The sequence below is a fragment of the Tamandua tetradactyla genome, chromosome X, assembly GCF_023851605.1.
Source record: "Tamandua tetradactyla isolate mTamTet1 chromosome X, mTamTet1.pri, whole genome shotgun sequence".
In the NCBI taxonomy this organism is placed as follows: Eukaryota; Metazoa; Chordata; class Mammalia; order Pilosa; family Myrmecophagidae; genus Tamandua; species Tamandua tetradactyla.
In genome coordinates this window covers 64,701,038-64,845,216 of record NC_135353.1, presented here as the reverse complement: position 1 = coordinate 64,845,216, position 144,179 = coordinate 64,701,038, and the positions used below count along the sequence as shown (strand labels likewise).

The 144,179-nt window shown below is 37.8% G+C and overlaps 1 protein-coding gene and 1 pseudogene across 4 annotated transcripts; both read right to left on the bottom strand.

Moving 5' to 3' along the window:
• Window positions 1-32,517: 32,517 nt before the first annotated feature.
• On the bottom strand, window positions 32,518-32,972 carry LOC143671299 (small integral membrane protein 14 pseudogene; annotated as a pseudogene).
• Window positions 32,973-45,825: 12,853 nt separating this feature from the next.
• Window positions 45,826-143,415, bottom strand: RBM41 (RNA binding motif protein 41). Of its 4 annotated transcripts, XR_013169444.1 has the most exons (10): window positions 143,227-143,415; window positions 139,917-140,033; window positions 138,873-139,065; window positions 138,400-138,604; window positions 136,437-136,508; window positions 94,409-94,812; window positions 85,575-85,722; window positions 70,613-70,688; window positions 48,678-48,745; window positions 45,826-47,453 (listed from the first exon to the last, which is right to left on the bottom strand). XR_013169444.1 is itself a non-coding variant. In XM_077145659.1 (8 exons), the coding sequence occupies exons 1-8, from the start codon at window positions 143,274-143,276 to the stop codon at window positions 70,648-70,650; spliced, it is 1,230 nt and encodes a 409-aa protein (XP_077001774.1). In that variant the 5' UTR covers window positions 143,277-143,415; the 3' UTR covers window positions 70,429-70,647. The 4 variants fall into 4 exon arrangements, 3 of the variants coding, with proteins under 3 accessions (XP_077001774.1, XP_077001772.1, XP_077001773.1); XM_077145659.1 differs by lacking the exons at window positions 45,826-47,453; window positions 48,678-48,745 and having other exon boundaries at window positions 70,429-70,688; XM_077145657.1 differs by lacking the exons at window positions 45,826-47,453; window positions 48,678-48,745; window positions 70,613-70,688 and adding an exon at window positions 79,692-83,415.
• Between the last annotated feature and the right edge of the window lie 764 nt (window positions 143,416-144,179).

Below are 144,179 nucleotides of genomic sequence, written 5' to 3'. Positions count from 1 at the left end.
TTTCATATGCCACCAACTTGCTGAATTTGCTTATTAGCTCAAGTAACTTTGTTATAAAGTTCTCGATATTTTCCAAGTACAGTATCATGTAATCTGCAAATGATGAAAGTTTTACTTCTTCCTTTCCAATTTGGATCCCTTTTATTTGTTTTTCCTGCCTGATTGCTGTAGCTGGAATTTCTACTAAAATGCTGAATGATAGCGGTGACAGAGGGTATCCTTGTCTCACTCCTGATCTTAGCGGGAAAGCTTTCAGTTTCTCTCCATTGAGTTATGATGCTGGCAATGGGTTTTTCATATATGCCCTTTATCATATAGAGGAAGTTACCTTTGATTCCTCCCTTTTGGAGTGCTTTTATCAGAAAAGGATGTTGAATTTAGTTGAATGGTTTTTTTAGCATCAATCTAGACAGATCGTGTGATTTTTCCCTTGCATTCTGTTAATGTGCTGCATTACATTAATTGATTTTCTTGTGTTAAACCATTCCTGCATTCCTGAATAATCCCCACTTGGTTTTGGTGTATAATTCTTTTAATCTGCTGTTTGATTCAATTTGCTAATATTTTGCTGAGAATTTTTGCATCTATGCTCATTAGGGAGATTGTTCTGTACTTTTGTTTTCTTGTAGCATGTTTACCAAGTTTTGGTATTAAAGTGATCCCTTCATAAAGTCAGGTGAAACCATCTGGCCTGGGGCTTTTATTTGTAGGAAGATTTTTGATGACTGGTTGAATCTTTTTAACTGGATTGTTGAGATCTCCTCTTTCTGCTTGAGCCAATGTAGCATCTTCATTTGTTTACAGGAATTTGTCCATTTCATCTAAGTTGTCTGGTTTGTTGGCATATAGTTGCTCTTAATATCATCTTATGATTTTTTTATTTCTTTAGGGTCTGTGGTAATGACCCCACTTTCATTTATGATTTTGTTTATTTGCATCCTCTCTCGTTTTTTTCTTTGTCAGCCTTGCTAGTGGTCCATCAGTTTTATAGACTTTCTCAAATAACTAGGTTTTGGTTTTATTGATTTTGTTGTTCTTTTATTCTCCCACTCATTTAACTCAGCTTTAATCTTTGTTATTTTTTTCCTTCTATTTGCAGTGTAGTTAGTTTGCTGTTCTTTCTCAAGTTCCTCCAGGTGAACAGTTAAGTCAAGAGTTTTGCTCTTACTTCTTTTTTAATATAAACATTTAGGGCAGTAAATTTCCCACTCAGCACAGCCTTTACCACATCCCATAAGTTCTGATATGTTGTATTATCCTTTTCATTCATTTCCAGATAGCTACAGATTTCTCTAGCAATTTCTTCTTTGACCCACTGATTGTTTAAGAGTGTGTTATTTAATCTCCATATATTTGTGAACAGTCTCATTCTTTGGTGGTTATTGATGCCTGGCTTCATTCTACTGTGATTAGAGAAAGTACTTTGAAGAATTTCAATGTTTTTAAATTTATAAAGAATGCTTAACTTCTCTGTTTCCTTGCTGATCCTCTGTCTGGTTGTTCCATCTATAGAGGAGAGTGGTGTATTAAAGTCTCCTACAATTTTTTTTTATTTAGAAAACAGGTTTATTCATGCATCATAAAATCCATCCTCAGCTTACAATCGATGATTCCTCATATAAACAATAATTATGCATTCACCACAACACTATGTATGAGAATATCTACATTTTTTCCAAAAAAAGAAAAGAAAAGCATATCTAACATCCTCCCTTATTACTCCCTCTTAATGACCTTTAGCTTTGGTATATTCCCTTTTTTTAACAATTAATGAAAGTATGTTACAATGTTATTGTTAACTTTAGACCCAAGTTTGCATTCATTTTTTTATTGTATATTATAACATATATACAAAACAAAGAAAAGAAAAAGCAATAGTTTACAAAGTGCTTTTCATCAAATAGTTGCAGGACAGATCCCAGAGTTTGTCATGGGCTACCATACGATCATCTCAGATTTTTCCTTCTAGCTGCTCTAGAATATAGGAGGCTAGAAGGCTCAAATATTTTTTTATCACCACAATCGAGCTTTTTTTAATGAAAAGTACCATATATTAAAAAAGCAATATATTTCAAAGCACAGCCCCACAATTAGTAGTAGAACATATTTCAGAGTTTGACATGGGTTACAATTCCACAATTTTAGGTTTTTACTTCTAGCTGTTCTAAGATACTGGAGACTAAAAAAGATATCGATTTAATGATTCAGCATTCATATTCATTTGTTAAATCCTACCTTCTCTATATAACTCCATCATGACCTTTGCTCTTTCTATCCCACTTTTTAGGGGTATTTGGGTTATGCCCATTCTAACTGTTTTGTATTGGAAGGGGCTGTCAGTAATATGGGGTAGGGTGATGGAACTATCTGATGTCCAGGAGTGACTGGGTCTTCTAGATTTCAGAACTTACCAGGTCCAGGGGCCCATCTGGAAGTAGTAGGTTTCTGGAAAGTTACCCTGGTGCATGGAAACTTTGTAGAATTTTATATATTGCCCTAGGTGTTATTTAGTATTGGCAGGAATGGTTTTGGTTGGAGTTTGGCAAGTTATGGTAGGTAGCAATGTCTAACTGAAGCTTGCATAAGACTGACCTCTAGAGTAGCTTCTCAACTCTATTTGAACTCTCTCAACCACAGATTATTAGTTACACATCTTTTACCCCTTTTGGTCATGATGGAATTGTTGGTCTCATGGTGCCAAGGCCAGTCTCATCCCTGGGAGTCATCTCCAATGCCACCAGTGAGACTTTCACCCCTGGATGTCATGTCCCATATAGGAGGGAGGGCAATGATTTCACTTACAGAATTGGGCTTAGAGAGAGTGAGGCCACATCTGAGCAACAATAGAGGTCCTCCTGAAAAAACTCTAAGGCATAGCTGTAGGTATGCTAAGCTTCTCTGCTACCTACATAAGCTTCACAAGAGTAAGCCTCAAGATCAAGGGCTTGGCTTATTTGTTTTGGGTGTCTAATGTTTGATACAGTATCAGGGAATTCCCTGATGGTAAAGTTTAATACTTTCATATTTTTCTCCCATCCCCCAAGTAATTTTGCCAATACTTTTTGCTTTTCTGCTTAATATATTCAAGGATGTATCTGGGCATTACATTAAGCTATGCAGGATGAAAGGCCCTCATTCTTATTCTGGGCTCCCTTTACTTCAATTGTTCAAATGAGCCATCCAGACAGGTTGAGTTAGATTATGTGGTACAGAAAATTTAAGTTCCAGGCAAAATAAAACTTTCTTCCTTTGGTTTCAAAGAGTAGGTGTAGTTCTAAGATACAGACAATGTCTTCCTTACCCCTGTGTTCTGAATTACCTTAATCCCGACCTGATTGGCTTCATTCTTATCTCTAAATACCAGGTTGTACATATATAAAAGAGCCTCTCAAAATACAGAAGTAATAATTATCACTCTGGTCTAAATGTGTCAGTTATAGGAGCTTACAATCTAGGCCCCTGTTTTATAATAAGCATTTCCTAAAGGAGACTATACGATAATTGTTCCTTCATTTCTGGCTTATTTTGCCTCACCAAATGTCTCAACATAGGTTCATTCACAATGTTGTCTGTCTCATGGCTTCATTCCTTTCTGTAGCAGCACAATATTTGATCATATGTATACCCCATCACTTGCCAATCTACTTCTCAGTCAGTGCATCCTTCAGCCCTCTGCATTCATTAGGCATCATGTATAATGCCCAAAGCCCACAGTCCATCAACACTCTCAATTTTAGATAATTTCATTGTTCCCAAGAGAAAAAAAAACAATTAACACACCTTTTCCAAATAAGAAGTCTAAACCTCCTCCTCAACTCTTGTCCCTCCCCCCATCATTTACCTCTGCTGTTGCTGTGGTACTGCTGATGTTTTCCTGTTAAACATAGCCCATAGCATGCAATAGCAGTTTTCCCCTGTACCCTGGGCTTAAACCCTCCTTGTACATGAATCATACCTTTGAAGTAGTTCTTGCAAGAAATTATTTATATTTCTAGTGTTAATCAGTGGGACACATAGGTCTATACAACTCTTTTCAATCTTGTTCACCTTCAATATGGTAATATTACTTATAGACCTATTGGAGAACAACTTCACTCCTATCTATTCCCTTATATTTGAGTTCAATCTCATTAGCTAACCATTCTCCCAACTGCCAACTTAGAGATACAGTTCTATGTATCTCTAAGCCCCCTATATTCTGTATCATAAGTTTCTGATTTTACCTTTACCATAGTCATAAAATTGAAGTCATACAGTATCTATCGTTTTGTGTGTGGCTTATTTCACTCAGCCTTATGTCCTCAAGGCTCATCTACCTGTCATGTGCTTCAGGACATCACTGCATCTTACTGCTGCATAAAACTCCATCATATATATACCATATTTCATTAATCCATTCATCTGTTGATGGTCATTTGGACTGTTTACATCTCTTGGCAACTGTGAATAATGCTGCTATGAACATCAGTGTGCAAATACCTATTTGTGTCACTACTTTCATCCCTTCTGGGTATATACCAAGTAGTGCTATTGTTTGGTCATAGGGAAGCTCACTATCTAGTTTGCTAAGGAACCACCAAACTCTTTTCCATACAGCTGTATCATTATACATTCCCACCAGCAGTACACAAGTGTCCCAATTTCTCCACATCTTCTCCAACATTTGTAGTTTCCTGTTTATTTAAAGGCAGCCATTCTTATAGGTGTGAGGTAGTATCTCATTGTAGTCTTGACCTGTATTTCTGTTAGAGCTAAGGAAAATGAGCATCTCTTCATGTGCTTGAGTCATTTGTATTTGCTCTTCAGAAAAATGCCTATTAATATCTTTAGCCCATTTTATAATTGGGTTTTTGTTTTTTTGGTGTTGAGTTGTATGATTTCTTTATGTATACAGGATATTTTCTCCCATTGAGTTGGTTGCATCTTCCCATTTGTGACAAAGTCTTTTGCAGCACAAAATCATTTGATTTTGAGGTGTTCCCATTTATCTACTTCTTCTTTTGTTGTTTGGGCTTCGGGTGTAAAGTTTAGGAAGCTACCTCCTATTACTAAATCTTGAAGATGTTTCCCTACATTTTCTTCTAGGAGTTTTATGGTACTGGTTCTTTTATTTAGGTGTTTGATCCACTTTGAGTTAATTTTTGTATAGGGTATAAGAATCCTCTTTCATTCTTTTCACTATTGATATCCAGTTCCCTCATGCCCATTTATTGAAAAGACTATTTTGTCCCATTTCAGAAGATTTAGGGGCCTTGTCAAAAAGCAGTTGACCATAGATTTGGTGATCTATTTCTGCACTCTCAATTCAATTCCATTGGTCAATACTTTTATCTTTGTCCTGTACCACACTGTTTGACCACTGCGGCTTTATAACAAGTTTTAAATTCAGGAAGTGTTAATCTTCCTACTCCATTCTTCTTGTTTTAGGATACTTTTACCTATTCAGGGCCCATTCTCCTTCCAGATGAATTTGGCAACTAGATCTTCCAAGTCTTCAAATTAGGTTGTTGGAATTTTGATTGACACTGAGTTGAATCTGTAGATCAGTTTGGGTAGAATTGACATCTTACCAATATTTATCTTTCGTATCCCTGAGCAGGGAATGTCTTTTGACCTATTTAAATCTTTTTGATTTCTTTTAGCAATGTTATGTAGTTTTCTGTGTACAAGTCCTTTACATCCCAGTTATGTTCATTCCCAGGTACTTGATTCTTTTAGTTGCTATTTTGAATGGAATTTTTTCCTTAACTGACTCCTCAGTTAGGTCATTGCTTGTGTATAGAAACATTACTGATTTCTGTACATTAATTTTATATCCAACTTGCTGAATTTGCTTATTTGCTCAAGTAATTTTGTTGTAGATTTCTCAGGATTTTCCAGATATAGTATCATGTCATCTGCAAATGATGAAAGTTTTACCTCTTCCTTTCCAATTTGGATGCCTTTTATTTCTCTGTCCTGCCTCATTGCTCTACTTAGAAGTTCTAGTACAATGTTGAATAAGTCTTGACAGAGGGCATTCTTGTCTCATTCCTGATTCTTAGGGGGAAATCTTTCAGTCTCTCTCCATTGAGTATATGCTGGCAATGGGTTTTTCATATATGCCCTTTATCATATTGAGCAACTTACCTTTGATTCCTACCTTTTGAAGTGTTTTTTATCAGAAAAGGATGTTGAATTTTGTCGAGTGCTTTTTCAGCATCAATTAAGATTATCATATGATTTTTCCCTTTCAATTTGTTAATGTGCTGTATTACATGAATTGATTTACTTGTGTTGATCCATTCTTGCATTCCTGGTATAAACCCACTTAGTCATGGTGTATAACTCTTTTAATGTGTTGTTGGATTCAATTTGCTATTATTTTGTTCAGAATTTTTGTGTCTATATTCATTTGGGAGATTGGTCTGTAGTTTTCCTTTCTTATAGCATCTTTACCTGGTACTGGTATTAAATGATATTAGCTTCATAAAATCAGTTTGATAATGTTTGTTTTTCCTCAATTTTTTTGAAAAGTTTGACCAGGATTGGTGTTAGTTCTTTTTGGAATGCTTCATAAAATTCCTCTGTGATGTCATTTGCCCCTGGGTTTTTCTTTGCTGGAAGATTTTTGATGACTGATTGAATTTCTTTAATTGCGATTGCTTTGTTGAGATCTACTATTTCTTCCTGAGTCAGAGTAGCTTCTTTGTGTGTTTCCAGGAGTTTGTCTATTTCATCTAAGTTGTCTAGTTTGTTGGCATATGGTTATTCATAGTATCATCTTATAATTTCTTTTACTTCTTCAGGGTCTGTGGTAATGACCCACTTTTCATTTCTGATTTTGTTTATTTGCATCCACTGTCTTTTTTTATTTATCAGTCTTGCTAGTGGCCCATCAATTTTATTGATTTCCTCAAAGAACCAACTTTTGGTTTTAGTGATTCTTTCTATTTTTTTTTTGTTCTCCTATTCATTTAACTCTGTCTTAATCTTTGTTATTTCTCTTCTTCTATTTGCACTGTGGGTAGCTGGCTGTTCTTTCTCAAGTTTCTCCAGGTGAACAGTTAACTTCTCAATTTTGCTCTGTCTTGTTTTTTAATATAAGCATTTAGGGCAATTAATTTTCCTCTCAGCACAGCCTTTGTGGCATCCCATAAGTTCTTGTATGTCGTATTCTCATTTTCATTCGTCTCCAGATAGCTACTGATTTCTCTAGCAATTTCTTCTTTGACCCACTGGTTGTTTAAGAGTTCGTTATTTAATCTTCATATATTTCTGAAAGTTCTCATTCTTTGATAGTTATTGATAACTCCAGCTTCATTCCATTGTGATCAGAGAAAGTGCTTTGGATAGTTTCAATGTTTTAAATTTATAAAGATCTTTTTTGTACCCCCCGCATATGATCTTTCCTGGAGAATGTTCCATGAACACTAGAGAAGAATGTATATCCTGGTGTTTTGGTGTATACTGACCTATATATATATCTGTTAAGTCTAATTCATTTATCAAGCTGTTTAAGTTTTCTATTTCCTTGTAGATCTTCTGCCTTGTTGTTCTATCTATAGAGGATAGTGGTGTATTGAAATCTCCTAGTATTATTGTTGAAACATCTATTGCTCACTTCACTTTTGCCAATGTCTGTCTCATGTACTTTGGAGCTCCTTGACAGGAGCATAAACATCTGTGATTGCTATTTCTTCTTGGTTAATTGTCACTTTTATTAATAAATTGTGTCCTTCTTTGTCTCTTATAATGTATTTAAATTTGAAGTCTATTTTGTCTAATATTAGTATAGCTACTCCTGTTTTCTTTTGGTTACAACTTACATGGAACATCTTTTTCCATCCTTTCACTTTCAATTTTTATCCTTATTTCTAAGACAAGTCTCTTATAAGCAGCATATAGCTGGATTATATTCTTAATCCATTTTTTCAATCTGTATCTTTTAGTTGGTAAGTTTAGTCCATTAACATTCAAAGTTATTACTGAAAAGGTGTTTCTTGAATCCACCATCTTATCTTTTGGGGTTTATTTGTCAGATCTGTGTATTCTTCTCCCTATTTCTCTTTTATCCTTTAAGTTACCCTTACTGGTACTCTCCAAATCTTTGCCCTCCTCCAGACGTTCCTCTCCTGTCTTATTTTTCAACTGGCAGAATTCCCTTTGGTATTTCTTGTGGACTGGTCTCTTGTTGACAAATTCTTTCAGGAATTGTCTGTGAAAATTTTAATCTCTCCCTCAGTTTTGAAAGACAATTTGGCTGAGTACAAAATTCTTGGCTGGAAGTCTTTCTCTTTCAGGGTTTTAAATATATCATACCACTGCCTTCTCATCTCCATGGTGCCAGTTGAGTAGTCTGAACTCAGTCTTATATGATTGCTCTTGTATGTAGTAGATTGTTTTTCTCTAGCTGCTTTCAGGATTTTTTGCTTCTCTTCAACATTTGAAAGACTGATTAGTATGTGTCTTGGGGATGGCCTATTTGGATTCATTCTATTTGAAGCTCATTGAGCTTCTTTGACTTGCATATTTATGTTCTTTATAATGGTTGGGAAGTTTTTCCCCATTATATTCTCAACTAATCCTCCTAGCCCTTTACTCTTCTCTTCTCCTTCTGGGACACCGATGATTCTTAAATTTGTGCAGTTTGTTTTGTACATAATTTCCCTGAGATTCAATTCAAAATTTTCCACCTTTTTTGTCATTTGCTGTCTTGAGTGTTCGAAATCAGTTGTCCTGTCCTGTAGTTAGCTTATTCATTCTTCTGCCTCTTCAAATCTACTGTTGTGTGTCTCTAGTATGTTTTTTATTTGGTCTACATCATCTTTAATTTCTGTTTTCTATTTATTCTTTCCCATTCCTCTTTATGCTCTTCTAATGACTTCTTGATCTTCTTTATGTCATTAGTCATCCATCTATTTTATTTAGTAGAATTATATGAACATCTTTGATGAGTTGTTCCAATGTCTGTGTCTCCTTTGGTGTTTCAATTTGGTCGTTAGGCTGGGCTATATCTGTCTGCATCATGATATGCTTAGTGATCTTCTGTTGTCTTCATGGCATGTAAATATCTTGATTGGTTTACTTTGGAAGTTAGTTTCCTTCAGTAGTCTAAAGCCTGTATTTATGGGATGGATGTGGAGTAGGATGCAGGGTGCAGGGTGAAGCACAACAGTGTGGTGATGCATTGCAGCACAGGTATAGGTGCAGGTTAGGGATGCTACACTGGTGACTGTGAGCATGGGCACCCAGCAGTGGGGAGATTGTGGCTGTGTGGGTGAATGGGTCTCTGGTTGGGGCACTGGGGCATGCTGGTCAATGCAGAGTCCTTTGTGCACATGCTCAGAGCTTAGGACAGTGGGTTGGCATTGAGCCTGTGTGGGCTGGGGGTGGTTGTGTCCCAGTTGTGCAGGTCAGCACTTGCCTAGAGCTGGGGGACATAACTGGTGGCCAGGTGCATGTGCAGATCTGGAAGGACAGTAAGCTGATGTATAGGTGTGCAGAGCTCAGGAGGGGGTTGGGGTGGGGTTGCATGACTGTATGGGCTTGGGGCCGGTTTAACCTGGTTATGGAGGTTAGAGCTTGCAGCCTTTATGCACTGGTGGCTACCTGCAGGGGGCATGGAGTGGGAGGTAGGACTTGAGAGGGGTAGGGCAAGACTAAACTTTTGCAGGAGAGGTGGGATGCACGTGCTTGGGATGGGGGTGTGGGGCAGGTACGCACAGGGATTTGGCAGGAGGGGGGCACTTGAAGCGCGGGGAGGGCATGGGGTGTGGGGTGAGTCACGGGTTATGGGGCTGCCCTGGTGAGGGTAACAAGTTCAAGAAATGCTGTTTAGCTTACTTCCTCATACCCATCTTCTTGTTTGTGCACTCCTGAGAGCTCTGTGCTTCTACATTAAGCTGTTTGCACCAGCCGGATGATCTCTGGTTCTCTGCTTCTCAGTTCCTTAGCTTTTGCAACCAGGGTTTCCCTATGTGGTGCAGAAGACTTTCCCAGGTCACTTACACCCTGGAATCACCATCTCAGTCACCTTCCCATCCCTTTTCTAGCTGTTTCTTGGAGCAGGGATGAACTTGACCTAATCTATTACACCATCTTCCTGGAACTCTTGAAGTCTCCCACTATTATTGTTGAAACATCTATTTCATCCTTCAGTTTTGCCAGTGCTTGCCTCATGTACTTTGGAGTTCCTTGATTTGGAGTGTATACATTTATGATTGCTGTTTCTTCTTGGTGAACTATCTCTTTTATTACTATATAGTGTCCTTCTTTGTCTCTTATGATGTCTTTACATTTGAAGACTGTTTTGCCTGATATTAGTATAGCTACTACAGCTTTCTTTTGGTTACAGCTTGCATGGGACATCTTTGTCCATTCTTTCACTTTCAATCAATTTGTATCCATGTCTAAGATGAGTCTCTTATAAGCAACATATAGCTGGATTATGTTTCTTGATCCATTCTGCCAATCTGTATCTTTTAATTGGTAAGTTTATTCCATTAACATTCAAAGTTTTTACTGTAAAGGCATTTCTTGAATCCACCATCCTATATTTCGGATTTTATTTTTCAGATCTATGTATTTTTTTTCACCCTTTCTCTTTTTATCCTTTAAGTTATCCTGATCAGTACTCTTCAATTCTGTGCTCTCCTCTAGACCTCCCTTTCCTGTCTTTCTTCGGGGAGGGGGGCTAGCAGAACTACCTTTAGCATTTCTTGTAGGGCCAGTCTCTTGTTGACAAATTCTTTCAGCATTTGTTTGTCTGAAAATTTTAATCTCTCTTTCAGTTTTGAAGGACAATTTGGCTGGGTGCAGAATTCTTGGTTAGAAGTCTTTCTTTTTCAGGATCTTAAATATATCATACCACTGCCTTCTTGCCTCCATAGTGCCAGTTGAGTAGTCTGAACTCAGTCTTATATGATTAACCTTGTAAATTGTAGATTGTTTTTCTCTTGCTTCTTTCAGGATTTTCTACTTCTCTTTAGCATTTGAGATACTGATTAGCATGTGTCTTGGGGAAAGCCTATTTTGATTTATTCTATTTGGAGTTCATTGGGATTCTTTGATTTGCATATTTATGTCCTTTATAATGGTTGGGAAGTTTTCCCCATTATATCTTCAAGTAAACTTCCTAGCCCTTTTCTCATCTTTTCTCCTTCTGGGACACCAATGATTCTTATGTTTGTGTGATTTGTTTTGCACATCATTTCCCTGAGATCCAACTCAAATTTTTCCATCTTTTTTGCCATTTGGTCCTTTGTGTGTTTGAGATCAGTTACCCTGTTCTCTAGTTCACTTGTCCTTTTTTCTGCCTCTTCAAACCTGCTGTTGTGTGTCTCTAGCTTATTTATTGTGTCTACAACATCTTTAATCTCTGTGATATCTGCTATTTTTCTATTTATTCTTTCCAATTCCACTTTAAGCTCTTCTAGTGTCTCCTTGATCTCTTTTATGTCATTAACCATCCCACTGATTTCATTTAGTAGAATTATATGAACATCTTTGATTACTTGTTCCAATGTCAATGTCTTCTCCAGTGTTTTGATTCAGTCATTCGGTTGGGCTATATCTGCTTGTACCTTAATATGCTTAGTGATCTCTTGTTGCCTTCAAGGCATGTAAATGTCTTGATAGTGTTACTTTGGAAGTTGATTTCCTTCAGTAGTCTAAAGCTTTGTATTTGCAGGATGGATGTGGAGCAGGATGCCAGGCATAACACTGCAGTGATGGGTTGCAGTGCACGTATAAGCACAGGATGGGGATGCTATGCTGGTGCTTCTGAGCCTGGGGTACAAAGCATGGGGGTGTGGAGTTGCTGTGCTGGGTCACTGTGGCAGGGCCATTGTGGCAGGGTACAGCTCAGGCAGGCTTTGGAGTACAGGAACAGGGTGCAACATGGCGGGGGGCAGAAGTAGGGTGAGGTGGGAGGTGTATGGGAGTTGGCTGAGTGGATGTGCAGGGGCTGGTGTGCAGGCAGGATGTAGGTAGGCACTTGGAGCATGGGAGTTGTGGGTATCAGGCTGTGGGGTAAATGGCATAGAGGTTGGCACACAGGGAAGGAAGGGCACAGGTGTTTCCTTGTGTAGGGGAATGGATCCATGGGACCCAGAATGTCAATGTGTAAGTGTGTAGAGGTGGGACACTGGCCACGACAGTTGCACGACATGGATCATAAGGGGTGGTCATGTCTGGTGGGTGGGGCCCTGGCATGGGTGCACAGGGGCAGGGGGATTGAAGCAGGGGTGAACACGTGTGCGGGGGGCTATGTTACACAGATGTACACATGAGCACCTGCCAGATATGGGAGCAGGATGCTTGTGTTGGGGCGTGGGACAAGGTTGTGTATTTTTGCAGGGTGGGGGTTTGGGTGCAGTGGTCAAGAAGTCCGTGAATGGATGCATGGGCACCTGACAGTGAGAGTGTGGCTGTATGCCTGCACAGGTCTGTGGGACGGAGCCATGGTATGCTCAGTTCTATGAGGTGGGACCCTGGTGTGCAGGTGCACAGAGCTCAGGGGTAGTGGGCCAGGGTGGTGCTTGCTTGGGCTGGGGGTGGGTGTAGCCCTGAGGTACAGGTTAACATTTGCCAAGAACTAGGATCATGGCAGGGGTGTGCACATGCGTGTGTGCATATTTGGGAGGGCCTTACACTGATGTACATGTGCACAGAGCTCAGGGGGGTGGGGTGGGGTTGTGTGACTGTATAGGCTAGGGGCTGGTGTGGCCCAGGTATGAAAGTGTGTGCCTGCAGCTAGGATGCGCTGGTGACAGCCTAAAGGGGACAGGGAGACAAGGTGGATGTTGAGGAGCTAGACAGTGGTGCTTGGGTCTTGGGAGGGGTGGAGCGAGACTGTGTACTTGCGTGGGAGAAGTGTGTCAGGCTGGGTCAGTGTGCATGCACAGGGGAGGGTGGAGTGCATTGGGTGTGCTTGGTGCACAGTGGGGGTGCAGGTGACAGGGTTCAGTTGTGTTGGGCATGAGAGCAGTTAGCTGGTCACAGATTCGGGATGGAGTGTATAAGGGTAGCATGGTCAAGGAATGTGGCTTGGCTTACTTCCTAGCCCTCATCTCCCCATCTGTGCACTCTTGAAGACTCTGAGCTTCCATTTTGAAAGGGGAGAATTAGGCTGCTTGTACTAGCTGGATGGTCTCTGGTTCTCTGCAACTCAATTCTTTATCTTTTGAAACCAGGACCTCCTTATGTGGTGTAGAAGACCCTCCCAGGTCACTTACACCCGAAATCACCATCCCAGTCACCTTCCTGTCCTTTCTCTATCTGTTCCTTGGAGCAGGGATGAACTGGACCTCTACCTCTACTTTTTAAAATATATTTTTATTGACAAATCTTCACACACATACAGTCCGTACATTGTGTACAATCAAGGGCTCACAGTATAATCACATAGTTTTGTATTCATCACCATGATCATTTTTAGAACATTTGCATCACTCCAGAAAAAGAAATAAAAAGAAAAACTCATATCCCATACCCCTTACCTCTCCCTCTCATTGACCACTAGTATTTCCATCTACCCAATTAATTTTACCCCTTATCCTCCTTATTGTTTATTTTTATTCATAATTTTAAAATAATCTGTCTATATCCTGGATAAAATGAGCATCAGACATAAGACTTTCACAACCATACAATCACATTGTAAAAGCTATATAGTTATGCAATTGACTTCAAGAATCAAAGCTACTGGAACACACTCAGCAGTTTTAGGTACTTCCCTCCAGCCACTCCAATACACCATAAACTAAAAAGGGATATCTATATAAGGCATAAGAACAACCTCCAGGATAGCCTCTTAACTCTGTTTGAAATCTTTCAACCACTGAAACTTTATTATGCCTCATATCTTTCGTCCCACTTTTGGTCAAGAAGACTTTTTCAATCCCATGATGCTGGGTCCCAGCAAATCCTGGGAGTTCTATCTGCATTGCCATGGAGATTTACACCCTTGGGAGTCATGTGCCACGTGGAGGGTGGGGGAAGGGCAGTGAGTTCACCTGCCAAGTTGGCTTAGAGACAGAGGCCACATCTGAGCAAAGAAAGAAGTTCTTTGGGGGTGATTCTTAGGCATAACTATAAGTGGGCTTAGCCTATTCTTTGCAGGAATAACCTTCATATGGGTGAACCCCAAGATCAAGGACTCGGCCTATTGATTTGGTTGTACTCACTGCTTGTGAGAATATCAGAAATTCTCCAAGTGGGGAAGTTGAATATTTTCTACTTTCTCCCCATCCCCCTAAAGGGATTTTGCAAATACTTCTTTATTCACTGCCCAAACTAGTCTGGGATATATTGGTGCATCATACTTGTGGCAAACCAACAAGATCTCTCACCCTGTTCACAATTCCATGTACCTATGGTGTTCAATTAAACTGACCATACAAGTTAAATTAGGTAATGCACTATCCTAAATATAAATTTTGCATCAAATAAACATCTCTCCCTTTGGTCTCACACAGAAGCTGGAGTTTGAAAATATGGATGATATCATTCTTTATCCTGAATTTTGATCAACTTAGTCTTATCCAGATCAGCTTCATTCATATCTCTAGTCAAATTCTGATCCCTTTTTCAACATTTTCAACAGTTTCAGCATGAGATAGTGCTGACTCTCACAGCTTCAGAGCTCTAACTCTGAGTCTCAGGTATCTCATAAACAGCCAAAGTTTCTGGGAACCACTAGGTTATATACAAACAGCTCAGTATCTCAAAATTTAGAAATAATAGTTACAAGTCCTAAATATATGTGACTACTATAAGAGCTTATAATCTATACTACCTCTACTTTTAACACATGCCAGGAATTTAAGAACATCTAAGAAGAGGAAATATTCCAAAAAGCACATAGCAATGTCAAGTATATCTAAAATAGTGAGGAATAAAATGCACACACAGAACAATGGTTATAGTAGGAAAATATCTTCTAAATATGCCCAGTCTGGCATAGAACCTTCTTCTCTTCCTCTTAGTTTTCTGCTCTATGTCCTCTACCCAGAACAAGCATGGATGTGTCACTCTTGATTTCGCTTCCAGAGGCAGTCCAAATTCCATTTCAAAGTCATTTCCAGAAGAATATTTCTATGACTTTTCTCCTAACAAATGGGCATTATAAGATGTGTGATTTTTTTAAACTCTACTTTATCATATGTTGACAACCTCTTTACATCTAGAAAGCCATTATGTGGTAAAAGTTTTCTTATAAAAGTCTGTGGGGGAGGGATTGAGATCAGCTTTTTCATATTATATGTAGGCCTTCTATAAATGGCCAATAAATCTTCCTAAAGGGTGGTGGAAACTTCTTACTGACAAATGAGGCACAATATTCTACTATTTCTCTCTTCCTAGATCAAGCAAGGTTTGGTAAAACAAAGACTAACCATGAACTGTTCCACCCATTGGCATCTAGTGCTCTGCTCACCTTCTGGGTCTGTTAAGGCCTTTATCCATCATTGTTTGGAGGAGGTGGCATCTCATCCAATTGGAATGGGGCAGTCACATCTGGCCCTGAATCTGCCTGGCTCCAAGGCCTGAAGAAAGAGATACCCAAGCTTGCTTGCTGACAGACCCTCCTTCTGAGTCTCTGAATCCTCTAATGGCTCTCTGCAGCATTCAGGAAGCTGCATGCTTTTCTCCCCACCATGCCCACTACCCAGCAGATTTGGGCAGGGAAACCCAGCAACTTGTGGAGTTCAGGTTCAAAAAGCCCACTGCCATTAGGACATCATGGGGGGAGGAGAGGCAAGGTTCTTTCACTACCTAAGGGTCTGGACGGGGCCAGTGAGCAATCACAGCAAGGACTCTGGGTCTCCGCAGGGCAGGGACAACAGGTTGCCCTAGGCCCCCAGCTCACCTGCTGGCCAGAGGGCCAAGAAGCTCCAGAGAATGCATGCTTCACTCTGCTTCTCACTGTGCTCACTGCCAAAACTGAATAAACTCTTTTTAAAAAAGTGTGTGGTTTAATCTCCACGTATTTGTGATTTTTCCACTTTTATTTATTCAATTGATATCTAGTTTCATTTCATTATTGTCTGTGAATATTCTTCATATCGTCTCAATTTTTTAAAATTTATTGTGTCTTGAGCCTCGCATATGGTTAATTATGGAAAATGTTGTGTATACACTCTAAAGAATGCATATTCTGCTGTTGTTCATGGAGTGTTTGTACATGTCTTTTAGTTCTAATTGGCTTATAGTGTTCAAACTTTTCAACTTCCTTATGGATCTTTTGTCTGATTTTTCTATACATCTTTTGAAAGTGTTCTTATTTCATTTCTGTCAGCTTTTGCTTCACATATTGTGGGGCTCTGTCATTAGGTGCATATATGTTTATAATTGTAATATCTTCTGAATGGAGTGACACTTTTATCCATATATGTCTTTCTTTGTATCTTGTAACAATTTTTCTTCAAAGTCTGTTTCATCTCACATAATAAAGTACAGTATATTTCATCTGATATAGCAAAGTATAGTAAAGTCTATTTTACCAAATAGTATAGTATAGTATAGTATAGTATAGTATAGTATAGTATAGTATAGTGTAGTATAGTATACTTCTTCTGATAGTACTGCAACTTCTGCTCTCTTTTGGTTATTAATGGCTCAGAATATGTTTTTCAATATTTTACTCTCAACATTTTTTTGTCTTTGAATTTAATGTGATGTCTCTTTTAGACAGACTACTAAGATGATATCCCATTGATGTTGTTTCTGTTTTTTTTAATAAATTTTGAAAATTACTCTCTTTAAATTGAAAAGTTCAATCCAATTTCAGTTAAATTTAAAGTGACTACTAAGGAAGTATTTATGCCATTCTGTTGTTTCTTTTTTTAATGTCCATATATTTTATGTTCCTCAATTCCTCCATTACTTGCTTCTTTTTTGTTTAATTTTTTTAAGTATATCACTTTGATTATTTTCGCATTACTTTTTCTGTATATTTTAATAGTTATTTTTCTAGTGAATACACTGAGAGTACCAATTAACATCTTTTTTGTGGGCAAGTAGCCATGACGTTTAAGTTTTAAGAAATGTACATATGCAGGAATTCTACTTTTACAAATTTATCTTAAGGGAAACATTAAGGATGTGTGCAAAAGTTTAAGGAGGATGTTCAGCACAGCAATATTTATAACAAAACAAATGAAAAAAACCTCAATGTTCCAAAAGAGAACTGATAAATTTAAATAATAGGGTCTCCATATGATGGAATATTTTTCAACCATTAAAAATAAAGTTGTAGGCAAAGTCCCTTGAGGGATGGGAGAAAAAAATATGGTTTACTACTGGGGAAACCCTTGATACTGTGTCAAACGTTAGGGACACCCAAATCAATAGGCCAAGCTCTTGATCTTGAAGGTGCTCTTGTGAATCCTATGTAAGTAGCAGAAGAGTTTAGCCCACCTATAAGTACGCTGAAGAGTTACTTCTGGAGGACCTCTTCTATTGTTCAGATGTGGCTTCTCTCTCTCTCTAAGTCTAACTCTTCAAGTGAAATCATTGTCCTTCCCCCCTACATGGGATATGACATCCAGGGGTGAAAGTCTCCCTGGTGACATGAGAGATGACTCCCAGGGATGAGCTTGGCTCTGGCACTGTGGGATCAAGAATGTCATCCTGACCAAAAGGGGGGAAAGAAGTGTAACATATAAGGTATTAGTGACTGAGAGATTTCAAATAGAGTTGAGAGGCTACTCTGGAGGCCACTCTTATGCAAGCTTCAGTTAGATATTGCTACCTGTCATAACTTGCCAACCCCCAACCAAAATCATTCCTGCCAATCCTAAATAACACCTAGGGCATTATATAAGATTTTACAAAGTTTTCATGCTCTAGAGTAACTTTCCAGAAAGCTACAACCTCAAGATGGGTCCCTGGACCAGATAAGTCCTGAAGTGCAGAGGGGCTAGCCCTTCTAGACCATCAACTAGTTCCATCCCCCATCCAATATAATAAACAGTCCCTTCCAATATGAAAAAGTTAAAATGGGCATAGCCGAAATACCCCTAAAGACTTGGAGAAATATCAAAGGTGATGTTGGGGGTTAACAAAAGTAGGGTTTAACAAACGAGTATGATTGCTGAATCATTATATTGACAATTCTTTTAGTCTTCAGTATCTTAGAGCAGCTAGAAGTAAAAACCTAAAATTATGGAATTGTAACCCATACCAAACTCTGAAATCTGTTCAGTAGCAAGGTGTTGCAAAGTGCTTTGAAATTTATTGCTTTTTTGTATATATGTTATTTTTCACGAAAATTTTTTTAAAAGTCGATTGTGATGATAAATGTATAGCTATATAATGCTATTGTGAACCATTGATTGATGATTACTTGGTATGTGACTACATAATATACCAATTAAAAATTTAAAAAAGGAGACCTAAGGGACCCCCACATACCCGAATTTGGGATCCATAAGGAGAAGCTGTCCTTTCTCTTCCTGCTCCTAAAATATTTCCTGGTATAAAAGTCATTTGGTGAATATTAATTCTCCTCTGACATATTACAAGAAATAGAAATTATTGCCCCAACACAAGAAACCAGAAGCGAAGTCACAAGAAGAGAGAAATTACCATGTGATGGGAGGCAGGGATGTAAGCCAAGGAACCCCAAGGACTCCCAGTAGCCATCACCAGAATGCCACAGACTTTGGGGAGAAAGCACAGCCTTGCCAATGCCTTGATTTTGGACTTTCAGCCTCTGAAACTATAAGCTAACCCATTTTGTGGTATTTGTCCTAATGTCTCTGGCAAACCAAGACAACTTGTATCAAAGGTGCATGGCATCTGTGCTGAAATGAACTACAATTAACATCTTGCATGTTTAAGTGCTAGCTTTATTAACTGTCACAGACATGTCATTCATGGGCAAGCAGAACAAGTTTTCTTTACAATGTATGAGCATTTTCATCTGTCTACTTGGGTTTAGGTCTGATGTCTTTGAAAGCAAGAGGGGGACCAGATGAGCCCTCAGTACCCGTCCACATGTAAAACTCAGTCCAACAGGCTTCAATGCCTTCATGAGCTGCTGAAAGGGTTGCTCTTATTAGAAGCCAACTATTAGGAATAATTGCACTGAAGAATGCTGATTGAAAATCATGGAGAGGGTAAGTAGAGGATATGATGTAAAAGGCATTTCCACCAGAGAATAATGAGGAGGTTCCTTTTGATAAGGGAAGGAGCTAAGAGAAAAAAAGAAGAAAAGAACCAAGGAGTCAAAGATAGTATTCTCATGTCTCACTCCGCATCTGCTGGGTAAATTTCAGATGTGAGAACAGCTACTTTTCCAAGGATCCCTGGTTCTTTTCAATGGGAAATTATTTCTGAAGAACAATCAGGAAGGTAGGGATGTTCCCTGCTACTAGAGACCAGTCTCAAAACAGCAACACCACCATACAGCATATGATTTCTGGTGTCAGGTTCATATCTTAAGGTTCAATTGCTCTGGTCTGGTAGCAAAGAAAATACAAGGAGTCACTGGTAGAGTGATCATCTTTAATCATTCCCTCCACTCTGCTCTCTCTTTCTCTCTCTGTCTCTCTCATGAGGCTTACAGAGCTGTAGTTCCTTATAGGCTAAATTGCACAAAAGTGACACTTTACCAATGGGTGACATCATTCATGGGATGTATGATTGGATACATGTTACATCACTGGTTACATAACAAGTGCTATCGTATGGCTACATAAGCTATTCTGTATCATGTTTCCCTGGAACTTCAGACCTGGAAGTACCTAAGGTGGCCATCTTAGCAGGCTGTTTATAGTAAACAATTTCTTGGGCCCCACACTCCACCTTTTAAATGGCCTATGTTCTAGGGGATGCCTTATTTCATAGGGCTTTTCCTTTGGCCCATAGGCCACGACAACAATAAAGTGAACAACAAAATATTATTAAAAATCCGAACAGGTATGCTAAGGTTACTATTACCCAATGCCAAGTCCCTGTCATGGAATTCCATCAAGACTATAAAGGATCCTGTGAGAGGGAGTGAATGGTTTCCACTTCTTCATCCATTTTATGCAAGGCACCTTTAACAGAATCCTGATTGTCAGGAACATGCACAAAACATCCTAAATGTAACATTGCACAAGTTTCACCTCGCACAGCTGTCAAGAGATCTAAAGCCATTCTGTTTTGCAAAAAAAAAAAAAAAAACCCTTCTCTTCTGGGTAGTTTCATCCATCATTAAAGTTAAACCTTATTTTGTTTGATAAGACCACGGGCCGTGTACTCAGCTAAAGCTTCACTTTCTAATTCTACTTTAATGGTTCCAGCTCCTGGAAGAAATAAAACCACCAGGCAGCTCATTTTTCACAGCGCCAACAGTGATATACCATATCCCAACCGTGGGGTGTTTCTGGGAGAGAGGTGAGAATCTGCCTTTTTATATAGGGTCATTACCATGTCCATCACCCTGGATGGCAGTAAGTAGGACCACCTACATCATCTATAAACCCATATATACCCCTTAGGGAACTGATCAATTGGCTCAGTTCCTATATATGGGTGTCCATCCCAATACTTTTTGGGAGCTGTAAATATCATGGGCCCATCACAAAAAGACTAGGAGTCCACCCTGCCACCTGCCAGGGGCCTCTCTGACATTACTCAATGCACCGTGGTGCTTTTATTTTAAACCCGTATGTTCAGCCATAAACTATCTCCGACCATTTTGGATGGCATAGCCAAAAAAAAAAAGGTGGGTGTGGGGAGAATTGTCCATGTCCTGGAGCAAACTGTCAACTGCTTGCCATATTTCTTCCCAAGCCAGAGAACTGCAATTGTCTCATTCTAGACATGTTCAGTTCTGTTCAGTGGCTGGTGCTATCTGCTATGAGAGCCCTTCAGCTGCATCTGCTGGAAGCTCAGTACACACCCAGCAATGAGAGACATTGTGGACCTTTGCATAGGTGTGTGCCCATTCCACCAGGGTGTTAGCTGCAATCAGACTAGTCAAAGAGATAATAAACATTCAGAAACCATTGGAGTCAGATTACATCCCTCAGGGCTAATATACACCACCTGCTCATCCTGCAAAAGAATAGTGGCAGCCAGGGGTCTCTGCTCCAGGTGGAAGTACCAAACAAGGTCATGCTAGAATGATCAGGATGCAAAACATCCTCAAAGCAAAGAACCTTCACCATCATCAGGAAGGGACACATGTACGGGAGCTGTCCACCACTCAACCCAGGTTTGCACCTGCAAACCTCAGGTTATCCCGTCACCTTAAGGCAAAATACATATCATCCAGAAAGGGGCTTCTGTCAATATTTTCCATGGCTAGATCCATGTATTCATTATCCCTGGTTTCAAAACACAAGGGGCTGATAATAGTAACTTTCTTTCCCACACATGGGGTCTTTTCAATACATCATTTCCTTTCATTTGTATGTGCAAGGGCAAGGCTCATTCCCTAATTACTAAACCTAAAGGGGAGTAGCATGTTCACCAAGGCTGTTCATTTAATAAGTGAACAGCAGTAGCTAATCGGAGTAGCCCACTGCTTCAACGTCAGCTCCTCCAGGGCTAAAATCCAGAACTTTTCTGTCAAGAGGCCATTGTACCTTTTAACCATTCCTCCAGCTTGTGGTTTATATGGGACATGCTGTGTCCACTATATATTCAGACCTTTGGCTCAACCTGACCATACCTTTGGCCCAATCCTGGACTGAAAACTCACTGCCATCCAATTGGGGGAGGGTGCCTCTATCACTTGCAATTTCTGCTAATTTTCCATTATAAGCTTGTACTGAACTAATTTGCTTGCAGGACAACATAAACAGCAGCTACTTGCTGCTCAATGGAGGAGCATCTTACCTCTACTCCTTTCCATGACTGCTTTTCTATAACTGGGACCAAAATCTTATGGGGACCGTCCATCTGCTCTGATACTACCAGAGTCCCCAATTAAAGCCTGCTTCATAGGCTGTCTCATCCAGGTGGAAAAGAGCTACTTTATTCACCATTTATAGTACTTAGGCCTACACTACTGCCCTTTTGTCTGTGTCAAATGCCTGCTCTTGATCTTTTTCCCATCCCATGGGGCACCTTTTTAAATTAAGGCATACAAAAAATGCAAGACCTGAGCCAAATGGGGGATAAACACTTTCCAGTACCCTGAAAGGCCTACAAAAGCTTGTAGCTGCTTTATCATGGTCAGTCTCAAATATGCTTGGACCTTATTTATTATAGCCTTTGGGATCACTTTGGTCTTACCCAACCAGACAACTCCCAAGAACTTAACAGATGATCTAGGTCCTTGGACTTTGGCCTTGTTATTGCCTATCCCAGGTATTTAGTTCATGGTGCAGGCTGTCCATGGCTTCTTCTTGATCTGTAAAAGAATCAGAGGTTAGCATAATATCATTTATATAATGATATAAAGACACGGTAACCTTATATTGCCAAACGGCCAAGTCCTGAGCCACCAACCCATGGCATACAGTAGGACTATGTATATATCCCTGTGGCAGCACCATAAATGTCCATTGCTGCTCTTTCCTTGTGAATGCAAACTGATCCTGGCTCTCTGGAGCAGGTCAATGGAGAAAAATGCATTTTCCAAGTCTACCACATAGTGGTATTGTCCTAAGGAAAGAGTCAGTTGATCCATTATATCAGTCATTGGTGATTTTGCATCATCCATGGGAGGAGTGACTTTATTGAGCCCACAGTAATCAACAGTCATTTTCCATGTGCTGTCCAGCTTTCAGACAGGCTAAACCAGGGAGCTGTAAGGACTATGGGCCATCCTCACAATCCCAGCCTTTTCCAATTGCAGGATCATTTGCCCAATTTCCTCATGTCCTCTAGGCAACAACTATTGCCTCACCTTACCAATTCTTTGGGGCTCAGGCAGGCACACCAGGGAATGGTGAGTATGATCTCTAAGCCACAGGTTTTACTATTTACACCTGTAACCAAAATTCTCCTTGGGTGCTTCTTAAAGTCAGTCCTTGCAAAATATCTATGCCTAATATTAATTTAGAGATAGTAGAGATATATAGTGTATAGGCTCAGGGCAACAAACAACCAATGCCAGGCACTATCGTGGCTTGTTTCATATGGACCATGCACCTCCATTTCCATCAGTTGAGTAAGAGGGCCTTCAAACTGGTCTGGGTTTCCATAAAACAAAGTGCATTTTGCCTCTGTGTCTACTAGGGTCAAGACATGCTGTACATTGTGGGGATGCTACTATTTTGAAAGTTCCTTCAGTCTCCCGTCTTCCCTGCCCACCAGGCCCATGGCCAGCATGGCAGTCAGTCAAGTCACATCCAGGCTGCAGGGGTGTAAAGTGTCATGTAAGCACAAGGGCTGGGACTCAGCCTGCTTTTTTTTCCTTTAGCTTAGTGAACTGCTGCTCGGGGGCAATTCTTTTTACAACACCAATAAAACTTCATTAGGCTGTTAATCAATCGTCTCTGGAGTCACCCCTGCAGCTATTTAATTTGCAACTGGGATACCTTGATGGGGCTGGCAAAGAGCCACCTGCTCTTGCAGGGTGGCTTTCATTTGGATAGCAGCTCCACCGTTTGCTTTACAGGGCACTTTAACTTCTCAAGTTCTCGTACTTTTACATTTTTAATTGTGCCATTTTGCTTTCTGACAGTTCCAGGCACTCAGCCCCATATTCTTACAGGTGCAACAGCCAAGCCCAGAGTCTTTTCCCTAGGCTTCTGCCTTACCTGTTTGATGAGATCTTAGAGTCACTTCTGGCATGCATGCCATATATTTTGTTTGTTGGCAGACCTGATGGGGGGCACCCCCTGGAGCCGCCTCCTGGAGCCAAAAATTGGTCACGATCTACCCACCACTTTATTATGGGACAGGCATGGAGCAAGGGAGGGGTACTTGCCTTGGGACAGTGTCAACTCACTCCCAACTCCCTCCATTTCAGATGGTCTTGGCCTTGCCATTTCCTTTTCCAGGGCTCGAATCCAAGCTTCTAGTTTTTTGCTTTTGTTGCAGTTTCCAGATCTGCACTTGCACTCCTAAAACTTCCTTATGCCACTCATACAACATAGTTAAGAAAAACCAAGACACTTTCCCCACCATACCATGCTGGGGAAACTGGATGCCAGCTTTAAAGTCCTTTAAAGCCTTGGGCTTCCCCTGTGGGTGGGATTCACATGATTTTCACCTCTGGAGTGGACCACTGCAGCAAATGGCTGCTATGGGATACAACAAACTTGTGGAGGGCCACATCCCACTCAGTCCTGCTTCCTCCGGGGTGGAAGGGCCACTCCCTACTCATTCTGCCAACTATGCCGATATCATCAGGTTCATACATTAAGGTTTGATCACTCTGGTCTGGTAGCAAGTTGAAAAAAATGCAAGGAGTCACTGGTAGAGTGGTCATCTTTAATCATTCCTTCCGCTCTGCTCTCTCTTTCTCCCTCTCTCTGTCTCTCTCATGAGGCTTACAGAACAATAGTTCTTTATATGCTAAATTACAAAGTGGCACTTTACCAACTGGTGACATCATTCATGGGATATATGATTGGATACATGTTACATCATTAGTTACATAACAGGTGCTATGTTATGGCTACATAAACTATGCTGTATCATGCTTCCCTGGAATTTCAGACCTGGAAGCACTTAGGTGGTCATCTTAGCAGGCTGTTTATAATAAACAATTTCCAAGCCCCCACACCTGGAAACAGGTTAAAGACATTTGTTGCATTTTTCCCCAAATATCTTTAATCCACTATCCCTTGTGGTTGATGTGAGACTCTGCAAGATCTATATGCTATCCAGAAGTGTGGGAGAATTGATGCTTTCTGGGAGGACCTTTGACTATTGGTGGCTTGGAGCTAGTGGATCTATTCCTCCCTTTCTCTCCTGGATGGACCATGCTGCACAGACTTTGTTTATAAAGCTCTTAGGAGAGAGACCTGGAAGAAAGGACAATCAGTTGTGATTGACACTTCATATATGCCTCCCTCCCTCTCTGCCTCATTCCACTCCACTCCTGATTCCTTGGAGTCAGTAGCACATTAAACTTTGCCTCAGGTTCTACCTTCTGGGAGAATCCAAATGACAATATTTGTCAAAGAATATGAACATACTAAAATGCTCGTTCCATTTTGCACTGCTAACAGGAAAATAGAGTGTCTCTTTCTCCAAAGCCCGAGTATGACCAAGTATTATGATCTTTGACAATCAGATAAGTAAAAATAATCTTGTTTAAACTTGCATTTCTTCAGTTATGAAAGAAATTGAGTATCTCTTCCTATGCTTATTGTTCACTTTATATCTTACCCTTTCTCAGTCTTTGCTCATTTTCTTGTGGGACTATCTGTCCTTTTTATTGATTCGACAGCATGTTTGTACCGAAGAAATTTATTAAGGCAATTAGGCTATTGCCTGTCAAATGTGATATAGATATATTTTCTCAGTGGCATTTTGTCTTCAGCTCTGCAGAGGATTTTAATTTTCACTAATGTAAAGTTATCAGTCATTTCCCTTATGGCATTTTCTTTTGCCTCAGGCTTAAAAAGTTCTTCCTGTCTTCTTCTCCAATATTATATATATATTCCTCTATATTTTCTTTTACTCGTTTTAGGGTTCTATTTTTACATTTGAATCAGTGATATATCTATGTACAATTTCTGTGTAAGGCATTCTGTAATTTTATGCAATGAGAAACACAAAATCCAAAATATATTAAAGAAAAATCTTCCTCAAGCTAAGAGAACTCATAGTCTTGGGTATAAGTGAATTTCAAGTCTGCAGTACCAGAAAAACACCAGTGACCTTTATCCTGTAACTCTATTCTAATGAAACATCTGTTAAAATATGAGAAGCTGGATACATGGACACTTTTATTCATACTTTATTTATAATAAAAACAATTAGAAACAAAAAATAATAAAGTTGTACATATGAATTCATTTACATAGGAAGATGTTCACGATACATTGCGAAAAAGGAAGATGATATGAAAATTGTGTAATATGATAAAAGATACACACAAAAATCTAGAAAGCTATTAATAAAATATTTAAATTTAGTTTTTTGGAAAAAATAGTATAATTGTTGAAAATGATATTGTCATGATCTCCTAATAAGACATTTCAAGTAGATATGAAGAATTACTTTTTAAAATTTTTTAATAGTTTTATTCACACACCGTACAATTCATCCAAATTGTACAATCAATGGCTTTCAGTGTAATCACAGAGTTGTGCATTCACAATGACAATCAATTTGAGAGCATTCTTATTGCTCAAAAAAAAAAATCCCATACCCCTTTACTCTCCTATTATTGACACTTATCTTTGGTATAGAATCTTTGTTATAATTGATGAACGAATACTACAATGTTATTGTTAACTATAGTCCATAGTTTACATTAATTGTATTTTCCCACATACCACCCTATTATTAATACCTTGTAATAATGTCATATATTTTTTCTAGTACATATAAGAACCTACTTATATGTCTACATTTAACCACAGTCATCATCCACATGTTTTGCTTTGTTATACATTCTCATATTTTATCCTCTAGCTTTCCTTCTAGTGACATATGCAGCCCTAGACTTCCCCTTTCAACCATACTTGCACTCAGCACTTCAATATACTTGCAGTACTATGCTACCATCATACCTAGCCTTGTCCAAACACTTAGAATCCACCTTATTAAGAATTTTACCCAAATTAAGCATCAGCTCCACTTCTCTATCCTCATTCTACTCCATGGTTACCTATATTCCAGATATTAACTCCATGAGTTTGCTCATTACAATTAGTTCATATTAGTAAAATCATACAATATATGTCCTTTTGGGTCTGGCTTATTTCATCCAACACAATATCCTCAAGGTTCATCCATGTTGTCACATGCATCAAAATTTCATTTATTCTTCTGCCTATTATTCCAAATTATATATACATACCATATTTTGTTTATGCATTCATTGGTTGATGGATACTTGGGTTATTTCCATCTTTTGGTACTTGTGAATAATGCTGCCATGAACACTGGTGTGCAAATGTTTGTTCAAGTCCCTGCTTTCAGTTCTTTTGAGTATATACTTAGTAGCAGGGTTGTCAGATGATATGGCAATTCTATCCTTAGCTTCCTGAGGGACCAGCAGACTTTCTCTCACAGTGGCTGTTCCATTCCACATTCCCTTTAGCAAGGAATGATGCTATTTCTCTACATCTTTCCAACACTTGTAATTTACTTTTTCTTTATTTTGAAATTGCCATTTATTACAAGATCTTGAAGCTGCTTCACTACATCATCTAGGGGTTTTATGGTCCTTTATGTCTTTGATCCATTTTGAGTTAATTTTTTGATAAAGTATGAGATAGGAGTCCACTTTCATTCTTTTTGGGTATATATATCAAGTTTACCCTGCACCATTTATTGAAGAAACCATTCTGTTCTAGTTGAGTGGACTTGGGAACCTTATCAAAAATCCGTTGAGGGTGGTGCAATGGTGGCTCAATGGCATAATTTTTGCTGGCTATGCCAGAGACCCAGGTTCAGTTTCTGAGCCTGTCATGCAAAAAAAAAAAATCAATTGAGAGGTTTCCTAATTTAACTTGTATGGTCAGTTTAGTTGAACAGCATAAGCACATGGAAGATTTTGTTGATTTTACCAGGTTAATATGAGACCTCGATAAATCCAAGAGTGATTTGGGCAGTGAATAAAGAAGTATTTGCAAAGTTCCCTTAGTGGAATGGGAAGAAAGGAGGAAATATTAAACTTCTCCATTTGGACAATTTCTGATATTCTTGCAAGCAGTGGGGACAACCAAATCAATAGGCCAAGCTCTTGATCTTGAGGTTTGCCCTTATGAAACTTATTCCTGCAAAGAATAAGCTAAGCCAACTTAAAATTATGCCTAAGAATCACCCCCAGAGAACTTATTTTTTTTGCTCAGATGTGGACTCTGTCTCTAAGCCAACTTGGCATGTGAACTCACGGCCCTCCCTCCTATGTAGGACATGACTCCTAGGGGGTGTAAATCTTCCTTTAAATGTGGGACAGAAAGCCCAGGATAAGCCAGGACTCAGAATCAAGAGACTGAGAATGCCTTCTTGACCAAAAGGGGAAAGAGAAATGAGACAAAATAAAGTTTCAATGGCTGAGAGATTTCAGAGTCCAGAGGTTATCCTGGAGGTTAGCTTATGCATTATATAGATATCCCTTTTTAGTTTACAGTGTATTGGAGTGGCTAGAGGGAAGTACTTGATATTGTTGAGCTGTGTTCCAGTAGTCTAGATTTTTGAACATGATTGTATAAAGATATAATGTTTATAATGTGATTGTGTGATTGTGAAAACCTTGTGTCTGATGCTCCTTATATCCAGGGTATGGGCAAATGAGTAAAAAATATGGATAAAAAATAAATAAATAATAGGGGGGACAAAGGGTAAAATGAATTGGATAGATGGAAACACTAGTAATCAATGAGAGTGAGGGGTAAGGTGTATGGTATGTATGAGTTCTTTCTTTTTTTTTTTCTGGAGTGGTGAAAATGTTCTAAAAAATGATCATGATGATGAATACACAACTATGTAATGATATTGTGAGCCATCGACTGTATACCATGGATAGAATGTATGTGTTGATGATTTTTCAATAAAAACGTCAATTGAGGGGTATAGGCAGAAAACTGTTATTGCATGCTAGGGGCTATGTTTAACAAGAAAACATCACTAGCACCACAGCAACACCAGGGGTAAATAATGGGGTGAGGGCCAAGCGTTATGGGGAGACTTGTATTTTCTATTTGGTGTCAGTGTGTTTATCGATTATCTTTCTCTTGAGAATAATGATATTATCTAAAACTGAAAGTGTTCATGGACTGTTCCTTTAGAAATACATGAAGCCCAATGAAAGGAGGTGGCTGAAGGATGTGCTGACTGAAAAGTAGATTGGTAAATGATGGTATATAAATATGATCCAATATTGTGCTGCTACAAAAATGAACAAAGTTATGAGGCATGCAACATTGTGAATGAAGCTGTGGGATATTTGGTGGGGCAAAATAAGGCAGAAACAAACAAAATTATCGTATGGACTCATTTAAAAAATACTTATAAGAAAACTGGGGCCTAGATTGTAAGTTCTTAGAGCAGTCACATTTAGTCTGGAGTGGTAATTGTTGTTATTTTTGGATTTTGTGAGGCTGATATATATATATATATATATCCTGGTATTTAAAGATGAGAACAAAGATGATCAGGTCAGGATTAAGGTCGGAATACAGGGGTAAGGAAGACATTGTCTATGATTTAGAACCTCATCTACTCTTTGAGACCAAAGGAAGAAAGATTTATTTGGTTGAGAATCAAAATTTTCTGTACCACATAATCTAACTCAACCTGTCTGGATAGTCTTTTTTGTTGTTGCTGTTACTAATGTTTTGTATTTATTTCATTAATAAAAAGTGCATAGTACAAGCCATTTATCACAATCCAAGTACTCAGTAAAAGATTAACATTAAACCCTGGATGGCACTGACATGATTTGTTTGGCATGATTTAAACATTTAAAAGCAGCAATTAACATTTAGTACATCACATGACCACTTTTGCTTTTAACAAAGTAATCATCAGATATGGTAACAGATATTTTTATGATTTTTCCTTTAGAAATATTATAATGTTAAGACAAAACCTATAGCAACAACAAAAATTTAATCCATTAACTATAAATTCTTCATTTTTCCTTCTTCAGGTTGCTGTGTTGTGTCTTAAGCTGAACTAGTCAAATTTTAGTGTAAAATTCATTTAGACTGTGGGCAATGATGGTACAGTGGCAGAGTTCTTGCCTGCCACGCTAGAGACCCAGGTTCAATTCCCAGTGCCTGCACATGCAAAAACAAACAAACAAAAAATTCATTTAGAGTGACAGACTTCCATTTAGATTGATAGAATTCCACAGTTCCTTTGAAAATGTAAGATATCTATAATTCTGTAAACACTATCACATCACGTACTACAAAGACACAAAAAGTAACATGGAATAGCTATACTCAAAAATATGACTGACCATGGATTGTAGTTGGATTGATGACATGATAAAATCTTTTACTATAAACATTTCCAATGTTACCTTTTTTGATGTGCAAAGCAAAAAAATACTTTGCCTAAAAGAACACTGAATGACTCAAAGACAGAATAAACTCTTAATGACATTTATGGAATGTTTAAGAGCCAAGGGTGATTTTGAAATGTGGTGCTTTATTTCTCTTTTTCCAAGTTATTTTAAAACGATTTTAGCCACAGTTGAGTGAATGTTTACAAAGCCAAGTAATGATTTAATAGCGTTCTCAATAAAAAAGCCACATATAGAAAGTAAGAATTAAATAGAATAATATAAATTACTAGTTACACTAACAAGAATACTTTATGTGCAGTACACTATATTTTCAGGAATGCAGATAAATTTTGCAAGCAAAAATCAAGATTTCACTATGATAAGAATTTTTGTTACTATTTAAGCAGGTGGCTCATATAAGAAAAGGCTAAAATCCTAGAAATAATATTAAGTGTATGTGACAGAAATGAAAGACTAGAAATAAGAATCCAGATTTCCAGGTACCTAGCTAACACTAGACATTCTGTTTCCAAGTAACAGCTATTTCTTAAACCAAAACCAACTCTCAATTATTTGTGAGCCATAGAGTCAGTTTATACATCAGTTTCTCTGCCAGGGAATGACTCTCAGGCAGCTTAGAGAACAGGTTATCATGATTTAAGGGTAAGACTTCAAAGTTCAGGGGACAAGGGCAGAGAAATGGAATGCTGCTGGATTTTTCTCCATTTTAAGCAGTCCCTGCCCTTTCTGCCTTAAATATTTTACCAGTATGGAGCTGGGAAGGTTTCCAGAAGTTTGCAGTAAGAGGAAAAACCTTTCATTTGTCGTGTTCAGTTCATTTATCCAGAATCTGACTTATCTGTGTTACCCTTCTATTAGCACAAGTAATTAAAAATTGGTTATATTACTTTAAGAAGTTGAGCAAAAAGCCAAGATGTGCATAAGGAGGGATGCAAACAGTTAATATTGGATTATGTACTGAAATGATGCCCTTAATGCTAGTGGCCTAGTATGTAATAATAGTGAAAGGAAAAAAAAACTCCATGGATTTCACAGAACAGTATCAGAGGCTCTATTAAACAGTAAAATGATATGGAGAGTTTTAGTCAATTCATAAAGTAATTTTTCAAACCTATACAATGAAAAGCTAGACTGATCTTAGGAGGAAAAGTCTTTACATTGATAGCAAAATATCTTCTAACCCCATAAGTAACCTGAAGTCACTTGCTAGGAAAAAATTTCACAGCCACATATGTCACATAGACAATTTTTATAGTAATTATATTTTTTTCAAAGTGGGCAAAACAATGCAACTTTTGCTTTTTCTTATAATTCAAAACTATTAATTCTCCTTCCCATCCCAATTCATCCCATTACCAAGATAGGAATGAAAAGGGGTAAAAAAAGATCTTGATTGTTTTCATTTTCCTCCTTTTCCCTTGGAGTAAATTAAGAATTCAGTTTTTTAAAATTAAGGTCAGAAGGATAATAACAGATTCAAACATTTTTCTTCAAAATAAGAAGAATAAATAAGTAAATGGGTATTCAGACATCAATAATCAAACAAACCACCAATACAGCTTTAAAATAATTTCATTTTAACAGAGAAATGTTTGAACAGAAAAGAAACTTCCTGAGAGGCACTAATTTTAACAATAAATTATAGCTTAAATTATTATTGTATCAATTATACCTAGCAGAGTTTACTTTTTCTTCCTTTCATGAATCCTTGTAAGTCTAAAGTAGAGTGGCTTATAAATGTCATATAATGGACTAGTAATCATCCTCCATATTGAGCAATCATGTTTATTTAAAGTTTTCTTAATATTAGATACATTTAATGGTGTAAAAAACTTAGTAAACAACCATTTCATTTTTTTTCCTATCCTAGTCACATAAACCATTTAAAATAGATGATACAGATTTCAGCTGTAATTTATAAAATATTCAAGGGCTGCCACAGTCCAAAGAACAAGAGAAAACTTGCACCCACAAATAAACTATCAAGATAAATGTAAATACAGTGTGGTTCTAATTTTTGTTCATTTAATCTCAGACAAGTCCAAATAACTTTATAAATACCTTATGCAAAAAAGCAATTTTAAACCTGTCAAAACTATTTGAAATATTTAAATGCAGAGATCTCAAATTTCCTTCAATCAGGCTAGGAATCATCCCCAACAGTATGATAACAGTTACAAATAGAATTAATGGAATGTTTATGTTTAGGACAACCAAAAAAAGTTCCATGTAACTTTTTTTTTTACTATCATTTACTCGAATATATTGTATATAGGAATGGTGATAACACAGAAAGCAAAAATAAGCTTGCAAGTGAAATTTCTAGAAGCTCATGAAAACAATACCATCCCATATTGTATTTGCAAAAGAAAAAACAATTATAATGGAGTTAAGAATACTCTGATTGTCTTCATTCATGTGGTCGTGCAAAGTGTTTGACTATTTTCACTTCCCATGTCACAAAGTTAGTCCACAGGAGGGGCTGGTTGATCTTGTCCATTATGAGGGCTCGTTGGCTTTCCAGGTAGGTTGGATCCTCTTATATTAGGACATCTCAGTAAGAATAAGATCACTGCAATAACCATCCAGGCCATCAAGATCATAGTAATACTGATGTCATTATCACCAGGAGGTCCTGGCTATTCCTGGAGACACTCTGTCTGTACAGTAGGACTGGGACTGCCTCAACAGATTGATCAGCCTTCTCATCACATGTTCATGAGAGCAAATGCATTCACAAGGATCAAATCCACCTTCTGCCATGATTACTCAGCTTGATTTAACTTGACTGTTTAAATCCACCCAGAAAACAATCGATGGGATGAGGAGGTTGGGGACTGGGGCCAAGGCTCAGTGGAAAGACTGCTTGGAGCCTCTGGAATGCTGATGATGTTCCAGATGCCATGGTCACTGCTACTGCTACTGCTGCTGCTGCTGCTGTTCGGTGCCCTGCATAGTCATTTAAATAACCCAAACACAGAGAGCCCAAAATGAGAACAAGGGCCTATAATTTTGTATAGCTTCCCAGGTATGTTAAGTAGATAATCAAAAAGTATCAGCAAGGTCTTTGAGGGACAGGAGAAAAAAATATGGAACTATTAAACTTTATCACTGGAGAAACCCCTGATACTGTGTCAAACATTCAGGACATCCAAACAATAGGCCAAGTCTTTGATCTTGAGGCTTGCTCTGGTGAAGCTTCTGTACGTAGTAGAGAAGCTTAGCTTACCTGTAGGTATGCCTAAGAGTTATTTCTGAAAAACTTCTCTTGTTGCTCAGATGTGGCCTCTCTCTCTCTCTCTCAGCCCAACTCTACAAGTGAAATCACTGCCCTCCCCACTACATGAGACATGATATCCAGGAGTGAAAGTGGAATGGGAGATAACTTCCAGAGATGAGCCTGACCCTGGCACCATGGGATCAAGAATGCTATCTTGACCAAAAGGGGGAAAAGAAGTGTAACACATAAGGTATCAGTGGCTGAGAGATTTCAAATAGAGTTGAGAGGCTACTCTGGAAGTCACTCTTATGAATACTTCACTTAGACATTACTACCTATCATAACTTCCAAACCCCAACCAAAACCACTCCTGCCAATCCTAAAGAATACCTAGGGCATTATTTAAGACTCTACAAAGGTTCCATGCACTAGGATAACTTTCTAGAAACCTACAACCTCTAGGTGGGTCCCTGGACCAGATAAGTCCTGAAATGTAGAGGGGCCAGCCTCTCTAGAACCTCAACTAGTTCCATCCACCTATTCCATATTATTGAGTGCCCCTTATAACATGAAAAAGTTAGAATGGGCATAGCCCAAGTACCCCTAAAGAGTGGGAGAAATATCAAAGGTGATGTTGGGGTTTAACAAAGGTACGGTTTAACAGATGAGTATAATTGCTGAATCATTATATTGATATTTCTTTTAGCCTCCAGTATCTTAGAGCAACTAGAAGTAAAAGCCTGAAATTGTGGAATTGTAACCCATACCAAACTCTGAAATCTGTTCTGTGACTAATTGGTGTGATGTGCTCTGAAATTTATTGTTTTTTTTGTATATATGTTATTTTTCACAAAAAAAGAAAAACAAAACAAAAAAAGAGTAGTTTTTTGTAGGATGTTGGCTTGAAGACTGATTTTATGACCTTTTTTGGTAATTTAAATATGTAAAGTATGCAGTAGGTGTTGTTCTTTTTTTAAGGAAAAAGAGAGTACTTTTTCCCCTAATGTAAAATTATTGATTGTTGCAGAATGAGAAAAAGGAATGTGTATGACATAATGGATGGATATCAAAAGTTGTAGAAGTCTCGTTGGAAGTGAATTTTATTGGTTGTTGTTTAAGGTTGGCTAAGATTTTATAGTTTTATAATATTTTTAATTGTTTTCTTATCAGATGTATCTTCATACAAAACCAGAATTTGGCTTTCACTCTGTTAAAATGACAATGTTTTCTTGGATTATTTGTTTGCTCTTAGTGAGAAACTATAAAATGTTTTTAACTATCTGAGTAATCTGCCTAGATGACAAATATTCTATGTCTTAGAGCAATATACTTATTAATATGTATGTTGACCATCTCCTTCCTTATTGTTTTGGACAATGCCTCCTCACTTTAAAAAAAATTATGTCTTTTTAAAATCATGTTAACTCCTCTATTTACTTTCAAAATTTTATGTCATCTTGATTAAATAAAGAACAACAACAAAAGGTTATAGCTCAAGGCTCCCTGTATGAAAGAAATAGTAAGAACAGTGTTAACCAATGCTTCTTGAATTAGGACAAGAATGGTAAGAGGTGAACTAGGAAAGGTGGACAGGGAAAAAACATGTAGAACAGATGGAAAATAGTTAGCATTTGATACAAGTGCAATAGGAAGCTATTGAAAGCTTTTGTGCACCATCTAATTTACATTTTTAAAGTTCACTTTGGCTGCTAAGGAGAAAAAGGATTGCACTGAGTAGCAAGTATGAGACATGGTTTATGGCGGTAGTCTTGGATTGAACAAGGATGATAGAGGGGCACGAGAAGGGAAGTGGGCCAACTTGAGCTGTATCTTGGTGACAGAACAGGCAGAATTTGATAATGTGATTCTTTGAGGTTTGGGATTGAGAATGAAAGAAAGGTGAAGCTGGGTTAACTACTAACTGTGCATGATGGTGTCTTTCACTGACATAATTCAGGGCTAGAAGACAAGCTGGATGGGCAATGAAAGGGGAGGTCTTAACCTTGTGCTATTGTTCTAAGTGCATATATTACCTGTGTGCATTCGTTAAATATTTGATAAAACTATGAATAATGGATATCAAAAAAATCAATTGACTTATTTCTGAAATTTTAATTCAATTCCATTGATCAAAACGTTTATCTTTATGCCAGTGCCATGCTGTTTTTTTATTAGTTAAAAATAAATTAACTAACACAACATTTAGAAATCATTCCATTCTACATATGCAATCAGTAATTCTTAATATCATCACATAGATGTATGATCATCATTTCTCAGTACATTTGCATCGATTTAGACATTGAAATAGCAAGATAACAGAAAAAGAAATAAAATGATAATATAGAGAAAAAATAAAAATAAAAAATACAAAAAATATATATAAACAAACAAATAAAACAAACAAACAAAAAACTATAGCTCAGATGCAGCTTCTTTCAGTGTTTTAACATAATTACATTACAATTAGGTAGTATTGTGCTGTCCATTTTTGAATTTTTGTATCTAGTCCTGTTGCACAGTCAGTATCCCTTCAGCTCCAATTACCCATTATCTTACCCTGTTTCTAACTTCTGACGGTCTCTGTTACCAATGACATATTCCAAGTTTATTCTCTAATGTCGGTTCACATCAGTGGGACCATACATTATTTGTCCTTTAGTTTTTGACTAGTCTCACTCAGCATAATGTTCTCTAGGTCCATCCATGTTATTACATGCTTCATAAGTTTATTCTGCCTTAATGCTGCATAATATTCCATCGTATGTATATACCACAGTTTGTTTAGCCACTCGTCTGTTGATGGACATTTTGGCTGTTTCCATCTCTTTGCAATTGTAAATAATGCTGCTATGAACATTGGTGTGCAAATGTCCGTTTGTGTCTTTGCCCTTAAGTCCTTTGAGTAGATACCTAGCAATGGTATTGCTGGGTCGTATGGCAATTCTATATTCAGTTTTTTGAGGAACTGCCAAACTGCCTTCCACAGTGGTTGCACCATTTGACATTCCCACCAACAGTGGATAAGTGTGCCTCTTTCTCCGCATCCTTTCCAGCACTTGTCATTTTCTGTTTTGTTGATAATGGCCATTCTGGTGGGTGTGAGATGATATCTCATTGTGGTTTTGATTTGCATTTCTCTAATGGCCAGGGACATTGAGCATCTCTTCATGTGCCTTTTGGCCATTTGTATTTCCTCTTCTGAGAGGTGTCTCTTCAAGTCTTTTTCCCATTTTGTAATTGGGTTGGCTGTCTTTTTGTTGTTGAGTTGAGCAATCTCTTTATAAATTCTGGATACTAGACCTTTATCTGATATGTCATTTCCAAATATTGCCTCCCATTGTGTGGGCTGTCTTTCTACTTTCTTGACAAAGTTCTTTGATGCACAAAAGTGTTTAATTTTGAGGAGCTCCCATTTATTTATTTCTTTCTTCAGTGCTCTTGCTTTAGGTTTAAGGTCCATAAAACTGCCTCCAATTGTAAGTTTCATAAGATATCTCCCTACATTTTCCTCTAACTGTTTTATGGTTTTAGACCTAATGTTTAGATCTTTGATCCATTTTGAGTTAACTTTTGTATAGGGTGTGAGATACGGGTCCTCTTTCATTCTTTTGCATATGGATATCCAGTTCTGTGGGCACCATTTATTGAAGAGACTGTTCTGTCCCAGGTGAGTTGGCTTGACTGCCTTATCAAAGATCAAATGTCCATAGATGAGAGGGTCTATATCTGAGCACTCTATTCGATTCCATTGGTCGATATATCTATCTTTATGCAAATACCATGCTGTTTTGACCACTGTGGCTTCATAATATGCCTTAAAGTCCGGCAGCGTGAGACCTCCAGCTTCGTTTTTTTCCTCAAGATACTTTTAGCAATTCGGGGCACCCTGCCCTTCCAGATAAATTTGCTTATTGGTTTTTCTATTTCTGAAAAATAAGTTGTTGGGATTTTGATTGGTATTGCATTGAATCTGTAAATCAATTTAGGTAGAACTGACATCTTAACTATATTTAGTCTTCCAATCCATGAACACGATATGCCCTTCCATCTGTTTAGGTCTTCTGTGATTTCTTTTAACAGTTTTTTGTAGTTTTCTTTGTATAGGTCTTTTGTCTCTTTAGTTAAATTTATTCCTAAGTATTTTATTCTTTTAGTTGCAATTGTAAATGGAATTTGTTTCTTGATTTTCCCCTCAGCTTGTTCATTGCTAGTGTATAGAAACGCTACAGATTTTTGAATGTTGATCTTGTAACCTGCTACTTTGCTGTAGCTGTACTCATTTATTAGCTCTAGTAGTTTTGCTGTGGATTTTTCCGGGTTTTCGACATATAGTATCATGTCGTCTGCAAACAGTGATAGTTTTACTTCTTCCTTTCCAATTTTAATGCCTTGTATTTCTTTTTCTTGTCTAATTGCTCTGGCTAGAACCTCCAATACGATGTTGAATAATAGTGGTTATAATGGACATCCTTGTCTTGTTCCTGATCTTAGGGGGAAAGTTTTCAATTTTTCCCCATTGAGGATGATATTAGCTGTGGGTTTTTCATATATTCCCTCTATCATTTTAAGGAAGTTCCCTTGTATTCCTATCCTTTGAAGTGTTTTCAACAGGAAAGGATGTTGAATCTTGTCAGATGCCTTCTCTGCATCAATTGAGATGGTCATGTGATTTTTCTGCTTTGATTTGTTGATATGGTGTATTACATTAATTGATTTTCTTATGTTGAACCATCCTTGCATACCTGGGATGAATCCTACTTGGTCATGATGTATAATTCTTTTAATGTGTTGCTAGACTCGATTTGCTAGAATTTTATTGAGGATTTTTGCATCTATATTCATTAGAGAGATTGGCCTGTAGTTTTCTTTTTTTGTAATATCTTTGCCTGGTTTTGGTATGAGGGTGATGTTGGCTTCATAGAATGAATTAGGTAGCTTTCCCTCCACTTTGATTTTTTTGAAGAGTTTGAGCACAGTTGGTACTAATTCTTTCTGGAATGTTTGGTAGAATTCACATGTGAAGCTGTCCGGTCTTGGACTTTTCTTTTTGGAAAGCTTTTGAATGACTGATTCATTTTCTTTACTTGTGATTGGTTTGTTGAGGTCACATATTTCTTCTTCAGTCAAAGTTGGTTGTTCATGCCTTTCTAGGAACTTGTCCATTTCATCTACAGTGTTGTATTTATTAGCATAAAGTTGTTCATATTATCCTGTTATTACCTCCTTTATTTCTGTGAGGTCAGTGGTTATGTCTCCTCTTCCATTTCTGATCTTATTTATTTGCATCCTCTCTCTTCTTCTTTTTGTCAATCTTGCTAAGGGCTCATCAATCTTATTGATTTTCTCATAGGACCAACTTCTGGTCTTATTGATTTTCTCTATTATTTTCATGTTTTCAATTTCATTTATTTCTGCTCTAATCTTTGTTATTTCTTTCCTTTTGCTTGCTTTGGGGTTAGTTTGCTGTTCTTTCTCCAGTTCTTCCAAGTGGACAGTTAATTCCTGAATTTTTGCCTTTTCTTCTTTTCTGATATAGGCATTTAGGGCAATAAATTTCCCTCTTAGCACTGCCTTTGCTGCATCCCATAGGTTTTGGTATGTTGTGTTTTCGTTTTCATTCGCCTCGAGATATTTACTGATTTCTCTTGTAATTTCTTCCTTGACCCACTCGTTGTTTAAGAGTGTGTTGTTGAGCCTCCACGTATTTGTGAATTTTCTGGCACTCTGCCTATTATTGATTTCTAACTTCATTCCTTTATGATCCGAGAAAGTGTTGTGTATGATTTCAATCTTTTTAAATTTGTTGAGACTTGCTTTGTGACCCAGCATATGGTCTATCTTTGAGAATGATCCATGAGCACTTGAGAAAAAGGTGTATCCTGCTGTTGTGGGGTGTAATGTCCTATAAATGTCTGTTAAGTCTAGCTCATTTATAGTAATATTCAAATTCTCTGTTTCTTTATTGATCCTGTGTCTAGATGTTCTGTTCATTGATGAGAGTGGCAAATTGAAGTCTCCAACTATTATGGTATTTGTGTCTATTTCCCTTTTCAGTGATTGCAGTGTATTCCTCATGTATTTTGGGGCATTCTGATTCGGTGCATAAATATTTATGATTGTTATGTCTTCTTGTTTAATTGTTCCTTTTATTAGTAGATAGTATCCTTCTTTGTCTCTTTTAACTGTTTTACATTTGAAGTCTAATTTGTTGGATATTAGTATAGCTACTCCTGCTCTTTTCTGGTTGTTATTTGCATGAAATATCTTTTCCCAACCTTTCACTTTCAACCTATTTATCTTTGAGTCTAAGATGTGTTTCCTGTAGACAGCATATAGAAGGATCCTGTTTTTTAATCCATTCTCCCAGTCTATGTCTTTTGATTGGGGAATTCAGTCCATTAACATTTAGTGTTATTACTGTTTGGGTTATACTTTCCTCTACCATTTTGCCTTTTGTATTATATATATCATATCTGATTTTCCTTCTTTCTACACTCTTCTCCATACCTCTCTCTTCTGTCTTTTCGTATCTGACTCTAGTGCTCCCTTTAGTATTTCTTGCTAAATAGTTGGTCTTTTGGTCACAAATTCTCTCAGTGACTTTTTGCCTGAAAATGTTTTAATTTCTCCCTCATTTTTGAAGGACAATTTTGCTGGATATAAAAGTCTTGGTTGGCAGTTTTTCTCTTTTAGTAATTTAAATATGTCATCCCACTCTCTTCTAGCTTCCATGGTTTCTGCTGAGAAATCTACACATAGTCTTATTGGGTTTCCCTTGTATGTGATGGATTGTTTTTCTCTTGCTGCTTTCAAGATCCTCTCTTTCTCTTTGACCTCTGACATTCTAACTAGTAAGTGTCTTGGAGAATGCCTATTTTGGTCTATTCTCTTTGGGGTGCACTGCACTTCTTGGATCTGTAATTTTAGGTCTTTCATAAGAGTTGGGAAGTTTTCAGTGATAATTTCTTCCATTAGTTTTTCTCCTCCTTTTCCCTTCTCTTCTCCTTCTGGGACACCCACAACATGTATGTTTGTGTGCTTCATATTATCATTCAATTCCCTGAGCCCCTGCTCAAATTTTTCCATTCTTTTCCCTATAGTTTCTGTTTCTTTTTGGATTTCAGATGTTCCATCCTCCAGTTCACTAATTTTAGCCTCTGTCTCTTTAAATCTACCATTGCAGCTTTCCATTGTTTTTTTCATCTCTTCTACTGTGTCTTTCATTCCCATAAGTTCTGTGATTTGTTTTTTCAGACTTTCCATTTCTTCTTTTTGTTGATCCCATGCCTTCTTCATGTCCTCCCTCAATTTATTGATTTGGTTTTTGAAGAGGTTTTCCATTTCTGTTCATATATTCAGAATTAGTTGTCTCAGCTCCTGTATCTCATTTGAGCTATTGGTTTGTTCCTTTGACTGGGCCATATCTTCAATTTTCCTGGTGTGATTTGTTATTTTTTGCTGGCATCTGGGCATTTAATCAGATTTCCCTGAGTGTGGGACCCAGCAGGTTGAAAGACTTTCCTGTGAAGTCTCTGGGCTCTGTTTTTCTTATCCTGCCCAGTATGTGGTGCTTGTCTGTCTGTGGGTCCCACCAGCAAAAGATGTTGTGGCTCCTTTAACTTTGGAAGACTCTCGCCACTGGGTGTATGGTGGAGACAGAGGAAAGGTTGTAGGTTGGTTTTAATGGTTTCAAATTGTGAAGTCCTGGGATCTGAATTCCTTGAGAGAGGGATTCCACCTGAGTTGTGTTTCACCCCTCCCGCGGGGAAGGTTCAGGTGGTAGAGAGCCCTGAAAGCAGCCTGTTTCTGCATTCAGGGCAGTTGTAACCTGTGTATTCCCAGCACTGAGCCCAGAGGCAATGAAGCCTCCGTAGAAACAGCTGCAGAAGGCTCTGTTTTGCCCCCTTTCCTCTTTTTCAGTTAGCCCAATCGGCGACTTCCACCTTGATTAGTTTTGCCTGAGCTGAGGGCCTATTTTTAGTAGTCAGAAGTTGTTCATTAATGCCACCATTGGTATTAGGTTGGGCTCAGTCTCTACTACTGTTGGAGACTCTTTCCTTTCCCTCTGGGAAGTCGCCTGTGGGGGAGGGTCGCCAGCCACCACGGCTTGGGGAACCGCTGTTCCAAGGCTCCCAGCCAGCCCGGGAAGCTGCGTGTGTGGAAGGGGCTGCGGTCGCCGGCCACCGCGTCTTGGGGAACCGCCGATCCAAAGCTCCCAGCCGGCCTGGGAAGCTGCGTGTGGGAGGGCCGCCACGGCTTGGGGAACTGCCGATCCAAGGTTCCCAGCTGGCCCAGGAAGCCACGTGTGTGGAAGGGGCTCTGGTCGCCGGCCACCACGGCTTGGGGAACCACTGCTCTGAGGCTCCCAGCTGGCCCGGGAGGCTGCCCATGGGGGAGGGGCGCCAGCCGCCATGGCTTGGAGAACCGCTGATACAAAGTTCCCAGCCAGCCTGGGAAGGAGGGAGGGAGGGACTCCTGCCACCAGCTGTCGTGGCCCGGGGAAGCGCGCACCTCTCGGGGACCTCACCACAGCGGAGTCTCTTATTCGGTCCAGCCGTTCCAGAATGGGGTACGCTGTGTGTCTGGTCTCTGTCGTGGCTCTGGGAGCTGTTCTGTACTGTTTCTAGTTCTTTAGTAGTTGTTCTGGAGGAGGAACTAAGACCGATGCGCCTTACTAAGCCGCCATCTTCTCCGGAAGTCGCCATGCTGTTTTGACCACTGTGGCTTTGTAATATGCTTTAACATCAGGCAGCATGATTTCTCCAACCTTAACCTTTTTTCAAGATGCTTTTGACTATTCAGGGCCCCTTACCCTACCATTTGAATTTGATAATTGGCTTTTACATTTATGCAATACAGGCTATTGGAATTTCCATTAAGATTGCATTGAATCTTAAATCAGTTTGGGTAGGTAGAATTGACATCTTAATGATAGTTTTCCATTCTATGAACTCAGAATATGTTTCCATTTATTTAGGTCTTCTTTCATTTTTTTAGCAATATTTTGTAGTTTTCTGTGAACAGGTCCTTTAAGTCATTTGTTAAATTTATTCCTAGGCATTTGATTCTGTTAATTGCTATTGAAAATGGATTTTTCCCTTGATTTCCTCCTCATATTGCTCATTATTGATGCATAGAAACACTACTGATATTTGCATATTGATCTTGATTCCAGCTACTTTGATGAACTTGTTTATTAGCCCTAGTAGCTTTTTTGTAGATTTTTCAGGACTTTCTAAATATAGGATCATGTTTCTTGCAAACAGTGAAAGTTTTACTTCTTTCTGATTTGGATGCTTTTTATTTTTTTATTCCCTAACTGCTCTTAGCTAGAACTTATAGCACAGTGTTGGAGAACAGTAGTGACTGTGGGCATCTCTGTCTTTTTCCTGATCTTAGAGGGAAAGCTTTCTGTCTTTCACCATTAAGTGTGATGTTAGTTGTGGGCTTCTCATATATGTCCCTTATCATGTTGAGGAAATTTCATTCTATTCCTAAATTCCCAAGTGTTTTTATTAAGAAAAGATGCTGGATTTTGTCAAATGCCTTTTCTGCATCAAACAAGATGGTCATCTGTTTTCCCCCTTCCATTTGTTAATATAGTGTATTACACTAATTGATTTTCTTATGCTGAACCACCCTTGCATGCTTGGGATACAACCCACTTGATCATGGTGTACAATTCTTTTAATGTGCTGTTGGATTGGATTTGCAAGTATTTTGTTGAGGATTTTTGCATGTATATTCATTAGAGAGATTGATCTTTAATTTTCTTTTCTTGTAGTACCTTTACCTGGCTTTGGTATTAGGGTGATGTTAGCTTCATTATGAAGAAAGAATTATGTATTGTTCCCTCCTCTTCAATTTTTCTGAAAGAGTTTGATCAGGATTTATATTAATTCTTGGAATCTTTGGTAGAATTCACCTGTGAGGCAATTTGCTCTTAGGCTTTTTTTTGTTGGTAGGTTTTGATGAGTGATTCAATCTCTTTACTTGTGATTTGTTTGTTGCGGTATTCTATTTCTTTTAGAGTAAGGGTAGGTTTTTCATGTGTTTCTAGGAATTTTTCTATTTCATCTAAGTTGTCTAATTTGTTGGAATACAGTTCTTTACATTATCCTCTTATGATCTTTATTTTTGTTGGGTTGAGTAATGTTCCCCTCTCATTTCTGATTTTATCTTCTTTTTTTTCTTTGTCAGTCTAGCTAAGGGTTTTTCAATTTTATTGATCTTCCGAAAGAACCAATTTTTGGTTTTGATGATTACTCTATTTTTTTTTGTTGTTCTCAGTTTCATTTATTACTGCTCTAATCTTTGCTATTTCTTTCATTCTACTTACTTTGGAAATAGCTTGCTGTTCTTTTTCTATTTTCCCCAGGTGTTTAGCTACGTCTTTGATTTGAGCTCTTTCTTCTTTTTTAATGTAGGAATTTAAGGCCAAATTTCCCTCTCAGTACTGCCTTCACTGCATGCCATAAGTTTTGATATGTAGCATTCTTATTTTCATTCTCTTGAGATATTTACTGATTTATCTTGCAGTTCCATCTTGGCCCACTGATTAAGTGTGTGTTGTTTACCCTCAATATATTTATGAATTTTTCAGTTTTTGCCTGTCATTGATTAACAACTTCATTCTATTTTGATCAGTGAAAGTGCTTTGAATAAATTCAGTGTTTTTAAATGTATTGAGACCTGTTTTGTGACCCAACATGCCGTCTATCCTGGAGAATGATCGATTAGCACTTTAGAAGAATGTATGTCCTGCTGTTTGGGGGTAGAATGTTACATATGTCTGTTAGGTCTTCATTTATCAATGTCAAGTTCTCTGATGACTTATTGATCCTCTGTCTAGATATTCCATCTATTGATGGGAGTGATGTATTGAAGTTTCCAACCATCATTGTAGAGATGTCTATTTTTCTCTTCAGTTTTGCCAGTATTTGCCTCATGTATTTGGGGGTGCCATGGTTGAGGACCATAAATATATATGACCATTATTTCTTCTTGGTGAATTCCCCCTTCTATCAATATATAATGTCATTATTTGTCTCTTAAAACAGTTTTGCATTTAAAGTCTATTTGTTTCGCATGTTAGCTAGCTCTTTTTTAGTTACCCTTTTCATGAAATGTATTTTTCCAACCTTTCACTTTCAACCTATTGTGCCCTGGGGTCTAAGATGAGTCTCTTGTAGACAACATATAAATGGATCATCCATTTTGCCAACCTGTGTCTTTTGATTGGGGAGTTTAATCCATTAACATTCAATGTTATTACTATAAAGACAGTTATTATTTCATTTTATCCTTCGGTTTTTATGTATAATATTTTTTTGTCTCTCTTTTTACTCCTTTAGTTACCCTTACTGATAGTCCTCATTTCTACACTGTCTTCTAAGCCTGTCTCTCCTGTCTTTTCCTTTCAGCCCAAAGAACTCCCTTTAGTATATTTTGTAGGGCAGGTCTCTTTCAAATACTCTTTATGCTTCTGTTTATATGTGAAAATTTTAAACTCTCCCTCATTTTTGAAGGATATTTTTCCCAGGTAAAGAATTATTTGTTGGCATTTTTTCTTCTTACAGCATCTTAACTATATTATACCACTGCTTTCTCACCTTCCTGGTTTCCGATTAGAAATTGGAACTTGGTCTTATCGATTGTCCTTTGCATATTACAAATTGATTTTCTCTGCTGCTTTCATAATTCTTTGTTTATCTTTGACATTTGACACTCAGATTAGTATGTGTCTTGGAATAAGCCTATTATAAGGACTTATTCTGTTTGGGGTATGTTGCACTTCTTGGATATGTACATTAAAGTCTTGCATAATAGTTGTGAAATTTTGGGCCATTATTTCTTCAAATATTCTCTCTGCCCCTTTTCCCTTCTCTTCTCCTTCTGGGACACCCATTACATTATGTTTTTGCACTTTGTGCTGTCATTCAATTCCTTGAGAACCTGCTCAATTTTTTAATTCTTTTTTTTCTATTTGTTCTTCTGTCAGCAAGATTTCAGATGTCCTGTCTTCTATTTCACTGATCCTTTCTTCTCCCTGTTTAAATTTGCTGTTGTATGACTCTAGAATATATATATATATATTATCTCATTTGGTGTGCCTTTCATTCCCATAAGTTTTGTTACTTTTCTTTGCATACTTTCAAATTCTTCTTTATGTTCAACCTTTGTCTTATTAATATCTTTTATCCTTTTAGCCATATTTTCTTTCATCTCCCTGGAATAATTTAGGAGATTCATTTAAACATCTTTTAATAGTTCCAAATTCTGTTTCTCTTCCAAGTTTTTAATTTGTTCCTTCGGGCCACATCTTCCTGTTTCTTGGTATAACTTGTAATTTTTTTACTGATATCAAGGCATATGATTATCCTGATGAGTTTATTCTGAAGGTCTGTTGCCTGGTGCTTTATTGTTGATTGGCTTTATATTAAGGTTCTTCTTTGACATTTAGTTCAATTTATTCTAGACCTGTAGAATTACCCATGATTAACTGATTCAAATGAGCCAGGGATCCACAAAAGGGGTGCAAACCAGTTCCAAAGGACCCTGGGAAGAGGGTCAGGTAAGATGCCAAAAAGCCTTTTTTTCCCTCCCTCCCCTAAGCTGCTCTTTCCTGGCCTGACCAGCAGATGGTGCTTTTCAGCAAACCTTTCCCCACAGCCCTAAGGGGGAGTGTATTTTTTAACCTCCATGGGCAGTGTTGAAAAATGGCCATGTGGATCACTGTTCTGGGCAGGCTAGAACAAGAACCCAGCCATTGTTACTTGCCAATAGAAGTCATGCTTAGCACTTGACCATATCCCCCAACCCCTTGTTCCCATGGAGAAAAACCTTCATGCTCCTCTCCATCCGGGGCACCCAGCCCCAGACTATATCCGAGGCAATTCTCAAAGGTGGGCATGAATGTCTGCCATTGCTGTGGGAGTGATTCACTCAAGTTTTTGCTGCAACTTCTCAGGCACTCTTTCCCACTCTTTCTTGGTTGCTGTAAGTGCTCTCATGATCTCCAGAGCCCCAGAACCATTGATTCAGACTGTTTCTGCCTATCTGTCAGCTGTTTTTGTAGGAGAGTGTGTTCTTTAGCTCTCTAATCCACTGTCTTCCTACCTTGGGCTTCGCCACCCTAACCAGATTTCAAGAACCTCTATAATGAACATCATAAACTTAGAATTAGTTTAAATTAATACCAACTGTGGTAATTAGATTCAGTTGTCAACTTGGCCAGGTGAAGGCACCTAGTTCTGTTGCTGTGGACATGAGCCAATGGTACGTGAACCTCATCCGTTGCTGATTTACATCTGTAGTCGGCTAGGAGGCATGCCTGCTGCAATGAATGATGTTTGACTTAATTGGCTGGTGCTTAAATGAGAGAATGCAATGTAGCACAGCCCAAGCAGCTCAGCATCCCTCATCACAGCACTTGCAGCTCAGCCCAGGCCTTTGGAGATGCAGAGAGAAATCACCCTGGGGAAAGTTATTGGAACCCAGAGACCTGGAGAGAGGGCCAACAGAGACCATCCTGTGCCTTCCCACGTAAGGAAGAACCTCAGATGAAAGTTAGCTGCCTTTCCTCTGAAGAACTAACAAAATAAATCCCCTTTTATTAAAAGCCAATCCATCTCTGGTGTGTTGCATTCTGGCAGCTAGCAAACTAGAACACCAACTTAGTGTCAATGCTATACAAAAACCCTGCTTCTATACATCTTTGGCCTTATGCATTTATTTTATTACTGTCACAAATTATATGTTTAATCATTGTATGTGTCAACATATTTATAATTATTATCTTCCATATGTGGGGGAAAAAGAGGAGTTACAAATCAAAATACAATAATATTGAATTCCATATTTATCTATGTCATTATCTTTACCAGTATTCTTTATTTCTTTATACGGCTTTCAGTTACCTTCTAGTGTCCTTTCATATCAATCTGAAAGACTTCCTTTAGCTTTTCTTGTAGGGCAGGCATACTAGCAACAAACGCCTTCAGCTTTTGCTTATCTGGGAATGCCTTTATTCTTCATTTTTGAAGGATAACTTTGCTGGATGTAGAATCCTTGATTGATGATTATTTTCTTTCAGCACTTTAAATAAGTCATCTTACTGTCTTCTGATCTCTATGGTTTCTGAAGAGAAATTGATGGTTAATCTTACTGATGATCCCTTGTATGTTATGAGTCACTTCTCTCATGCTGTTTTCAAGATTATCTTGCTGTCTTTGTCTTTAGACATTGTTATATAAATGAGCTTCAGATGCCTCCTTGTAGTGACTCTGTGTGTTATTTACTTATTCACAGCAGCCTGGGTCCATTAGAGAAACACCTGCCACCAAACTGAAATTCTTACACATCCAATTGTTTTTAAAATAGTCCAAATAAGCAATTTTTAGCCAGTTAGCCTGCTTTACATACCCCATGAAATTTCACCCAGCCTCACTCAACATTTCCTTTCAGTTGATAAGACGTGCTTATAAGGTCTCTAGACACTTTGGCATCTCAAAGCTCTCTGGACCAGAGGTTGCCCACTGTGCTATGATTCCCTTCCTTCCTCTCTCCCATCTCCCAGGAGTTTGAATTTTCCCTTGCCCTCTTTCCCCTCTGGTGGCTTTCTTGTGCTGCTGATCTGAAGTTATTTTTTGCTTAGGGACCCTTCCTCCCACTGCAAACCTGTTAGTGTGACCCCCAATAAGTAACTCTAGAATCTGGAATTTAGACTCACTATAATTGGTGATGAGCATTTGGGGGAGGTTTTCAGTGATTAGCAATAACCAGAAATGGGATACAGCAACTCATTAGGGAAATCAATTGGCAAAATAATCTTGGATAGCATTACATCGTTGGGACTCAAAATTTGGAATGACTCTGCATCAGTTTGAAGAGGCATTTCCATTTTCTGTGAAGGGTTGTTTCTTTTTTGTGTGTGTTCTCCTCCATGCCTAATTAGTCTGGTCAAGTAATAACATTGGCAAATGGAATGAATCCACACCAATGTAATAACTTTTGGGGTCAGAGGCACTGAGCTGCCTTGGGAGGGAGGTGAGCCCACCCACCTTGATCCCTCATTAGGCAGATACTGGTTGTTTTAAGACCTGTGGCTCTTAAATTATAAAAACGAAAAGGAGTCCTTGCTTCTGCCCCAAATTTCATAATGGGCTATAGAAGAAGGATCTCCCTGCAGCCTGGCTGTGAATTGGCTACTCTGAGATGAGATAATGTTTTCATCCTGGGACCACTATGGTAAGTGAAAGTGTAAAAGAGTCAGAAACAGAAGGCCAAGGCAGATATCCAAAGCAGAGCTAGGGGAAACATCTTTGTAAACAACTGTCTTACTTTTGCTGTTGGCACACTCACCAGGGCTTTTGTGGAATGTGTCATCCCAGTCCTTCCTCCAAGGGATATAGAAATTGCAATCCCTGGACCTGGCCAGTCAAAATTTAGTTAAAGTAAGTAAAGGCAAGTAAGTTTATTTTCCTGCATCTACCAGGATTCAAAAAGAGACTGCTACCCTAATGAAGGGGTGTCTCAAATCATTAAACATTTCCTGGGTCCTATTCATGGCTAATTCCAATCTGAATACCACCCAGAGAAGTATCCTATCTGGATATGAACCAGGCCAAACTCCTGCAGAAAGTAAGGGCAGAGAGGATTCTGAGCAAATAGATTAGGGTATCCCAGAAGAAAAGTCAGCACAGTGTCAGCACCACAATAATGATTGGGACAATTTATCTTCAGTTGTGCCAGTAATCATTCATAAAATGATAAAGTTAATTAAAAATGGGAGGGAGTAGGAGAAAGGGTAGTTCAGTGGTAGAATTCTCGCCTGCCATGCAGGAGACTTGGATTCGATTCCCAGTCTATGTACTTCCCCCAAAAACAAACATATAAAAGCAAACCAAAAAAAAATTCAACAAATGGTGCTGCAATAACAGGATACTCACATGGAAAAATAATGAAATGTGACCCTGCCATACAGCATACAAAAAAAAAAAAAAATGGGAGAAGCAGGAAAGAGAGATCAGATATCTCTTATAAAAGGAAACCCATCTTTTTTCTCATCTGAGATTCAGTCTCTCTTTAAGGACCTTGCCCAGGAACCAAATGAAAATGTAGCGGCCTGACTATCTGAAATGTACTTCACAGGGAATGGGCTCCACCTAATAGGTTTCTATCACTTGGGATGGTGAAACTTTTACAGGATCCTGCATAATTGGCATGGAAAGTGAGCATGACCCATAAAGGGGACTTGGACCCTGGTCCACATATACCTTTTTTGATATGGATTTTTATGGCTTAGCAGTTTGACCACCCTATGTTAGGCCTCATAATATCCCAGGCAGCCTGTCAGCAGAAAATTTTAGCTGATGCTTGAGATGTTGGAGTGGGCTTATCAGGTCACAGACAGTATGGGGCGTGAAGACTTAAGCCCAGAGGAAACTAGAGTAAGCCCTGAATCTCCAAAACTGTTCCTTAGAGTTCTTAACAAATAGAAATCTTCCTTCCTGGCAATAATGGCCAAAGCTAAAACAAGTAAAGAGGCCATAGGCCCTGGATTTAATAGACACTCATGAAAAACAAACTCAGATTAAAGTGTTGCCTGTTAACTCTACAAACAATGCCTGTGTTAATTTGAAGCTGTTTTGTATCCCAGAAAAGTCCACAGTTCTTTTAATCCATTCTTGTGGGTGCAGACATGTTATAGGTGGGACTTTTTGGTTAGGTTCTTTCAATTGAGATGTGACCCACCCCATTCAATGTGGGTCTTAATTCTTTTATGGGAGGATAAAAGACAGAAAAAGTCCAGAATCATAGAGAGAAAAAGTCTCTGGAGGAGCTGAGAGAGGAAGCCACTGAAACCAAAATCTGAAAGCAATGAAACCTAGATGAGGACCAGCAGACACTAGCCATGTGCCTCCCATGTGACAAAGGTGTCCTAGATGCCAGTGGTCTTTCTTCAGAGAAGGTATCATCCTGTTAATGCCTTAATTGGGACATTTTCATGACCTTAGAAATGTAAATTTGTAAGCTAATAAATCCCCATTATAAAAGCCAATCCATTTCTGGTTTATGGTATTCCAGTGCTTTAGCAAACTGAAAGAATGCCCTACCCAATCTAAGCCAAAATTACTATCAGGAGCAAGGTTTCCCCCTCCTAGGCCAAAAACCCCACTTACACTTGGTGGTTTCTGGAAACAAGCCTGAAGCCTCTTTAAGCAGACAATCACCCACTTACAACATTAATTGTAATTTAGGCTCCAAAAAATAAATAACACTAGCTGGCTCTAGTAGACATAGATGCCCAGATGTCTCTAATTGCAGGTAGTACTTATTCCTTAAAGGGACCCATCAGGAGGTTTCTGGCTTGGAAAGGGGATTAATGAAAGAGGTGATAACTGTTAAAAATTGGTCCAGTTTTGCTAAAAGGTGCTTTTGTTCTGTTTGTCTCCCCCGAGTATTCCTTTTCTCATTATTGGAGTGAATCTTCTTAGCAACAGAATGATCCTAAGGATTTTACTTCCTGGCAGGAACCAGTTAATCTTTCCTTACCCATGTGAGAGGTAAATAAACCACAGTACCTGCTGAGATAAGGCACTGAAGGCCTATCTGTCTTAGGTGACATAGTTAAAGAAGAAGTTCTGATTTCTATTATCTCATCTTTCAACTCACTGGTATGGCCTGTGCTCAAAGTCACTACTAATGAATGGAGGCTAACTATAGACTACAGAGCATAAAATAAGTCTGTTGACTTTATTGGAGCACGTCTACCAGATATCATTGCCTTAGTGAATGACATTGAAAACAATATGGGTAAAGGGTTTAGAGTTAAAATTTGGCTGACATATTCTATTCAGTTAAAATTTCACAGAAGAGTCAACCACAATTTGCTTTCATCTTTGACGGCCAATAGTACACATTTTCCTGGTTGCCTATAGAGTGCTTAAACAATCCTGTGATTGCTTGTGTACTTTGAAGACGGGACCTAGATGTCTATTCCACATTTCCACCAGAAACTCAGCTTCAGCATCATATCAATGACATCCTCCACACTGGACCTGACAAAGACTCTGTCTCACAGATGATCACAACCATGAGTAAATACCTCATTGAGAGGGGATCGGTAATTACTCTGCATGTGGTACAAAGATACTCCTAGTCTGTTAAATGTAGGGGGTACATTTGGAACTCAGAAGGGTGAACAATTTCCAGCCTGGTAAAAGACAAGGTCTTAGGGCTGCAACTGCCCACATCAATGGTGGCAATACACATTTGGTAGGAATGTTTGGATTCTGGGGCCACCACATTCCTCACCCCCAATATTTTTGGCTCCTATCTATCAAGTCACCCATAACTCTTCCACTTTTAATGGGAGACTTGAACAACAATGGGCACTAGATGATATAAATCAGTCTATCACTTTGGCCTTCCCATTTGTACCCCAGGGGAAGGATTTTCAAATAGTTTCCACCATCCCAAAATTGCTTTCTGAAGCCTCTAGGCCAATGAACAGGTACATGACTACCTACGGGCTATTGATTTAAGCAACTTCAAGACTTGGTGGAAAGATACTTGCCATGGGAGAGGCAACTCCTGGCAGAAAACTGGGCATTTATCAAAGCTGAAGCCCTTACTGGGGCAGAAGCTATAACCCTATGAACTGAAATGCCTATTATATACTGGATAATGGGAAAAGATGCCTATAAAATTGCAATAGCAACACTAGGGAAATGCAAATGAAAACCACAATGAGATACCGCCTCATACCCACCAGAATGGCTATTATTTTAAACTGGAAAATAACAAGTGTTGGTGAGAAGGTAGTGTAATGGTCAGGTTCATGTGTCAACTTGGCCAAGTGGTGGTACCTGTTTGGTTGGGCAAGTGCTGGCCTGTCTGTTGTGATGAGGACATTTCATAGAATTAAATCATAATCATGTCAGCTGCATCCACAGCTGATTCCATTTGAAATCAGCCAAAGGGAGTGTCTTATGCAATGAGTGATGCTCAATCTAATCACCGAAAGCCTTATAAGGAGGATTCAGAAGAGACAGGCTCTCTTCCTGCTTAGGCTGCTGAGCCTCTCCTGTGGAGTTCGTCCAGACCCTCCATTGGAATCATCAGCTTCACAGTGCGCCCTGCAGATTTTGGACTCTGTGTTCCCATGGTTATGTGAGACACTTTTATAAATTTTATATTTGTGTTTCCTGTTGATTCTGTTTCTCTAGAGAATTCTGACTAATACAACTTGGTACCAGGAGAGGAGTGGTTCTTAAGAAACGGAATCTTAAAAATGGGTTTTTATGAATGGTTTAATGCTCTGACTGGACTCAAAGGCACTAAGGACTCTGAATCCCATAATCAGAAATGACACTCCCAATCCATGGAGTGAGTTGGCAAAAGAGATAGTCAAAATATCACCATTCAATTCTACCAATGCTTCACTTGTATGAAGCCAGGCTTTGGGAGATAATGTTTTTGACACCTTTATGGAGTTTTGTGGAAATAAGAGGTATAGAGATGTTGGCTCGTTGTTGTTAGATACAGTAGATACATTAAAGAGTGAAAGGAATGGGCTTAAGGCTTCAAACGAGAAGCTTAAGCACCATCTGACAGATGTAGAAGTTTCTATGAGTGTCCTGAAGGAAAATATTGTTTCCTGTAGCTGTAGACTTGAGATCTCTGAAAGCCAAATGCAGAATTTTATTGTTAGAGTAGCAACTTTACAACGTAAACTGAAATCTCAATGTTGCATGGTATCTGTCATTAAAGTGAGGCCATTGATTGGGAAGGAGTGGGACACTGAAAAATGGGATGGTGACATATGGGTTGATAATGATGTCAGGGGTGAGGTTGAAACCCTAGGTCATGCTGAGTCTTCTCTAGATAACCCTGTAATAGTCTGCCCTGAGGACATGGCCACCCCACCTCCAGCCTGCCTTGAGGAGTTGGCCACCCAACCTCCTCCTGAAGGGATTAGCTTTATAGTGATTAATCCTGTTTCACCAGATGAAACTGCAAATGAAGGCCCTGAAACAAATGGCTTAGAAGATATTTCTAATTCTTTTCATGACCCACCCCCACCACTCCTCATCTCTTCCAGACCTATAACTATACTAAAGTCCAACAGACCCCTAAAGGGGAGGTACAAAGTATCACACATGAGGAGGTACATTATACTCCAAAAGAACTGAGTTAGTTTTCCAATTTATATAGAGAGAAATCAGGGGACGATGTGTGGCAATGGATTTTTAGCGTGTGGGATAATGGTGGGAGGAATATAAGGCTGGATCAGGCTGAATTTATTGATATGGGCCCACTAGGCAGAGAGTCTGCATTCAATATTATAGCTTGAGGGGTTAGAAAAAGCATTAACACTTTGGGTGGTTGGTTGAAACATGGATCAAAAGGTGGCCGACATTACCAGAGGTTGAAATGCCAGAACTGCCCTGGTATAATGTAGATGAGGGGATCCAGAGGCTTAGAGAGATTGGAATGTTAGAGTGGATTTATCATGCAAAGCCTGCTCTTACACCCCAGGAATGTCCTGAGGATGCACCTTTTACCAGAGCAATGGGAAATAAATTTGTGAGACCAGCGCCATCATCCCTGAAGAGCTCTGTAGTTGCACTTCTCTGTAGGTCAGATATTACTATACGAACTGCTGTCACTGAGCTGGACTCCATAAACACAACGGGGATGACTGGATCCCTAGTTGGCAGAAGCCAGATGGTAGCACTTAATCACCAAAAACAGGGTAGACGTGGCTATTATAATAAACAGCAAACTCAAAGTAGGAGTAAAAATAATATGACTTGCAGAGATTTGTGGCATTGGCTAGTAAATCATGGGGTATCTAGAAATACAATAAATGGGCAGTCTACTAAAGTCTTGTTTGAGCTATATAAGCAAAAGAGCTCTAGGTCAAGTGAACAGAAGTTTAACCTGAATTACAAAAACACAGAGTTATGGCCCCTTAATCAATTTCCAGACTTGAGAGTTCATAGACCCAGAGCTCCTTGAACGAAGGGGAGGCCAGGTCCCTTTGGGGGAGAACCCTGTTATACTGCCATAAATTTATACTGTTTATCTTCATCCAAGGCCCAAGGAGACCGATGGCCTTTCACCAGGGTAACTGTGCATTGGGGAAAAGGAAATGATCAGATATTTCAAGGATTATTAGATACTGGCTCAGAAGTGACACTAATTCCAGGGGACCCAAAAGGTGATTCTGGTCCACCAGTCAGAGTGGGAGATTATGGAGGCCAGGTGATCAATGGAGTTTAGCTCAGGTCCATCTCAAAGTGGGTCCGGTGGGCCCCTGGACCCATTCTGCAGTTCTTTGCCCAGTTCCAGAATGTATAATTGGAATAGACATACTGAGCAACTGGCAAAATCCCCACATTGGCTCTCTAACTCATGCAATGAGGGCTATTATGGTGGAAAAGTTCAATTGGAATCCACTAGAACTGCCCCTACCTAGCAAAATAGTAAATCAGAAGCAATACTGGATTCCTGGAGGGATTGCAGAGATTACTGCCACTCTTAAGGACTTGAAGGATGCAGGGGTGGTGATTCCCACCATATCCCCATTCAACTCTCCTATTTGGCCTGTGCAGAAAACGGATGGGTCTTGCAGGATGACAGTGGATTATCATAAGCTCAACCAGATGGTAACTCCAGTTGCAGCTACTGTTCCAGATATGGTATCATTTCTTGAGCAAATCAATTCATCCCCTGGTACCTGGTACGCAGCTATTGAACTGGCAAATGCTTTTTTCTCAATAGCTGTTAGTAAGGACAACCAGAAACAGTTTGTTTTCAGCTGGCAAGATCAGCAATATACTTTCACTCTCCCATCTCAGGGGTATATCAACATTCCAGCCCTAAGTAATAACCTTGTCCGTAGGGAACTTAATTGTTTCTTCCTCCAATAAGACATCACACCGGTCCATTATATTGATGATATGTTTCCTGTACCTAGTGAGCAAAAAGTAGCTCTAAACTTACTGGTAAGGCATTTGTGTGTCAGAGGATGGGAGATAAATCCAATAAAACTACAGGGGTCTTCCACCTCAGTGAAATTCTAGGTGTCCAGTGGTGTGGGGCATGTCAAGATATCCCTTCTAAGGTGAAGGAGAAGTTGGTGCACCTGGTCCCTCCTATGACCAAAAAAGAGGCACAATGCCTAGTGGGTCCCTTTGGATTTTGGCGACAACATAGCCCTCATTTTGGTGTGCTACTCTGGCCCATTTATTGAGTGACCAGAAAAGCTGCTAATTTTGAGTGGGGACATGAACAAGAGGAGGCTCTGTGACAGGTTCAGGCTGCTGTACAAGCTGCTCTGCCACTTGGGCCGTGTGATCCAGCAGATCCAATGGTGCTGGAAGTGTCAGTGGCAAATAGAGATGCTGTTTGGAGATTTTGCCAGGCCCCTATAGGAGAATGACAACACAGACCCTTAGGATTTTGGAGCAAAGCCTTACCATCTGGTGCAGATAACTACTCTCATTTTGAGAAACAGTTTTTGGCTTGCTGCTGGGCCTTAGTAGAGACTGAACGCCTGACCATGGGCCACCAAGTTACCATGAGACCTGAGTTGCCTATCATGAGCTGGGTGTTGTCTGATCCACCATGTCATAAAGTTGGGTGTGTGCAGCAGCACTCTATTATAAAATGGAAATGGTATATACGAGATAGGGCTGGAGCAGGTCCTGAAGGAACAAGTAATTTACATGAGGAAGTGGCCCAAATACTCCTGCCACATTACCTTCTCTTTCCCAGACCAGAGTTATGGCCTCTTGGGAAGTTCCTTAAAGTGAATTGACTGAGGAAGAGAAAACCTGGGCCTGGTTTACAAATGGTTCAGCATGATATGCAGGTACCACCTGAAAGTGGACAGTTGCAGCACTACAACCCCTTTCTGGGGTGTCCTTGAAGGACAGTAGTGAGGGAAATCCTCCCAGTGGGCAGAACTTCGAGCAGTGCACCTGATTGTTCATTTTGCTTGGAAGGAAAACTGGCCAGAGGGGTGTTTGTATACTGAATCATGGGATGTTGCTAATAGTTTGGCTGGATGGTCAAGGACTTAGAAAGAACATAATTGGAAAACTGGTGACAAAGAGGACTGGAGAAGAGGTCTGTGGCTAGACCTTTCTGAGTAAGCTAAAAATATGAACATATTTGTGTCCCACGTGAATGCGCACCAGAAGGTGACTTCAGCAGAAGAAGATTTTAATAATCAAGTGGATAAGATGACCCATTCTGTGGATACCAGTAAGCCTCTTTCCCCAGCAACTCCTGTCATTGCCCAATGGGCTCATGAACAAAGTGGTCATGGTGGTAGGGATGGAGGTTTTACATGGGCTCAGCAACATGGACTTCCACGCACCAAGGCTGACCTGGCTACAGCCACTGCTGAGTGCCCAATCTGCTCACAGCAAAGACCCACACTCAGCCCCAGATATGGCACAATTTCCTGAGATGATCAGCTGGCTACTTGGTGGCAGATTGATTACACTGGACCACTCCCTTCATGGAAAGGGCAGTGATTTGTTCTAATTGGAGTAGACACATACTCTGGATATGGGATTGCTTTCATTGCATGCAATGCTTCTACCAAAACTACCATCCATGGGCTTACAGAATGCCTTATCCATCATCATAGTATTCCAACACAGCATTGCTTCTGATCAGGTAACACATTTCACAGCAAATGAAGTGTGGGAATGGGCACATGCTCATGGAATTCTCTGGTCTTACCATGTTCCCCATCATCCAGAAGCAGCTGGATTGATAGAATGGTGGAATGGCCTTTTGAAAATTCAATTATGGTGCCAACTAGGTGGCAATACCTTGAAGGGCTGGGGTAATGTTCTCCAGGAAGCTGTGTATGCTCTGAATCAGAGTCTGCTGTATGGTGCTGTTTCTCCCATAGCCAGGATCCATGTGTCCAGGAACCAAGGGGTGAAAATGGGAGAGGCACCACTCACTATTACCCCTAGCAATCTGCTAAGAAAATTTTTGCTTCCTGTCCCTGTGACCCTGAGCTCTGCTGGTCTATGGGTTTTAGTTCTGAAAGGGGGAGTGTTTCCACTAAGAGAAACAACAATGATTCCATTGAACAGGAATCTAAATCTGCCACCTGGTCACTTTGGGCTACTCATGCTCCTGGATCAACAAGTCAAGAGAGGGATTACATTACTGGCTGGGGTGATTGACCCTGATTATCAGGCGGAAATAGGACTGCAGCTACACAATGGAGGTTAAGAAGAGTTTTGAATATATGGGATCCCCTAGGGCATCTTTTAGTACTACCATGCCCTGTGATTAAAATCAATGGAAAACTGTAACAACCCAATTCAGGCAGGACTACCAATGGCTCTGAAGCTTCAGGAATGAAGGTTTGGGTCACTCCACCAGGCAAAGAACCACGGCCAGCTGAAGTGCTTGCTGAGGGTAAAGGGAACATGGAATGGGTTGTGGTAGAAGGTAGTGCTAAATAAGAACTACACCATGTGATCAGTTACAGAAATGAGGATTGTAATGCTATTTTGCTCATGTTATACTATTTAAGTTCTAAGTTATCAAGTTTGAGAATGAATATTACCCAAGGACTTGCACCCTATTCTGGAGAGATTTAATGTGCTTCTGGTTACATGCAGGACAGTTGAGTATTGTTAGGTGAAAGAAAAAAAAGTGTGTTTATTGTTTTTTATTTAGAAATTAGATATGGTTTAAGGTGATATGTATAGCTGCCAAATTGACAAGGATAGACTGTCACGGTCAGGTTCATGCATCAACTTGGCCAAGTGGTGGTACCTCTTTATTTGGGCAACTGTTGGCTGGTCTGTTGAGATGAGGACATTTCATAGAATTAAATCATGATCATTTCAGCATCCACAGCTGATTCCATTTGTAAATCAGCCAAGGGGAGTGTCTTCTGCAATGAGTGATGCTCAATCTAATTACTGGAAGCCTTTTAAGGAGGATTCAGAAGAGACAGCCTATCTTCATACTTTGGCCAGTGAGCCTCTAGTGTGGAGTTCATCCAGACCCTCCATTTGAATCGTTGGCTTCACAGCCTGCCCTGCGGATTGGACTCTGCGTTCCCATGGTGAAATGAGACATTTTTATAAATTTTATATTTGCAAGTATTTCCTGTTGATTCTGTTTCTCTACGGAACCCTAACTAATACAGGTAGAGAAATAGGTTTCTCAAAAAATTAAATATAGAACTGCCACATGACCCAGAAAACCCACCTTTAGGTATATGCCCCAAAGAATTTAAAGCAGGGACTCGAGCAGATCTTTTTTGTACATTAATTTTATGGTAGCATTTTCCATGATAGCCAGAAGGTGGAAGTAACTCAAAGTCCATCAAGAGATGAATGAATAAATAAAATGTGATATATACTGTATTAGTTAGGGTTCTCTAGAGAAACAGAATCAACAGGGAACACTTGCAAATATAAAATTTATAAAAGTGTCTCACGTGACTGCAGGAACGCAGAGTCCAAAATCCACAGGGCAAGCTGTGAAGCCGATGACTCTGATGGAGGGTCTGGATGAACTCTGCAGGAGAGGATCTCCAGCCAAAGCAGGAATGGGGCCTGTCTCCTCTGAGTCCTCCTTAAAAGGCTTCCCGTGATTAGATTTAGCATCACTAATTGTAGAAGACACTCCCCTTTGGCTGATTACAAATGGAATCAGCTGTGGATGCAGCTGACGTGATCATGACCTAATCCTATGAAATGTCCTCATTGCAACAGACAGGCCAGTACTTGCCCAATCAGATAAACAGCTACCACAACTTGGCCAAGTTGACACATGTCCCTAACCATGACAGTCCACCCCTTGTCAACTTGGCACATATATATATATATATATATATATATATATATATATATATATATATGTATATCACCTTAAACCATACTTAATTTCCAAATGAAAACAAATAAGCACACATTTTTTTTTACCTGACAATAGTAAACTGTCCTGCATATAACTGGAAACAGATTAAATCTCTCCAGAATAGGGTGCAAATCCTTAGACAACATTCATTCTTAAACTTGATATCTTACAACTTAAACAGTATAACATGAACAAAACAGCATTACAGTCCTCATTTCTGTAACTGATCACATGGTCGAAGTTCATATTTATCACTGCCTTCTTCCACTACCCATTCCATGTTCCCTTTCCCCTCAGCAAGCACTTCAGCTGGCCATGGTTCTTTTCCTGGTGGGGTGACCCAAACCTTCATTCCTGAAGTTTCAGAGCCATTAGTAGTCCTGCCTGGATTGTGTTTTTGCAGTTTTCCATTGATTTTAATCACAGGGCATGGTAGTACTAATAGACGCCCCAGGGGATCTCCTATATTCCAAGAAAACTCTTCTTTACCTCCATTATGTAGTTGCAGTCCTATTTCTTTCTGATAGTCAGGGTCAATTACCCCAGACAATAATGTAATCCCCTTCTTGGCTTGTTGCTCCAGAGGCATAAGTAGCCCAAAGTGACCAGGTGGCAATTTTAACTCCCAGTTCAGTGGTATCATTGTTGTTTCTCCTGGAGGAAGCACACCCCGTTTTGGAACTAAAACCTGTAGACCAGCAGAACTCAGGGTAGCAGGGACAGGAAGCAAAAATTTTCCTAGTGGATCACTAGGGGTAATAGTGAGTGGTACCACACCCATTTCCACCCCTTGGTTCTTGGACACATGGATCCTGGCTATGGGAGAAACAGCACCATACAGCTGATGCTGATTCAGAGCATACACAGCTTATTGGAGAACATTACACCAGCCTTTCAAGTTTTTGCCACCTAGTTGACACCGTAATTGAGTTTTCAAAAGGCCATTCCACCGTTCTATCAATCCAGCTGCTTCTGGATGATGGGGAACATGGTAAGACCAGAGAATTACATGAGCATGCGCCCATTTCCGCACTTATTTGCTGTGAAGTCCGTTCCTTGATCCGAAGCAATGCTATGTGGAATACCATGATGACGGATAAGGCATTCTGTAAGCCCACGAATGGTAGTTTTGGCAGAAGCATTGCGTGCAATGAAAGCAAACCCATATCCAGAGTATGTGTCTATTCCAGTTAGAACAAATCACTGCCCCTTCCATGAAGGGAGTGGTTCAATGTAATCAACCTGCCACCATGTAGCTGGCTGGTCACCTCAGGAATGGTGCCATATCGGGGGCTGAGTGTGGGTCTTTGCTGTGGGCAGATTGGGCACTCAGCAGTGGCTGTAGCCAGGTCAGCCTTGGTGAGTGGAAGTCCATGTTGCTGAGCCCATGCATAACCTCCATCCCTACCACCATGACCACTTTGTTCATGAGCCCATTGGGCAATGACAGGAGTTGCTGGGGAAAGAGGGTGACTGGTATCCACAGAACGGGTCATCTTATCCACTTGATTATTAAAATCTTCCTCTGCTGAAGTCACCCTCTGGTGTGCATTCACATGGGACACAAATATCTTCATGTTTTTAGCCCACTCAGAAAGGTCTATCCACATATTTCTTCCCCAGACCTCTTTGTCACCAATTTTCCAATTATGGTCTTTCCAAGTCCCTGACCATCCAGCCAAACCATTAGCAACAGCCCATGAGTCAGTATACAAACGCACCTCTGGCCAGTTTTCCTTCCAAGCAAAATGAACAACCAGGTGCCTTGCTCAAAGTTCTGCCCACTGGGAGGATTTCCCTTCACCACTGTCCTGCAAGGACACCCCAGAAAGGGGTTGCAATGCTGCAGCTGTCCACTTTTGGGTGGTACCTGCATATCGTGCTGAACCATCTGTAAACCAGGCCCGAGTTTTCTCTTCCTCAGTCAATTCACAGTAAGGAACTCCCCAAGAGGCCATAGCTCTGGTCTGGGAAAGAGAAGGTAATGTAGCAGGAGTGGAAACCATGGACATTTGTGCCACTTCTTCATGTAACTTACTTGTGCCTTCAGGCCCTGCTCTGGCTCTATCTCATATATACCATTTCCATTTTACAATAGAGTGCTGCTGTGCATGCCCAACTTTGTGGCTTGGTGGGTCAGACAACACCCAACTCATGATAGGCAACTCAGGTCTCATGTTAACTTGGTGGCCCATGGTTAAGTGTTCAGTCTCTACTAAGGCCCAGTAGCAGGCCAAAAGCTGTTTCTCAAAAGGAGAGTAGTTATCTGCAGCAGATGGTAAGGCTTTGCTTCAAAATCCCAAGGGTCTGTGTTGTGATTCTCCTCTAGGGGCCTGCCAAAGGCTCCAGACAGCATCTCTATTTGCCACTGACACTTCCAGCACCATTGGATCTGCTGGATCACATGGCCCAAGTGGCAGAGAAGCTTGTATAGCAGCCTGAACCTGTCGAAGAGCCTCCTCTTGTTCAGGTCCCCACTTAAAATTAGCAGCTTTTCTGGTCACTCGATTAATGGGCCGGAGTAGCACACCCAAATGAGGAATATGTTGTCGCCAAAATCCAAAAAGACCAACTAGGCATTGTGCCTCTTTTTTGGTTGTGGGAGGGGCCAGATGCAGCAACTTATCCTTCACCTTAGAAGGGATATCTCGACATGCCCCACACCACTGGACACTTAAAAATTATACTGAGGTGGAAGGCCCCTGTATTTTTGTTGGATTTATCTCCCATCCTCTGACACACAAATGCCTTACCAGTAAAACTAGAGTATTGCTACTTCTTGCTCACTAGGTCCAATCAACATGATATCATCAATATACAGGACCAGCGTGATGTCTTGTGGGAGGCAGAAACGATCAAGTTCTCTGCAAACAAGATTATGACATAGGGCTGGAGAGTTTATATACCCCTGAGGTAGGACAGTGAAAGTATATTGCTGACCTTGCTAGCTGAAAGCAAACTGTTTCTGGTGATCCTTACTAATAGCTATTGAGAAAAAAGCATTTGCCAGATCAATAGCTGCATACCAGGTACCAGGGGATGTATTGATTTGCTCAAGCAATGATACTACATCTGGAACAGCAGCTGCAATTGGAGTTACCACCTTGTTGAGCTTATGAAAATCCACTGTCATTCTCCAAGACCCATCTGTTTTCTGCACAGGTCAAATAGGGGAGTTGAACGGGGATGTGGTGGGAAGCACCACCCCTGCATCTTTCAAGTCCTTAAGAGTGGCAGTAATCTCTGCAATCCCTCCAGGAATAAGGTATTGTTTCTGATTTACCATTTTGCTTGTTAGGGGCAGTTCTAGTGGCTTCCACTTGGCCTTTCCCACCATAATAGCCCTCACTGCACGAATTGGAGAGCCAACATGGGGATTCTGCCAGTTGCTCAGTATGTGTATGCCAATTATACATTCCGGAACTGGGGAAATAACTACAGGATGGGTCCAGGGGCCTACTGGACCCACTGTGAGATGAACCTGAGCTAAAACTCCATTGATCACCTGGCCTCCATAAGCCCCCACTCAGACCGGTGGTCCAGAGTGATATGTTGGGTCCCCTGGAATTAATGTCACTTCTGAACCAGTATCTAATAATCTCCAAAATATCTGATCATTTCCTTTTCCCGAATGCACAGTTACCCTGGCAAAATGCCGTCGGTCTCCTTGGGGAAGACTTGGAGGAAGATTAGTAGTATAAATTTGTGGCAGTGTAACAGCTTTCTCCCTCAAAGGGACCTGGCCTCCCCTTCATTTATGGGGCTCTGGGTCTGTTAACTGTTTCAAGTCTGGAAACTGATTAAGGGGCTGTGACTTTGTGTTTTTGTAATTCACGTTAGACTTCTTTTCACTTGACCTACAGCTCTTTTGTTTATACAGCTCCAACAAGAATTTAGTAGACTGCCCTTCTATTGTATTTCCAGGTACCCCATGATTTACTAGCCAATGCCACTAATCTCTGCGTGTCACATAGTTTTGATGCCTCCTTTGAGTTTGCTGTCTATTATAATAGCCACGTCTACCCTGTCTTTGGTGATTAAGTGCTGTCACCTGGCTTCTGCCAACTCGGGATCCTGTCATCCCCATTGTGTTTAAGGATTCCAGCTCAGTGACAGCAGTTCCTACAGTAATATCTGACCTACAGAGAAGTGCAACCACAGAGCTCTTTAGGGATGGTGGTGCTGGTGTCACAAATTTATTTCTCACTGTTCTGGTAAAAGGTGCATCCTCAGGACATTCCTGGGGTGTAAGAGCAGGCTTTGCATGATAAATCCACTCTAACATTCCAATCTCTCTAAGCCTCTGGATCCCCTCATCTACATTATACCAGGGCAGTTCTGGCATTTCAACTTCAGTTAATGTTGGCCACCTTTTGATCCATGTTTCAACCAACCACCCAAACAAGCTGTTAACACCTTTTCTAACCACTTGAGCTATAACATTGAATGCAGAATCTCTGCTTAGTGGGCCCATATCAATAAATTCAGCCTGATCCAGCCTTATATTCCTCCCACCATTATCCCACATTCTTAAAATCCATTGCCACACATATTCCCCTGATTTCTGTCTATATCAATTGGAAAACTCACACAGTTCTTTTGGAGTATGACGTACCTCCTCATGTCTGATACTTTGTACCTCACCTTTAGGGGCCTGTTGAGACTTTAGTCTAGTTATAGGTCTGGAAGAAACGAGGGGTGGTGGGGGTGGGTCATGAAAAGAATTAGAAATATCTTCCAAGCCATTTGCTTCAGGGCCTTCATTTGCAATTTCATCTGGTGAAACAGGATTAATCACTCTAGGGCTAATCCCTGCAGGAGGAGGTTGGGTGGCCAATTCCTCAAGGCAGGCTGGAGGTGGGGTGGCTATGTCCTCAGGGCAGACTATTACAGGGTTATCTAGAGAAGACTCAGCATGGCCTAGGGTTTCAACCTCGCCCCCAACATCATTATCAATCCGTATGTCACCATCCCATTTTTCAGTGTCCCACTCCTTTCCAATCAATGCCCTCACTCTAACAGCAGACACCATGCAAGACTGAGATTTAGTTTGTGTTGTAAAGTTGCTACTCTAACAATAAGATTCTGAGTCTGATTTTCAGATATCTCAAGTCTATGGCTACAGGAAATAAGATTTTTCCTTCAGGATACTCATAGAAACTTCATCATCTTTCACATGGCACTTAAGCTTCTGATTTGAAGCCTTAAGTCCATCCCTTTCACCCCTTAATGTAGCCAGTGTATCTAACAACAACCAACCAACATCTCTATAACTCTTATTTCTACAAAAGTCTGTAAAGGTGTCAAAAACATTATCCCCCAGAGCCTGGCTTCGTACAAGCGAAGCATTAGGAGAATCAAATGATGATATTTTGACTATCTCCTTTGCCAACTCACTCCATGGCTTGGGAGTGTCATTCTGATTACGGGAATCAGAGTCCTTAGTGTCTCTGAGTCCAGTCAGAGTAGAAAACCATTCATAAAAACCCATTTTTAAGATTCTGTTTCTTAAGAACCACCCCCCTCTCGGTACCAAGATGTATTAGTTAGGGTTCTCTAGAGAAACAGAATCAACAGGGAACACTTGCAAATATAAAATTTATAAAAGTGTCTCACGTGACTGCAGGAACACAGAGTCCAAAATCCACAGGGCAAGCTGTGAAGCCAATGACTCCAATGGAGGGTCTGAATGAACTCCGCAGGAGAGGCTCACCAGCCGAAGCAGGAATGGGGCCTGTCTCCTCTGAGTCCTCCTTAAAAGGCTTCCCGTGATTAGATTTAGCATCACTAATTGTAGAAGACACTCTCCTTTGGCTGATTACAAATGGAATCAGCTGTTCATGCAGCTGATGTGATCATGACCTAATCCTATGAAACGTCCTCATTGCAACAGACAGGCCAGTACTTGCCCAATCAGATAAACAGCTACCATAACTTGGCCAAGCTGACACATGTCCCTAACCATGACATATACGTACAGAAGAATATTGGCCTTAAAAAGGAATGAAATTCTGAAACATGTCACCACATGGATAAGCCTTGATGATATCATGTTGAGTGAAGTAAGTCAGACACAAAGTGAGTTATTGTATGATTCCACTTACATGAAATAGCTAGAATATGCAGATACATAGAGACAGAAAGTAGAGTCCAGGTTACTAGGGGTGGGGTGGGCGAGGGGGAACAGGGAGTTAATGCACCATGAGTATAGGGTTTCTGTTTGAGGTTAAGGGAATGTTCTGGCAACATTATGAATATGATTAATTCTGCAATGATTAATCTTGTAAGTGGTTGATATGGGAACGTGTATGTGGTAGATATGCTTCTACAACTGAAAAAAAAGAGCAACTAAGGAGACAAGGACAATTAAATGCAATACGTGGCCCTGGACTGGATCCAATAATGGAAGAGAAAATGTCCAAAAGGACATTATGGGTATATATGAAAAAATGGATATAGACTATAAGCTTTATATTAATATTAAAGTTCTTGAACTTGATATATGTACTTGACATGGTTACATAAGGAAATACGCACAGAAGTTTTATGTGTTCAAGGAGTATGATGTATATAATTTACCATCAAATGTTTAGAAAATAGATAGATAGATGGTTAGACAGAATGATACAGCAAATGTGGCATTTTAAAATTGATGGATCTGGGTATCTTTATGTGTGGGGCTATGCTGGAGCTTTCTGTATGTGTTTGGTTTTATTTTTGCCACTGTAAGTTTGAAATTATTTCAAAATGAAAACTTTAAGGAAAAAAATTGAATCATCAACAGAGGGCTCCTTATTAGAATGGAAATGGTATTTTCAGGACGGAGCAAAATCTGGCCCAACCAGAGTGTCACAACAGCTACATATCTTGCTATTTTAGTTTGTAAGCTGATGGATTGCAATATACCAGAAATGAAATGGCTTTTAAAAATGGGAATTTAATATGCTACAAGTTTATAGTGCTAGGCCTATAAAAACGGCCAAACTAAGTCATCCATGAAAAGATACCTTTATTCAAGGAAGGTTGATGGGTCAGGAACACCTCTGCCAGCTGGATAGTCATGTGGCTGACATCTGCTGGTCCCTTGCTCCTGCGCTGCTTTGCTTTCAGCCTCTGTTCCTGTGGGGGTTCCTCACTTTGCTTCTCTGGAGCTGGGCTTCATCTCTTGGCTTCCCTTGTTCTCACCATGTTCTGGCTTGCTTACCATCTCATGGTGGTATCTGCTGGACTCCAAACATCTCCCAATACCTCTGTTTTCTAAATGTCATTGTCTGTGTCAGTTCTCGCTCTCTTTCAGCTCTGTCATTTCTGAGGTTTCCCTAAAATGTTTCCCCTTCTAAAGACTCTAATGAACTAATCAAGGCCCAACTGGAATGAGTGGAGTCACATCTCCATGTAATCAAAGGTCACACTCACAATTGTGCATTCATATCTCTGTGGAGATAATCTAATAAAAAATTTCTGCCCTGCAGTACTGAATTAGGATGAAAAAAAAAAGTTGTCTCCACAAGATTAAATTAGGATTAAAATATGGCTTTTCTGGGGTACATAATATTTTCAAACCAGCAGACTTTTCAAACCATATTCATGGAGACCAGAGGGAAGATGGTTCGCACTTTCTAAACAATCAAAGCAATAGCCTTTCTTCACCAATGGGCCAAACACTGGATATAAGGGAATCAGTCAATGGACAGTTGCAGCTTATCACCCCTTTTAATATACTCCAACTTCCAATATTCTCCAACTGCCATTTGTAGGATAGACCAAATTACCCAAAGGGCTGAGCTATGTGCACTACTCCTTGTGGTAGAGTATGCCCTTGATAAACATTTCCTAGAATTCATATTTTCACTGAGACCTGGACAGTGGCTAATGAGCTATTTGGTCAGGATGTTGGCAAAATTCCTGGAAACTACAAGGCTGAAATTCTTCCTATAGGGAGATGTAGGGAAAAAAAATGCCACATTGGGTCCATCTTTGCCCATCCTTGTGCGCCACACCTTGGCTCAAACCAAATAAGATGTGGAGGTGGTACTGTACAATACCAAAGCCAATGAGCTAACCAAACCACCAAAGCAGATAATCCTCTTAAAGGAGGAAGAGACCCCAGAACTTACAGATGTGCTAGCCTACACTTTCTATTTGTGGGCAAGTCAGTGAGAAATCAGGGCCATTTGGGCATCATGGCATTATGAAACTTGATTAATGGAGGAGTCACTATCAGAGAGATATCTACACAAAATGATTAGGTACTACACCACATGTCAGAAATCTTGATGTAGGCCTACCACATGGGAGGAAAATTCAGAGAATGACCATTCAAAATTGGCAGATGGACTTTATTGGGCCTCTTTTTGCAGAAGCAGGAGCTATTATATATGCTTTAACAATGGTAGATACCTACATGGGCCTTCTGTTGGCTTACCCATGTAAGGCTCTAAACCCTGCTAATGCTACTGAAGGGTTAACAAAACTGCTTTAATAGCCCTTAGGAGTGTCACAGGTTATAGTTAAAACAAGGCTCCCATTTTACTGCAAAGCAAACAGAACAACAGATATTACAAAATAGCATTGTTTGGGCTTTTCACCTGCCCTATGGTCCCACAGCAGCAAATATTAAAGACATAACAGGCTTTTAAAACAAGCATGATTGAGAGAACCTGAAGGACAATAGTCCCCCAAATGGACAAAAGCACTCCTAATAGTCCTAATTATATTACATTCACACCCCTGCTCTAGTTTGCTAGCTGCTGGGATGCGATATACTAGAAACAGAATGGCTTTTAAAGGGGGGAATTTATTAAGTTGCAAGTCCACAGTTCTAAGGCCATGAAAATGTCCCAACTAAGCCAAGGCTATAGAAAAGTCCAATCTAAGGCATTCAGTGAAAGATACCTTGGTTCAAGAGGGCCGATGACATTCAGGGCTTCTCTCTCAACTGGAAAGGCACATGGTGAACATGGAGATGTCTGCTAGCTTTCTGTCCTGGCTTCTTGTTTCCTGAAGCTCCCCTGGGGGCATTTTCCTTCTTCATCTCCAAAGGTCTCTGGCTGTGGGGGCTCTGTGGCTTTGCCCAAAATGTTTCCCTCTTAAAGAGCTCCAGCAAGTAACTCCACTTTGAATGGGTGGAGAAACATCTCCATGGACACCATCTCATCAAAAGGTACTACCCACAATTGGGTGGGTCATATCTCCATGGATAATCAAAAATCTCCCACCCAGCAATAGTGAATGATGATTAAATGCTTGGCTTTTCTGGGGTACATAAAATTCAAACCGACACACCCTTTTGGCTTAACCACACCATATTAAAATTCACAACAAATGAGAAAACGTATAGAGACATGGCAACCTCTGCCATTGTGTACAATCATACCTGACACAACACAATTATGAGACTTCATGGGCATGCGATCCCACAGCAAAGGAGCATAGAACTGGTACTTTCACCTTTTCCTTCTCCCTCATAGAAAACCCATAGCTTAGCCCCACTTCCTCCTTGATCCTGACAAGGACCTAACATGGACCATTGACTCTGAGACCATCCTCAGCCTGTCATCTCATCATCCAGTGTAAGCTGGGCAAGCCACCCATTTCCATTAGGAGAGAGAAGCACCCTCCGCTGCCAACCATGCACTTTACTCCACTACAGACACTGTAGAATAAATCTAGACCTTCTTCTGACACTCAGGGGGTGAACCTAATCACCCCTGCAACAGACAACACTTATTTGGGTGATATTCAGGTGACAATCAGATCTGCTGTATCCACAGCTGGTTGCATATGACCCCCAACTTTAAACCCTACTCTGTTGCTATGCATCTTTCATACCTGAGAAGTTCTTACCCTCACTAGAGTTGACCACATGTCCATTTGTGGATCATCCCAGTCCTGGTAATCTACATCTTACTACTGACAAGGTATATCTAGAAACAACATGTCACATGCACAACACAGAGAGACACACAATACAAGTTAGCTTGGGGACAATGGGAACCATGATGTTGGTTATTGAGGTTAGTCCATCTTACCTAACATGACCACAGACATCAACACTGAGGTTAGCGACTCATCCTTCTACCCTACTCCAACTAGCAACATCTATTCTAGCTAAGCCAAACTCTATAGTACTTGTGACTCATAAATGCTTTCTAAACTTATGAGCCAACTTTTACTTTAAATCAGACAAAACCAACTATTCTTAAATTGTGCCATCAAACAAATAGAGCAATGGGCTGCCACCTATTGAATTTCAATTAAGGAATTCTGCGATAGGTTGAATTACGTACCCAGAAAGAAACACGTTCTTAATTTTAATCCATTCCTGTTGGTGTGAACCCACTGTAGATAGGAACTCTTGAAGAAATTATTTTTAGTTAGGGTGTGGCACAACTAAATGAGGTTGGGCCTTATCCTATTATTGGAGGCTTCATGAAGAGGCCACCTGGAGGAACAAAAGCTGGAAGTCAGTGGAACCCAGAAGGAAAAGGAGAGGATGTTCCCATGTGCATTGCCATGTGACAGAAAAGCCAAGGGCATAGGGACTGCTGGCAGTCAGCCCCAGGATGCCACTAGTCTCCAGGAAGAAAGCATTGCCTTGCTGATGCCTCAATTTTGGACTTCTCCTAGCTTCAAAACTGTAAGCCAACACATTCACAACCTATTGTATGGTATTTGTTTTAGCAGCCAAAAAACTAAGACAAAATGTCTAGAGATAAAATGCACCCAATATTACAACCAGGAGGATCATGATTGGTGTAATCAATTTAAAGATGCTGTAATCCAGAGCCAATACCAACAAACTATGGAGATACAGAGATAAATTTATTATAAGAGCTCCATCTTATCCCTTGGATGACAATAAATGTAAACCTTGACAACAATGTACACCCTTACAACCAATGGCCTCTTTTCCTGTTAATTAGAGGGATCTCTCTCCTCCTCATATACAAGCCCCATTTATAAAGACAGAGAGAAATTTAACTAACCAAGTGGCCAAGGGAACCTTACCATGGACCTCCTCCCTGGCCACTGATCGATATATACAATGAAGACAATGCATATAGTATAATAATACCTGGGCTAAGGCATGTCTAAAGAATAAGGGACTGCAATGCATTTGGAAATTCTTGACTAAAATAACCTTCTCACTATACCAACTGCAAGTTCTATATTACACCTACAGGCACTACAGAGTTACAAATCTGGTTACCCGTAAATAATTGTAGCTTTTAGGTGTTACAAGAAAGGCAATTCTTACCAACAATACAAAATGACCATTTAATCCCGTGGAGAAACCTAACTGCACTTTTCATGGGAATGTCTCTCCTAATCTGATACCACATGTTTATGATGACTACAAAATCTGCCAGACTTACCTAAGCCAAGCCGTAAACAGGAAATTGGGAAAAATTCATGGGAGACTGTCACCCAATGTTACTCTTCCAGAAGCTCCTTAAAAGAGAGAAATAACTCACTTTACATTAGATAGAAAACAATAGTCAGAAGCCCAGTACCAAAACTAACCTGAGAATAAATTTATTGGTGCAGTCGCACTGCCATCTACCAAGAGGCCACACCTGAGCCTATTAAACTATATAAATGGCTGCCTTGAAAAAGCTTCCTCAAGACCAGAAATGATGGACTAAACGGTCTCCTTCTGAGGCCCAATGGCACAGCAGTAAATAGGGGTAAAAATGGGCCAAATGAATAACAAACTGATGTCTATCTTAAAAACAACTTGGCACACTTGTGAGTGCCCCATAGTTGAAGATTTAATTTGATGCATGGCTAAACTAACAACTTTTTTTTTCAAACCACAGAGAGCATGTACAATGCCTATCCCACACCACTGGAAACACACTGGTGCTACTTCTTGTTGGCAACTGGCAGGAAACCCAATTAAATGCACATCAATCTGAACAAGGAGGAGCATCCAATCGCCATGAAGCCAAACCTGCATATAGTCTTAGCCACAGCAATACATAAATTGGTAAATTTATTCACATGCTTGCCTGTTTCTACCAATCTGATTTCAGTACACATATCATAACACTCCTTCCCCAGCCAAGCTCTCCCACGAATTTCACTTATACAGATGAGCCTATTCCCTCAATGATAGATATTAAGCAGAAATATCCAGAGGCTAAACTCATGTAAATATGTGGGAAATGGTGGGCTGAGTCCATTTAGTTGGCTCAGGTGCTGAATGCAAACTTGTTTGACTATATGTTCCTATTAACACCACCAAGAATTGCATTAAGCCACACAAACTTACCTTTGTAGGAACACAGAGAATACAGATAGCAGAAGGAAACTGGTGGGTCTGTAAAGGAATTATGTGGCTCCCCTTTTCACCGACTTCTCTTTACATGACTGTATAATATTTATTGAACTTGGGTTTGGTTCAAAATTCCAGTAGACTTTTACTCAACAGAAGAACCCCTCAAACATGGATTCCCACAAAAACCACATTAACCACAACTCTCCAATGCCACAAATGAGCTCTTCCTATAGTTCCCGCTGGTATTAACCACCATAGGATCACTAATTTTTGGGGGGGTGGGGGGTGAGCAGTAGGAATAGCATAGGACAAACAGCTCAGAGACTGGAACTCCTGCCTAAACCTTGCCATTCTTTTTTTTTTTTTTGGCATGGACAGGCACTGGGAATTGAACCTGGGTCTCCAGCATGGCAGGCGAGAACTCTGCCTGCTAAGCCACCATGGCCCACCCAACCTCACCATTCTTAAATAACTGTATTGCACTAGTATTATTTATTAGCTGCTGAAGGAGGGGTCTGTGTATTTGCTAACACATCTTACTGCAAATGGGTAAATAACATCGAGTTTTACAGTCAACGACATGTACCTAAGAGGCTGCAATGACATTCTATTGAACAAAAAAAATTGAATAAATCAAAGTTTTTTCCATTTCTGATCTGTTTTTATGGCTTTTCTCCAATAAATGGGCAGATTGGCTGAGAAAAGTCTTTGAAATCCTACTTGTTGCCCTTATAGCAGCACTATTCACAATAAGCAAAAGGTGGAAGCAACCCAAAGGTCCATCAGGAGATGAATGGATAAACAAAATGTGATATGTACATACAATGGAATATTAACCTTAAAGAGGAATGAATTTCTGATGCATGCCACTACATGGATGAGCTTTGAAGACATCCTGTTGAGTGAAATAAATCAGATACAAAGTTATTGTATAATTACTTTATATAGTAATTGTATAATTCCACTTATGTGAAATAGCTAGAATATGCAAGTTCATGAAGACAGAGAGCACAGGTTACGGGGCATGTGAGGAGGGAGGGTGAGTTGATGCATAATGAATGTAGAGTTTCTGTTTGGGATCATGGGAAAGTTCTGGTAATACAGAGTGGCAAGGGTAGCACAACATTGTGAGTATGATTAATCTCATTAATCGAATGCTTCGTTGGGCTTGAGCTGGGAAAGTTCATGTTGAGTATAAGTTCTCAGAACTAAAAAATAAAAGAAACGTTTAAAAGAGAAAATGACAACTAAAGGCAATACATGATCCCAGACTGGAGAAGCTTAAGAGGACATTGTGCTGGGTTTGAAACTATTATGAACCCCAGAAAGAGCCATGTTTTTTCTTTTCAACTGTAATCCAATTTTGTGGGGGCAGACCTATTGTTTGGGTGGGACGTTTTGATTAGGTTGCTTCTATGGAGATGCAACCCACCCAATTGTGGATGGAACCTTCTGATTAGATGGAGATGTGACCCTGCCCATTCAAGGAAGGTTTTAATTAGCTTATTGGAATCCTTAGAAAATCTCACAGAGATAGAAAGAGCTCAGAGTCAATACAGAGAGCAGATGTCTAGGCACGGACATTTAGAGATGCAAAAGGAAAGTGCCCCAGGAGACACCAGATAGCCCACAGGAGCTGAGAGAGGCATTTCAAACCAGAAGCCAGGAGAGGAGGATAACATATGTTGCCATGTACGTTTTCATATGATAGAGAAACCCCGGACACAACTGGCCTTTCTCAAGTGGAGTATCCTCTTGTTGATGCTTTAATTTGGACATATTAATGGCCTTAGAACTGTAAACTTGTCACTTACTAAATCCCCTTTATAAAAGCCAATCCATTTCTGGTATATTGCATTCTGGCAGCTTTAGCAAACTGAAACAGACATTAATGGGATATATGAAAAATTGGTAGCATAGACTGTAGGCTTTATACCAATGTTAAATTTCTTGAACTTCATAACTGTATTTAAGATCATTATATAAATGAATATCTTCATTCTTAGGAAATGTACATGGAAGTATTAAGTGCTCAAGAAGCATGATGTATACAATTAACTCTCAAATGTTTAGAAAATAGATAGGAATACAGATAAGAGATAGAATATGGCGAAAGTGGCAAAATATTAAAAGGTGGTGGATCTGAGTATCTGGATGGGGGTTGTGCTGAGTTTTCTGTATGGGATTTGCATTATTTTTTTGTAAGTGTGCTATAAATTTGAAATTACTCCAAAACAAAAAAATTTAAGAAAAGGCCATAGAAGCCAGCAAGGAGCTTTTAATGGCCAAAGCTAGGACAATTTGAGTAAAACATAATGGATTATGGATTGGATAATAGTCTATGGAATAAAATAAATATCCATGAGTCTATGCTGATATAAATAATCGAGTAAATAAGTTATTGAGGGAGAGGGGACATCTCCCTTACGTAAGAATTTCAATTAACAAATTTAAAAGGAATAAAGGAAATAAAATAAGTGTTGCCAGTAAAACTCATTGATCAACGCTAAACTTAGGGTAGAAAAGTATGATGAGAAACGGGACATTTAAATTGTCTCAATGTATCTTCTCACAAAACATTTATTAATAAAGGGGAAAGTAGTAATTTTACAGTAAGAAAACCTAGCAGACACCAGCTTAACCAAGTGATCAGGGTTAACGTCACCAGTATTAAGCCATAGCATCAAGAATCACATGAAATTATGAACTAAGAAAGGCACAACATGACTTCTGTGGTGTTCCTATAAAAATGCATAACCTAATATCTAAATGCATAAATCTAGTTATGAGAAAATATCAGACAATTGTCTCTAATCATGAGAAAACATCATATTTATTAGGGACACTCTACAGATTAACAGTTTTCAAAATTGTCAAGGAGATGAAAGACAAGGACTGAGGAACTGTCATGGATTAGAGAATACTATGGAGACATGATAACAAAATGCAATGTGGAATCCTGGATTTGACCCTGTATCAGAAAAGTAAATAGTGGAGCAAATGGCAAAATTCAAATAAGGTTTACAAATTAGATAATGGTACTGTATCAATATTAGTTTCCTGGTTTTGATGACTGCACTGTGCTTATGTATAAGATGCTAACATTAGGGGAAACTGGATGAAGGATATATGGGAACTCTGTATTTTTCTGATTTTTCTATGAATCTAAAAAGATCTTTAAAAAGATAACTCATTGCCTCAATTTGCATTACCTTATTAGCAAGGCTGAACATTTTTCTTAGCTTATTGACCTTTATATTTCCTTTTCTATAAATTCTCTTTTCTTTTATGCACCTTACTATAGGATTGTTGATCTTTATATATTAAGAAACTTATATACATTGTATTTAAGAAAATTAGCACATTGTGTGTGGCAAATATACTGTCCCATTTATCTTCTGACTTTAAAATAGTGAGCTTGTGTATGAATGTGTATACAGATGTGTGCTGGTTTGAAAGGAAGTATGCCCCCTAAGAAAAGTCATGTTTTAATATAAATCCCATTTCTTAAAGGTAGAATAGTCTCTATTCAATGCTGTGTATTTGGGACTGTGATGGGATCATCTCCCTGGTTGATGAGATTTAGTTAAGAACGGTTGTTAAACTGGATTAGGGGATGATATGTCTCCACCCATCTGAGTGGGTCTTGATTAGTTTCTGAAGTCCTATAAAAGAGGAAACATTTTGGAGAATGAGAGACTCAGAGAGAGCAGAGAATGCTGCAGCACCACGAAGCAGAGAGTCCACCAGCCAGCGACCTTTGGAGATGAAGAAGGAAAACGCCTCCCAGGGAGCTTCATGAAACAGGAAGCCAGGAGACAAAGCTAGCAGATGATACCGTATTCGCCATGTGCCTGTCCAGCCGAGAGAGGAGCCCTGACTGCGTTCGCCATGTGCCTTTCCAGATGAGAGAGAAACCCTGAACTTCATCGGCCTTCTCGAACCAAGGTATCTTTCCCCGGATGCCTTTGATTGGACATTTCTATAGACTTGTTTTAATTGGGACATTTTCTCGGCCTTAGATCTGTAAACTAGCAACTCATTAAATTCCCCTTGTTAAAAGCCATTCCGTTTCTGGTATACTGCATTCCAGCAGCTAGCAAACTAGAACAGATTTTGGTACCGGAGAGTGGGGTGCTGCTGCTGCAGTGTGCAAATACCAAACATGTTGGAACGGCTTTTTAAATGGATATGGGAAAGATTCTGGAAGAGTTGTGAGAAGCTTGATAGAGAAGGCCTAGAATGCTGTGAAGAGACTGTTGGTAGAAACACGAACTCTAAAGATACCTCTGACCAGGCTCTAGACAGAAATGAGGTCCGTGTTATTGTAAACTGGAAGGAAGGTGATCCTTGTTTTAAAATGGCAGATAATCTGGCAAAGTTGACTAATGGTATTGCCTGGAAGGTAGATTTTAAAAGCCATGAACTTGGATATTTAGCAGAAGAGATCTCCAAATTAAATGTCGAAAGTGCAGTCTGGTTTCTCCTTGCAGCTTATAGTGAAATGCAAAAGGAAAGAGATAAGCTGAGAACTGAACTCTTGAGTAAAAAGAAACTAGAAATTGAGGTCCTGGAAAATGCTGGGCCTCCAGAAATGGAGACCCCAGAGAATAGTGCTCCATGTGAGGATTTGACCAGATGTGGAACCAGTCAGCCATTTCAGAGAAAGTCAGGATCGGACATGGAGTTATCCAGGAAAGATTTGTGGAAACTCCTTATGTCTGATGGGCATGATCCAAGGTTACTGCATAGAAAGCCAACGAGAGTGCAGTGGGACCTGTATAAATAGAGCTGCTGCCAGTCTGGACTGAGGGGTTCAGAGAAGGGACACATTGGAGGAAAAATAACTTCAGAGGCAAAACCGTGGAGGCTGAGGTCTGAAGTCAGGAAGCCTCGGGCCAGGAGAGTGGACCCACCCAAGCCCGTGGAGAGGGTGAGTTTTCCCCAAAGGCAGAGAATGGGCCTTCCACCTCATTGCAGTGGAAGAGTCATGCTGCCTCAGGCCTTGGAGAGGGTGAAGCACGTTTCTTGGGGTTGGGGGAGAGCCTGGCTGCCACCACATGGAGGGGCTGAGCGTGTGCCCCAGAGATGGCAGAGAGCCCGGGTGCGGCCCCAATGCTTGGAGAGGGTGGAGCCGAGAGAAAGGTGGTCTCCCCAATATCCCCCAAGGTTGCCTTCAGAGAGAGGCAGGCGTAGGCATTTGGAAAGGGTGGGACTGCCACTTTCTAAAGCCCTGAGGATAAATGACTCTCAGACCTTGAAATCTAATGGACTTTGCCCTGCGGGTTTTCGAAACTGTATGGGTCCAGTGACCCCTGTGTTCCTTCCTCCCTATGGAAATGTGTCTATGTATCCTGTGAATGTTCCTTCTTTGTATGTTGGCAGCAAATAACTTGTCATGAGTTTTCAAAGGTCCAGAGTAAATGGAGAGAATTTTGCCTTAGGACAGACCATGCCTGTAACTAACTTGATGAGATTTTATACTGTCGCCAATTTTGTACTTCATTGTATTGCTACTGAAAGGTTTAAGGTTTCTGATATTGTTATGAAGTTAATATATTTGTATATGGGAAAAACATGTCTTTTTTAGGGGCCAGAGGGTGGAATGTGCTGGTTTGAAAGGAAGTATGCCCCCTAAGAAAAGTCATGTTTTAATATAAATCCCATTTCTTAAAGGTAGAATAGTCTCTATTCAATGCTGTGTATTTGGGACTGTGATGGGATCATCTCCCTGGTTGATGAGATTTAGTTAAGAACGGTTGTTAAACTGGATTAGGGGATGATATGTCTCCACCCATCTGAGTGGGTCTTGATTAGTTTCTGAAGTCCTATAAAAGAGGAAACATTTTGGAGAATGAGAGACTCAGAGAGAGCAGAGAATGCTGCAGCACCACGAAGCAGAGAGTCCACCAGCCAGCGACCTTTGGAGATGAAGAAGGAAAACGCCTCCCAGGGAGCTTCATGAAACAGGAAGCCAGGAGACAAAGCTAGCAGATGATACCGTATTCGCCATGTGCCTGTCCAGCCGAGAGAGGAGCCCTGACTGCGTTCGCCATGTGCCTTTCCAGATGAGAGAGAAACCCTGAACTTCATCGGCCTTCTTGAACCAAGGTATCTTTCCCCGGATGCCTTTGATTGGACATTTCTATAGACTTGTTTTAATTGGGACATTTTCTCGGCCTTAGATCTGTAAACTAGCAACTCATTAAATTCCCCTTGTTAAAAGCCATTCCGTTTCTGGTATATTGCATTCCAGCAGCTAGCAAACTAGAACAAGATGTTTTTAATCGACAATTATTCCTGACCTTTGGGCAAGACGCAGCAAGTATATATATAATATACTCAAATACAATCAAAAGACCACAGAATAAGAACTCCTCACAACAGAAATGACTCCTTTCATTAAAAAACTAATTTTATTTTTAGATATACACGCAGTAAAATTCACCCTTTTTGGTGTACAGTTCTATGAGTTTTGACAAATGCATACTGTCATGTAGGTGCAATCAAAATATAGAAAAGTTCCATCATTAAAATGAAAATCCTCGTGCTTTGACACTTCATAGTTGAACTGTTCACCTTTAACCCATGGCATTCACTGATCTGTTCTACATCCCTAGTTTTGTCTTCTCCAGAATATCATATAAATGGAATCATACAGTAAATAGCCTTTTGAGTCTGGCTTCTTTAGTTTAGCATAATGCATCTGAGAAACATTTTGTGGCATGTATCACAGTTTGTTAGTTTTTATTGCTGAGTAGGATTCCACTGTATGGATACACCACAGTTTGGTAATCTATGCACCAGTTGAAAGACATTCTCCATTTTTATTTTCCTCTATTGCTAGTGGTCTGAGGTCTAGTAAAGGGCAGAGGTGAGGTTTTCTGCCCAACTCGAAGAAGTTCCATCAGAAAATTCCAGCTTAGAGATATGTGCAAAGGGCTATAACAGGGTCATAATTTCAAATCTTGTTCCTTACATTTATAATTGGTGATTTAGTCCCAAGTGAGAGTATATCGAAGGGATAGTTTTTCCTGAGTATAGTCAGATGATATCCTCGGTGCAGGCCTGACAAATATTCAGGATGCCAAGTTATTGGCAGAGTATATATATGTGCATACTATATATGTGTGTTGTGTTACTGAAAAAAAGTAAAAATCATTCTGAATCACACCACTTTAAAAATTTCATAAAGTGAAAGTCCCATTTTCAGTATGATTTTCCTTGCTTTGTCCTAAATTTACTTGGACATATCCATATACACATATTATCACACACACAAACTCTTGTGTACAAAAATGTATTGATACTATACATATTTCTGCATTTTGCTTTTTAACACAATACAAGATCTGAGACACTAGTCTAGGTCAGAATATATAGATAGATGTACCTCACTTATTAAATGGCTGTATAGTATTCCAATGATTGTATGTGTCATAACTTTTTTTATCCCTCCTCCTACTGATGGACATTTGAGTTGTATCTAACTTCTTTTTCTTTTGTGGCAGCTCTGTCAAGATATAATTCACAAACTATATAATTCACCCATTTAAAGTATACAATTCAACAGTTTTTATCATATTCACAGGATTGTGCAACCATCACCATAATCAATTTTAGAACATTTTCATCAAGTCCTAAAGAAATGTGACATATTTTAGCTATCAACCCACAATCCCCCCATCCCCTCCAGCCCTAAGCAACTACTGATCTACTGTCTATATATGTTTGCCTATTCTGGACACTTCCTATAAATGAAACAATTAAATATGTAGTCTTCTGTGATTGGTTTCTTACACTTCGTATGTTTTCAAGGTTCAGCCATATTGTAGCATGCATCAGGACTTCATTCTTTTATATGGCTGAATAATATACCATTGTACAGACGTACCACATTTTGTTTGTCCATTCACCAGTGGATACTTGACTTGTTTTCAGTGTTTGCCTATTATCAAAGATGATGCCATAAACATTTTTGTAAGCATGTTTTCATTTCTCTTGGCTAGATATCTAGGGGTGAACTTGCTGGGTCAAATATAAGTTCTATGTTTAACTTTTTGAAGAACTCCCAGACTGTTTTACAAAGTGGCTGCACCATTTTACACCAGAATTATACAAGGGTTCCAATGTTTCCACATCCCTGTCAACACTTGTTATTATCTCTTTATACATGGGCGGGGGGGGGGGGGGGAGATGAAGTGGTTTCTCAGTGTGGTTTTGATTTGCATTTATCTGCTGAATAATTTTTTTGAGCAACTTTCCACTGTGCATTGGCCATTTGTATATCTTCATTGGAAAAATATCTATTCAAATAGTTTGTCCTTTTTTATTGGGCTATTTGTCTTTCATTGTGTGAGGTAAGGGTCCAACTTCAATTTTGTTGATGTTTTCAAAGAACAAACCTCTGGATTTATTGATTTTCTCCATTGTTTTATATTCTCTATTCATTTATGTATCCTCCACTCATTATTTCTTTCTTTTTGTTTGCTATAAGTTTAGTTTGGTCTTCTTTTTTCCGGTGTCTTAAGGTGGAAAATTTGGTTATTGATATGTGATCATTCTTCTTTTTCAATACAGGAATTTGTGGCTATAAAGTTCGCTAAGTGCCTTGCTTTTACTGCATCCCATAAATGTTGGTATATTGTTTTCACTCTCACTTATCCCAAAGGATTTTCTAACTTATATTGTATCTTCTTTTTTGACCAATTGATTGTGTTGTTTAATTTAATTTTCACATTTGTAAGTTTTCCAAAATTCTTCCTTATTGATTCCCAATTTCATTAAATTGTGGTCAGAGTAGATATTTTGTATGATTTCAAACTTACTGAGGTTTTTTTTTTTTTTTTTTATGGCCTAGCATATGTTCTATCTCAGAGAATGTGCCATATATGCTTGAGAATGTACTTTCTATTTTGGTTGAGTTGGGTGTTCTATAGATGTCTGCTATTTCTAGTTGGTTTATAGTGCTGTTCAAGCTCTTTATTTCCTTGTTGATATTGTGCCTAGTTGTTCTACTATTGAAAGTAGGGTATTACCTTCAAGTATTATTGTTGATTGGTCTATTTCTTCCTTCATTTATTTTAGTTTTTACTTTTAATTTGGTATTCTGTTATTAGGTGCATATTTCTTTGTACTTGTTACATCTTCATGATGGACTGATCCTTTTAACTTATAAAATATTCCTCTTTATCTTTAGTAGCATTTTTTGTTTTAAAGTTTATTTTGTCTGATATTAGTATAGCCACTCCAGTTTTCTGGTGGTGGCTGCTTCCATGTTACATTTTTTCCATCCATTTACATTTTTGAATTCAAAGTATCTCCAGTACACAGCATACAATTGAATCTTGTTTTCCACTCTGATAATCTTTGCCTTTGGATTGAATTGCTTAATCTATTCACATTTAATATTATTGATACTGGTGATTCATATCAATCATCCTACTGTTTTTTTCAGTGTGCCTCATGTCTATTTTTGTTCCTCTACTCCTCTACTTTATTTTACATTAACTAATTTCTAATGCTACAGTTTAATTTCTTTAATGATTTTTTCACCATATTTTTTAGATATTTCCCTAGTAGCTGCTTTAGGGCCTACCATATACATCTTACCTTATCAGACTTGGCTTCAGATTTATACTAACTTAATTCCAGTGAAATGTAGAAAATTTATTTCTATATGGCTCTATTCCTTCCATCTCCTTTTTTGTGATATTATTGTTATACACATTACTTCTATATAACAGCACATTATAACTATTCCTTTATACAGTTTTATGTCTTTTAGAGATGCTAAGGGAAGAAAGGAGAGCAAGCATAGTTTTAAATCTTTTGTTAGATTAATCTTCTCATTTCTGTTTTGGTTCTCTTCATTTATTCCTGGAGATTCGAGTTATTATCTAGAATCATTTTCTTATACCAGTACAATTTTGCTCCTACCCATCTCGTTTGTGTTGTTATTGGCAAATATATTACATTTTTTATGCTATAGGCCCAAGAAGCAACTACATAATACTGTTTTATAAATTGTTTTTCAAATCAGTTGAGAAGAGAAATATGCATTTATACTGTATTTTATAATAACATAATTATCTTTACCAATGCTTTCTGTCTTTTGAATGGATTTGAAATACTGTCTGAGGGCACTTGCTTTCAGCCCAAAGAATTCCATTTAATATTTCTTGTAAGATGGGTCTGCAAGGAACAAATTTTAGGTTTTTTATTATCTGGGAAAGTCTTTATTTCACCTTCATTTGTGAAGAATAGCTTGGTGGATATAGAATTCTTGGTTGATAGGTTTTTTTTCTTTGATCATTCTAAATATATTATCCCTCTGCCACTTCCATTGTTTTTTATGAGAAAACTTATCTCTTGTTAAGTGATGATCCATTTTTCTTATGTGGCTTTCAAGATTTTTTTCTTTCTCTTTTAGCATTTTTATTTTGATGTGCCTGTTTGCCAATCTCTTGGCCTTTATCCCACTTGGTGCTTGCTGCAATTCCTGGACATAAAACGTCTTTTCACTAAATTGGAGATATTTTCAGCTATTATTTGTTTATGTATTTTTTCTGCCTCTTTTTTCTTTCTTTCCTTCTGGCACTCCCATTTTGCATATGTAGATGTGACTAATTTTTCTAGAGTTCTCTGAGACTCTGCTCATTTTTCTTCATTTGTTTTTCTTTCAGTTCCTTAGCCTGGATAATATAATCTCATTTAACACTCACAACCCCGTGAGGTAAGTAATATTATCATCCTAATTTTACGGGTGAGAAAACTGAGGCTCAGCTTAAGTGACCTATAAATGTCCCAAAGTGATAAATATGGCTGTGAGGTCTAAACACAAGTCTGATTAACTCCAAAGTTTGTACTACTTCCTCTAGACCTTATCGTCTTTCTATTCTCCAGCAACTGTAAACAAAAAAATGGGGATTGAGACTAGCTGCTTCTCTTTTAGAGAACTCTTTCTTCCTACTCTCTTTTAGTAGTTTTTTTTTTTTTGCTAGCACGTACCTCTTCTACAATTCATATAACTTAATGCCTAACAGATATTAGACAATCATTCAGTATTTATTGCTTTGAATTGAAATATCACTCAATGGTAGCTAGCTTAAATGGCAAGTAGAACACCAATATTTTGATCTAAAAATTCCTTTAGAAAAATATATAGGTTTTTGATAACTTAATGAGGAAGTATTCATTTAACATATGGACTGACTTATGAAATTTTCCTACTGTTAGTACTGATAGTTGTGACTTAACAGTTGTTGATGTTTAGGCCTTGGGTCCTAGATTTTTGCTTACTAGGTAGATGAAATTAGGGACAAATGAGCTCTAGTAAATAAATATTTCAACATGTAATTGTTTTTTTTTCATTCTTATATGGGAGGTGAACTTGGAGAGAATGTTATTCCTAAGGATAAATGTTGAAGACTCCAGAAAAATAAAGATATAAAAAAAAATCCTTTCTAATTTATCCTGAGAAAAGGATACTCTCTGTATCCTACCCTTCATTCTTAGTACATCATTTATCATATGTAGTCTTTTATTATAGGAAAGGTTTTCTATCAATTTTCCCCAAAAGCTAAAAGGGGCTATTTTGATTACTTTTTTTTCTTATTCAGTTAGTTTCTCCTCTTCAACGCCAAACAAATTGAAATTGTTTGATACACAAATCCTATATTCAAGTTTCTGACATAAAAAGACCAACCAAGATTCACAATCTATTTATCTTCTAGCTACCAATGATTTCTGTAGTATTATCTGTAGCACATGATATGAGAGAAGCAGCCTGATGATCTGACTGTTGTGCTTTGTTCTTTCCAAACTCTATCACCAATATTTTCCCACATAGTTTATATCCATTTATTAGATGTAGCGCTTGCCATGCTATCTCTTTATCTAAAAGAGAAAAAATACATGAAATTACATAGGGCTTAATACTCCAGTTATATTCCAAGTCTAAGTTAGGTTCCTAAATGTCAGGCCATAAGGCCATATAGTTATTTGTAGTTATCATCTTTTCTATAATTTCCAATTTGTATAACTCAGCATTATTAAATTAATGTCTAAGAATAATAACAATAAAAACTTAAAATGGATATCCGGGCCTCTAATTCAAAGATACAGGTAAATAAAGAAGGATATAGATAGTATGCTGAAGAAGGCTAAGTTATAACTAATAATACATGAGTCTGTATCTTAGATCACAGATTATAGGTAATGTTAGAACCTAATCTTTCCCAAAATGGGTGAAACAAATGAAAGCTATCATGGCTTTGAAGACGTTTTGCAACTTTTTTCTTTTGGTGGGAGAGTGGCTGTGGGAGCCCTTTTATAGGGCTTGAAGTGTAAGATGTATATAGCAGGAATATTCAACTTGTGAATCTCAGAGACTGGATTGAAAGGGGTGGAATTGTTAGGAGTATGTGAAATCATAAGGACACGAGAAATGTTCTTACACTTAAAGGAATAATTTATGTCTTACATACATATATACAATGAGTTATCAAGTGTGTATAGCTGCTAAGATTAGTAAAACAGCTATCCATCTAAAATTATCAATTACTTTATAAAGCCTTTTTCATTATACAGTTTTTCAATTAATGGATCACATTATGTTGGGGGGGTATGAAATTTTTTTTAAGTTTTTTTTAAGTTTAAAAGGGGTCCTCTCCATTGCTACATACCATAACTACCAACCTCCAACCAAAACCATTCCTGCCAATCCTTAAGAACACTAGAGCGATATATAAGATTCTAAAAAAGGTTCCATGCACTAGGGTAACTTTCCAGAAACCTAAAACCTCCAGATGGTTTCCTAGGCCAGATAAATCTGAAATGCAGAGGAGCCAGCCTCTCCAGAACATCAACTAGTTTCATCCCCCTATCCCATATTATCGACAGCCCCTTCCAAATGAAAAGTTAGAATGGGTGTAGCCCAAATACCCCTAAAGAGTGGGAGAAAGATCAAAGATGATGGTGAAGTTATACAGAGAAGGCAGAGTTTAACAAATGAATATGACTGCTGAATCATTATAGATATTTCTTTTAGTCTCCAGTATCTTAGAGCAGCTAGAAGTAAAATTCTAAAATTGTGGAATTATAACCCATACCAAACTCTGAAATCTGTTCTACAACTAATTGTTGCAATATGCTTTGAAATTTATTGCTTTTTTGTATATATGTTATTTTTCACAAAAAAGTTAAAAAAAAATAATAAATTTTTTAAAAAAGGAATCCTCTCCCTTGAAAAGACTGAAATCCATTTTGTAGAGGATCCATAAACCTTCAATAACACAGGAAAGGTGGTATAAAACTAGATGAAAACAGTAGAAAAATAGAGGGGACTTTGGCAGTACTCATCTGTGTAAGCATCTGTCTCCACATAGGTGAACAGGCTGCTTATAAATCATGAATAGTTTAGGGACAATGAAAGGTATAGTTCCCCCCTAGCCTCTCTCCAAAAAGAAATATTATCTGGTCTGTCATAGAAACAGAAATTTCTATATTATTCTTCCCTTTGGATTAAGGCATTGAAGCCACATATCTACATGTAAACACTATTTAGAAGATTATATCACTATGCATTATGAATGAATTTGCATATTAGCTTGCAGTCACTTAGTCCTAAAGGAATAGGGCCTAAGGCAAGTAAATGTATTCTATCAGAATACCAATTCATTAATTAATAAGGAATAAAATTATTACTTGGGCCAGAAATATGATTGTCAGCAAAGGGAAAGTAAATGTTGGTAGGGTGAGAAGGAAGTGCCAAGATAGGAGAAAACTGAGATCTGCCTTACCTCAATAGGACATTACCGAGTAAAGGTGGTCCTTCACTGTTAATGGAGATGACAAAGAACAGAAAACATGATAGAAGAACACTAAATACATATATTCCTCATTTCCTTTCCCTTCTTCCCATGGGCTTGTTCAAAAGCTTTTGGACTCATGTGCTATGGAGAAATCAAGGGGCTATATCTGAATTAGCGAGGTTACAGGTTATCTCTAGTGAACTCATGCTGCAACTGAGTATTCACCTAGATGAAGTTACTTACTGGGGAAGGTGATGAAAGCCTGGCCCCTCATGCGTCCAGTCATCATTCGGAATTGAATTGGAGGTCCTTTTTTCTCCTGGAACCGAGCGAACAGTGAGACAAGATCTCTCTCAGTCACCCGAGGGCTAAGGTTCTTCAGATATAATACCTAATGCAAAATGAGGATCCACAGAAATATCATATGAGGGAGGTAAGGCAACTCTCATAATAGTTAGAATTAGTTTCAGATAAAAATGGTGGATTGAACACATGTATCTAATTTCAGTCCCTCTAGAAATCCCTCTAAATCTATAGGAATTTTTCTTTGAACAAACTCTTAAGGTCAGGAAGAACAAGGAAAGGATGCAATAGCAATAATATTCTGGAAACCATAAAATTACTGGATGAGAAGGAACTGACTGGCATACTCAAGAAAGGTGAATCTTAAACAGCAGTGGAGAAAGTAAAAAACCAACATGATCTACATTTCAGAATCTCTGAACAGTTCAGGAACTGATAGCTTCAGGTATCTCCGGAAAGGGATGTAAAGGTATGGGGTTAAAATAAGGTGGGAAGGTTGAAATCAGTTTAAAAACCAATGAGATCTTTAAATCCCCTCTCCCACAATATGTTACTGGTTGAAGGACCCTCCCTAATCTTGACAGAAGACTGGAGGGTCATTCTCTGAAAGTAGGGAATGACAAACATGGTTGAGAGTGTGAGTCATGTTTCTGAAAGCAAGGACATTAAGAGAAAGAAGAAAAATCTAAAATTACAGTCTTAAGATGGGGAATTTCTCTAACAAGTAGGCCAGCCACATCATCTTAAAGTGAAGCCATGTGCTCAGAGCTCCCAATCAGCTTTTTAATCCCCTACTCATAATTTAGGCTTGGATTATCAGGCAGCTGAGGAAAGCCTCTAATGTGAAAGAGAATAGAACAAACTGAAAAGAATGCAAACGAGAAAAAACAGACCACGCAGGGAGAAAAACTTCAAAAGACCATCACTAATACACTTGGAGAAATAAGAGAAGATTTTGTATCTATTAGAATACAGCATTTTGAAAAGAACAGTCAAGAGAACAAAAAAGGTTTTATATATCAGCTCTCATTAGTTACACCATTTATATTGTACAGGAACTTGAGAAGAATTCAGATTAAAGCAGCAAAAACAAAGAGGTAGAAAATAGAGTTGACTTAAATGACATAACCATTGAAGTGTATAAATATATTAAACATTGTAAGAAGAGGTAGGATCTTCACAGCCCAAAGTCTTTAAAAACTAGATATTCAGATGTTTAGGATTTAAATAACATTGTATCTTAAAGGCAAGGCATATAATTACTTAAATGATTTGTGATATACTTAAGTAACTTCAGGTAATTTAGTGCCTTACCTCTCAAATACTCATCATGAAAGCATCATCAAATTAAATAACCATAGAAAGGGGCATGTGAAAACAGACTCTGAGCATCACATTTTTTTTTTAAATCAAGACAACTTCTGGTCAAGGTGTTTTTGTCCATTTTTACTTAGCTGCAGTCTCTTGCCTCCAAAAACATAAATCCATACATATACACGTATACATGCATGTGTATATATATCTTCACTATATGCATATATATTAATGTATACGCACAAACACACACACATGCAAAGACATGACTAGGCTGAAAAAAATTGACATTTTTGTGAAACAGAAAAACAAATTTCAAATGAGAGGATGAAGCTCTTCCTGGTATTGCTATGCAATATACAGCACTGTTTTGAAATTTAAATGGCATTACACTGTATTCATTCTTCTGCAGCTTCCTTTATTAACCCCTTTTAAAAGAATTTATTGTTTAAAAGTTGTAGATTTACAGAAAAATTGAGAAGATAGTACAGAGAATTCCTATATACTCCACCCATTTTTTCCTTGGGATAACATTACATTAGTATGATACATTTCTTAAAATTAATGAACCAATATTGATACATTATTAATTAAAATCCATAGTTTATTAGATTTCCTTAGTTTTTAACCTAATGTCCTTTTTTTCCAGCTTTCCATACTGTACTCTTTGGAAAGAAGTCACTACGAGCAGCATACAGCTAAATAGTGGGGATGCTCCCCTTCCTTGAGGGCAGAGGATGTACATAAATCCTTCAAATTCCGAATAGGAAATTTGTCTTTTCTCACTTATTTAGTTAGTCAATCATTTATATATATCAGTATGAACTCATGGACATTTCTTTTATACTTTGGGTTACAATTCAGTACTATTTAGTTTGTTGCACAAATTGTTCCAGCTTTAACCACTGAAAGCTCTTTTTGGTTGGCTCCTATGCTCCTTTTGACATCCACCAGCCCCACCAATATTTTCATTTTTTTTCAACTTCCTTACTTTTTAGCACTATAAGATGCTCCAGGCCGATCTTGTATATTTCCTGCCCCATTCCTAGAATCAGACATTTATCCAAAGAGCCCTGGTTCCTTTTACTGAAGAATGGTATTAGAAACCAAGTTGCTACTGAGGTGTTGCTTCATTTAGGCCCTCTCAATGACAGAGAAAAAAAATGTTTATATTAACCAGTGTATATACACACATTTCACATATCTAGAAATATTTTTATATATATCCTTCTATATCAATATTAAGCTCAACATGGGTTTGTACTGATATCTCCAACTCTAATCCATTACCACATGGATCATTCTACTTTCTTCCTCATGTTTGTCTATAAAATTCCACCACCTGCATCCATTTACTTAATTGTTACATCCCCTACTGCCCTAAAAATCACCTGTGCTTCATCTGTTCATCCCTCCCCACTCCCCAGAACCCCTAGGAAGATCATTTTACAATCTCTTTAGTTTCGTGGTTTTCAGAATGTTATGTAGTTGGGATCATACATTTATAGTCTTTTCACACAGTCTTCTTTCATTTAGCAATATACATTCAAGGTTTCTCCATGTGGTTTCATGGCTTGATAGCTCATTTCTTTTTATTGCTGAACTTTCGTCAAAGTTTTACAGTTTTCCACATATAGATTCTATCTATATTTTGTGAGATTTATACCTAACATGCCATTTTTTTGGGTGCTATTGTAAATGGTATTATGTTTTTAATTTCAAACTTCAACTGCTCAAAGCAATGGACTTTGGTATAATGACCCTGTATCCTGCAAACTTGCTATAATCACTTATTAGTTCAAGGAGCTTTTGCTGTTGTCTTTTCTGGGAGGGGGAGTCACTTCTTTGGGATTTTCTGAATATACAACCATGTCATCTGCAAATAAAGACAGGTTTATTTCTTCCTTCCCAATCTGTGTATTCTCATTTCCTTTCTTATTGTATTAGCTAAAACTTTCAGTGCAATGCTTAATAGGAGTGGTAAGGGGAGACACATCCTTGCCTGTTACCAATCTTAGTGGGGAAAGCATCCAGTTTCTCAACATTAGATATGCTGGTTGTAGGTTTTTTTGTAGATGTTAATTAAGTTGAGGATATCCACCATATTTCTAGTTTGCTGAGAGCTTTTATCATTTTTCAAAAACTTTTACTACATCAACTAACATGATTATAAGATGTTTTTCTTCCGTTTGTTGAACTAGGATTACATTATTTGCTCATAGAATGTTGAACCAAGTCTTGCACAACAGGACAAAATCCCACTTGGTCATGGTATACAATTCTTTATATACAATGGATTCGATTTGATAATATTTTGTTGAGGATATCTGAATCTATAATCATGAGAAATATTGGTCAGTAACTTTCCTTTAACATAATGACTTGATCTGGTTTTGGTATTAGGCTAATGCTGAGCTCATAAAATGAGTTAGGATATGTTTTCTCTGCTTCTGTTTTCTGGAAGCGTGCAAACAGTGGGTGTCATTTTATATGATTCCATTTTCTCTCCTCTCTTAGCATATCAATTATACTTACTTATAGGTTTTTAATGGTTGCCTTAGAGTTTGAAATATATATTTACAACTAATCTAAGTCCATTCTCAAATAACACTATGCCACACCATGAGTATTACAGATACATTATAACAGAGTATTCCCAATCTCTCTCTTCTGTTCCTTATAATATTAGTCATTCATTTCACTTATCCATATGCGATAATTACTCAACACACTGTTGTTATCACTTTGAACAAAAAGTTATCTATTAGACCATTTGAGAATAAGAATAAAAGACTGCATTTTACCTTCATTTATTCCTTCTCTGAAACTCTTCCTTTCTTTACCTAGCTATGAGTTTCTAATCTATATAGTTTTTCTTCTCTCTGAAGAACTTCTTTTAACAATTTTTGCAAAGCAGGCCTACTAACAACAAATTGCTTCAGTTTTTGTTTGAGAAAGTCTTTATTTCTCCTTCAATTTTGAAGGATCATTTTGCTGGATACAGAAATTCTATGTTGGAGGACTTTTTCTTTCAATATTTCAAATATTTCACTCCACTGTCTTCTTGCATGATTTCTAATGAGAAGACCAACGTAATTCTTATCTTTGGTCCTTTATAAATGAGGAGTTATTTTTCTCTGTTTTTTCCCCCAGCATTATCTCTATCTTTGATTTTCTGTAGTTTAACTTTGATATGCTTAAATGTAAACTTTTTGGTATTTATCTATCCTTCTCTGAGCTTCCTGAATCTGTGGTTTGGTGTCAGTCATTACTTTTAGAAAACTGACAACCATTTTTACTTCAAATACTCTGTTTCTTTCTGTTTTTCTTCTTCTGGTATTCCCATTACATGTATGCTTCATTTTTTATAACTTTCATAAATTTATTGGATACTATGATCCACTATTTTCAATTTTCTCTTTGCATTTCAATTTGAGAAGTTTCTTTCGATATATCCTCAAGTTCAAGGATTGGGTGTCTCTGATATACTAATGAGCCCATCAAAAGGCATTCTTCTTTTCTGTTACACTGTTTTTGATTTCTAACATTTCCTTTTGACTTTTTTTTAAGTTTCCATCTCTTTTTCCACATTAATCTGTTCTTGCATGTTGTCTACTTTTTCCATTAGTGCCCCTAACATTTTAATCATAGTTATTTGAAATTCCATATCTGATAACTGTAAAATCTGTGCTTATCTTAATCTTGTTCTGATCATGCTTTGCCTCTTTAGAATTATTCTTCTTTTAACGTGCCTGGTAACTTTTTGTTAGAAGTTGGTCATGATGTATTGGGTAACAGGAACTGAGGTAAACAGGACTTTACTGTGAGGTTTTATGTTAATCTGGCCAGGAGCTGAGCTGTGTTTAATGTTTGCTATAGTTATAGGTGTCAGAGGCTTAAATTTCCTCTAGTGTCCTTGTTTTTGTTTCCCTTATTTTCTTTGCATGTCTCTAAAAACTTCTTCTTAGAGGGTGAAAATTGTAGCACTGTCACCTATAATCCATAGTTATAATAGAGCCCTGTTAATGTGGTCATAAGGGGTTAGGCAGGGCAAGTGATCTATTATCAAATGATTACATCTCAGGTTTTTAGTGGGCCCAAGTACTTGGGTTGTGATCTTCAGAAGCATGTTTCAGCCTGTTTTTCCCTCCCCTTACCTAAGATAGAAAGGAAGAAGGGGCTGGAGCTGTTTAATTGTCCCTCCACTAAGTTCTATGGATAAAGTTTCCTGTAAGAAACAAAAGGGTTTTTCTTGGTTCTTCACCTTAAGAACCTGGAGGGGTTTCGTAGGTAGAACCCATGAAAATGTGGGGATCTCCTAACACTGCAGTCCCAAGGAGTTTCTCATTGCCGCATCAGTCTATACTCTGTCTCCTGCCATTTGTCTAAGTTACCATTTAATTGTTCCTACAAGTTTATGGCTCCAGTGGCTTCTGCTCCTGGTAAGGAAATCTTGGGCTGTGATTCTCTGTAATCATCCATCTCTCTAGATTTAGGGATGGCAGCTTGCCCCGTGACTTCAATTCTCTGAGTCCAAGTAAAGTTAGCGATTTTCAGTTTGTTCAGCTATTTTTCTTGTTTCAAGAGGAAAGTGATGACTTCCAAACTCTTTATGTATTTTACGCGAAACTAGAAGTATGCAACTAGCATTTTCATTCTATTCTGCTTTGGTGTGTCATCCATGTAATTCTATTCTACTCAATTTCTCCCCATAGTATTCTATCACATGAATATACCTCCATTCTCCTTCTGATGAACATTCATGTTGTTTACAAACAATGCTGTAATGAGTGTTTTTGCAACATCTCACTTAGTGTGCATGTATAAGAGGTTCTCTACAACATAAATCTAGGAGTGGGGTTGCTGACTAATGGTGTATGAGCATCTTCAATTTTACTAGTTATTGTCACAAAGTTCTTGAAAGTGGTGGTAATCATGTATATTCCCCCAGCAGCATTTTATTGTTCACCAATACTTGACATTGTCAGACCTTTGTATCTGTGCTAATTCTTCGGGTGTTTAATGTATCTCACTGTGATTTTATTTTGAATTGTCTCAGTTATTAGTGAGATTTCATACATTTATTGGCCATTCACGTTTTTTCTGCTGTCAAATGTCTGTTCATATCTTATGTCCATTTTTACTGAATTGTTTGTGTTTCTATTACTGTCATGTAGGGAAAGATTTCTTTAAAATTACCAAAAAAGCAAAAACTATTGAAGAAAAAGACTAAAAATTTGCTAACATTAAAATGAAAAACTTCTACTCTAAAAAGACATTGGAAGCAACATTAAAAAGATGTTGGGAGAAGCTATTTGCTAAATAAATAGCCAGCAATTTGTAAAAACATGCTCAACTTCACTGGAAATCATGAGATACTGATGATTTCCATCATGAGATATCTGATTTAATTAAGTATCATGAGATACAGATTTAATTTACTGTTTTAATGTAAATTAAAACAATGAGATATTATTTCACAAACCTATAAAATTGGCAAAAATAAAAAGTCTATATTGGGTAATACTACAAACTCTTGGCAAGGACATGAATAAAGGGGATCTCTGAAACCCTGCTCATTGGATATACATATTTATATATCTCAGCAATCCCACTCCTAGATATATACCTTAGAATGGTGATTCTTAAAATGCCACTCTCAGACCAACAGCATCAGCAGTACCTGGCAACTTGCTGGAAAAGGAAATTCTCAAGTCCCACTCCAAATTTACTATGAAATTCTCAGGGTGGGGCCCAGCAATTTGTATCAATAAACCCTTGAGGTAATTCCGATATATGCTAATATTTGAAAACCACTACAAGAGAACAAATGTTTTCCCAAATGTTTTGACTGAGATCTAGAGGAATAACAAGAAGAAATGCATTTTACATTATGGTCCATACATCTCTCTCTCTCTCTCTCTCTCTCTCTCTCTCTTTCACTCAGGCACACACGCACAAATGAAACAAGTTTCAAGCAACAATAATTACTCTTACTCTATGGAATGCACTTTGATATTTTCTATTCTACTCTATTTCATTTCACTGAAAACATTGCTGGTTGTAACCTCCTAATTATGACTTGAAGTTTGAAAAACATTGTCCTAGAGAGAAACTCTTGCACATGTACAATAGGAGATATGCACAATGATGTTCATTGCATAATTATCTGTAATGGCAAAATAATGGAAAAATAAAAAATTCAAAAGAAAAGATAAACATATTAAGGTATATTTCTCTAATTGAATAGTACATAGCTACTTCTATCATTAAAAATAAATTTCAAAAACATTATATATATTGAGTCAGGGCCAAATTGTAGAAGGATATGTAAAGTATGATATCTTTTATATAGTTTTAAAATGTCTAAAACTATATATTATTTATGAATACATACATATGTAAAAATATAATATACATGGGAATGATAAATATCAAATTTAGGATAGTGACTACCTATAGAGAGGAGGGAGGGGAATGGGATTGTTGAAGAATATATGAAGGTCTTACAGAAAGTGTTAAGACTTGATAAAGATGGCTAGCTGAGTATACAGAGGTTTGTTATTCTCAATCACTTCTGTACATCAGTAATATTTCACAATACAAAATTAAAATCAAGCTAATCTTGAACTAACACAATAATATGTTAGAAATTCAATCACTCAAATAAACTGCTTTAATATCCCTCATCTACAATGTTTTTTTAAAAAAATTCAGGGACAGTCAGAAACTAACATTTTATTTTTGTTTTTGTTTTATAATTTAGACACAACAAAGTATATTCCCCAGGGGCTTGTGTTGCCCCTTTGGGTGACATGAAGATGAGGAGTTTTCCATTCCAGGTATAACATATACCATGAATGTGAAATAATCATCTGATCAATAAAACAAGGATTATTTACATCTTTACTTAGTTACATCTTTGTCTAATTCTCAAAGCTAGAGGACCTGTGTTTATTGCTTTGTGCTTAGCTACCAGCAACATAAGTCATATGTTAAATAAAACACAGGTGAAGAATTCTGAAGAGAAACCTCATGTGACAACAGTATAGCCTTCTCAGAACCAGGCAGTCAATTATTTACTGACTAATTCCAGAGGTACCATGTCTACTGGAAATGGTGGTACTATGAACACAACTTGATTATTACTAGCTTAGGAAATTGAAGGTTACTTTTCTTTCTTTTTAGGGCTTCTAGTGTGTATGAACTAGAGTCTTTTCAAGATTTCTTTAAAATTCCAAAGGTAGCTGAGGATATTAGAAAAACATGAATATATCATAGGGAATATGCTACTTATATACTATGCAGAGAATGAATAATCAAGGTCAAGAACGAACGCAATCACCATTCCTATTTCATTACTCAATGGTATAATCAAAGCTAATTTAAAAGTATTACTTTAGTTAGAGGTAAATAAAAATGAAAATAACCCACATATTTTTTCTTGGTTTGGCCTATACCTTGTTTGGTTCCCCTGGATTATACGAAGAAAACATGGGAATTTTTCGGATCTCTTCCTCTGACAAACGATTTCTCTGGATCTCATCTTCTGGGACAAATTCTATTGGTTGCGTCAGCTTCTTAGGCCCCATCCAACACTGCTCAGGTGACAAATCAATAACTTTTGCAACATGGAGACTGGGACCTTTACCCTCTGCTGCCTGTTTTCCCTTGTCCTGGAGTAATGATGGGTTCTCAGCTGTGCAACTATCTCCCACTGATGTAGATGAGACCAGTGAGTGGGAAGCAAAGGGTTCACCTCTCATAAGTTGGAACTCTTCAAGACGTTTTTTCATTATCATCTCTTGGTAAAAACTTTCCAGGTTGTTCATGGGATCACCTTTGTTCTTCTTTTGGGGTTCATCTGGATCAAGACAAAGAGATAAGGAAGTTCTACAAACCCTACCAATATAACCTTTGACAAATGAACACAAATTATTTTCTGGATCTCAAATACAGAAACTCTACTGGAGCAGGTCTTCACAACCTGTGACAAATGACAACAGTAGCTATTTGATTACAGTGTACTCCAAGCAAGACCTGGACTATGATGAGATAAGTGAGGCACCTAGAACACAAAATTTAAGGAGGCATTCACTCTTAGGCACCTCTGCCTGAGAGTGAATGTCTCCTTAATTATAACCAGCATGGCATTATCCCACTTAACTAAATTAACAGTAATCCCTTAGTATCATCTAAATCTGAGTTGCTATTCATATTTTCCTAGTTATTTCAAAGATAGTTTTTTTTACAATTTGTGTTCAATTCAGGATATACATAAATGCTTGGTTATATCTCTTAAGTCTTTTATTCTAAAAAGTGTCCCTTCCTTCCAAACCTCATCCCAGACTGTTTTTTCCCCATCTCATTGATTTATTAAAGAAACCGAGTCTAACAATGAATGGATTTGGTGATTGTTTCTTCATGGTATTATTTTAAACTCTTCTTCTATCCCTTGTATTTCCTGTAAACTGGTAGCTAAATCTAGAGCTATGTTATCTAACAAAGCAGTCCCTATCCACATGTAGCTAGTTAAATTAATTTTTAAAATATCAGTTCCTCAATCAGTCACATTTCAAGTACTCAATAACTATGTTTGGCTAGTGGATACCTAATTGTATTGAGCAGTGTGCTGGTTCGAATCTATTATGTACCCCCAAAAAGCCTATGTTCTATTAATCCAATCATGTGGGGGCAGACCTATTGTATGGTGGGGGTCTTTTGATTAGGTTGTTTAAGTGGAGATGTAACCCCACCCATTCAAGGTAGGTCTTATCTGCATGCTGGAGTCCTTGAAGGGAAAGCCATTTTGGAGAGAACTCAGAGCTCAGAGATGATTGTAGATGAAGAAAGAAAATGCCCTAAGAGAAGACAAAAGGACCTACTGGAGCTGGAGAGTCATTTTGAAACCAACCCAGGAGAGAAGGGCCAGCAGACCCCATGTGCCTTTCCATGTGACAGAGGAACCCAGGAAGCCGGTAGCCTTTCTTCAGTGAAGGTATTGCCTTGTTAATGCCTTAGTGTGGACATTTTTTATGTCCTTAGAACTGTAAATTTGTAATTTAATAAGTCCCTGTTGAAAAGGCCAACCTATTTCTGGTATATTGCATTCTGGCAGCTTTAGCAAACTGAAACAAGCAAATAAAGACTATTTGCATAATTGCAGAAAATTTCTTCAACATTGCCAATATAGAGGTTTGATTACGTCCAAGTTCAATTTTTTTTGAGGCAAGAATCTTTCGTAGATAGTGTTGTGTACTTCCTTATACATTGTATCATATAAGGCACAATATTTGGTGGTCCCATTTTAATGAGGCCGAAATTGTTCAGTGGATTTAGGTAGTGTTAGTTTGAGCCTTCCATTACAAAGTTCTCTCATTTGCCCTTCACCTCATGTTTTTTGCATTCATTAATGAACATTGTCTAGATCTATTAATTTATTAAGGGCTGCAAAATGGGGACTTTCATAATTCTTATTTCTTTTGCATTTATAAACTGAAATTCTATAATGAACTTACTGTAATCAACTATTTGGTTTCTCTAAATAAAATTTATATGTAAATGAGTTCTTGCATGAACTAACACAAAGATATGAATCTTGTACAAAGAGTGTATAATTTCAGGATATGTGGGGAAATGCTATTGCATGCAATGGGTTATGTTTAACAGGAAAACAGCAACAGTACCACAGCAATACTAGGGTTATATAATGGGGGGAGGCAGGATAAGAGTTAGGGGGAGGTTTGGATTTTTATTTGCTGAGGGTGTGTTTATTGGCTTTCTCTTGGGAATAATGAAATTATTTAAAATCGAGGGGGTTAATGGACTGTTGACTTTGGATGTGATACATGAGACCCAGCAGATGGAGGTGGCTGGACGATGCACAAACTGAGAAGTAAATTGGCAAACAATGGTGTATATATATGATCGAACATTGTGCTGCTACAAAAAACAATGAGGTAATGAGGCATACAACAATGTAAATGAACCTATGGGACATTTGGCAAGGCAAAATAAGCCAAAAACCAAAGAGCAAACATTGTATGATCTCATTTAGAAAATATTTATAAGAAAACGGGGACCTAGATTGTAAGCTCTTATAGCAGTCACATTTAGTCCAGAGTGGTTATTATTATTTTTGAACTTTGAGGGGCTGTTTTATATGTGTATAACCTCCTAATTAGAGATAAGAATGAAGCCCTCCAGGTAGGGATTAAGGTAACTCAGAATACAGGGGTAAGGAAGACATTATCTGTATTTTTTAGACCTTTATCTATTCTTTGAGACCAAAGAAGAAAGGTTTATTATGTCCAAAACCTACATTTTCTGTAGCACATAATCTAACTCAACCTGTCTGAATAGATCATTTAAACAATCCACACACAGGGAGCAGAGAATAAGAATGAGAGCCTTTAATTCTGTATAGCTTAATGTAATGCCTGGATATATCCAGGAGTATTTTAAACAGATAATCAAAAAGTATTGGCAAAGTCCCTTGAGGATGGGAGAAAAATTATGCAAATATTAAACTTTACCACCAGGGAAACCCCGGATACTGTGCCAAACATTAGCAACACCCAAATCAATAGGTCAAGCCCTTGATCTTGAAGTTGCTGTTGTGAAGCCTATGTTTGTAGCAGAGACGCTTAGCCTATCTCTGGGTATGCCTAATAGTTTCTTCCAGAGAACCTCTTTTGTTGCTCAGGTGTGGCCTCTCTCTCTCTAAACCCAACTTTGCACGTGAAACCATTGCCTTCCCTGCTAAATGACACATGACATACAGAGATGAAAGTCTCCCTGGCAGTGGGAGATGACTCCCAGGGATGACCCTGGTCTTGAGACTGTGGGATCAACAATGCCATCCTGAAAAAATGGAACAAATAAGGTATCAGTGGCTGAGAGAGTTTGAATAGGGTTGAGAGGCTACATGGGAGATTACTCTTACGCATATTTCACTTAGAAATTGCTATCTATCATAACTTGCCAAACCCCAACCAAAACCATTCCTGCAAATTCTAAAGAATACCTAGGACATTATATATGATTCTACAAAGGCTCCATGCACTAGGGTAACTTTCCAAAAACCTACAACCTCCAGATGGGTCCCTGAACCAGATAATTCCTGAACTGCAGAAAGGGGTCAGCCTTTCCAGAATATCAACTCATTCCATCCCTCTATCCCATATTAGTGTCAGCTCCTTGCACCATGAAAAAGTTAGACTGGGAATAGCTACATACCCCCAAAGAATGGGAGAAAGATCAAAGGTGATGGTGGAGTTATATAGAGAAGGTTGGGTTTAACAAATGAGTATGAGTGCTGAATCAATATATTGACATTTCTTTTAGCCTCCTAAGAGCAGCTAGAAATGAAAACCTAAAATTGTGGAATTATAACCCATAAAAACTCTGAAATCTGTTCTACTTATTGTGGCAATGTACTTTGAAATTTATTGCTTTTATGAATATAAGTTATTTAAAGAAAAGGAGTATAACAGAGAAGATAGGATTTAACAGACAAATGAGTATGACTCTGAGTTATTATATTGACAGTTCTTTTGGTCTCCACTGTCTTGCAGCAACTAGAAGAAAAAATGAAAAATTGTGGAACTGTAACCCATACCCAACTTTAAAATCTGTTCTATAACTATTTGTTAAAATGTACTTGGAAATTTATTGCTTTTTTGTATATCTGTCCCTATTTCACAATAAAAAAAATTTAAAAAGTGAAAAAAAATTATACAGAAAAGGCAGGATAAATGCTTTTTTCATATTTTTTATAATAATTAAAGAAATTAGTTGGTAACCTAGAAATGCCCAATGATACTTTTAGTATCATTATGAGATCATGAAGTGTACATATTTGATGTTTTTCAATTAAATATCATTCTTCTTTTTAATGGTCAAATTGTAAAACCCACTTAAGACCAGTGGGAGCCTCTTGAGATTGGTTCCAGTATTACTTCCCAGTTTTTTGGCACAAGTTTTCCCAAGCTCATCTTGTACATTTCCTGACCCAAACCCAGACTATTTCTCTAAGGACCCTTGGAGATTGCATCTACAATTGACAAAGAAGACTGCCCTAAGCAATGTGATTGGGTTTAATGGAAAATGGTATTTAGTTACCAGGATGTGTTACTAGGGGTTTTGTTGCTTCTAGGACTTTTCAGTAGACAGACCTAGAAAACATGCCTTATAGAAAAATAAATCATAAATTCATATTCATATTTCCAATTCAAATTTAAAATTATAAGTTTTTGACTTAAACTCCTTGATTTTAGACTTGTATCTCTTTTCCCATATGCTTAAAATCTTGGCTCCTAATAATATTAACAAAAGTATTTATTAGCTTTTTCTATAGTATGTTTATTGAATTTTTAAATGTCAATAACAATACTTATATTGCTACCAATGGTAAAACTAATAAATACAGTTTTACATTTCTTTCTAGTTACTTTTGTCCTTAGAACATATTCTATTAGGAATGCACAAATATTATGCTTTATGTTTTAAAATAAATATGTTTTCACTGTGTGATTATGCTACCAATGCTATTTATAGTTATGTTCATTTGCTTGAAGTTTTTTTTTAACTTAAGGAATTTTTTCCCTTTTTGATTTAAATTTGTTTAATCATTATGTAAAATATTTACATGGGTCTAAAGTGAAAACTACATAACATGGTAATTTCAAAGAAATCTCACTTTCATCTCTATCTGCTTCACCCTTTTCCCTTCCTAGTCCATACATAATTACTTTAATTAGGTTTTGGATTATCATTATATTATCTATTTTTTGAAAAGATAAGCACATATATGTATGTGTAAACATATTTCCGTTAATTCATTGGCTATACCTCTCTTCTATACAAGAGGCAACCTACTATAAACATGGTTCTGAAACATACTTTTTTACATCTATAATATATCCTGGAGATTATTCCACATTGATGTGTAGAGCTCTTCTTCTTCCTATTTATAGCTGCATAGTACATTCCATTGTGTCGATATACTAGAGTTTATGTAACTACTCCCTATCATGGTCAATTTCATGTGTCAACTTGGCTAGGTCATAGTGTCCAGTTGGTAAAGCAAGTACTGACCTGATTGTCACTGTGAGGGTATTTCATGGATGGATTTACATGTTAATCAATTACTTGCTTCTAAGGTTGACTGCATGTACAATGGACAAAGGAGACTACCCTAAGCCATGTGGGGAAGCTGGAAGGCATAAAAGTCAGAACTAGGTGGAGCCAAGATGGTGGCTTAGTGAGGCGTGGAATTTAGTTTGTCCTCCAGAGCAGCTAACAAATAGCCAGGAACAGTACAGAACTGCTGGGGCCACATCAGTAACTGGACACACATATACACCAGTCTGGACAAGCAGGACCAGCTGCAATCCCACCCAGAAGCGTGAGTCCCCCAACCCATGGAGGCAGGTGCCCCTTCCCCACGGGCTGGTTTCTAGAGGGGAAATGAAAGAGATTTTACTAACAGCAGGGGGCTAAGCTCAACCAAGCTCCAGTTGTGGAATTAATTAACAAATTCTTACTAGTAAAGATACACCTCCACCTCAGCTGAATCTCAAATAAAGGCTGAGGTTGCTGGGCTTTGCACAGAGGGGGCAGGGATGAAGGAAAGAAGAAAAAAAAAACAGGTTATTTTGGATTGAACAGCACAAAATACTTGAAAGGTTCTGGGTCCTGAATGAAATGAGGGCGCACATAGGAACTGAAGATACATAGAACAATGTACCAACATAAGCTCCTAACTGGCAAACACGAGGAACAGGGGTCCTGCTCTGAAAAGGATTTTTTTTTACTGCCCTTTGGATACAACTGCAAGGCTTCTCAGGCCCCAACTGCCCCAGGCAAGGGCAGAATTAAGCTTGTCTGAGAGACAAAGAGGCTGGTCAGGTGAAACGAAGTAATTTCCTGGAGGCTGTGCCTTCCACAGGAGAGGGGTGGGGCCCAGCTCAGGTGGAATCCCTCCCCCAAGGAATTCAGACCACACAGTCTGGAAAACTGAAGCAATTAAAACCAGACTATAATCTCTCCTCTGTCTCCACCATGCTTCAGCAGGGAAGGTCTGCTGAAGTTAAAGGTACCTCATCATTTTATGCTGGTGGGATCTGCAGGCAGACAAGCACCACATACTATACAGGATTAGAGGCTTCATAGGAGAGTCTTTCAACCTACTGGGTCTCACCTTTACAGAAAACTGATGCAGGTGAACCTTTCCTCCTGAGAGGAGGCCAGTCTGGTCTGGGAAAATCTGACTGGGGTCTACAACATCTAAGTAGACCCTCCTAAGGGGAAAAAAAAGCACTATACAGGCAGGGTAAGAAATAAGAAAAGAAGAACCGAAAAATTCTGATCTGTTAAACAAAACCTATGCTAGAGGTCTAGACTAAGCTGAACTGAATGTCAAAGAACAGATAGACAACAAAGTCATCCAGCGAGACAATACTAGGTAAAAAAGTGAAAACAATCTCCAGAATAAACTAATTGAGGAAATTAAATGTCTAGATGCCAGCAAAAAATAATGAATCATACTAGGAAAATTGAAGATATGGCCCAGTCAAAGGAACAAACCAACAATTCAAATGGCATAGAGGAGTTGAAACAATTAATTCAGAATGTTCTAACAGACATGGAAAATCTCATGAAAAATCAAATCAATGAATTAAGGGAGGATATAAAGAAGGCAAGGGATGAACAAAAAGAAGAAATCGGAAGTCCAACAAAACAAATCACAGAACTTATGGGAATGAAAGGCACAGTAGAAGAGGTGGAAAAAAAAAAACAATGGAAACCTACAATGTTAGATTTCAAGAGGCAAAAGATAGGATTAGTGAACTGGAGGACTAGACATCTGAAACCCGACAAGCAAAAGAAAATATAAGGAAAAGAATGGAAAAATATGAGCAGGGACTCAGGGAATTGGATGACAACATGAAGTGCACAAATATACATGTTGTGGGGAAGAGTGAAATGAGACAAAATAAAGTGTCAATGGCTGAGAAATTCGAGAGGTTATCCTGGAGGTTATTCTTAAGCATTAAATAGATATCACCCTGTTAGTCAAGATGAAATGGAGAGGCTGGAGGGAACAGCCTGAAAACGTAGAGCTGTGTTCCAGTAGCCACGTTTCTTGAAGATGATTGTATAATGATATAACTTTCACAATGTGACTGTGTGATTGTGAAAACCTTGTGTCTGATGCTCCTTTTATCTACCTTATCAACAGATGAGTAAAACATATGGAATAAAAACAAATAATAGGGGAATAAATGTCAAAATAAATTTAGTAGATTGAAATGCTAGTGATCAATGAAAGGGAGGGGTAAGGGGTATGGTATGTATGATTTTTGTTCTGTTTTCTTTTTATTTCTTTTTCTGAATTGATACAAATGTTCTAAGAAATGATCATGATGATGAATATGCAACTATGTGATGATATTGTGAATTACTGATTATATATGTAGAATGGAATCATCATATGTTAAGAATGTTTGTGTTTGTTATATTTTTTAAAAAATTTTAAAAATTAATAAAAAAAAGGAAAAAAATAGATCAAAGGTGATGTTGGAGCTATACAGAGAAGACAGGATTTAATAAATGTATATGATTGCTGAATCTTTAAATTGATATCTTTTAGTCTCCATTACCTTAGAGCAGCTAGAAATAAAAGCCTATAATTGTGGAATTGCAACCCATGCCAAACTCTGAAATATATTTTTCAACTAATTGTGGTGCTGTGCTTTGAAATCATTGCTTTTTTGTATATATGTTATTTTTCCCAAAAAAGAAAGAAAAAAAGTCACTTGTGGTGATAAAAAATATTTATTCCTTCTCACCTCCTATATTCTGGAGCAGCTAGAAGGAAAAATCTGAGATGATTGTCCTGTAGCACATAACAAACTCTGGGATCTGTCCTGTAACTTCTTGTTGAAGAGTGCTTTGAAAACTATTGTTTTTTTTTATTTCTTTGCTTTGTAAATATGCTATACTACACAATAAAAAAGTTTAAAAAAAAAACAAGGGAAAAATATATACATATTGTAGGTTTCTCAGAAGGAGAAGAGATGGGAAAAAGAGGAGAAAAACTAATGGAGGAAATTATCACTGAAAATTTCCCAACTCTTATGAAAAAGACTTAAAATTACAGATTCAGGAAGTATGGATACCCCAAACAAAATAGATCCAAATAGATGTACTCCAAGACACCTACTAATCAGAATGTCAGATATCAAACAGAAAGAGAGAATTTTGAAAGCAGCAAGAGAAAAGCAATCCATCACATACAAGGGAAGCCCAATAAGACTATGTGTAGATTTCTCAGCAGAAACCATGGAGGCGAGAAGACAATGGTATAATATATTTAAGATACTAAAAGAGAAAAACTGCCAACCAAGAATTCTATAGGCAGCAAAATTGTCCTTCAAAAATGAGGGGGAAATTAAAACATTTTTAGGCAAAAAAATCACTGAGAGAATTCGTGATCAAGTACTTCTCTGCAAGAAGTACTAAAAGGGAGCACTAGAGGCAGCTGGGAAAAGACAGGAGAGGTGTGGAGAAAAGTGTAGAAATGAAGACTATCAGTAAAAGTAAAAAGAAGAACAATTAGATATGACATGTAAAATCCAAAAGGCAGAATGGTAGAAGAAAGTACCACCTGCACAGTAATAACACTAAATGTTAATGGATTAAACTCCCCAATCAAAAGACACAGACTGGCAGAATGGATGAAAAAACAGGACCCATCTATATGCTGGCAACAGGAGATGCAGTTTAGATGTAAGGATAGACACAGGTTGAAAGCAAAATGTTGGGAAAAGATATTTCATGCAAACACCAATCAGAAAAGAGCAGAAGTAGCTATACTAATATCCAACAAATTATCTACCAAATATAAAACACTTAAAAGAGACAAAGAAGGACACTACGTATTAATAAAAGGAACAATTCAACAAGAAGACATAACTATCATAAATATCTATGCACCAAGCCAGAGTGCTCCAAAGTACATGTGGCAAACATTGAAAAGAGAAATAGACACATCTACCATAATAGCCGGAGACTTCAATTCCCTGCTCTCATGAATGGACAGAACATCTAGACAGAGAATCAATAAAGAAACAGAGAATTTGAATAATACAATAAACAAACTAGACTTAACAGACATTTATGGAACCTTACACCCCACAACAGCAGGATACACCATTTTAGCAAGTGCTCATGGATCATTCTCAAGAATAGACCATATGCCCGGTCACAAAGCAAGTCTCAATAAATTTAAAAAGATTGAAATCATACAAAACATTTTCTCGGATCATAAAGGAATGAAGTTGGAAATCAATAATAGGCAGAGGGTGAGAAAATTCGCAAATATATGGAGGCTCAACAACACACTCTTAAACAACCACTGGGTCAAGAAAGAAATTGCAAGAGAAATCAGTAAATATTTCGAGGCAAATGAAAATGAAAACACAGCATATCAAAATTTATGGGATGTGGCAAAGGCAGTGCTAAGAGGGAAATTTACTGCCCTAAGTGCATATATCAAAAAAGAAGAAAGAGCAAAAATCAAGGAATTAACTGTTCACTTGGAAGAATTAGAGAAAGAACAGCAAATTAACCCCAAAGCAAACAAAAGGAAAGAAATAATGAAGATTACAGGAGAAATAAATGAAACTGAGAACATGAAAACAATCAAGAAAAATCAACAAAACCAGAAGTTGGTTCTACGAGAAAATCAACAAGATTGATGGACCCTTAGTGAGGTTGACAAAAGAAGAAGAGAAAGGATGCAAATAAATAAAATCAGAAATGGAAGAGGAGACATAACCACTGACCCCGCAGAAACAAAGGAGGTAATGAGAGGATACTATGAACTACTTTATGCTAATAAACTAGACAACATAGATGAAATGGAAAACTTCTTAGACAGGCATGAACAACCAATATTGACTTGAGAAGAAATAGACAAACTTAACAAACCAATCACAAGTAAAGAAATTGAATTAGTCATTAAGAAGCTCCCAAAAAAGAAAAGTCCAGGAACAGATGGCTTCACATGTGAATTCTACCAAACATTCAAGAAAGAATTAGTACCAATCCTGCTCAAACACTTCAAAAAAAATTGAAGAGTAGGGAAGACTATCTAACTCATTTTATGAAGCCAACATCACCCTCATAACAAAACCAGACAAAGATATTACAAGAAAGGAAAATTACAGACCAATCTCTCTAATGAATAAAAATGTAAAAATCCTCAACAAAATTCTTGCAAATCAAATCCAGCAGCACATTAAAAGAATTATACACCATGACCAAGTAGGATTCATCCCAGGTATGCAAGGATGGTTCAACATAAGAAAATCAATTAATGTAATATACCATATCAGCAAATCAAAGCAGTAAAATCACACGATCATCTCAACTGATGCAGAAAAGGCATTTGACAAAATTCAACATCCTTTCTTGTTGAAAACACTTCAAAGGACAGGAATAGAAGGGAACTTCCTCAATATGATAAAGGGAATATATGAAAAACCCACAGCTAACATCATCCTCAATGGGGAAAAACTGAAAACTTTCATCCTAAGATCAGGAACAAGGCAAGATGTCCACTATCAGCACTGTCATTCAACATTGTGTTGGAAGGTCTAGCCAGAGCAATTAGACAAGAAAAAGAAATACAAGGCATCAAAATTGGAAATGAAGATGGAAAACTCTCACTGTTTGCAGATAATATGATAATATACATTGAAAACCCAAAAATTCCACATCAAAACTACTAGAGCTGATAAATGAGTACAGAAAAGTGACAGGTTACAAGATCAACACTCAAAAATCTGTAGTGTTTTCATACACTAGTAATGAGCAATCTGACGGGGAAATAAAAAAATTCCATTTAAAATTGCAACCAAAAGAATAAAATATTTAGGAATAAATTTAACTAAGGATACAAAAGACCTATACAAAGAAAACTATAAGAAATTGCTAAAAGAAATCACAAAAGACCTAAATAAATGGAAGGGCATACTGTGTTCATGGATTGGAAGACAGAATATAGTTAAGATGTCAATTCTACCTAAATTGATTTGTAGATTCAGTGCAATACCAATTAAATCCCAAAAACTTACTTTGAGGAAATAGATAAACCAATAACTAAATTTAACTGGAAGGGCAGGGTGCCCCAAGTAGCTAAAAATATCCTGAGAAAGAAAAATTAAGTCTGAGGTCTCATACTACCTGACTTTAAGGCATATTACAGTGGTCAGAACAGCATGGTACTGCCATAAAGACAGATATACTGATCAATGGAATCGAATAGAGTGTTCAGATATAGACCCTCTCATCTATGGACAATTGATCTTTGATAAGGCAGTCAAGCCAACTCACCTGGGACAGAACAGTCTCTTCAATAATCGGTGCTTGGAGAACTGGATATCCACATGCAAAAGAATGAAAGAGGATCCATCTGTCACATCCTATAGGAAAATTAACTCAAAATGGATGAAAGACCTAAACATTAGATCTAAGGCCATAAAACGTTTAGAAGAAAATGTAAGGAAATATCTTATAAACCTTATCATAGTAGGCAGTTTCCTAGATCTTATACCCAAAGCATAAGTATTGAATAAAGAAATAGATAAATGGGAACTCCTCAAAATTAAACACTTTTGTGCATCAAAGAACTTTGTCAAGAAAGTAAAAAGTCTACACAACGGGAGTCAATATTTGGAAACGATATATCAGATAAGGGTTTAGTATCCAGAATATATAAAGAGATTGTTCAACACAACAACAAAAAGACAAACAACCCAATTACAAAATGGGCAAAAGACATGGACAGATACTTCTCAGAGGAGGAAATACAAATGGCTAAAAAGCACATGAAAAGATGCTCAACTTCCCTGGCTATTAGGGAAATGCAAATTAAAACCACAGTGAGATATCATCTCACACCCACCAGAATGGCTATTAACAATAAAACAGAAAACGACAAGTGCTGGAGAGGATGTGGAAAAAGAGGCACACTAATCCACCACTGGTGGGAGTGTCAAATGGTACAATCGCTGTGGAAGGCAGTGTGATGGTTCCTCAGGAAGCTAAGTATAGAATTGCCATGTGACCCAGCAATACCATTGCTAGGTATCTACTCAGAGGACATGAGGACAAAGACACAAATGGACATTGGCACACCAAAGCTTATAGCAGCATTATTAACCATTGTTGAGAGATGGAAACAGCCCAAATGTCCATCAACAGATGAATGGCTAAACAAGCTGTGCTATATACATACTATGGAATATTATACAGCTGTAAGACAGAATAAAGTCACGAAGCATTTAACAACATGAATGGACCTTGAGGACATTATGATGAGTGAGATTAGCCAGAAACAAAAGGACAAATACTGTATGGTTTCACTGATATGAAGTAACATTGATGAATGAACTTGGAGAATTTCAGTTAAGAACACAGGCTATTAGGAGATAGAAATAGGGTTCTGAATAATTGGAGCTGAAGGGATACAAACTGCAACGGGACTGATTGTAAAAATTCAGAAATGGATAGCACAATGCTACTTAATTGTAGCACAATAATGTTAGCACACTGAATGAAGCTGAATGTGAGAATGATAGAGGGAGGAGGTCTGGAGGCACAAATGTAACCAGAAGGAAAGATAAATGATAAAGACTGAGATGGTATAATCTAGGAATGCTAGAATGTACAATGACAGTGACTAAATGTACAAGTTAAAAAAGATTTTTGTATGAGGAAAAAAAAGTGAAAACTGAGCATGTTAGCAATCAGAAGAAAAATTTCTGCCTCAACTTCAACACTTCAACTGTCAGCTTCCCCTGGGGAATTCAACTTCACCTTTAATGGGGTTTCCAGCTTATAGATAGCCTTAAGGAATTCAGATTTGCCAGGCCCTATGACTGCACGAGTTAATTCCTATTTTATATTTGTATATGTATATGTAAATGTGTGCGTATATATATATATATATATATATATATATATATATATATATATATATCTCCATATCCTGTAGGTTCTGTTTCTTTGGAGAATCCTAATATAATCTCTTGCTGATGCATAATGGTATTATTTATCCAGTCTTACTATTACAAATAATGCCCTGAAGAACAGTCATATGCATATAGGATTTGGTAATTTTTCAGTATACCTTTGCAATAGAGTCCAAGAAGTGCTCTTGTTGGGACAAAGGGTAAAGGCATATGTGATTTATACATATATATATTGCTAAATTCTACTCTGTACAAGTTATTATATTTTGCATTTCCAACAGCAAGGTATAAGAATGTTTATGGAAGGATGTCTTAAGACATGAAAAACACTAACCATTAAGAAAAAGATTGATAAATTTTACTATTTTAAAATTAAGAGCTCTTGGTCATCAAAAATACCATAAAGGGGTGGAAAAGAAATGCCACAGGATGGGAAACAATATATCCTATACAAATAACTAATTCATAAGGAATTTACATCTGGAATATATGAATAACTCCTATAAATCAATAGAAAAGAAATAGACAACCATTAAGAAAATGGGTAAAAGACTGAAAAAGGGTTTCACAAAAGGTGATACACAGGGCTAATAAATACATGAAAAAATGCTCAATCACATTAGGAAAGAATGAGATACTAATAGAAAACTGCCACATTGGGAAAAAATTTTAAAATCTGACAAAACCTCAGAGCAGTTGTTCAGCAACTAGTACTCTCATATAATGCTGGTGGCAGTGTTCAACCGCAGTGGAAGTTAATATGATTATCTTGTAATGTTGAAGATATGTCCAACATATGATTCATCAGTCCTACCCCTAGATGTATTCCCTAGAAAAACATGGGCACGGTTGCACCAAGAAAATGAATACGAATGTTCCAATAAGAGCTCTTTACAATAGTTCCAAACTAGAAACACTATGAAGATATTCAGCTAATAAGAATTTCATTATAAAATTGTAATATATTTATACAATCGAATACTATATTCCAATGAGAGTGAACATATTTTAGATACCTATAACCAAGTGGACAAATATAATTTATAAACTCAACAAATATTTATTCTGTGACTATTATGAGCCAGGCACTATTCTAGATTCTAGATTCTTGGGACACATCAATAAATAAAATAAAAATCTCTGCTTTCGTGGAGCTAAGTACATTACATAGTATGTCAGAAAGTTATGAGTGCTATGAAGAAATAAAGTACAACAGAATAAGAGGTGACTGGAAGTGTTGCTGGTGTTCAAGGTGGCAACTACGAATTTAATGTTGGTCTGGGGACAGAATGTGACAGAGTAAATACCTGAAGTAAGTGAGGGAATCAGGAATGCATGTATCAATAAGAGCCCCAAGGTAGGAGATTGTCTCAATAAATTTTTAAAAACTGAAATCATACAAAGCATGTTCTCTAACCACACACACACAAAAAATTAGATTTAGAGATACACAATAGAAAGAAATCTGGGAAAATACAAATATTTGGAAACTTAGCAACATACTTCTAAAAAACTCACAAAGGAAACTTTAAAAATATTTTGAACTGGGATCGAAATGAAAACACAACTTATCAAAATTTGCAGATTCAGTGAAAGCAGTGCTCAGAAAGAAATGTCTAGCTTTAAGTGCCTATATCAGTAAAGAATGGTTTTAAACCTATAACCTGAGCTTCCAACTTGAGAAACTATAAACGGAGCAAAAAAACATGAAAGAACAGAAGGAAGAACATAATAAAGACTAGAGAAGAAATCAACATAATAGAAAACAGGAAGAGAGAAAATATAAATAAATCAAAAGCTGGTTCTTTGAAAAGATAAAAAAAAAATTGGCAAAGCAATTAGACCAGCAATGGACAAACTAATAGAAAGATACAAATTGTCAAAGCAGAGTCAAGAAGAGAACATCTGAATGAATTAATAATAAGTAAAGAGGTTGAATTAAGAAACCATGCACAAAGAAAAAAGCCCAGGCTCAGATGGTTTCATTGGCGAATTCTATCAAATATTTAAAGAAATAATGTCAGTCTTGCAAAAACAGTAAAATAATAGAGGAGAGAATACTTCCCAACCCACTCAATGAGGCCAGTATTATACTGATACCAAAGCTAAACATAGATATCACAAGAAAAGAAAACTATAGCCCAATATTTCTCATGAACATAGATACAAAAAATCCTTAATAAAATATTAGTAAACCTAATCCAGCAACATATAAAAAGGATTATATATACAAATGAGATTTAACCCAATACTACAAGATCGACTTAACATCAAAAAATAAATAATAAAAATATTAATAGATTAAAGGGCAGAACCCAAATGCTTCCTTCCCCAGAGCCACTGGAGAAAGCATAGCCCTGCAAACATCTTGATTTCGGACTTCTAACCTCCAGAACTGCGAGAGGATAAATTTCAGTTGTTTTAAGCCACCAGTTTGCAGTACTTTGTTATAGGAGCCCTAAGAAATGACACACATGGCAAAAGGGCCTTTGCAGTTGTAGCGAACTCAAGGATACTAAGATGGGAAATTATCCTGGATTATCCAGGTGGGCCTAATGTACTAATAAGAGTCTATAAGAGGCAGGCAAGAGGTTCATATTCAGAGTAGGGTATGGATGATGGATGTAGAGTAATGTAGATGATGCGAGGAACGGGCCATGAGCAAAGGAATGCAGGTAGCCTTTAGAAGTTGAAAAAGGCTAACCTAGAACCTTCAGGAGGAAAACAGTCTTGATGACATTTTGATTTCAGGAGTTCTGACCTCTAGGACTATAAGAGAAGAAATTAGTGCTGCTTTAAGCTACCAAGTTTGTGGTTGTTGCAGCATCCGTAGGAAACCAATATAGTGCTAAAGAGCATATACAAAAAAGCCTACAGCTAAAATCAAACTTAAAAGTTTAAAACTGAATGCTTTCTTACTAAGACTAGGAACGTGGCAATGATATACTACAGGTTCTAGCCAGTGCAAGAAGACACCCATACAAAAAAAAAAAAAAAGGCATCTGGAATGGAAAGGAAGAAGTAAAACTGTCTTTAATTGCAGACAATTATTGACCATGTGTAAAATCCAAAGGTATCACAATAAAACTACTAGAGATAATAAATGAGTATAGCTATAGGATATAAGGATATTATAAAAAAATAATTTTTATATACTTTTGCAACTAACAATCAGAAAATGAAATAAGAAAATTTCATTCATAAAAGCATCAAAATGAATAAAATACTTAACAAAAAATGTAAAATTTTTAAACTGAAAACTATAAATACTGCTGAAATAAAGATCTAAATAAAGGAAGAGACAGTATATGTTCATGGATTGGAAGATTCAATATTGTTAATATAGCAATTCTTCTCAGATTGAATTACACATTCATCACAATCTCTATAAAATTCCAGCAGGCTTTTCTATAGAATAATTGGCAAGCCAATACAAAAGACCTAGAATAGCCAAAACAATTTTGAAAAGAGGAACAACGTTGGAGGAGTTAAACTATCCAGTTTCTAAACTTACTTTAAAGCTATAGTAATCAAGACACTGTGGTTAGGCACAAAGATTGGTATATAGAGCAATGGAACAGAACTGATGTCCAAAAATAAACCTTATATTCATGGTCAATTGAATTTCTACAAAGGTGCCAAGACAATTCCAATCAGGAAAGGATAATCTTTACAACAAATGGCTGTAAAGGGACAATTGACTATTCATATACAAAAAATATGAACTTTGGCCCTTTACCTGACATTATATACAAAAATATACTCAAAATGGATCACAAATCTGAATCTAGGTGTTAAGACTATAAATATTGTAGAAGAAAACATAGAATATCTTTATGATCTCAAGTGTGGCAAAGACTTCTTAAATATGACACCAAAAGCATGAGTCAGAAAAGTACTGGTCTTCACTAAAATGGAAAACCTTTGTGCTTTCAAAGACACCATTAAGGAAATAGAAAGACAAGGTAAAGACTGGAAGAAAATATTTGCAAATCATATATTTGACAAATTACTTGTATTTATAAAACCCTCTTACAACTAACTCAATATTAAGAAAACAAAACCCAATGGGCAAAAGACCTTGAACAGACATTTCACCAAAGACCTATGAATAACTAATTGTGCGTAAAAAGTATTCAACATCACTCATTATTACAGGAATTCAAATTAAAACCACAAGATATCAGTACACACCAACAAGAATAGGTATAATAAAGAAGTCAGGCAGTAACAAATGTTGGTAAGGATTTGAAGAAACAGTGTGCCCATTTGAAAGTATTATGTACTGCAGAAAAGCCGTTTTAATCTTGATTCAATCTTGTGGGAGCAGCTGTTTCTTTTAATCCTAATTCAATATTCTAGGTGGAAATGTTTGATTAGGTTATCTCCATGGAGATAGGTGATTTGATGGAGATGTGACTCTACCCATTTTAGGTGGGTCTTGATCAGTTCACTAGAATCCTTTAAAAGAGGAAACATTTTGGAGAGAGCCAGAAATGACAGAAACCTCAGAGCTGACAGAGTGCAGATGTAGAAGCTTGGAGAACTTTGCATCGCAAAACAGAGACACAGATGTGTGGAGATGCTTGGAACCCAGCAGACATCACCATGAGATGTTAAGCAAGTCAGAATTTGAGAGAGCTGAGGGAAGTCAAGAGATGAAAGTCGGCCCCAGAGAAGCAAAGTAAGGAACTCCCAGAGGAAGAGGTTGAAAGCAAAGGAGCCCAGGAACAAGGGACCGGCAGATGCTAGCCATGTGACTTTACAGCTGACAGAGGTGTTTCTGACCCAATGGCCTTTCTTGAGTGAAAACCTCTTGTTAGTGCCTTAATTTGGACACTTTCACTTTCTTAGAACGGCAAACTTGTAACCTATTAAATTCCTTTTTAAAAATCTATGCCATTTCTGGTATATTGTATTCTGGCAGCTTGCAAACTAAGATAAACAGGAAACCTCATTTCTCATTGGCATGGCCGGTGAGAAAATAAAATGGGGCAGCCAATTTGGATAAGAGTTCAGCAGTTCCTCAAAATGTTAAACATCACAGCATGATCCAGCGATTCTACTACTAGGTACATACATATACCCAAGAGAAAAGAGAACATATGTCTACACAAAAATTTGCACACTAATGTTCACAGGAGCATTATTCACAATAGCCAAAAATGTCAGCAAGTGGAGAACAGATAAAAAAAAAACATGGCATATTTATACAAGGGATAAGTAGCAATTAAAATGAATGAATCACTAGCACATACTACAACATAGGTAAACTTCAAAAATATTGCACTATGTGAAAGAAGTCAGACTCAAAAGACCACATATTGTAAGATTCCATTTATATGAAATATCTAGGAAAAGACAAATTTATAGAGACAGAAAGGTTGGGGTAGATTTGGGAATGAGGATTTACTACAAATGGCCCCAAGGGGACTGAGGGGATGATGGAATTGTTCCAAAATTGGACCAATTCTATAAATTTACTAAAACTTATTTACACAATTCTATAAATTTATTAAAAATCAAATTGTACATTTACAATAGGTGAATTTCATGTTATATAAATTGTATACTTCAATAAAGCTGTTTTAAAATCTACTCAGTCTTATAAAATATGAGAATGAATAGATATGTACTGATACAAATTAAAGGATAAGTAAATTAATAGACGATATACCATGTTCACATATATTAGGACTATATTGTAAATATGCCAATTTTCCTCAATTGATTGAAAGACTCAATAAACTTCCAACTGAAATCCATAGGGGAGTGGTGTGTGTGTGGGTGTGTGGGTGTAACTTAATAAGCTGATTCTAAAATTTATAGGGGAAGCCAAAAGTAGGAAGAACAAGGTAGAAAAAACTGTCTTCTACTGTACCTGATATCATGACATTATAAAGCTAGACAACGTGATATTGATCCTGGAAGAGCCAAAAAGGACCAAAGGAACAAAAAAGGGAACCCAGAAAAACAACCATGCATATATATGCTAGAGGTAGCAGTATATTAACAGTGCAGGGGTAACATTTTCAATAAATGGCTTTGGGACAGGGGGCTATTGATATGGGAAAAAAAAGGAAACTGGGACCCTACTCCATACTATATATATATACACTAAAAAAAAAATTACATTTATACTAAGAGCTTATATGGAAGTTTGAAAAGTAGAGAAGTCATCAACCTGTGATCCAAAAACAAGAAATCCTAATTGGGCATAAGAAAAGAATATTATAAAAAACATGATAGAGCCCTAGGACTTCCCCCATTTTTACCTCTTCCCCAGAAAATAGCTTATCATGGTCCTGGGTACTGTACAGTAGGCCTTACAGCCAGCCAGCCCCTGCCCCAGGCAGCGTGACTGTACTTGCGCTCCCACATCATTTTCTGTTGGAGAGCTCTGTGAGCTGCCTTCCACATGCAGGGCAAGTTCTAGGACCGCGATTCCCTCGGGCCAGCCACCACGAGACAAACTGGGCCAGGCGTACATGCTCCCAGCTTGTGCATGAGGGCCGCTCTGTTCCTTCCGGAATTGGAATCAGAGATCTGCAGTGGGAGCGCAGGCGGCTCTGCGTGAAGCCGAAGAGCTACTAGGGGAGTAGAAACGATACAGAACAGCTCCCAAAGCAACGACAGAGATAAAAAAGACAGCGTACCCCACCCTGGAACGGCTGGCTGGCTGAGAGAACGCGCTCTGGTGAGATTGCCGAGGGGCGCGGACTTCACCGGGCGGGGCGGCAAGCGGCCGGAGTCACTCCCTTCCCCCTTCCCGGGCCAGCTGGGAGAATTGGACAGGCGGTCCCCTTAAACTGCGGCGGCTGGCACCCACACCACGCGCGGCCCCCCGGACCAACTGAGAGAATTGGATCGGAAATCCCCAGGCCGCGGAGAACGGCGACGGGGGGGGGGGGCCCTTCCAAACCCATGACTCCCCGGGAACGTGCACTCTCCCAGGCGGGCCGCTGCGGCTGGCGCCCTCCCGCCACCGGGCCGACTAGGAAATTCGGACGGGCGCTTTCCTGGGCTGCGGCGGCCAGCGATCCTCCCCGCGTTTGGACCCCGGGCCGGTTGGCACTCTTCCAAGCCGCTTCGGCTAGCGAACTTCCCGGACGGCGAGAGTTTTCCAAAGTTAAAGGACCCACAGCACCTCTTACTGGTAGGACCCGCAGACAAACGTGTGCCACGAGCGCCACCTACTGGGCAGGATAAGAAAAACAGAACCCAGAGATTTCACAGAAAAATCTTACAACCTTGTTGGGTCCGACACCCAGGGAAATCTGACTAAATGCCCAGATGCCAGCAGCATAAGATAACGGTCCACGCTCAGAAGATTGAGAATATGGCCCAGTCAAAGGAAGAAACCAATAGTTCAAATGAGATACAAGAGCTGAGACAACTAATGCTGAATATACGAACAGAAATGGAAAACCTCTTCAAAAATGAAATCGATAAATTGAGGGAGGACATGGGCTGAACATAAAGAAGAAATAGAAAAACTGAAAAAACAAATCGCAGAACTTATGGAAGTGAAGGATAAAGTAGAAAAGATGGAAAAAACAATGGATACCTACAATGATAGATTTAAAGAGACAGAAGATAGAATTAGTGATTTGGAGGAAGGAACATCTGAATTCCAAAAAGAAACAGAAACTATCGGGAAAAGAATGGAAAAATTTGAACAGGGGATCAGGGAACTCAAGGACAATATGAACCGCACAAATATACGTGTTGTGGGTGTCCCAGAAGGAGAAGAGAAGGGAAAAGGAGGAGAAAAACTAATGGAAGAAATTATCACTGAAAATTTCCCAACTCTTATGAAAGACGTAAAATTACAGATCCAAGAAGTGCAGCGCACCCCAAAGAGATTAGACCCAAATAGGCGTTCTCCAAGACACTTACTAGTTAGAATGTCAGAGGTCAAAGAGAAAGAGAGGATCTTGAAAGCAGCAAGAGAAAAACAATCCATCACATACAAGGGAAACCCAATAAGACTATGTGTAGATTTCTCAGCAGAAACCATGGAAGCTAGAAGACAGTGGGATGATATATTTAAATTACTAAAAGAGAACAACTGCCAACCAAGACTCCTATATCCAGCAAAATTATCCTTCAAAAATGAGGGAGAAATTAAAACATTCTCAGACAAAAAGTCACTGAGAGAATTTGTGACCAAGAGACCAGCTCTGCAAGAAATACTAAAGGGAGCACTAGAGTCAGATACAAAAAGACAGAAGAGAGAGGTATGGAGAAGAGTGTAGAAAGAAGGAAAATCAGATATGATATATATCATACAAAAGGCAAAATGGTAGAGGAAAATATTATCCAAACAGTAATAACATTAAATGTCAATGGACTGAATTCCCCAATCAAAAGACATAGATTGGCAGAATGGATTAAAAAACAGGATCCTTCTATATGCTGTCTACAGGAAACACATCTTAGACCCAAAGATAAACATAGGTTGAAAGTGAAAGGTTGGGAAAAGATATTTCATGCAAATAACAACCAGAAAAGAGCAGGAGTGGCTACACTAATATCCAACAAATCAGACTTCAAATGTAAAGCAGTTAAAAGAGACAAAGAAGGACACTATATACTAATAAAAGGAACAATTAAACAAGAAGACATAACAATCATAAATATCTACGCACGGAACCAGAATGCCCCAAAATACGTGAGGAATACACTGCAAACACTGAAAAGGGAAATAGACTCATATACCATAATAGTTGGAGACTTCAATTCACCACTCTCATCAATGGACAGAACATCTAGACAGAGGATCAATAAAGAAATAGAGAATCTGAATATTACTATAAATGAGCTAGACTTAACAGACATTTATAGGACATTACATCCCACAACAGCAGGATACACCTTTTTCTCAAGTGCTCATGGATCATTCTCAAAGATAGACCATATGCTGGGTCAGAAAGCAAGTCTTAACAAATTTAAAAAGATTGAAATCATACACAACACTTCCTCGGATCATAAAGGAATGAAGTTGGAAATCAATAATAGGCGGAGTGCCAGAAAATTCACAAATACGTGGAAACTCAACAATACACTCCTAAACAACGAGTGGGTCAAAGAAGAAATTGCTAGAGAAATTAGCAAATACCTCGAGGCGAATGAAAATGAAAACACAACATATCAAAACTTATGGGATGCAGCAAAGGCAGTGCTAAGAGGGAGATTTATTGCCCTAAATGCCTATATCAGAAAAGAAGAAAAGGCAAAAATTCAGGAATTATCTATCCATTTGGAAGAACTGGAGAAAGAACAGCAAACTAATCCCAAAGCAAGCAAAAGGAAAGAAATAACAAAGATTAGAGCAGAAATAAATGAAATTGAAAACAATGGAGAAAATCAATAAGGCCAGAAGTTGGTTCTATGAGAAAATCAATAAGATTGATGGGCACTTAGCAAGATTGACAAAAAGAAGAAGAGAGAGGATGCAAATAAATAGGATCAGAAATGGAAGAGGAGACATAACTACTGACCTCGCAGAAATAAAGGAGGTAATAACAGGATACTATGAACAACTTTACGCTAATAAATACAACAATTTAGAGGAAATGGATGGGTTCCTGGAAAGACATGAACAACCAACTTTGACTCAAGAAGACATAGATGACCTCAACAAACCAATCACAAGTAAAGAAATTGAATCAGTCATTCAAAAGCTTCCCAAAAAGAAAAGTCCAGGACCAGACGGCTTCACATGTGAATTCTATCAAACATTCCAGAAAGAATTAGTACCAACTCTCCTCAAACTCTTCAAAAAAATCGAAGCGGAGGGAAAACGACCTAATTCATTCTATGAAGCCAACATCACCCTCATTCCAAAACCAGGCAAAGATATTACAAAAAAAGAAAACTACAGGCCAATCTCTCTAATGAATATAGATGCAAAAATCCTCAATAAAATTCTAGCAAATCGTATCCAACAACACATTAAAAGAATTATACATCATGACCAAGTAGGATTCATCCCAGGTATGCAAGGATGGTTCAACATAAGAAAATCAATTAATGTAATACACCATATCAACAAATCAAAGCAGAAAAATCACATGATCATCTCGATTGATGCAGAGAAGGCATTTGACAAGATTCAACATCCTTTCCTGTTGAAAACACTTCAAAGGATAGGAATACAAGGGAACTTCCTTAAAATGATAGAGGGAATATATGAAAAACCCACAGCTAATATCATCCTCAATGGGGAAAAATTGAAAACTTTCCCCCTAAGATCAGGAACAAGACAAGTATGTCCACTATCACCACTATTATTCAACATTGTGTTGGAGGTTCTAGCCAGAGCAATTAGACAAGAAAAAGAAATACAAGGCATCAAAATAGGAAAGGAAGAAGTAAAACTATCACTGTTTGCAGACGATATGATACTATATGTCGAAAACCCGGAAAAATCCACAACAAAACTACTACAGCTAATAAATGAGTACAGCAAAGTAGCAGGTTACAAGATCAACATTCAAAAATCTGTAGCATTCAACAAAACAGAAAATGACAAGTGCTGGAGAGGATGCAGAGAAAGAGGCACAATTATCCACTGTTGGTGGGAATGTCAAAGGGTGCAACCACTGTGGAAGGCAGTTTGGCGGTTCCTCAAAAAGCTGAATATAGAATTGCCATACGACCCAGCAATACCATTGCTAGGTATCTACTCAAAGGACTTAAGGGCAAAGACACAAACGGACATTTGCACACCAATGTTTATAGCAGCGTTATTTACAATTGCAAAGAGATGGAAACAGCCAAAATGCCCATCAACAGAAGAATGGCTAAACAAACTGTGGTATATACATACGATGGAATATTATGCAGCTTTAAGACAAGATAAACTTATGAACCATGTAATAACATGGATGGACCTAGAGAATATTATGCTGAGTGAATCCAGCCAAAAACTAAAGGACAAATACTGTATGGTCCCACTGATGTGAACGGACATTTGAGAATAAACTTGAAATATATCATTGGTAACAGAGTTCAGCAGGAGTTAGAAACAGGGTAAGACAATGGGTAATTGAAGCTGAAGGGATACAGACTGTGCAACAGGACTAGATACAAAAACTCAAAAATGGACAGCACAATAATACCTAATTGTAAAGTAATCATGTTTAAACACTGAATGAAGCTGCATCTGAGCTATAGGGTTTTTTTGTTTTTGTTTGCTTGTTTGTTTGTTGTTGTTTTTTACTATTATTACTACTTTTATTTCTTTTCTTTATATTAACATTTTATATCTTTTTCTGTTGTGTTGCTAGTTCCTCTAAACCGATGCAAATGTACTAAGAAACGATGATCATGCATCTATGTGATGATGTTAAGAATTACTGAGTGCATATGTAGAACAGTATGATTTCTAAATGTTGTGTTAATTTCTTTTTTTTTTTTCCGTTAATAAAAAAAAAAAAAAACTGTAGCATTTCTATACACTAGCAATGAACAAGCGGAGGGGGAAATCAAGAAACGAATCCCATTTACAATTGCAACTAAAAGAATAAAATACCTAGGAATAAATTTAACTAAAAAGACAAAAAACCTATATAAGGAAAACTACAAAAAACTGTTCAAAGAAATAACAGAAGACCTAAATAGATGGAAGGGCATACCGTGTTCATGGATTGGAAGACTAAATATAGTTAAGATGTCAATCCTACCTAAATTGATTTACAGATTCAATGCAATACCAATCAAAATCCCAACAACTTATTTTTTCAGAAACAGAAAAACCAATAAGCAAATTTATCTGGAAGGGCAGGGTGCCCTGAATTGCTAAAAACATCTTGAGGAAAAAAAACGAAGCTGGAGGTCTCGCGCTGCCTGACTTTAAGGCATATTATGAAGCCACAGTGGTCAAAACAGCATGGTATTGGCATAAAGATAGATATATCGAGCAATGGAATCGAATAGAGTGTTCAGATATAGACCCTCTCATCTATGGACATTTGATCTTTGATAAGGCAGTCAAGCCAACTCACCTGGGACAGAACAGTCTCTTCAATAAATGGTGCCCACAGAACTGGATATCCATATGCAAAAGAATGAAAGAACACCCATGTCTCACACCCTATACAAAAGTTAACTCAAAATGGATCAAAGATCTAAACATTAGGTCTAAGACCATAAAACAGTTAGAGGAAAATGTAGGGAGATATCTTATGAATCTTACAATTGGAGGTGGTTTTATGGACCTTAAACCTAAAGCAAGAGCACTGAAGAAGGAAATAAATAAATGGGAGCTCCTCAAAATTAAACACTTTTGTGCATCAAAGAACTTCATCAAGAAAGTAGAAAGACAGCCTACACAATGGGAGACAATATTTGGAAATGACATATCAGATAAAGGTCTAGTATCCAGAATTTATAAAGAGATTGTTCAACTCAACAACAAAAAGACAGCCAACCCAATTACAAACTGGGAAAAAGACTTGAACAGACACCTATCAGAAGAGGAAATACAAATGGCCAAAAGGCACATGAAGAGATGCTCAATGTCCCTGGCCATTAGAGAAATGCAAATCAAAACCACAATGAGATATCATCTCACACCCACCAGAATGGCCATTAGCAACAAAACAGAAAATGACAAGTGCTGGAGAGGATGTGGAGAAAGAGGCACACTTATCCACTGTTGGTGGGAATGTCAAATGGTGCAACCACTGTGGAAGGAAGTTTGGCGGTTCCTCCAAAAGCTCAATATAGAATTGCCATATGACCCAGCAATACCATTGCTGGGAATCTACTCAAAGGACTTAAGGGCAAAGACACAAACGGACATTTGCACACCAATGTTTATAGCAGCGTTATTTACAATTGCAAAGAGATGGAAACAGCCAAAATGCCCATCAACAGAAGAATGGCTAAACAAACTGTGGTATATACATATGATGGAATATTATGCAGCTTTAAGACAGGATAAACTTATGAAGCATGTAATAACATGGATGGACCTAGAGAACATTATGCTGAGTGAGTCTAGCCAAAAACTAAAGGACAAATACAGTATGGTCCTACTGATGTGAACGGACATTCGAGAATAAATTTGGAATGTCATTGGTAACAGAGTCCAGCAGGAGGTAGAAACAGGGTAAGATGATGGGCAATTGGAGCTGAAGGGATACAGACTGTGCAACAGGACTAGATACAAAAACTCAAAAATGGACAGCACAATAATACCTAATTGTAAAGTAATCATGTTAAAACACTGAATGAAGCTGCATCTGAGCTAAAGGTTTTTGTTTTGTTTTATTTTGTTTTGTTTTTACTATTATTACTTTTATTTTTTCTCTATATTAACATTCTATATCTTTTTCGGTTGTGTTGCTAGTTCTTCTAAACCGATGCAAATGTACTAAGAAACGATGATCATGCATCTATGTGATGGTGTTAAGAATTACTGATTGCATATGTAGAATGGTATGATTTCTAAATGTTGGGTTAATTTCATTTTTTCCGTTAATTAAAAAAAAAAAAAAAGAGAAGACGTAATTGGAGCTGAAGTGATACAGATTGTGCAACAGGACTGGATATAAAAACTCAGAAATGGACAGCACAATACTACCTAAATGTAATGCAATTATGTTAAAACATTGAATGAAGCTGCATGTGAGGTATAGGTTTTTTTTTTTCTCTCTATTATCGTTTTAATTCTTATTCTGTTGTCTTTTTATTTCTTTTTCTAAATCGATGCAAATGTACTAAGAAATGATGAATATGCAACTATGTGATGATATTAAGAATTACTGATTGTACATGTAGAATGGAATGATTTCTAAATGTTTTGTTAATTTTTTTTAATTAATAAAAAAACAAATAAACAAAAAAAAACATGATAACAAATCCTACTACGTCTTTGTTAGAGCAGGACAAGGTTGGTAACAGCTGAGACACTGCCTTATTAGAGCTTATGAAATAGAATATCTGAAAAAGAACAAAGATAATCGAAATAGAAAACTATCAAAAATTATAATTTGAGTAAGTTAAATTAATTTGAAGAAATCTGCTTCAAATTAAAGAAGCTGTTTAGTGATAGCTGCATAGGTTTGAGGATTTGCCAAGTCACTACAAAGCCAAATTATTTTATAGCTGAGACAACATTTTGCTTTTTTTGTTTGCAGTTCTGCAGTTGAAGTTCCCCTATGCCTTTACACTGCTGTATTATATAATACAACAAAATATAAATATCTTTATCCATGCAAAGAAGATGGTATTCTAGTTTACTAGTGGCCAGAATGCAGTATACCAGAAACAGAATGGCTTTTAAAAAGGGGCATTTAATAAGTTGCTAGTTTACAGTTCTAAGGCCAAGAAAATGTCCCAATTACAACAAGTCTATAGAAATGTCCAATCAAAGGCATCCAGGGAAAGATACTTTGGTTCAAGAAGGCCAATGAAGTTCAGGGTTTCTCTCTCAAGTGAGAAGGCACATGGCAAACACAGTCAGAGTTTCTCTCTCATCTGGAAAGGCACATGGTGAACACGGTCAGGGTTCCTCTCTCATCTGGAAGGGCACATGGCAGACATGGCATCATCTGCTAGCTTCTTCTCCTGGCTTCTGGTTTCATGAAGCTCCCTGGGAGGCATTTTCTTTTTTCATCTCCAAAGGTCGCTGGCTCGTGGACTCTGCTTTGTGGTGCTGCAGCATTCTCTGCTCTCTCTGAATCTCCAATCTCCAAAATGTTTCCTCTTTTATAGGACTTCAGAAACTAATCAAGACCCACCCGAATGGGTGGAGACATGTTGTCACCTAACCCAGCTTAACAACCACTCTTGATTACATCACATCTCCAGGGAGATGATCTAATTACAGTTTCAAATATACAATGCTGAATAGGGATTAGAAGAAACGGCTGCCTTTACAAAGTGGGATTAGGATTAAAACATGGCTTTTCTAGGGGACACACATCCTTTCAAACCAGCACAGACGGTAATATCAATTATATCGTGGTACTACAAGTGCCAGTATGGAAGAAAACAGAAATCTGAATGTTTCAGTACTTTTCAACAGTTGTCCAAGTGAGAAAAAATTTGTATATTATAGTATATGTTGAAGGAAATGGCCACAAAACACAACTAAATGGAAAAATAAAAGAGGTTAAATTAGAGACTATTTCTACCTCTAAATCTTTGCAACCTATGAAGAAATGCAAAAAGTTTAACAAAAAGGGAGGGAGAGATAGGACATAGGCTTTTACATAAAAGGAAGCAAATTTCAATTTATAGAAGTTTATGGCAGTATAATTATTATAAAAGTAGAAAAATACTGATTGCCTGGGCTACCATACTCTGTTTCTTTGAGTCAAAAGCACAATATATATCATGATTATACAACTCTGACTAGACCATAAGGGTTTCAGCTCCACGTAACTATATGATACCTAAAAGTTTAATATTTTCCATCATGTAATACTATAGGAAAATAAATTTACAGTTAAAACAAACAAACCCTTTTAGAACTCTTTGATAATACTTTCGGAAGAAGATTTCAGCATCAAGTTGCCGTGTATTGAAATGATATTTATAATGTTGAATCCCCAAAGCTTATAAACAGGCTGGCCTCAAATATAATGCAAACAAATTGAGAAAAACATGTTTTTATAACAAGTGATAACCAAATATTTGTGTGAAGAAATGATATGGACTGGGTTAGTGCCAGTCATTGCATTTCTGGCCAGAGTCAGGTTGAGGCCAAATGACCTTTGGTCTGATTTATAGCTGCAAAGCTCATGCTGCAAGATTACTACCCTGCTCACTGATACCCTGCAGTCAGACCACTGCCTCTCACCTCTAAGGGCTTTAGATCCTCCAGTGATGCTGTGTTAGACTTGCCTCTTGAGTTCCCTCCTTAAAAAGTTTCCCCCATGGGTGGCTCAGTGGCAGAATTCTGCCATGCCAGAAACCTGGGTTTGATTCCCGGAGCCTGCCCATGAAAAAAAAAAGAAAAAAGTATCCCCCTACAGTCCAGCGGCTCTCATGCTGGTGGGTTTTAAAGACTTTGATATCCTCCACTTTAAATGTATTATGTGCCCTGACCTGGTTATTGTGCATTAGTCAAATTGGAAGCTGCAATTCAGTAAGCAAATAAATTGCACTGAACATTCAAAAAAAAACAAAAAGACACTGTAAAGGCAAAGAAATGATAAGCCACAGAATAGAAATACACATTTTCAAAACATATAACTAAAAAAGAGCTTGTATCCACAATACATGAATAAGTTGTACAAATTTATAAGAAAATGGACATGAGTTTAGATAAGAAATCTAAACATTTCAGAAATTTCAGTCCAACACTTTCCTAGCTCCCGCTTCCATGGAGTAGTATTGTAGATAAAGGGAAATCACTGAGATTTGCCATATCCTCAGCTTTTGGGCTGCACTATTGTCTTGATGCATGCCTAAAGCCCCCTGAACCAAGACTGAATCTGGACACAGATACAAACAGATGGAAAGACATCCAGGCAGTAAATAAACATTTCCACATTTGCTAAAATGGGCAAAAGAATTGAATAACTATTTCACAAAGGAGGCGATCTAAATGGCAAATCAATGTATCTGACATTGATTAGTTTCTAAGAAAAAAGGCATTAAAACTACAGTGAAATGAACAAACAATATTGGCCTGGACTCCTGAAAAATGTCAGTATCATAAAAGACACACACACACACACACACACACATACACAAAGCAGGGGAGCTATTCTAAAGGAAAGTAAATGCAATGTGTGATTCTTGATTAGATCCTGGATTTTTTAAAAAAGCAATAAAAGACATTATTGCAGTAACTGAGAAATCTGATGCAGACTATATTAGATATTAGTGTAACAATGTTAAATTATTAAAAGCGGTAATAATATTGCAATTATACAGTAGACTGTCCTTGTTCTTAGGAGATACATGATGAAGTATGTAGGAGTAAAATCTCGTTATATTTTAAACTTACTAAATAGTTCAGCAATAAACATATTACACACTCTCTTGTACAAAGAGAGAAAGTAAATTTGGCAAAATATCAAAAATGTTTGAATGTAGGTGAAGGATGCACTATTCTTTCAATTTTTTTTCCAGCTTTGAAATTCTTCAAAACGAAAATGTTGGAGAAAATGGCACTTTACTAAAGTCTAGAAAAATAAAAAAGCAAAATAAATCAATGTGAATTATTGAGAGTACAAAAAAAAAAAAACCCCACAATGAGATACAAGTAAACATCCATCCAAATGGAGTAAGATAATACCCAGTTTGGAGTAGGATATAGAGCAACCTGAACATCCAAACAAGGTTGGTGGGATTGTAACTTAGAACAATCCCTGCAGAAAAAGTTAGCATCTATTAAAATTGAAAACGTGCAAACTCTTCACCTATAAATTCTTATGCAAAGTATACACCCTGAGAAACTCTTGCACAGGAGTCCCAGGATACATGTATAAGAATGTACATAGTAGCAGGACTGATAGTTACAGCCACCAAACTGAGAACAACCCAAGTATCCAAGGACAGCAGAATGGATAAACTGTGCTATGTTCATATAAAGAAATATATTACTGTGACAAAAATGAATGAACTTCAGTTATACTATAACAATATGGGTGAATATGATATAAAATGTCAAGAAATAAAAGGAAGACCAAAACAATACATAAAGCAAAGCTAAGCACTATCCACAGCTGCATGCATGGCTGGTAAAAATATAAAGAAAAGCATGGGAAACATTATCACAAGTCAGTCCGGTGGTCACATCTGGTTGGCAGGGGTTTGTGATTTGTGAAGGCCATGCAGGAGCTTTTGGAGTATCGGCAATATTCAATTTATTCATCTGACTCAAATATATGTTTTAAGCACTCTTTGGCCTAATTCATCTCACTTTTTAAAAAATGGTTTAAAAAAAGTAAGTGAGAGGTGAGAAGTGGAGATAATTTTAAAAAACTCTCCCAAGAAATTTGGTTGTAGACCGAAGGAAGAACTATATTGATATATCCAACAACATTATCTAAAAACTTAGATCTCAAAAACATTATGCTGAGTTAAAAAAGCCTTACACATAAGAATACATCCTATATGGTTCTAGTTATATAAAGTTCTAGAACAGGAAAAACTAATTAATAGTTGGAAAAAAATTAAAACGCTGGATGATTTTGGAAAGGTGTGGCAGAAAGTATATGGTAAGAAGCACAATGGAACTTCCTAGAGTGATGGTAAACTGTCTTGATAGAGGTTGGGTTATACACATGCAGTGGTGTGCTGTAGATGACCCAATAATTGTGCGCATCTCTTCGCAACTCCATGTTCAATGATGATTCATTGGGGTTTGAAATTGGCCATGGTCGGCGAATGTACACCAAGGAAACTGGCAAATGATACAAATCAGGGCCTTTTTTCCCCTGGAGGGTTGGTTGTGAAACATTTACTAGCACAGCATTACATAGGTTTAGACTTTGTCAAACTCAGAAAATGAACACTTAAGAAGTGTGCATCTCGGGCAGGCTACAGTGGCTCAGCAGGCAGAGTTCTCTGCCTGCCATGCCGGAGACCCAGGTTCAATTCCCAGTGACTGCCCATGCCCCTCAAAAAAGAATTGTTCCTCTCATTGAAGGCAAATTACGTATCAAAAGAAAAAATGTAAATATTTAACTCTAGCTAACAATATACATGCTTAAGTATTTAAGGGGCATGTATTTATGTGAGCAATTTATTTTAAATATAGCAATAAAGTAAGATGGACTGATAGATAAATAGAGGGATAGATAGATATGTGATGAAGTAAATTTATAGTGGGTAGAATCTAGATGTTGATATAATCAGTGTTGCTACAAAATCTTTCCAGTTTTTTATATGTTCAAAAAAATTTGTTAAAAAATATTGGAAAAAAATTTTCCCATTTGGAGATCAAATAAATATTAACACATATAGTTAATCCTATATTTTGGGGGGCTTCAATTTTACATTTTATTATTTAAACCAACTGCTACTTATTACAATATTTAATGAAAGAGAAGCTCTAAATGCATTATTTCCTCAAGTAGCTAAAGAATGGAAGGGCAATTTTTTTTTCAGTAAGCCACAGTTGGAGTATGTATACCATAGAAAAGTGACAAATGATATAGATCCATGTTCAAGAACTGAAAGAAATGAAGTAATACTAGAGATAACTGAGAGAGTTCCTTGGGGAGATAAGAGAGAAAAGATTCAACACAAATGTTCAAAGATTAGCTTTAGGCAGGAAGGATATCCCTAGCACTGAGTCAGGAAGGAAAAAATAAGAGAATGTAGATGTTAGCAGACTGAGGCAGGTAGTGGATAGAGGTTTCTGCTAATGGTCTCTTATTTTCTTGTAAATAGAAAGGAAGACTATCTGTTAAAAATGATGAAGTACTAGGGTAGGACCCTTGAAGAATAATGACTATCTAGAATAATATTTATAAGGAATGAAACAGAAAGCTGATTAGGGACAAGGAGACAGATGACTGAATAAGGGAGAAGGATTTAGACAATGTCAGAAATAAGGAATTAGTAGCGACACTAATAAACAAAATTATATGATTTTTCTCTAGCTATGTCCAGCATTCATGTTTGTAGAAATAGAGAAGGCAATTAGATGGATTGATCCAGGCTTCAGATTTTGATGTGTGGATATTATACATACAGATTTCTAGACAAGGAGGTAAGGGCACTGATGTACTGGCCTTGGATGTTGGAGTCTAGGTAAGATATAGAAGAGGAGATAGGAAGGTGCTGACAGATTGGGAGAAATTTAAAAGGTCAAGGAATTGGAGATTTGCACAGGGCTGAAGAGCTGGTATAATACGTATAAGAGAGTTAAGAGAGCCAGAAGGATAAGAAAAAGGTTCTGGTCAGAGAGCAATATAGTGGGGTTTTAAGGTTTCTTTTCATTTCTAGAGATAATATGTTATTTTCTCACTAATTTAAGGTTATAAAATGGAATATGCATTTCTCCAAAAAAATTTGTCTCCAGATACAGTAAACTCACATTTAATAAACCAATAAATCTTTTCAAATCACTTAAACAAGTATAATGTGTACAAAATATAGTGCCAATGTCAAGAGCACAGACTTTGGTGCAAGAACAGACCTGTTCTAGCCACTTTATAATTGTGATCTTGAAAAAGTCACTTCACCCCTGCGAGGCTCAAATTCATTATCCATAAAATGGGTATAATACTAATACCTATCTCTTAGGACTGCTGTAAGGTTTAAATGAGTTAATGTGTAAACATGCTTAGCACAAGGACTAGCACAAAGTAAGGCCCTTTCAAACCATTAGCTATTAGGACTTCCAGTTCTGGGTAAGATGAAGCAAACACACTTTGCCCTCTCTCTCCCACTGAAAACAGTTATAAAACTTGGAGAGAATGCATGGAGAATTTGAAGGCTGTAGAAAGTAAGTGATAGCCAACAGAATGGGTTAGAAGACCAGAATTCAAAATAACAAAGAACACATGCCCAGATAAGGCATAATCAAATTGCTGAAAAGTAAAGAGACAGAAAAAGTGTTTTAAAATCCCCTCACATATATGGTTGATTGATTTTCCACAAAAGTATCAAGATCATTCAATGGGGAAAGGATAGTCTTTTCAATAAAAGGTACCAGTACAACTGAATATCCATATGTAAGAAAGTAAATTTAAACACTAACCTCACACTAAACATAAAAATTAACTCAAAGTTGCTTATATACCTAAACATGTGCTAAAACTATAAATCTAGAAAAACACAAACAAGAAAATTTTCATGACCTCAGGTAAGGCAGAGAAATCTTAGTGACAACACCAAAATCAGAAGTGACAAAAGAAAAAAAACTAATAAGTCAGAATTCATCAAAATTTTAAAATCTTGAACTTCAAAGGACAAAATCAAGAAGGGTGACATCAGTGAAAATGGCAGAGTAAGGGTCTCTGAAAATTCTTTCTTCCACTAAAGCAAAATTTCTCTGGCAAATACTGTAATTGAGAAATCAGGATTTAAGGGATGATTTTGGTTATGGAATCATTATATAGATATTCCTTTTTGGTTTCTAGTGTATTGAAGAAGACAGAGGGAAATACCTGAAATCTCTAAATTGTAATTCAGTTGCCTTGATCTTTGATAATGATTATATAGCCTTTATCTTCTGCCCCTGTGATTGTAAAAACCTCTTGACTAATCTTCACGTGTACCCAGTAATCCAGTTTTTCAACTTTAGAGTTTTGTAATCACTAAAGACAGTCCCTAATGTTTATTAATGAAGGGTATTGGGTCAGCCCAGAATTGACCAACCCCAAGTCCAAAGTTATCTTGATAACTGAGACTAGATCTAACCAAAATGGGCTTACCTGACATGCACAGTAGCTTAGACTTCAATCTTCAAGTCCCCTATATACCTCATTCCACCATTCTCTTACATACGTTCTGTGACTAAGCATGAAATCAATGTGCGCATGCTCAATAATTACATCACCTCTAATTACATTATCTGGGGCCACCATGTTCATTATCCTAAACCCTATCCATCTTTTTCTCTAATAAAACTATCAGAATTACTGCAGTTCAGAGAGACAGATTTTGGGTCGATAGGCCACCTCTCTCCTGCTACATGCCAGGTAATAAACTTTTTCTCTCTTTGAAATCCTGGTGTCTCAGGAATTGGTCATTGAGAGCATCAGGCAAAAGAATCCACAGCCTTTGTCTGCTACCAATACCAACAGAATCAACTTTTAAAGAACTCGGGAAATTAACCAAAAGCTTATAGCAATCTGGGGAGTGTTTATTCAAGAAAAACAGCTGAATTTCAGTAAGAACAGAGTTCTATGGTGTTTTAACTTGACCTAACCCTGCCCTCTTCGCCAGCACTGGGTACACTAGAAAATGAACAACTCGTTATCACAGTGTAAACTAGCAGCCGGGCAGCCACTGGAGGAGAAAGAATGGGGTTGGAGAGCCTTCAAAGTGCCATTCCTGGAGAATTGTCATTATTTGACCTGATGGTTCCATGAAAGACCTCACAAAAGCAATGTTGATATTTGACCTGACTTAAAAATCACCCAGTGCTAACACCTTTTTCCAAGAGCTTTGTCAAAACAATCAGAGGCAACTGCTAAATATCGTGGCCCCTTGCAGCAGTGGTTACCAGTTGGAGCAAACAATAGGCAAATCAAAAAGCTTAGAAGGTACCTCATATCCACTAGAATGGCTAATATTTAAAACAGAAGATAATAAGTGCTGACAAGGATGCAGAGAAATAGGAATCCTCATACATTGTTGGGAATACAAAGTGATGTGGCTATTGTTGGAAACAGTTTGGCAGCTCTTGAAAAAGTTAAACCTAGAATTAACAAATGGTCAGCAATCTCACATCTACACACAAAAGAATGGAAAGAAGGGACTTAGACATTTGTACACCAATGTAGTAACAGTAATCACATAAGTGTAGCAGTGATCAGAACTTCATTCCTTTCTATGGCAGAATAATATTCCATTGTATGTATAGACCACATTTTGTTTATCCAGTCATCTATTGATGGATACTTGGATTGCTTCCACCTTTCGGCTATGTCAGAAGACCCTGCTGAAACTCTATTCACACACCCTTGTCCTAAAACCTTATCATACCCTATGCATAAACCCTTACAAGCCCTTGGACTCCCCTTGCCCCTTTGCAGAGCATTATTTTCCATTTTTCCAAGGCTGGCTACCACAGCAGAAGAGCCTCTCTAGCCTGAGGTGTCCTCTGGTCTTTGGGCTGCCCTAACCCAAGCCCCCAGAGCTTGATTCGTATAGGGACTTTGAAAAGCTTCACCATTTTTCTGGGAATCTAGGAGGCCACATATATGTATACTATTGTGTGCATGGCTAGGGCTGTTTGCATGCTCAGGAAAGGCCTGAAAAGGCCTGGCATTAAAGAATTTAACCTTACCTGAAGAGAGGTCTAGGCTTTGCCCTTAGTTTACAGATTACCTTCTATAAAGTAATCTAGAATCTAGAATGATGTGGCTGACAGGAGTGTCTTTTCTGCCTGGGGGTCTTGCATCATACTGGATAGTCTAACAATGTGATTTAGGGTGGAGGCAAGTTATACCTGACAGTCTTAGGGTGGGGACAGGCCACACCAGAACAATCAACAATATGATTTAGAATGGGAGCTTCGGGTCATGCAGTATCAGTCTACCTGGAAACTGAGATTTATGAAACACTATTTTTAATTAAAATTTTTTTATTAGAGAAGTTTTGGGTTTACAGAACAATCATGCATAAAATACAGAATCCCCATTCACCACTCCACTAATACTTGCATTGGTGAGAAAAATTTGTTACAACTGATGATAGCACTTTTTTTATAATTCTACTATTTTTTTAAGAGTAGTTATATTTGTTACAATTGAAAGATTATTAAAGTAATATATTGACTATTGTCCATAGTTTACATAGGGGTATTTTTCCCCATATTCCCAACCTATTATTATTTTTTCATGCATGTCTCTATTACTCATTTACCTATGTATTGGATAAAGGGAGTGTCAGTCCCAAGGTTTTTACAATCACATGGTCACAAGATGAGAGCACTATAGTTATACAATCATTAACAAAGATCAAGGCTACTGGATTACAGTCCAACAATTTCAGGTATTTCCTTCTGACTATTCTAATATACTAGAAACTTGAAAGAAATACCTATATAATGAGTCAGGAGTCATAATCATTTGTTAAATCCTAACTTCTCAGTTGCAACTACTCCTTCCATTTGATCATTCTCTCAATCTTCAGGGATATTTGGGCAAAGACTATTTTAACTTCTTCATGTTGAAAAAAGGATGTCAATGTTACTGTTTGATATTCTTGGAGAGCCTTGTACCTCTGGGTTTCAGTGCTTATCTGGCATAGGAACCATCTGCAGGCTTTAAGTCTAGAGGCTGAGATTAACCACATGGGCAGTCAGTCAGTCAATTATGTCTATGTGATGGACCCCAAATAAAAATTCTTGACACCAAGGCTGGAATGAGCTTCCCCGGTTGGTAATATACAATATATACTATCATACACTGTGGCCAGGAAGAATTAACACTCTCTATGACTCCATGAGAAGAAAGTGACTAGAAGCTACACATTTGGATCACTCCTGGACTCTGCCCTAGGTGACTCCTCCTTTGTCTCATTTTAATCTGTATCTCTTTTCTGTAACAAACCATAATTGTGAGTATAACGGCGTTCAGTGAGTTCTGTGAATCTTTCTAGCAAATTATCAAACCCAAGGGGGAGTTTTGGGAATTCCCTGAACCTGCAACTGGTGCCAGAAGTGAGGGCAATCTTATGTGGACCATGTGCCCTATAATTGTTACAGTTGGTTAAACATTTGCAAGGCGCTAAAGCTCTCACCTCTAGCTAACCTTGAGACTCTGTGGAAGCAGGAAGTGAAGGCAGAATTAGTCCAGGACAGTCACAATCACTAAGCAAACAAAGAGCAACAACAACAAACTCTGAGGAGGGAGCTAATTTCCAGAGCTGCCACATTATATTGCTTAAATGTCCAATTTTCCACAAAAAACTATGAATATGGCCCATATAAAGGGAAAAAAAGCAGCCATTAGAAATTTTCCTAAGGAAGCCCAGATGTTGAACTTACTAGAAAAAGCTTTAAATTATTTATTATGAGTTCTTCAACAAATTAAAGGAAACCATGTCTAAATAAGTAAAGGAAAGGTTGAGAATGGTTTCCTACCAAATAGAGACTGACAATAAAGAAACTGAAATTATATAAAAGAAACAAACAATGAAACAGAAATTCTGGCATTCAAAAGTACAATAACTGAAATGAAAAGTTCACTTTAATAATCCACAGATTATTTGAGTTGTCAGAAGAATAAGCCAACTGGAAGATAGGTCAATTGAGATTCTCCAGTCTGAGGAAAAGAAATAAAATGAAGAAAAATTAACAATGCCTCAGAGACCTGTGAGAGACCAACAAAAATACCAAAATAAGCTTAATGGTAGTGCCAGGAAAAGGAGAGAAAGGGACAGAAAGAACATTTGAAGAATCAGTGGCTAAAAGTTTCCCAGATCTGATGAAAAACATTAAGAACACTTTGAAGACACTTGCTGGACTTCATGAAGGATAAACTCAAAGAGATCCATATCTGGACATATATATCATAGCAAAACTGTCAAAATCGAAAGACAAAGAAAGAATCTTGAAAGTAGGCAGAGAAACGAGACAGATTACATAAAGGGATCCTCAATAAGATTAATAGTTGAGTTCTCATCAGAAACTATGGAGCCAGAAGGCAGTGAGATAATATAGTCAAAGTGCTGAAGAAAAAGATTACCAAAAATAAAAATAAAAAAAGATTGCCAACCAAAATTTCATGTCCAGTAAAATTATACTTAAAAAATGAAGGCGAAATTAAGACATTCCCACATAAACATAAACTGAGAGAATTCGTCACTAGCTGACCTGTCTTATAAGAAATACTAAAGAGAGTTCTTCAGGCTGAAATGAATGAACACTATACAGTATTTCAAATCTACATGAAGACAGGGCACCAGTAATACTTATTACATATATAAATATAAAAGATAGTATAATAATATTTTTTGTTTTTAATTCCTTTCCTTCTCTCTTTCTGATTTAAAGGATAACTGCATAAAGCAATAATTATACAATTATGTTGAGGGGCTTAAACACTATAAAGATGTGACTTATATGACAATAGTAATACAAAGTAGAGGGGGGAGGGAACGGAGCTAAATTTGAACAAAGATTTTGAAATTTATTGAAATAAAGTTGGTATTCATATAAACTAATTTGTTTAATCCCCAGAGCAAAACTTATAGAGAATAACTCAAATAAAAATAGGGAAAGAAACAAATTAATAAAAATGGTATGCTAGAAAAATCTATTTAACATAAAAAAGGAAGAAATATATACAATATATATAAAAAACAAATAGCAAAATGGCAGGTCTAAGTCCTAATTTATCAGTAACTACATAAAATTCAATTAAATACATTAAATGTAAATGAACTAAGCATTCCATTCAAAAGGCAGAGACTGGAAGAATGGATTTAAAAAAATAAATGACATGATCCAACTGTTTGCTGTCTATAAGACATATACTTTAGATTAAAAAATAGCAATAGGTTAAAAATAAAAGGATGGGAAAAATATATCATGTAAATGGGAAGCAATGTAGAGTTGGGTTTCAGTAATTTGAGTCTACTTTATTTTTTTGCCTGTCTTGTTAAAGGATTGCAACTTCTGTTGATCTTTTCTAAGAACCATCTTCTGGTTTCATTGATTTTCTCTATTTTTTAATTCTATATTTGATTTATTTTCACTCTAATCTTTATTATTTCCTTTTCTTGGCCTGATTTGGGTTTAGTTTGCTCTTCTTTTTGTAGTTTATTAAGGTAGAAGGTTTTTAGTTATTGATTTGAGATCTTTCTTCTTTGTTTAATATGGACATTTACAGCTACAAACTTCCTTCTTTGCACTGCTTTCACTGCATCCCAGAAGGTTTCGTGTTTTGTTTTTGTTTCATTTATCCCCAAATATGTTCTAATTTTTAATTTCTTTATGATCCATCAATTATTCAGTATTGTTTAATGTTTACATATTTATAAATGTCTAAAGCGTCATTTGTTTCTAACTTTATTTCATTGTGAAGAGACATGACAAGATCTGATATCCTTGTCTTTTTCCTAATATTAGGGGGAAAGCTTTAGTCTGTGATTATTAATTATAATGTTAAGTGTTAACATAAAAACATGGCCAACTTATTTCTGATAAAAATGCAAAGCAGCAAATGGATAGTTTTTTGAACAACTGATGTTGGAACAAGATAGTCATACTCATGAAAGTGAACCTTAATCTAAACCACACACCTTATATAAATATCAAGTCAAAATGGATCATAGATGTAAATATAAAACATATAACTATAAAACTTTTAGAAGGAACCATAGTACAGAATATTTTCCACAATTGGGAGGTAGGGAAAAGAGTTCTTAGACATGACTACAAGAGTACAACACATACTAGGAAAAAGAAAAAATTGATAAATTGAATTTTATTAAATTTTAAAACATTTACTCTTCAAAAGACACTGATAAGAGAATGAAAAGAAAGTTAAAGGCTGGGAGAAAATATGTGCAAATCACATAGCCAATAAAGGATTATGTTTAGAATATATGAAGAATCCTCAAAAGTCAACAGCAATGGGAAGAAAATAAAAAACCCACTTAAAAAATGGAAAATATTTGAATAAGTACTTCAGCAGAGAATATAAGGATGGCAAATAAGCACATGAAAAGATGTTTAACATCATTAGACATTAAGGAAATGCAAATTAAAAGTACAATAACCACTGCACACCTATCACAATAACTAAAATAAATCCAACAATATCAAGTGCTGGTGAAGATGCAGGGCAAGTGGAGCTTTCATACATTGCTGGTGGGAATGTAAAATGGTATAGCCACTTTGAGAAATGGTTTAGCAGTTTCTTATAAAGTTAAACATACACTTACCATATGACTCAGTAATCTCACTCCTAGGTATTTACCTTAAAGAAATAAAAACTTATGTCCACACAAAAACCTGTAGAAGAATGTTTACAGCAGTATTATTCATAATCGCTAAAACCTGGAAACAGCCCAAATGTACTTCAATGGAGGAATGCATAAACAAACTTTGGTACATCCATACAGTAGAACGCTACTCAAAAAAAAATGAATGAACTATTGATACAGGCAACAACTCGGATGAATCTCAAAGGCATTATGCTGAATGAAAGAAGTCAGTCCTAAAAGGTTGCATATTAAATTATTCCATTTATATGACACTCTCTAAAAGACAAAACTATAGTGATGGAGAACAGACCAGTGGTTGCTAGGGATTATGGCTGGGGGGAAGTTATAACTTATAAAGGGACAGTATGAGGGACTATTTTAGTGTGATGAAACTGTCCTCTATTTTGATTGTGGTGGAGTTTACACAAATCTATACATGATTTACAATTCACAGAATTGTACACTAAAACAAAACAAAAGAAAACAGTTTTTTCTGTAAGTTTATTTAAAAAATAAATTAGCTATATATTGTCATCATGATTATCAATTGTTATACTCTACTGATGAATAAAAAATATGAGACTTAGTTGTGAAATAAGATTTAAACTCATTAAGGTCAATTTATGTCTGGTACAATCACTTAAAGGTATAGAGAATCAATAATACTAAATGTAAAAACTTTAAAACTTCCTACTAACTCCTTCCTTTAATATTCTGTAACAGGGTATGTTCTCTCTTGGGTCATTTCCTATAAACATTGTCATATACTAATATGGAATTAAATAGGTGCTTAACTTAGAATTCTGGGCTCCTAAGTTACATTCCTAAATCTAACACTGTAAGAAAACTCTCGACTTGCCTTTTGTGCCTAATATTATCTTCCTCTTCATTGAGATCATGTACTTGTCTGCACTTGTCTTTTTGTGGTATGCTGTGAGGGTTTAAAGCAAGGAATTTCAAAGACAGGAAACAGAACAGATTCATATACCCCACCACCCAAACACTGGTACTGCTCTAAGTGATTTACATGTATTACCTCATTTAGTCCTCATAACAACCCTATAATATAGTTATTATTAATATTCTCATTTTACAGATGAAGAAACTGAACCATAGAGAGGTAACTTGCCCAACATCTCATAGCTGTTAAGTGGAGCCAGGATTTTCCCAGGCAGTTTGCCTCCAGTCTATGTTCCAATATGCTATAGTATCTCTCAATAGAAAAATCTGTTCATTTGCTCATTCTTCCCTTCATTAAATTACCAGTGCACTTCCATGTCTATGGGGTCTCTGCCTCTAACAAACACTTCATTCATTCTCATGACTTTAACTATCATTAAGCATCAGTGACTCTCAATTCTGTATCTTGAGTACTGACCTCTTCCTTAGCTACAGTGCTACATTTCCAACTGTCTCTTCAATATCTGCATTTGATGATTTTGCCACTACCACTAACTCAATGTTTACAATCAAACTCATCATCTTTCCTCAAAACTTCCCCATAAAAGCTGTATTATTTTGTCAGTTAATTCACATAGCCTTGATATATGAGTTAGCTTTGAGAAATTCTTCTCCATTGACCCTCCTCCTTCATTCTCAGTCAACAAAAGTTTTACCAGTTCTTGCTTTGTAAAGTCCCTTAAAACCATACCTTTCTTTCCAATTCCAGTGTCATCATTCTAGCTCAGACCTTCATACCTAAATGACCATACCTCCTATTCATGCTCCCTGATTCTAGTTTTCTAATTCTATTATTGGCCACAATATTAATCATTCTCAATACTGCTTTTATCATGCCACCCCTGGCTCAAAAACCTTCAACCATATCCAAACTAGCTAGCTAACTGAATAATTAACTCTGAATAGGTCTGTACTATCCACCAAATAATGTCCAAAAATTTTTTACTCATTTTAAGTTAAAATTCAAATAAAACTCTGCTATTTGATTCTAGCCTACCTTTCTAACTTTGTCTCCTTCAACTCTCCCAAACACTCCATCCCTTGCAATTGAAATGTCTTCCTCTCTCCTTTTTGATGAATAGATAATATTAAAAGACCACTCAAATCTTATGTCCTCTGAGAAACCTTCTTCAGCCATACCAGTGTACTGTGGTCGTTCACTCCTCTGAACTCCTAAAGCACATAACTTCTGTATCTAGCACTGTTACTAAATGTTATATGTTTATCTCTCCAACAAGACTGCAATTTGCACAAGGTCAGGAACCATTAAACTTCTGCATGCCTTCCACAGTGCCTCCTTAGCAAATATCATCTGTTAAACTAATACTTTCTGATTAAGACATATATTTATCAATATATTTTGTGCTAAGTTACAGTTCAGTCTGAAGACCATTCATAATCTAGCCTCATATACTTTTCCATTGTCACCTCCTGTCAATCTGTCATATCCTATACTCCTGACACACTGAACTTTTCATTATTGTTTAGACACATCAAGTCCTTTCATAGTCCTACCCACTCACTATCTGCAATGTCCTTTCCTCTTTATTTATCTGACAAATGCCTGCTGAGTCTTCAAAAGTTAGTATAAAATGTCAACTCTTGACTCCCAAACTAGATTTATATGCTCTATGCTCTGTGTGCCTCAAGGTTTTTTAAATCTCCACTATAGTAATTTCCATGTTGTATTGCAATTATCTGTGTACATATTTGTCTCTCCCATGGGAGTGTGAGTTACTCGGAGTAGTGATAATTTATTTATCTTTCCTCTAATCTGTTCCCTAACTCTTCATGTTTAATTCTCTGATGTTCTATCTTTCTCTCAGTGAAAGAACATATCAAAGTCAGTGGGGATTACATACCTTGGTAATAAAGAGCCTTAAGGAAGGAATGACGATCAGCCCCCTGAAATAAAGACTTTTCTATTTCCATTTCCCGCCGGGTCAGCTGTTTGCTCTTTGCAAACCTCTGTGGCAGGCAAAGAATGCGCTGACGTTCTGAGATTCTTTTTTCTATATCTTGAAGACGGTTCTGTATTGCTTCAGGGGTGGCCCTCAGTCTTGTCCTCTGAAGTCAGAGAAATGAGATAGCATTTATCACAGAGGATACATCATGTGCCTCAAAAAAAGATGACGATCCATGTCCAGAAATGAATATTTATATAGAAGTATTGCTAAGAAGTCAAGGAACAACTTCTTTTAATCAAGGTCTCTATTCTAGAAACCAGAGAAGATATAGACACAGCGCTCAGTTTTGTGAGACTAAAAATACGAAGGTTCTAAATGCCAAACAGAATCCCTGCTCTTTATTCCCCAGAAGAAAACATGTCACTCACCTTTTCACCTGAAACATGGCTTTTCCAGATCAATATCTCTGTCTCGTTGAGCCCTAGTTCCCTGAGAGAAGCAGTTTCCTGGTCCTTCTCATGCAGTGTCTGGAACTGAGACAAAGTCATAGTCCCAGCTGCTTCTTTCCCAAAGGGTTTATACATAGTACCAGGAGCAAAGCTCTCTTTCTTAGACACACATCTGCAAAATCAAGCAAGCAAGAAAGAACAGCTTGCATTTATAACAATTAACAGAAATTGAGACTCACCGTGAAAGAGGTATGTGCTGGTTTGAAAGGATTATGAGCCCTAAAAGCCATGTTTTAATCCTGATCCAATCAAGACCTAACTGGAATGGGTGGGGTCACATCTCCCTCTAACTAATACCCACAATTGGGTGCATCACACCTCCATGGAGATAATCTAATCAGAAGGTTCCAGCCTGCATTATTGAATAGGGATTAAAAGAAACAGTTGCCTCCAGGAGATGGATTAGGATGAAAATATGGTTTTTCTAGGGTATAAAAATCCTTTCAAAGCAGCACAAGGCATAATGAAACTCATCAGCAATTTCTCTCTCACATACTTTTTCTAAGCTGTAGCACCACTGCCTCAAAGTGGGAATCCATCAAGAGTTCCCTTGTCTAGGACAAATAAATGACCAAATCAACAAATATTTACTGAGTATCTATGATATATCAGACACTGTTCTAGTACTAAGGATTTAACAGTAAAGATTAAAATGGTTTCTGCTTTTGTGGAAGAACATTAGAAGAGAGGCAAGTAAAGAGGTAATGATAATACTGGGTTAAAAGTGCTATGTTTGGAGAAAAACAGGGTGCTTCTGTAGGAGGACACAGAACAGATACTTAGCTCAGACAGTGGGATATGGAAGTATTCCTAAAGGAAAAGACACAGAAGCAAAAATCTGATTAGTAGAAGTTTTCTAAGCAAATTGGGGGTGGGAAAGTAGTATTCCATCCAGGCTTTAAGAGGAGTCTGTCACCTGGAGGTGGGGGTCTGTGATACTCTACTTGTTTGCAAAATACCTACTCTTCAATGGAGACAGAGGTATCAAGTTGATTCTGAAGAAGGCTTTTCAGCTGTCTCTCCCCTTCTGTTTCCAACTCTTCCAGGACATGCTCATCACTCGTCACACAACTGTTTACTCTGAAGTAGATATAAGAACACAATACAGAAAATAAAAGAGACAGGGAGTCTCAAAATATGTTCATATTTATATTATCTACTATTAGTGACTTTATTTGCTCAAAGACAATTCTCTAACAATTTATTGCCCTTTATCACAGTTTCCACAGCATTTACTAAATGCCTACTATAAAGAAGGCACTGTTTTAAGTACTGATAGAAGTCAAACATATTCAAGATATAGCCCCTATCCTCAAGAGTTTGCAATCTATAGAAAGGGCGTGTGTGTGCATGCACATGTGTGCGTGTGTGTGTGTGTATGTCTATGACTACATGCATTGAGGGAGAGTCAGAGACAGAGACACAGAGAATGATAGAAAAGAGCATGTGCCAAATTAGTAGGAGTTTACAGAAGAAAGCAATAATTGGGAGCTAGGGTGACAAAAGAACTCTTAAACTGGCATTTGAAGGAGTGGATATTATGAAGCAAAGGAGAACAGGTAGAGGAAGTATGAAGACATAAAAAATATATACTGGGGGATCAATTTAGCTGGCATCCACATACAGGGCTACTAGGAGATTATATCTTGAAGGGGTAAATTAAACTCATATTGTGAATGACCTTAAATACACTAAGGGTTCTAAATCTTAATCCATAGGTATTAAAAGACAGAGTACAGGTAATGGTTTAGGAAGATAAATGCACCTGTCATATGTCATAGGATTAGAAGGTAAGAAACCAAAAGAACCAGTTAGGAAAACTATTGAAGAATGTCAGGTAAAGGGTGATGAACGTCCACATAAGATTGGTAATAGGGGAAATAGAAAGGAAGGAATAATTGAGAGAGGCCTTTTGAAAGTAAGGGTAAGGGAGAAATCAAAGATGACATCTGAATTTCAAGTTTACGTAACTGTGAGAACAATCGTACCAATGATGCAAAGAGGAAGCTTCAAGTGGAATAAATGGTTTGGAAAAGGAAAGTAGTATTGCTTTAGCCATGTTCAATTGCCTACTATTATAATTGAAACATTGGCATGAAATACCATGGAGTCTGACAGTATGAGTGACAGTGGCTAAAAGGAAGCTGGGAGATGGGAGAACTGTTGCTTAGATGAGAGTCTGAGGCTGAACATGGAAATCTAGAAGCTATCTGTGTTGAAAGGATCTGGAGTTATAAGAGAATATAGAAAGAAATGTGAAGAAGGTCATAAAATTTTATAACCTAAGTTCAACTGTGTAGAAAATTAGATAATGCTAACAAGAGCAAACTAATCCAAAATGAGTGAAAACTCTTAATTTGAGTATAAAAAAAAGAACAGCATCATTTAAGTATACAATGACATTATAAAAAAAATTAATTAACTCCATGGGGAAAATAAATATTAAATACCCTCATTACAAGATAGCTCTTTACTACTGGGGTTATGAGGAGGCCTAGAAAAAGTGTGCCCCATAACTATAACAACATTCCCATGCTCTAGAAAGACTTAGGCCTATTTTGAGAAATTTTAAAATAATCTTAGGCCCAGAGTTTTAGGATATTATTTTTTTTAATTTATTGCTTAGAATTCCAAAAATTTTTGTTAAATTTAAGTGGCTTTCAAATGAATAAACTAAACCTATTTACATCAATACACATGAATTGCAAAACGTAATGTTAAGTGAAAAAAGCAAGCCATAGAAAACTTCACAAGTCCATTTACATAAAGTTAAAAAATGGCCAAAACCAGCAACATTGTTTAAGCATACATTCATATGTGGTAAAACTATTTTTAGAAGAGCAATAGAATGATTTAGGCAAAATTCAGGACAGTGGTTACTTCAGGAGGATGGAGGGAGGAGAAGCAATCAGGGAGAGGAACACAGAGGCTTCTAAGGTAATGGTAATGTCCTATTTGTTGAGCTTGTAGTGAATACTAGCATTATTATTAGTCTTTAGCTGTACAAATATATTGTATACATTACTTTGCATCTATGAGAAACAGTAACAGTTTTTAAAAGAAGCTATTTTCAGGCAAGGAAAATAAAAAACAGTTTAAAAAAATAGCAAGGAACTGCCAATGTAGAATAGCTATCAGTAAGTATTTTAAATGCTGCACTATCCTAGAGTGATTATTCTACTTGTAGACTACAGAACTAATTTAATGCAGGTCCTTTCGAAAGTCTGTGTGCAGTGTCAATAACCCGGAGGCACAGACTTGCAACACTGATAGTCTCCATTACATCTGCCATTTATTGCAGAACCAATAGGGGAAACTGCTCGCAGCAGTGCCTTTGTTTTTCTAAAACACATTGAGCCGGTTTTGTGTTTCCTTCAAATGAGTAGAAACAAAGTATCACGTTTTTACTTTAAGATTTAAAAGCACTAGGTGATGCATTATCTTAAAAATATATACAGAAATAAGAACAGTTAAGAACTCTTTAAAAATAAGAGGCATTATCATCAGCTTTGCTGGTAGTAGGGGGTAGGTTACAGGATGACTGCTTGTTTTAAGTTTTGAGGAATTGTTTACTTTTGCTTGTTTGCCTCCCTGCACCAGGCTAACCGTGGGACCCTACTGCAGAAAGAGAATGTTTCTGATGGTAAGAAGCAAGACATTAGTGTTGCAAAGCAATCCCCGCAATGCTTAAACACATGTAAAACTTCCAATCTACAGGAAAAAATTATGGAGGTGACATGTACAATACTGTAAACCATTATTATATCCTTAAAAAAAAAAAAAAAAGCACTATGTGCTTTCAGAGCCCCGGCCAGTCCTCTTTAACATACAAACATTGCAAATAAGTGAGTCTACACTGTGCCTCTTTTTGAAAAAGAGGTGACGTTAGGGCGTGACCGGGAGGGACAAGCCAGGGTGTCTCTAGCTCAAAGTATCGGTCAGCCAAAACGCTTCTGCCCGGGTGGGTCCATCTGAAACGGGAAGGAAGGGCAACATTCATCCATTTCCTGGGGCCAGCGATGTGGCCTAGATGCCAGTGCTGGGAAGACACTCCTGTGTAACCCAGCACCTTTGGCGGCCCTTCCTGAACTTCGCCCTGAAGGCCTTTCTAGCCCTTCTCCCCTCCTCCCTTCCCCTTTGTCTTCCCGCTCCCCAAGAAAACCTCCTCCCGAGAATGTGACACATACAAAGTAGAAAATAATAAAACCCAGTTTAAAAGTTAAAAGGTAGAAGAGAGCTCCCTTCGCCGCCGGCTTATCAGACATACCCTTACCTCTTCATGTTTCCACCGGCCCCTAGCTCTAACTTGAGTAAATAGGCCATGGACTTCAAGTCCCAGAACTCCGCGCGGCATTCTTAAGGGGATTGTGCTGCAACGTGGAACTTTGGGGATTGTAGTATCGCGGAGATAAAGAAACGAAGAGAAACGAAAGGCATCGAGTAAGCTTGTCACGTTGTAAATTGTTCAAATATTTCCTTCTGAATTTCTCGTATACGTTAAAGCCAACATCCAAGATATCTAGCTCATAAAACAAGGAGTCACCTTTGACTTTTTGTCTCTCATCTACATGATGAAACCCTTGCTTGTCTCCAATTTCCTTCTTTGTCACTTTGTATCGCCTCTGCTTCTGTTTCCAGTTGCACCTCTAGTCCATTGTTCACAATGTAGCCAGAGTGATCAGATACAAGTCTGACTACATCACTTCCACCAATACTTCTCCTCCACCTGTAACGCAGGCTTCTGAGTTCTTTCAATTCAGGATCAGAAATTCATATGCATTCAGGCCCAGGTTTTATTAATAATTATAGTGAACAAAGTGAAAAATATAATTAAGAGCATGGGCACTTAGTTAACAGAAATAGAAATACAAATGTCCTTAAATGTATGAAAAGTGTTCTATCTCACTTATAAGTGAATGGAAATTAAAAAGTACATTGACTACAAAATACCTGGTGAGTACTCCTCAAAACCCTGAAGTCATCAAAAACAAGGAAAGTCTGAGGAACTGTTACAGCCAAAAGGGCCTGGTACAGAAAAGGTCATTAAGTTTAAAAATGAAGGAAATCTGGATTGTATACTGTTGTAGCTTGCTAGCTGCCAGAATGCAATATACTAGAAACAGAATGGCTTTTAAGGGGGGAATTTAATAAGTTGCTAGTTAACAGTTTTAAGGCCAAGAAAATGTCCCAATTAAACAAGTCTATAGAAATGTCCAATCTAAGGCA

Coding starts and splice junctions, on each gene's coding strand:
- RBM41 (XM_077145657.1), bottom strand. CDS start 143,276: ATGGCCTATTTACTCAAGTTAGAGCTAGGGGCCGGTGGAAACATGAAG. Junction 139,066..139,916: donor ACCTCTGTCTCCATTGAAGA/GTAGGTATTTTG, acceptor TTGATTTTGCAG/ATGTGTGTCTAAGAAAGAGA. Junction 136,509..138,399: donor TAAGGCTCTTTATTACCAAG/GTATGTAATCCC, acceptor AAACCCTCACAG/CATACCACAAAAAGACAAGT.